At 39.8% G+C, this 144179-nt stretch overlaps 1 protein-coding gene and 2 long non-coding RNA genes across 8 annotated transcripts; 1 reads left to right on the top strand and 2 right to left on the bottom strand.

Moving 5' to 3' along the window:
• The first annotated feature begins 5545 nt into the window (after positions 1 to 5545).
• PIK3R1 (phosphoinositide-3-kinase regulatory subunit 1) lies at positions 5546 to 66103 on the top strand. Of its 5 annotated transcripts, XM_038123496.1 has the most exons (16): positions 5546 to 5768; positions 10221 to 10972; positions 39038 to 39130; positions 40519 to 40593; positions 43423 to 43554; positions 44437 to 44638; positions 44838 to 44917; positions 55001 to 55103; positions 55787 to 55885; positions 56012 to 56192; positions 56652 to 56777; positions 57766 to 57908; positions 58182 to 58358; positions 58456 to 58524; positions 60914 to 61084; positions 61544 to 66103. In XM_038123496.1, exons 2-16 carry the CDS (start codon positions 10639 to 10641, stop codon positions 61731 to 61733), a joined length of 2175 nt encoding a protein of 724 aa, XP_037979424.1. In that variant the 5' UTR covers positions 5546 to 5768; positions 10221 to 10638; the 3' UTR covers positions 61734 to 66103. The 5 variants fall into 5 exon arrangements, with proteins under 5 accessions (XP_037979424.1, XP_037979428.1, XP_037979426.1 ...); XM_038123500.1 differs by lacking the exons at positions 5546 to 5768; positions 10221 to 10972; positions 39038 to 39130; positions 40519 to 40593; positions 43423 to 43554 and adding an exon at positions 43644 to 44304; XM_038123498.1 differs by lacking the exons at positions 5546 to 5768; positions 10221 to 10972; positions 39038 to 39130; ... (2 more) ...; positions 44437 to 44638; positions 44838 to 44917 and adding an exon at positions 50749 to 51458.
• LOC119695298 lies at positions 13013 to 72200 on the bottom strand. 2 transcript variants are annotated; one of them, XR_005255162.1, is made up of 4 exons: positions 70604 to 72193; positions 70196 to 70420; positions 54194 to 54306; positions 13013 to 29020 (listed from the first exon to the last, which is right to left on the bottom strand). It is a non-coding gene; the product is annotated as an uncharacterized LOC119695298 (long non-coding RNA). The 2 variants fall into 2 exon arrangements; XR_005255161.1 differs by having other exon boundaries at positions 70196 to 72200.
• Positions 33903 to 43416, bottom strand: LOC119695299. The gene is made up of 3 exons (XR_005255163.1): positions 41107 to 43416; positions 39655 to 39810; positions 33903 to 36067 (listed from the first exon to the last, which is right to left on the bottom strand). It is a non-coding gene; the product is annotated as an uncharacterized LOC119695299 (long non-coding RNA).
• Positions 72201 to 144179: the final 71979 nt, after the last annotated feature.

Consider the following 144179-nt stretch of genomic DNA (forward strand, 5'->3'; position numbering starts at 1 on the left):
TTGTGACATTTTTACAGTAAGACATATCTTTTTTTAGTACAGCAACTATGCTGTTGCCATAAAATGACACAAAAAGCCCTACTCAGATGGCAGGCATAAATAACGATCAGTTATATGTGCATATGTGTTGGTTGGTATGCATGTGCACTGTGGAGACCCATGATGAATCATCCAGTCCTATAGCTGAAAGGCAGGACTGAAAATCTTCTGTTTTCTGTTCCTTTGGAAGAGGAGTAGGTAGGAATAATAAAGGCAATTTGCTGCCATGCATTTTCCCACAAAAAATGAAAGGTAAATGTTCACAGCCTTCTCAGCTAACTGAGATTTAAGGAAGCCTGACGTCCTAAGGTGCAGCTCACAGCTCCTGCATTATCATTTTGAGCTTGCTCAAACGACAGCTGTCATGTTGTGTGGCAATAAAAAGCTTGAAATTTTGGGGCTGCATTCTTAGTTAGCCGTAGAATGCATTGATACGTCTAATTAATAGCATTGCAAATTTGTCTCAGATTTAAGAAATATGATAGCTCTGACCTGACAGTTTAAACACCAAGAAATCATTTATTTATTTCTGCAACAAAACAAACAAACAAACAACCCCCCCAAACAAACAAAATATCCAACCAAACAAACAAAAAACCCACCTCCTTTCCTAGTCCAGGAAGTAAGAAGATACTAAATACACTTTTCTTTTGGCCCTGACTTCCTACTAGCTTCACAGGATGAGCCCTAATTTTGTGTTTGCTTCCTAGTACTGTAATTGCTGGATATGTCACTTTAGATGCATTTTATGTAGGAGCAACAGCACATGTTCCTGCCTGGCAGAATCTGGATTATTCATGCACATATTGCAGTGAGTTTCACAGGCTCTACAAAAACACATCTAAATTGGCAAGCTTTCTGATGCTTGGTCTTGCATCTTATCCACTTTGAAAGAGAAGGGAGGGTACCACCTATCAAATATCCATACTGAAATGTACTGTGATAAGCTACTCCTCTGAATAGTTGATTTAAGGGTCCAGGATATCTCAGAAAATTGTAACAATATGTGACACCTTCCACCTTGATGTTATTGAAGAAATGACACAACTCTTACTCTGTAAAAACTGATACGAAATGACCAAATGGTCTCAACTTAAGTTGAACATCATCCTTTTTCGAGTTTATTTCTGAAGAATTAAAATTTCCCTGTGATCAGTGTCAATACTGAAAACTACTAAGTGGCATCTTTAGGAAAACAGTCTCAATATAAAATGCAGCTACAAATGACCCTGGATATTTAGGTACATTATTACACATGGAGGTCTTATTATTCCTAGCAGTCTTACTCAGACAGAGCTGAAATGTTGGTATAGATGTCCATGCAAAAATGATACAGTGCCTGAGAAAACTCCCAAAATGTCTGTTCACTCTGCATCACTGAAGACATGAGTTTTACAAGGCTGTCAAACCTGCCTTTTCTTTCATTTAGCATACAAGCACAGAAAGAGCAGAGGAGGAATTACTCATAGATTTCATAAAAAGCAGAATCTTTGTTTATGTAATTTTATATGGTTGAAAGATAAACACAGATGTTGCACTTGCAGATATTATATTTATAACATTATTTTATCAATTATGCTGTGCTTCAGACATGAAAAAACATGGTATATTTATATTTCTGAATCCTTACTGATTTTAAAAAGTTTCTTGACAAAATGTGCATTTTCATTCATTTAGTCAAAATTATGAGGCTAAAGAAAAAAGTTAAATAAAAAGTCAACTTTCAGATAACTAAAGGTAATTCAGAGGTTTTTTTAAGCAAAATATTTTGAAGACTTTTCATGAACACAAAGTATTTCCTAGACATGATTAGCACACAAAAATCTCATTTTCCACTACTTTTGTGTTCTAAAAATGTCATCTAAAGCAGACTGGAGAAACTCCTTGCTAAAAGATCATATTGCAGAAGCAAGGTCCTATTTTTTTACAATTGCAGTCATCTGTCTTTCAAATATCGAGTGGGAGTGGGGGAGCAAATTTTGAGCTGCTTCAATTCTCATGGGAAAACTTATTTAAGAGAAAGTATAATTTCTCAGGGTTTGTCTGCTTCTGATAATTTGTATCTATGTCCACTTATAGAATCAAAGAAGGCCTCTAGTGGCCACCTCTCTTTGGCTGAGTCAGGACAACCAGTGCCAAATATCAGCCAGGCAGATATTTGACTACCTTCCTAAAAAACATTTAATAATGGAGATTCCATTGCCTCTTCAGGTGCATTGTATCTTGAAGAGTGGAAAACAGCCTTAGATGTCAACCATGACATGAATATAAAGTGGAAATGTCTAAGGCAGATTTGTCTGACTAGCTGAGATATCAAAATTTATTGCTGATGTCAGAGTTTTAGCCAGAAAGAAACCATTCTATCCTTCCCACAGAACAGAAATAAATTCAAACCAAATCACGTTGTGATGCCCAGCATGATTAGCATGCTGCTAATCAGCTTCCTTCCAGTTTTAAAATGAAAGTTGTCAGGCTTACTTCTCTGATTTGTAACGAGATAGCAAGTTTTGCTTCTTTATTTCCTGAATTTCTCTGTCTTATTTTTAGCTCATTCTTTTCCCTTAGATGCTAGAAAGCTTTTAAGCAGTGAAGGAACTTGCTTTTCACGGTGCTATTTTGACTTCTGAAACACACTTAAAGCTACATTTTTGAAGAGCAATGTTTCCTTGTCCTGGTTATGACAGGAAAACATCACCATTCACAGTCTTTGATGCTTGTCCTTGTGATCCATTGTACTTATTTTGCATTAAATTCATGTCTACAATAAGTATGGAATAAGTATGGATAGTTTTTCCTGTTGTTTCCATGACTCCCATTCCTTTGGGAATTTGACATGAGTCATTTAGCAATGTGTGCTAGTAGAACAGTATAACTACACTGTATGAAATAATTTTCATCTTTGGGAGTAAAATGGATGTATGCATTGATTCTCCTCCAATTCCTTCCCTGAAATCAGCTGCCTGAAAATCCCACTGCGGCAGGATGGTATGATAACATGTAATAAATCACAGGATCCTCTTCTGAACTTAGTAAAAGCCACGTGCCATTAGCATTCATCACACCTAAGGTATATTGCAATAAAACTCCTCTGCACAGTCTCGTCCACCTTTGTCTATCTGTCCCAAGAGACCAGATTCAGCACTAGTAAAATCATAGAATTATTTAGATTAGAAAAGATTTTTAGGATCATTGAGTCCAACCATGAACTTAACACTGTCCATTAATCTAGGCATCTTACTTCACAAATGGATTTGCCTTGACATCCTGTAAGAAAAAGAAGGAAATCTTCCTGCTTAAAATGTGCCAGTAAAGAAAAAAAAAAAGGGAGTTTATTAGTTGAAGTGGAAAAGATCCTATACTCTAGAAACTCTGCTTTCCCCACAAATCCTCTGAGGAGCATGCTTTTTTCCCTCCCAGTTTCCATACTTCAAAATTTCCTTTGAAAGATCTAGCTGAACTTTTTTCCTAGAGGAAAGGGAGCTTCCAGTGTAGATCCTTTCCAGTGCTGCCTGACCTTTACCACAGACAGCTTACACAGACATAAGATGCAAAGGTTCATATCATCCAGCTGCTACTAGGACTGAAGAAAAGGACCTGCTCACTTTTTTATTGCATTCTCCTAAGCAGCTTCTAGCAGAAATGCTCAAAAGGTCTCCTGACAGATGGAGACTACAGTTGTCTTAGCAAAACATGTGTGTATGGCTTGTACCTTGATGATCCTGCCCTCTTACCCATATTTTACCCTTCTGTCTTCTGCTTTTCACTGACCGTTGCCTTGAAAATCCCTCCTGTTTACATGCTGCCTCAATAACTTAATCTTTCAATTTCTCAAGAGTATCCTTCTCAACAAACCTAGAACTAATCAAACACATCTACATGCATTAAAGCCCACTGTAAACTTAATATGCAAAAGCTTTATGGAGTCCTTAAGACCCTCTGAAAAGTACCTGATAGAAGAAGGAATATAGTTTTCAATTTGTGCATTCTCCTTTCTGTCTCCTGGGGTACTGCTTTGCAACATTCCTAGGGCAAAACTTGTTGTATAACTTTCACCTACCAAGATTAAACATAGGAAATTATTCCTGGAAAGATTGGGATATTGCTGGGATCTATGGGGAAAGAGGTGTGAAAGAGCTGGCGTGACCTTGAGACTGAAGTCACAACAGACATGACAGCAAAGCCAGCAAGAGAAGCATCAAAGTTTTGTGCTGCTATTGCCTACTTTTTCTCTTTTAGGTCCTTTCCTTTCTTTGATTGACAGAGAAAGCAGCAAGTTAGATGCTCACGGTGAAATCAAAAGTCAAGTTCAGGGAAGAAAACTTGTGAAAAAAGCAGAGACCCACATGGCCTGGAGGGGCAGAGGGGAAGCAATGAGGTGGTCCTGGAACTTCCCCGAGAGACTTTTCTATCCACTGAGGGATATCATGCCAGCAGGGAGGGAGCACAGACATCGACTCTAGCCCTGCATTTCACCTGGGGGACAAGTCTAGTCTCCTCAGCTGGGAAATACTACTTGAGAGATCTTTAGTTCCCCTAAATACCCATTGTTAGACCAGTGCCCAGGACTGGCATTCCAACCAGCCAGTCTGCCTAATCCCCTCTAAAATCCATGCTGTTTTTGCCTTCAGCAATAGCAAATGCCAGAGACAGCAGTCTGGACAGAAGAAATTAAACATTATTTCTTAATTCTGCTTCTGCCTGCATTTTCAATTCCAAAACCCACTCCCCCCTCCACTGCCTCCCCCCCCCCCCCCAAAACCCTGTATGAGCTGACATGTTCCTCAAAAATTTTACTGTTCACTATTTAAATTATAGCAATGTTTTACTTATGTACAAGCAACAGTCTCTAGTCCAAAAGTATCAATTTAAAAAGCAATTCTGTGTCTTTAGATTGCCAGGTAGACTACTGAAGGCATTTTCACCATCTTCCAGGGCCTGGGTCCTGGACCTTCAAGTATACAGCCTCGCAGGGCTCTTTCACACCCGCGTGGTTTCAAAACCACACCGCCACCAAGCAGTGTCGCAGCGGGAGCCCCAGTCTATCGACGGAGGATAGCTGGCTGGGCTGCACGGTCCTGCTCCGTACACAGCCGGGCACCCTCGGCCCACGGTGGCTGGTTTTGTTCTGGACTTCACCAAGTTCACACTTCACCAACGTGATACACCACCTCAATACGGGGCGGGGGGCGGGAAGGAAAAGAGAAGAGGAAAATCCCCAACGAGGAACTAGGCAGAAGCACGTGCTCCTCTCGCTGCCGCCTCCCGGCCTAGACTGGCGTCCCCGGGCTGAGGAGGCGCCCTAGGCTCGCAGGCATCTCTGGGCGCCGCGCCCGAAAGTCGCCGACAGCGACCCAAAGGCCCCTGGCCACGGCGGGGGGGGGGGCAGCGGGAAACCCAGCGGCGCCCGGGCCCCGGACCGGGCTGCGCCGAGGCCGCGGCGGAGCGGGGGGCAGGCGGTGCCGCCGTCAGTCAGCGGCCGCGGAAGGCGGTGCCTGAGCGGGTTGGCGAAGGCGCCGGGGGCGGGGCGGGGGCAGAGCCGGCGGCGGGCACAGCACCTCCGAAGCGCTGAGGCGGCGAGCGCGGTGGGGAGCGCGGCGGGACGGGCGGACGACGGAGAGTGGGGCGTCGCGGCGGTAGCTGCTGCCCGGCGGTGGGAGGGAGGTGGTGACGATCCTGCCGCTCTTTCTGCTCCTGCTGCATCTGCTGCTACCGCTGCTGCTGCTGCTGAGGTAAAGCGAGTCCTGCTGCATCCACTGCAGCTGGTGCTGCCCCTCGGGCGGCTGCCGGGGCACGGGAGGGGGCGGCGCGGGGCCGTGCGGCAGCCCGGAACCAGGGCTCCGGCCGCCCCTGCGGGGTGACAGTCCGAACGGCAGCGCCGCCCCGCGCAACTTTTGCCCCCGTGCCGGGGCGGGCCGTCCGCCGAGGCCGAGCCCCGAGGATGGTGTAGCCTGTCCCCTCGCGGACGGGGGCGGCTCGACCCGGCGCTTCCTGGACGGGCAGGGCGAGCGGCGCGCCGCGGCCGCCGCGAGGCTGGCCGGGAGCCCCGGCCCCGTGTGGCGTGGGGAGCCGGGCTGGTGCCCGCGCCGGGATACAGCCCCCCGGGCGGGGAAGAGGCGTCCGTAGGGAGCGCTGGGGCGGGAGCGGTCGGCACTGCGTCCTCCGTGCCCGAGGCTCCGCCATCGTCCCCGCGCCGCCGGGGAGCGCCGGCTCGGTGCAGCCTTGCCCCGGCGGTGGAGGGGCTGCTGCCCCCTGAGCACCGGCCCCGGGAGAGCGGCTGCTCTGAGGCGGGGACTGCATGTCGGCGCAGGGCTCCGGAGTGGTTAACCTACCGGCCTCTTCAACGGGACGGAAGTTCAGACTGTACAGCTTTCCTAAGTTTTTTTAATTATCACCTCCCTTCGTCTATAGTTTGCAGCCTTTATAAGGTCTTTGAGATTTTTCAGAATGAGATGTGGTGTACAGTGTTTAGAGTGCGTATTCAATGTGTATATATTTGGACTCGTTTAAAGACTTGTGATAGAATCTCCACAGATTCAAAATAATTACTTCAGACTGCAAGCAGTATAAAGGTATTACTACGTGATACATCATGGACCTCAGTTTCTTGCAGAAAATATGTTCTAATGTGGTACTTGGTCGTCTCCACTTGGAGAGCATATTTCAGAGAAAGCTGCAGTTTGAGTCACCGGTGTGTAGACACCTAGTGGGGAGAAGACTTTGTCTCCAAGCAAATTTCCCTGCTTAGCCCTCAATTCTCATTATTTCAGTGTCCCCCTGAGTGTGATAGTCAGCTCTTCTATCTACCAAGCTTGTCCTGCAGTGGAAGGGAGCTTGTGTTAGCCACTATTTCTCTAGGGATTTTTTGGAATTATTATTAGAGAGATTGCAGTGCAAGGAAATATGGTTATTAAATTTGTTAGTATAAAGGTGGAGAAAATCTTTGCATCTTGTACTAGGTATGCTGTACCAGTAACTAGCCCACCCCTTTGGTATCACTGTGCATGGATATGCAGTGTGGAAGTTTTTATTCTCCAGCATGAAAGGCATGATAGCTTGTGTGGGAGGAAACCCTTGGGTACCAGTGAAGTGGGGGCCAGATGTCATTTTTAAAAGGGGAAAAAGGGGAGGGTGAAGGGGACATTTTCCACCTAAATTTGTAGGAATGTCTTGAGTTTTTCTGCTGAATTTTAAATTTTATCCCTACTGAAATGCTCAATGTAAACCAATCTGCTGAGAGACTGGAATTCTGTCTGAACTCAGGAATCTTAGTGGCATCATGCTCTTAGACTGTAAATAAAAAACAAATGAACATTGATTCTCTTAACGATACTTCTTCCTCCTTTTCCATTTGAGCAGCCAAATGGAAATCCAGTAATAAAATAATCTCAAATATGGGAGTATTTATTCCCTGAAGTGTTTGGTTTGTTTGTTTTAATCTATTTAAGATAGTGTCCAAGCTATATATTTTAGGACCACTCAGGTTAAGTCAGTTTGAGTCAAAATGCCTGAATGTAGAGGCTGTGTAATTTCAATTGGAGGGGAGGGATTTTTTTTTATGCAGAATCTTAGCCAAGCACTCTAAGAGGGCATTTTGCATACCCTGTGGTGTTACTGAGCAGGTGTGGAAAACTGGTGTTTGTCCCTATGTTAGATCTATAAGCAAGGCTGTTGAACTCTTGAGTCTTAGTTCATCCCTGAACCTGAGACATAGTAACAATAGAAAAAGGCATAAATCCAAGGAGTTCAGAATGGCTGACTCACAGCACTGTCTCCAGGTACATGAACCATAGATCAGGAGGGCAGATCCCGGGTACTCTGTACTGAGGGTGGTGCTGATAAGTGAGTATAAACAGGTACCGCAGCTCTGAGCCCCAGGGAAACTGGATCTAAGGAAACTTTGCTACCATAACTTCATTGAGTTTTTCTAATGGTTTGAGTTTTTAAAATATGCTTTTAAATTGTCATAAGACGTTCTACTACAACATTTCCAGTTCTGTATTTTCAAGAGATGCATAAGAGACAGAAGTACTCATTTTAAACATATGGCCATAAAGTTGCTATCATACCTTTGATAATAAAAGATCAGAGGAGTAGGTCAAGTCAGTTGAATTACGCAGTATTTAGAAGACTTCGTTGGCTGCCAAAATGCCCACAGGCAGTAGGAGTTAAATAAGTAGTTGTAGCAGAGCACTTGTTGAACCTTCCTTAAAAAGAAAATAAATATTTCTGAGTATTTAAAGTAGTCAAAGAGGTAATTTTCTAGCAGGCATTGCTATGTGCATAGTTGGTTTTGATTTGAAACATTTGTATATTATCATAACACTGGGATCAAAACTGTGTAAGTGCATTTTTTTTCTCTTGCTACATGAAACAGGAGAAATCCATGCTTTTGTAAAGGCTTCTCTGCTATTTAGTTGATACATTGATACTTGTACTTTTTCCCCAGTTTTTCTCAGTTGACTTCTCTCTGGTAGAAGAGGCAAAATTAAATATAAGTGAAACCATTCATGCTAATTACAAAGTCTGTGATATTTGGTAGCATCAGTTAGGCAACATATTTTGGTTTTTCAGAAGTGACTGCAGAAATCTCTAATTAAAACTTCGGTGGGAGCTGGGTGCCTAATACACGTGGGTAGACTTGCAAGTTGTTAAAATAAATACTTATGTACAAGGTTTTTGAAATAGGAAGTCTAATTCAGGCTCACATAATTCTTTCCTACAACAAAAACTGGTTGCAAGGGATGATAAGGAAGTTCTTCAAGGACTTAACAAGATTTTCTTCTGTGTTCTGTCATGAGAGATGTTGTGCAACATGCTGCAGGGACCTGATGGGCTGAAGAGGAGCCACATACAAATTAGGTATCAGGTTTATTCACTGGCACGGAAAGCCCATATGCATCCTTATGAACACTTCTTAGCTTGTCAGTCACATTTCAAAGGACTTGATGACTGAGGCATTAGAAAAAATGGCGTGGAAAATAGCTGTCAAATGTTCCCTGTTCCAGCCCAGTCTACTGATGTCTCTTTCCAGTGTAAAAAGGGAGGTTTTTTACAAAAAAAAAAAAAAAAAAAAAAAGAAAGCATTCTATACATTGAAGACATAGTACATAGCCAATATTTACCTGCTGGTATAACACTGCTCTCTCAGGTCTTTTATTCAGAAGCAGTTTAGAACTTTCAGTGCAGCTTTGTGTAGTTAATACTTTCTGATTTCCAGTATAGCATTTCAAATTATGATTTGTCTTTTTAAGTAGATGAAAATGAGTAACAGTTGAAATAATATTTAGAAGGCTTTCACTGTTCTATATGTCTTCAAGCAACTGTTCTCTAAATAGATTTGGGTTTTAGTCGTATTTTTTCTTTTACTTTATAGTTGGGCAACCTTGAGCTAAAAGTTCAGGCCTGTGTTCTCTTGCCTTTAGTGTAATTTAAGCATGCACCCTGATACTTCACTCTTGCTAGAGCTGCTTAGGTGGTCTGGGTGTGCCTGTTTCAGTTGCTGATTGTTTTTCTAGTATTATACCATAAACACATTAAAGAAAATCTGGAAGATGGGGGAGTGGTAAAGCCCCTCTTTAAAAAAGAAAAAGGGGAAATATGGTAGTCATCAAGTAAAAGTTCTTTTGAGTCTTTGGTTCTTCTGCAGGTTCCTCCAAAAGGTTTTTGAAATACAGGCTTTAAGATGGGGATTGTTGCCCATCCTCAGCCTTGTCATAAATAGGAGGCGACTGGATACCTCAGTGGTCAATGCTAATTACAGTAAGCTCCTCCTCTGTCTTGACAGACCTTTGTGGAGAAGGGGTGTGGCTGTCTGGCTTCGGTGAGATAATATATAAAATCTTGCTGCCAGGTTAGATACTGCACTAGAGGAATAGCTCCAGGGCTTAGCCCTCTCACCCTGAGACTTTTCAGTAGCCATAAGTCCCAGAGGAGGAAGCGTGCCTCATACTGCAGGGGTACAAATTTGGTTCAAGTAATCTGACATATATCCTTTAAAAAATGCAAACATTAGCTGGAGATATTTTTTGTGCTCTTGCTTAGTTTTATTGTCACATAGGATTCTTGTGTGGGACACAGTCTTTGCCAGCGTTGCAGAAAGTTTAAGTCAGAGGTAGAATACCAAATTCACAATCATCAAGAGAATGTGAAAAGATTTCATCAGATTTCTCTTCTCTTTCCAGGAAAAGCATGTGTGCAGAGTTTGGTGGCAGAATATTTAAGGTATGTGGGCAGTCCGTGGCAAATACATCTGAAGAAAGCGTGACCAACTAAAGAGTCGGCTGAACTTGTGTATGGAGACAAAGAAGTACCAAGAAGCCCAGGAAAATAACTAATTGGAAGAATATTGCTAGACACAGAAGAATTGGAACACTTAACTTCTGCAACAGACAGTGACTAAGAATAAATACGTTGGTAAAAACATCAGCAGTGAAAAGACAGACTGTGTTTTTTCATTATCTTTTGGATTTTATTACTTAAGAGACATTTTTGTCATCCCATTTAATTCATCTTGAATTTCTCTGTACATAAAACTATAACTGGACAATTGCATTTTAATACTGTTTAGTAACACTTTTGAATGTTAAATCATTTGCCAAAATGAGTGCTGAGGGATATCAATACAGAGCTTTATATGACTACAAAAAAGAGCGAGAAGAAGATATTGACTTGCACTTAGGAGATATATTAACTGTGAATAAAGGTACCTTACTAGCGCTTGGATTCAGTGAAGGGGAAGAAGCAAAGCCTGAGGAAATTGGTTGGTTGAATGGCTTTAATGAAACCACAGGGGAGAGGGGGGATTTCCCAGGAACTTATGTAGAGTACATTGGAAGAAAAAAAATATCTCCCCCCACTCCAAAGCCTCGTCCTCCTCGGCCTCTTCCAGTAGCACCAAGTCCTGCAAAAGCTGAATCAGAGAGTGAGCAACAAGGTCAGTATTCAGAAGGTGCATGGTTTTAGGTATTTTTGTTTCATAGTCTTGTCCGAGTGTACTTTCATGTGTATAGTACTTGCTGGTCAGCTTTTTTTTAATGTACAGCTCATTTCAATCAATTAAGAATTGTTTCTACATTGTGATGTTTAGCTCACACACTTTGTAGTTTTGTGTGGTTTGTCTCAGGCACAGGGACCAGTGACTTACTGTGAGGTACATCTCACAGGTTGGAAAGTCTGCTTCTAATTCTCCACTGTAAAAACTTAAGTGAAAAATGAGCCAGTTAACATTTATTTTAGGTTTCTAAGAAACTGATGGAAGTATTTACTTCTGTGGTTCATCAAACTCACTATTGAGAAAGTTCTCGGTGAGTCCAATATTATGCATTCTAAATAAAAGTATGATATTAACACAAATCTCTTGCTAGCAGCAAAAGATATATTCTGGTTATGGGGGGTTACCTGTGGCATTAAAATTAAAAATTAATATTTTAAAATTAACAATGAAATGGTAATAAAGAGAAATTCAGATTTATAATTTTGGGGGTATGGCATGCAGTAGAAAAAGATACCCTTTTATGAAAAAAGGTTGAACAGAGGAAATACCTTCCTAAGTTGCTTTTAAACCTGTATTTGCAACAGTATGTTAAGCACAACTCAGAATTTTATCAGAACTCTTCTATTAAGAGAGGAAACAAGTCTTGTCTTTTATAATTGGAAAAGCTTTGGGGTAAAAAATCAAAAGAAACAAAAAAAACCTCTTCCTCCAAGTGATTTTGTTTCTTTTACCTACTGACATTCAGATAGTTGTGTTTTACAGATCAATAAGCCAAGTACATTATAGAATAGACTTTACAGCTTATTGGAGAAGTCTAGAGTGGCTTATAATTTTTATAATATATTTCTTCTAATGCACCATAAATTCTCTGGGTTTCTAGCTGTAGGTAATAAGAGTTGTAGTATGTGGTCATGATTTTCACAGTGACACTATAATAATGAATAGTATATCATCCCACTTCCTACACAGAGTTGTTTGCAGCATCACTTGCAAATTTATGGTATCAGTTTATCAACTTTCATCCGTCTGTGCATATTGTAAGTTTATATTCAGCTGTGCTGATAACCAGCAAATATAGGGGCAGAAATATACAAAAATATATGTGGCAACTAAGTTAACCTGGCAGAAGCATTTCTAGGTTGGTGGGGACTTAATAAAGAGTGAATCTGCACTGATTTATATAGCAGTGTTCTGAAGCACTGCAGCAGGTGTTGCTTACAAGTCTGCAGTGCCTAGATGTAAATCGTTGTTAGGATGAAGTTGAGGGCAGATGAGGCTGTAGGGGATTTTAAGTTATACTGTCCCTGTCTCTGAAGTCCTTGAACTCTTAATTGCTAGTCATTAGAGCCTCAGGTTTTCTCTTTCATTGGCATAGTTCTGAAAATGGAGTATTTCCTTTTAAAAGAAAAACTATTACATCTTTGATCATTCCTTGTATTGGATGTTAATTATGCTGCTCAGGTGACACTGGCTCTTTTATTAACTCACCTGTGGAGATAGTTATCATCATCCTATGTAACTGCAGAAGAAATACGGTTTTTGGATAGACTCCTCAGTGCTGACAGGTCATTTTGAGCAGCAGAGAATGGAAAGAAAATCCCATTCTTTACATGTGCATGCTGTGGTGAAGCAACCAGCATCCTGGCTTTGATGTTTATTGGTTCAAAAAGTAGCACTTTGTAACTTCTTTGGTTTCTGTACTCATGCTTGCTCGATGCTTCTGTTCAGAGCACCATGCTGTGAGCTGGCCACAGCACTGCGCTGGGAAGTCCTGGTGTTAATCTTGGTGTTTCCAAGCCTGCCCCAGGACTGTGTTTGTAACAGACATTTATGGGAGTTTCAGCTGCTGGAAGTTACTTTGGGAAATTCTGCCGCAGATGTGGGAGGGCTCTGCTTATATGCAACCTTCTATGTGAGATTTATTGCCTTTAGACAAGGTACTATTTACGTGCAATGTGGTTTTTTTTTAATACCATAGGACTCTGGGAATTGGAAACAAGAAAATGTTCTGATTTAACTGAGAATCTTCGTGTCAAAGCCTGCACATGTAATCCTCCTGTGCTTTAAAATGCTTAAGAATCAGCTTGCAGTCCAACCTTGTTTTCTTCTGATTAAAAAAAAAAAAAGAGTTCCCATAGCTTGTTTTGAATTTTGAATTAAAGATTTTAGCTTCATATAAGAGGCTAGACACCTCCATAATGCACTAAGACCAGGGATTAGACCCTTCTGAATAGAAATTTGAACTTCAGACTTAATTACTGTAAAAATAAAGTATGCTTTCCTAAAAGAAATTAGGAAAAGTAATTATAAGTAGTCTCTTTACAGATCTTTTTTTCTGAAGAGATATAAGGCAGAGAATGCTTTGAATCTTAGAAACAGATTTGGAAATGTACTGAAAGAGTATTATAAAAATCAAAATTAAGGTGAAATTTTTAAGTTAGCAGAACACTACAAAAGTTAGAGTAAAACCAGAGGTGAGGGCAGAAATACAGTTCAGATAAAGAACAATATAACAATATATGTTTGACTTTCAGGTGGCTTCACTATAGTTGTGTATGTTATTTGGGGCAGGGAATAGCACAGTTAACATTGTCCAGCAGCCAGTGTAATGGGCAGTAGGCCAAAAGATTCTTCCCAAAATGATACTTCTCTCCACACCCTTAGAGTGTATTTCAAATAAATAATGTGTGGTGTGAAGCTTGCCTGACCAAATGCAGTCAAGTTTACATTTTCACTACTTGATGAATTGAAAGTACTGTGGATTAAAGTGACAAAATAATAGGGAACTGTAACTTAAAACTTTTTAAACATACCCCATTTATTTGTAATCGGTATCCTTTTTTAATTCTGTAAAGAGTCAATTCTGTATGTACTCCTGTTGTGTATATGTTGAATAAGAGCATAAGAAACTTGTGATTTCAAAGAATATATGTGCATAATCAAAGAAGTTCCTTTAATTTGCCATATACCTGGGTTTATCTTTTGAAGAAAACACTTTTTAGTACTTTCAATACTCTTTAATACTTAATTATTCACTCTGAATGGTTTTTCCCCTTGTCTTTATTGAGCCTGATCACTTGCTCATCAATGTCCAGATTGCTTTGTATTAGATCTAATTTGCAGTATTTAAGCACAATGCTGTCAATACTCACAATGGTGTATTGCTCATAAACAAATAATTATAGACATCTGAACACACTTTGCAGTCAATGAGGCTGGTGACATGGGCAGAGCTGCTCATCAGGCCTGTGTCTTATGCAGTCAGTCTTAGAAACAGGGGGCTTCCTAAATGTTAAAAGCCAATCTGAAAGCAAAACCCCCCTTGCTGGTGGTCTTAAGTTCCATTAAAACACTTAACTCCCCATATTTTTATTTTATTCATCACTTATTTTAAGTTTCTTGAACTATTGGTTAAGACAAGAATTGGCATTCCCTGGCTGAAATTTTAGGACTGTTACATTTTGCCTGTCTTCCCCTTATCTTTGTCAATAAAGAACTAGATTTAGGTTGATTTTCTGGGGATTTTTTTTTAATTTTGTCTAAAAGGATATGAAAAGAAAAGAGAAACAAAAGCCCTAAGAAGTCTCTAGCACCTTCCAGTCTCAGGTCTGATGCAATGTCAGAGCTATGGCAAGGCAGATGTAATTCCTCTCTGTTGAGAGGTTTCAAGTGACCCAACATGCCACATTTTTTTTTCCCACCAGGCAAGGGTGCCTGGCTGCTGCTGGGAGGATTGAGGTACTTGCAACACTTGCAGCATAGAGACACAATCTTTATTCCCCCCATTAGATATATGAAGTATATGCAAAGCAGTAAAGATTTGACAAGACTGAAGTTTTTTCTCTTGGAATGATTTTTTTTTAATTGAAGCTACTTAAGGCTAGTTCCTCTTGCTTATCCCAATTTTCCTCAACTCTTTGCAAATAGAAAGTGCATAAGCTGTATGGAATCTGATACGGCCATATACATTTAGAGTTGATTCATACAGTATCATTTCCCTACCTGTTTTGTGAAGGCTGAATCTTAAGTAGACTTTGGAGCATAAAGATTTGATTGATGGACTGAAATACTTACAGATTTAACTTGGAATGCTAAATTCTCACTTTGAAATGAAGATCAGATTGCAGAAGGACAGACCAGAACTTTATATGAATAATTTGTCTGTTTTGATGTTTTGGTGCTTCCTGTAACTTCCTGTATAACTAAAAAGGGTTGTTTGTGTTGACACTTTGTACTATTTCAGCTGATTTTGAGCCTAAAAATAATCTGAAGCTCTTCCTTCTTGTGGTGAAGTCATAAAACAGATTTTTTTTTTAAAGGAAGAGCCCAAATTCTTTTTCATTCTTCTCCTACAACAGATACAGATCAGCAAGTTACACAAAGATAATGACACATAACATTTGGAAACTCTTTCCTTTCACCAACGAGGTTATGCAATATCTGATAAAGTTCCAAACTGACAGAGGGCATAAAACCGTTTGTGCATGGTTTAACTGAATGTGTTGTAGGATTTGTTTCTTTAATTTTGCTATAAAGCCAGTGTAGCAATTCATTTGTGAAAATTATTTAGCTCTGTGTATTGAGGGACATTAGAGTGAGTGAAATGTGGTGAACCTGGAGCCTCCATTGGCAAGAAAACAGTCATCTTGCTTGATTTAGGCAAATGGAAAAAGGAAATTATGGGATAAAGTGATGAGTCACTATCTCATGGCAAATACAAATGGTAAGTATATTTACCATTCAGGCCAGAGCCCTTGAATCCTTTCTTTTTATATCCAGTTTGAGTATAAGCCTTTGCCCTGCTGCGGTTGTCAGATTCATTGCAGTCATGAATTTTCACGTCAGTTGAGTTTGACTTGCACTGAGAAATGGGGCAAGTTCCTGCTATAAAGCCTTGCCATCTACTTGTGATAACATTTCTAGGCAAATTTCTAGCTGCCAGATAAGTGCATGCGTCTGAACACAACAGTCCTTGCCAACTGCTTTATCACTGATGATGGCAAAGATTTTTGCAAGCTCCACTGAAGTGAGATAGAGCATTTTTTTTCACAGCGATAATATCAGGGTTGATAATAACTAAAAAAGCCTTTGTAAGCACTACGGGAAGTGCAGGGATAGGCTTTGCAAGTACGATACAAACTGCACGTGGATAGAGGGCCTGGGCAAGTTCATGGTTGATGCGTGGCCCCACCTGCTGGTACAGGAGGAAGGAAGCAAGAGGGAAAAAGGACCTTTAAACACAGCGTCTTCCCTGTTGCATTTTAATCCTCATAGGATAAAAATTAAAGTGGGAGAGAGAGCTTTTTAAAATAATACTTGAATTGAAAAATAGATATTTCTATGAAAAATATATCACTTGGGGTACACAGAACCCCCTTTTAATCCTCAAAGGTGATCTTAGACTGAAAAGGCTTGTGTGACTGAAATGAATCCTTTTTCCCTGAATGTATCAATCTAATTAATCTGATAATTTTTAAAAGCCTTATTTTACACATTTTTGCATTAAGTTGAAATAATAAGACATTCCTATTTAGATGCTGTAACAAATATTTGTCTGGTTTGTGTCATATTGATTTTAATATGCCTTTCTAGGATTACAGAGGTGGCACTATGATGAGTGACTTTGCTTACATTTTCTTAGCCTACTGTTATACTGATTTAGTTTGCTAATACCTTGTGCTGACATGAAAGCTGGGGCAGATGTACAGCATGGCAAAGGTGAATTAGCCTACACCTCTCATTGGAATCATCTTGGTCCTGTAGCTGTGATCCAGGAACATCTGAAAAAAATCTTCACTGGTTAGCAAATACTTAGGCTTGCATATGATAACATCAGTTTGTGAGTTTTAGCAATACATGGTACTAAGTGTTTGCCAAGAATGGATCATTCAGCACCCTGAGCAAATAACTGTGCCCACTTAAATAGTTGTGTGATGCAGCTTTTCTTGTGTGAAAGAACACAAGTCTGTAACTGCAGCTGGCTGTGCACTGTTTCACATTTGTGCCTTACCAAAGCCTCTCTCCATGATGAACATCCATGAAATCAATCTGAAGTCTGAAATACAAAGAACTTCTTTATTTTCATAGCTAAGAATGACAAAGGGAATTACACAATATTAAAGACATGGTTATTTTAACTGGAGAAGGATATTAAATCCTGAGAATACTTTGGTAAGAATCAAAGTGCTTGAGAGAACTTAGAGAGAGTTTCTGGCTTTAGAAAAAAAAAAGAAACAGTTGTAACTCTGGTTAATAGTTGCTAACTTTTGTTCATGTCTTCAGCAAAATGCATGTCTAAAATGCAATTCTATTTTATGGTGGTTTCATTAAGAGAAGGCGCTTGTGTACATTTTTTGTTAGGGTTTTGGTTTTTGTTTGTTTTCTTTTTTTTCACTGTGATGTAGAAATGCCTGCATCCTTGGACATTGCCTGAAATATTTTCATAAAGTGTTAGCAGTACCTTTTGTACTAATGTGAGTGCTTTTTGTTCAGTCTTTTGTAAATGCTGTATGCTGCAGTCCACAAGAATAGCACCTAGATCTTGTTCCTTATTTTCACATTTTGACCCACTTTATAAAATAGTTTGTATGTAAGACAGCATTAAAAAATTATATTTAAGCTGATGGCTCTACACTTAAAAAATATCTTTTGAGACTATCTTCTACTTCAAAACTACTATGTAAACTATGATGTGAATGATGAAAAACGTCTTTAACAGTTCAGTTAGCTGTCAGACAATTTTCTCATACAATCCACTAGGTCTGTTTGTATATGCTCCTCATCATTTGCTATGTTAGAACATTTCCCAGAGGTCAGTATCTGAGATAATTTCTTCACTGGAGGTGGTAGATGTTGAGGGCAAGAAGTAAGATCTGCCTTTAGTAGGTCTAAACAAGCCAATTTCCATCAGTGCTGGCAAATCACTGGGTGGCATCTGGGACGGGAAGATGCTCCTGCAGAAGGGAGACCTCTTGCAGGAATGGCAGTTACTTTGTGTCCATTTAGGACTCAGCTATTGTATCTTTCCAGTAAAATAGATGGGGTTGATTTTTCTCTCTGGGTTTTTTGCCTTTTCTTTTTTTATACTTTTAGTGTCTGTGTTTTAGTAAAACAAAGTTAACTCTGCTTTCCTTGAACACTTTGATGCTTCCCTGTAAAACACATGCACACTTAAGTTGTAAAGGTAGTGGCAAAAAGCTGAATTATTCCACTCAAGAACATTAAATTCAAGTGGTCTCTACCTTGCTCTTTCTCCTCTCTGGGGTTGTATTTGTTGGCTGCAGCGTGTTTGAACACTCCAGTTCCATAGCCTGGGAAGGAAGGAAGCATAGCGCAACCTGAGATCTGTAGTCTGAGAGGGAATGTGCCTCTGAGCTGGTTTTTACTGGGATAAAGTTACCACGACAACCTAGCACAAGGCATGGCTGCGCCAGGTTTGTATGTCTTGTTTACAGATACAGCAATGGAATTTATTTGTTGGGCTTAGGACAGAAAACTTCAATGCTATCACCTGTTTTTCCAAGATCTCTTCATCCTGCTTGGATAACATTGGTAGATAGCAGATAAGCATGGAGGACTATTCTTGGCAAAGAAACTTTTGAATGGTACACTGCAAACCAATGTTTCAAAGCATGTTACAGCTTCTCCAGCAGTCTCTCTCAAGGAGAAGCCTCTTAGTTTGTGAGGTTACTTTTTTATTTCCCAGTCATCTTCCTCAGCTCTTTTTTGCTGGAGGTAGATGAAGGCACTTAAATTAGGGAATTAATGAAAGAAACTGCTAATTATGCATCATGGTAGATAAGGCTGCACAGCTGTATGTGGTTTCATTATCTCTCTATCCAGGAACATTCCAGAAATAAGCAGTTAAGGGGGAAAGTTCTCAGTTTTTTTTGTATTTGCACATGGTGTTCTACACTGCGAGCACACATTCCAGTCCTCTAGTGCTATTTTTTCATGTAAATTTCATTGCAGTTTTTCATGTGCTGCGCTTGTATGAAGGGAGCAGGAAAATGTCTCTTGTGTTTTCAACCTTACCCTTGAATTGTCTCCTTGCACAGCTGCTTGGCACAGGTGAGGAGCAACAGAAACAGTGGCAAAACCCTCCATCATTTCCTGCTTTGCTCTTAGTTGACTGGCACATGCATGAGAGACATCTGCCCTGATGTGGTCTGCAAGAGCTGTGAGGTGCCAGGACACCATGGGGTGCAGCGAGGCGTGTTCTGTTACTTGGCCTTTCAGTCTCTGCTGATATATGGGTATTCTGTGAAGGCTTATTTTAGGTACTTTGGAGTAAAATCTGTACAGATGTTTAAGTACAATTTAGAATATATTCTGGCCAGTCCAAATCTTCTCAATTGTTCTGAAGCCAGAATAGTGTAGCTATTTAGTACCCTAAATAAGCAATTTTCTTAATAAGAAAGATTAAGGGAGGCATTTTTGTTCCAGTGCAAGCCGGTTCTAGGCATAAAAATTTTTCTAGTGATCCTTGTAATCTGGCCTGGCCAAATGATAGAATTTTAAGGAACACATTCTAAACAGCAAGTAGTAAAAGATTTCTTCTGAAATAACTGAAAATGGGACCTCTGTTCATTGAATGAGGGCTTCTTAAGGGCACAGAGTGAGGAATGTTTGGATTCTCTTTGCTATATTTATAATTAATTACTGTTGTATGAAAGATTAGTGTGGGTTCCCTGCAACTTCCATGTTTTTCTGACTACCTCTTGGATCAAACTTAGTGCTTACAACTCTAAAAACTTTCTGGTAGCTTGTGTAAACTGCAGTCCCCTACATGAAATAAGAGATTTTCACAATCCCATTATTGTCAGGATTTGGGAATAATATTAAACCACTGGTTGAACAATGTTTACTACAGAGCAGCTAGCATAAAATCTTGCTTCTTAGCAAGTTGAAAGTCTCTATCTATTTTTGATATTAAAACCTTCTCTGAAAAAGCTAGTGGGCTGCTGGTGCCTTCCAGAGTGATTTAGGATGCAGGACTTTGAGTTGCGTGAACAGTTTAGCAAAAAAGGGGAAGACAGTTACCAACTGTTAAGCTTTTTCTCCAGATGTTTCCTCTAAGACAAATATGTAGGGTTTTATTATGACACAGTAAAAACATGCCAATTAGATGAGAATGGTTGTTTTGTTGGGGGGGGGGGGGGGGTTGTGTGTGTTTTTTTAAATTCTCAATGTCTGTTTGAACTAAATAGCCAGTCAGTCAAATACAGTGGTAAAATTGTCTAGTAGTTTGGATGGAGCATGCCCATGCTTGTTAATGTGAGCTGCTCTCTTCTAAATAGAGGATTAAAATCCTTTCTTCAAAATCCTTTTGTATGCAAACTAAAAATAAAATTATTGTAAAGTAGTGATGTTCTTGAAAATACTATACATGTTTGAGGGGCTTTTTTCTTTACTTCAAGAACTTGTTCATACAAGAAGCCATAGGTTACTATTCTACTTTCCCTTAAATTGGTGGCAAAACCCATCTTGACTTCAGAAGGATCAGACATATAGTTAAGATTTAGCAGCATTGGGAAAAAAAATCCCATAGTTCTTACTCTTAGTTCTCTGTGGCAAAATTCACAATATCTTTAGGGTTTGGAGCACAAATCTTATCTCTTTTTGGAAGAGATTCCAGTATACCAGAATCATAGAATATGAATGTGCATGAAACACTGCACCATAAACATGGCATAAAGAGCAGAGTCTGACTATCCTTTCATAAATTTTGAATACAAGTAAGGGAAACTCTGTTGTGAGCATCTCTTTTGAGGTCCTGGGCTAATGTAGGGCATGTAATTTCACCCTGTTATTCCTGTTTTGAGCTCCTAACTTCTAGTTGAATTTAAAGCCTGTTAATAATTAGTCCAAACTGCTTCCTTTAGTACATATTTAGTGTAGTTTACTTAACTTTTTTATCCCTTTAATGTCCATTACATGGTAAGAATTGTGACTTTAGAAGTAAAATGTTTTCATTTGGGAAACTACATATATTTAATTGTATTCGGCGATGATAGTATAGAAACTACTTTCACTGGGTTATTTTCTTTCAATATATTCAGAACTCTTCACTGATACATGTTAAAAATTTGCTCTAGGGTGATAGATACTTTAGCAGGGCTGATGTTTTCCTTAGGGCTGCCTGTTTGAGTAACTAATGTGACAGTAATAGGGGTTTCTTATATTTGAGGAAGTGATATGGTGACAGTTTTATTTGTATATTCTGTTACTGTAACAAATTATTATCTTTAAAATAAATAGAGTTTTATCACCTTGATGTATATGTGTATAGACAGTGAGCTGCACATTACAGTAGGAGAATATTAAGGTTTCAAAACTGCATCTAAATCTTGTGTTTATACACAAAAGTACAAATTCTTTCAGTGTATACCATCTGATACAATTTTTTTTAGTGATATAGTTATCCCACCCTTTCCTCCACTTATTCTTGCTTTGTTTTTTTCAAGGTCTTCACTGAATTAAAATTGCTTCATTCAGGTTGATCAGTTTGTAGTATTAAGCCACCTATTCTTTACAGCTTTTAGCCTTCTCTCTAGAAATAGGTTTTTTCATTGATACTTGTGCTCTTTCCAATGACATGACTAGTTATTGTTTCATAGAACTTCAGAATGACAAGTGCTAAGTCATCTTTAGGACACTGTTGTGAGCAAAGGTACCATCATGGTTCCTGTAAGGAGTAAGGTAAACAAAACAGACAATTAAAAAACAACCAAACAAACCTACTGCTTCAGGATAATCTAAGGTTAATATCTTCATCATAGGAGGGCCATGTAGATTTCACTTCAAAAAGGTGAACCTAGGGAGTAACTCTTAAAATCCTTAATATATAAGAACTTAGCAGTTACATTTCATTGAGATAAATAAAACCAGGAACCAGAAATCGATTAGTTTTGACTATGTAAATCTTCATTTGTCCCAAGGAGTGAGTATATTCTCACTCTGTGTCTGGCTTCAGTTACTCTGTACTGGATGTCCAAAACAATTCCTTGCAGGACAAATCTTCCTGGCATACCTCTTCCTGCACAGGCTGGAATCCAAATATAAGCATCAAAATCAAAATAATTACTAGAATGTGAGTGCACAAATTCAACATATATGATAACATAATTTAGTGTTAGCTTACTTGTTTCATGATTTTGCAAATCCAGAGTTTCAAATTCATAGTACTTCGTTGTACATGTTAAACATTTCTCACAATAGAACGTTTCAGTGACACATGTTTTAAGCTCCTCTTTAGGTTTTTATGGTGCATCTCTATTAGTTTTGAGGGGCTTTTGTTGTATCATAGTTGTGTTTCACAATACAGGAATTTTTGCAAATGGTGATATGGTAAATTACCATTCTTGAAACTTGATTTTTCCTCTTTTAATACAAATCAATAACTTGCTTCCTTGAAAGATGCTTTTGCTCCCATCTTTATCTTGCCATGTAGTAAAATGCAACCTTACTTAATCAAGAGGTGTGACAGTGCAGTTTTATTCTAGTATGACAAAGTTCAAAGTTTTTCCTGGGTTACTCTGTTGCTAGCATCATACATAGATTCCTCTTTCAGGAAACACTAGTTTAGAAAGTGGAAGTCAAGACATCAAGTGGGATGATAGATGAGTAATGGGGGAGGTATGAAAAATACTCTTGACACCTGGAATGGTTATTCATCAGCTTTCCAGACACACTAGAAACGTGGAAAGAGTGTTCTGCCATGGAGGAATCTGTGCTGTCTTGCAGGAGACTTCTGCCAAATTGGAGAAATTGAAGGATATACTTACTCCATATGAAGTTTTCTGCTCTTACTCCATATGAAGTTTTCTGCACAAAAACCTTTTTGTTTTTAAGTTTTTCATTTTTCATATCTTTAGATGTTAATATGGAAATTGCAGGGTCATTGGGTTTGAGTGTACAAACAAGACAGAGAACTCTGGAGAGCCGTGTCATTTGATCTTTGAAAACTGTGTATGAATGCATGCTCCTCTAAAACCCCCAGATTGCAAAAATCATTTGTAGTGGGCTTGAGAGGTATTTGACAGATTATGTGCAAGTACATACATGTGTGTTTCATTATTTGATTGCCTTAGGAGACTGGTGTTTAAGTTGGCAGATCTACTTACTAAAAGCAAAGCTCTTGGGCTGGCAGGATTACAGAATGCCTGAAGGAGAGAGTCCAAATGCTGAGAGCAAAAGAGAGGGAACATGTACTGTGCAGAAAGTATGGGGAAGCTATAAAGCCAGCAGGAAAAAATAGACTTGAATATGGTTCCAGTTTGTTCTATTGGGCTCAAGTTGATAGCCATGCAGAAGTAAAAACACAAAATTCTCTTATTTCAGTATCAAGTTAATGTTCTGGAAAATACTGTGTTTTCTATCATGCTATTTGGTTACCTATTTGCAGCTTGTCAGAAATCTTTAATCCATGCTTATTTTCTGATTCAAATTTTGAGAAACATCACAGCTTGCTTTGGATATTTACAGAGCACTGTCAGACTGTGACATAAGTGGCCACTCTAATAGGCTATGAAACTTTGTTCTTGTCTTTACTAGCATGACTCAAAACTACACTGTTGCCTCCCAGTATACGTTAAATTTCTGCATTTAATTTTGTGATATATAGTTTGTAGCGATTCTGGGAAAAAAATAAAATTAACCCCCAACCCAGTCATTACTCATACAAGTTTAGAACAAAACTATCCTGCAAAGTTTTGTAATCAGCAGACAAACAAGATGAGTATGTGTAGCTAGAGAAGTCTACACCTGTGGCCTTGCACTTTCTTGATGTCTTGCTCCTCAACCTCAGGCAACACAGATTAGCATTTTGGCTTGGTTCTTTGCGTTGCTCACTCCTACCTGAATGCCATTATAAAATAACCAGACACCTTGCTCTGTCTCCTAAGACTTACTTGTTAGTCTAAGCTATTTTGAGAGCAAGGTTTGAAATATGGGAAGCTGACTGGTGAAAAGCAGACTGATGTACTGAAACAAGAAAAAGAGAAGCAGAAGGGCTGCCTCCCCTGAGAGATCAAGAAATATGCTATTTGAAAAAAAACCCAAACCACCAAAAAAGCAAAAATAAAAGGGAATTTCCCTTTAAATAAGGCCACAGTTTAAATGATTGCTCATACTGATATGTCTAAATTATTTTAGAGACTACTAGTGGCACATTTATCATGAAAGACTAGAATCCTTTGAGAGGTAATAGGTCCTGCACCTAAATAGGTACCTGTTGGTAGCATAGCAGAGCTTAGATGAGTTAGACCAGCTGTCTGCTGCCATTTTTGAGGAGCTTTATCTTGTAAAATCCTCAGTAAAGTTCTCTGAAGTGTCCATATCTGAGCAATTTAGGAGGCAAGTTTTTCCAGCTTCATGTAGGCAGTTCATGTGAACTGTGCTTAAAAACAAGGAGTCATATGCATTTTAAAAAAATCAGGTCAGTTTAAAAGTAATGTATTCCTCTTTTTCCTGTTCTCAGTAGGGAACTGGTTCTTTTGGAATGATTTTCCTCCTAGGAGTCAAGTGAGATACCCTTTTTCCTTCCGGCATGGCCAACATTTAAATAGATAGATAGATAGATAGATAGATAGATAGATAGATAGATAGATAGATAGATAAATAAATTTGAAAAGGCAAATGAAATGAGTAAAAGGTGTTCCCTTCTGATAGGGCCAAATAAAGGGAACTGGTTCTTTCTTCTGGTAAGATGACCAAGGGATTCCTCTGGAGCACAATTACAAAAAGACCATAAATGTAAGAAATGTAAGACCTCCTTTCTTTCCTCTCTCTATCTATCTCTATCCCTATCTCTATCTATCTCTATCTCTATCATCTCTATCTCTATCTCTATCTCTATCTCTCTTTTTCCCTTTCCCCCAGCCCCCACACCACCGCACACCCAGTAGGATAGTGGGAAAACAAGCAAGATATACCTGGCTTTTTGACAGAATAGTCAATTCTCAGTCCTTGCTGGCCAGTATGAAAGAAGGCTTTCTCCAGTCAGCAAGCAGCCTTTCAGCCTCTCAATCCCTCACTCATTTCTTAGTGAGTCATAGCTAGAAGGCCTTTTCACATGTTTGATCACATCTTGCTGAAGTCAGGAATGTATTTTTACTCCTTTATTGCATCCTATACGCAACATTCCAACTCAATTGAGTGATTGCTGCTTTAAGCTCTGTATATATGTGGAAATAGAGATAAATATATAGCTAGATAGTGCCACTATATTTTCAGATATAGATGGGTTAGAAGACCAGCTAACTTTCTTGGCAGGAGCAGGATGGTGGAAAAACTGATTTGGATGTTTTATATCTGTGACCTCTAGAAGAGCTGTACACGAGCAGTACTTAAATATTCAATACATTAGTTTTTCTTGTCATTCTGATGTGTACACTTAGTAGTCCTCTAAGTTCAGAGATAGCATTGATCCTGTTACCCATGAATTTTCTACAAGAAAGTTGGAGAATGTCTACAGCACATTCTGCTGTGCTGGAGTAGATCAGTGTAGGGCACCTGCTGAGCATCAGAAGTAAGGAATGGAAGCAATGGATCAGAATGCTTCTTGCTTATCTCTTGTGTCTTTGTAGAGGACCTAAAAAGAGCTTCTGTTTCCTCATTTATTCCATGAAAGAGCTGCTTTTATTTGATTCACCTGAGCTAAAGATCATAAGGAACATGTTGACAGTTCTTAACCAGATTTATGTTTTTCTAGTTTTGCCCTTCTACAGCTTACACCTTCCGAGATCACTTACAAAATATTTCTTTCAGTTATTTCATCCTATTCTGCTCAGTCTCACTCTTCTACAATACACCACTGGTTTTCAAGAGAGAGACATTTTTCTTTGTTGTAGACCACAAAATACTCTAACACTGTAAGGTTAGAAAAGGATTTCTTGGATTTGAAGTGTTTGGGTTTTCTTAGGATTTATCTCTTGTTTTTGGTCTGTTTGCAAATGAATGATCCCACTGCAGACTGAAATCCTGTTCCATACCTTCTTACCCTGACTTCAGTTAATCTTTGGCTTGCAGATGGTGATGTAAAAACAGCCAGTTTTTCATGAGCACCATCTTTGCTGTCATTGTCAATTTTCTTTTACACTTCCTATAAACAGGTTTTACACTATATGAATTTCATAACACAGTGTGATGGTCAGTACACAAATGAAGGTCTTTTGCCAGTTAGAGTTAGTTAACCAGTTGGAACCCTGACAGATTTGTAAAGGTTCATGAGAAATTCATTTGTCTTCCTAAGTGCTAAGGTCTGAATTACAGCTACCTCAGCAGAGAAGTGTGAACAGTGATTTATGAAAGAGAGATCTTTAGGTTCATGCATTAAGTACATGTACTTGATATTGTATGACATCTTTTTTGTTTAGGATCTTGGTAGTGTGAAAAATATTGGAATAGAAAAATAACACTGATATTGCTATGCAGAGAAATCTCCACAGGAGTATGTTATGGGTCAAAAAATCCTATTACATATAGACTTAAAAGTTTTCTTCTTCATCGGAAGGTAAAGAGGATGGTGGGATTGCTTCTCTATAGATTCAGTCCAGGATTTTCCTAATAATGTTGTTTCTGTATCTATGTCAGATCACCCGATGATTTAATGGCTGTAAGGATTAATCCAGTTTTACTTTCTTATAAGACTGCCTTTCAGCATTGTTGTATTCTGTTGCTACAGCTACAGCTCTAAGCTTTTCTTTTTTTTTTTTTTCTTTTTTTTTTAGAGGAGGAAACATATTTGATTTGATTTGAAACACATTCAGTTTTTGAATAAAAGTCATGGTGCTGGAGAGCTGTTGCCATTGTTTGCATTTTTTTTTCTGGGTGACTGCTGTATACTCATTATTTTTAACATTCTGTGTACTTACAAATGTTTCCCAAAATTCCCAAAAGATGAAGGAGCAGTGTTGACTTTTATCTGTTAGCAGCTTCTGCCAATTCTTTTATGTACATCTTCCGGATCTAAACAACTTAACTTCTCAAGCATAGTAATACGCATTATCTTTTTCTTGCAGCTGTGAAGAGCCTATTCTTTTCTTCTAGATTTCTTGTCTGTGGATAGTTTGACAGGGATTTGTTGTCAGTCTTCTCCCATTAGTTTCTCCACAGCAAAAAGGTAACAAACAAAGCATTTTTTCAGAGCAAAACAACATACTGCCCTGAATTTTTATGTATTATGATTATTGAATAAAAAGAGAATGCTTTAAATTCTGCTCTTCTCAAGCAGAGATACTATCACAAACTGGTGTTTGCCCTGCATAAGAAACTTTATGTTACTGGAAAAAAGGACACAGCAATGAGGAACAAGGATCCTTTAGAGATAGGACAGGTCATTCTCAACAGTGTTGCAGTGACCATGGTATCTCACAGTGAAGGTTCATCCACCTTCATAACCCGTCTTGGTTACAAAAAGTAGATGCTGCTGGAGCACTGTTTCTAACCACCACCATTTATATGTGGAAAGGGATTTGAGATTAGTAAACTTGGTAGGATAGCACCAGACTATCATATACATGTTACTACTTCTTAAAATACATGTTACTACTTTTTACATGAAAATGGTTCCAGCACATAAACTTGCTCTATCTATGAAGTTTTATCTGATAGAGGTCATTGAAATAATCTCACAATGACTTTGCACTGGTTGGCCAGAATCAAAATTTTCAAGTGCCTCTTGAGATGGACCTCAGCATTCCTTTCCTTAAAAGATAGGCAACTGCCTCTTTCCTATGTGTCAAATGTTTCCAGGAAAAACCAAACACGTATTTCCTCTCCCACTTGCTAGGAAGAACTCAAGAACAAATTGTGGACCAAAGCCATTTTGAGATGAGATGATAAAAAATTCAGGTTTGAAGAGGAAAATAAACTGCATGACCATGTGTCCTTGTACAGTCTAGATAATATTCCAGGTACTAAAGTACTCAGTTCTCTAGCTGAGTTTTATCCCTTGAGAGCTCTGGGTTTTGTGCACTGAAATGGGCAGTGTAATTTCATGGGGAAAATTCAATGTCATTATATGAAAAGAGACAAAAGCATGAACTGAAATTGCACATGCAGCCTTAGTTCTTTGTGGTCTTAAGGTTTGAGTGCTTGACCTTGGTGGTGGTCTCGATGCTCTTACAATATACTTTTGTTAATGTGCCTGTGTAGTATGGCAGGCATCAGAGGGAGCTGTGCTGCTCATTCCTTATGGAGTGACTATAGCAAAAGTACCATGTAAATATATTAGCAAGTCAGTAGTCAAGTCACTTTACAATAAATTATATTTTTAGTGAATTTTCACTCTTGCTTTGTTTAAAAAAAAAAGTCTAGAGTGCAGAAGTTAATAGAAATCATGGCATAAATATCCTTGGGAATGATGAAGTAGTTTGTGGGAAGGCAGCTGGCAACAGTTCTAAGGGAATGCTTAGTTAATCATAATGCCAGTGAGGGAGGTTTTGTTTTGAGAACTATCAAAATTTTGTCTAATAAGGACTTCTATGTACCACCACTAAAATCTGGATATTTAATGGCAATAATAACATTGAAGCACCGGGAACTTGATAAGTAAGTCACAGGATGCAGCTGCCAGTGGAATGTGCTGTTTGTCCTCACACCAGCACTATCCATACTAGATTCGAACATTCAGTGTATATATTTCCCTTCTTGATAGTATGTATGGTTTCATGTCAAAGCACTGCCAGAAGCTGAAATTGTCATTTAGTGTCTCTGAGGAGAACTGAGCAGACCGAGTTACTCAAATTCTTGCAGATCTCAGTTCTCTTCTAGTCCTGGAACAGCAATCCTGAAGGAAGGGAAGGGAATATAACAAGTCTCACTTCGTGGAAAAGGCAGTTTTGCGCTTTGTCGGTTCAGTTCCTTCCTTTCTGTTATCTCTGTCATCATCTCCTTGCATATGGTGATGCAGTAACTTGGTACCTACATCACAACTTACCTCTCATCTGCTGGTATCTCTCTGAGTGAAAACTGCTGGCAGGGAACCTGCAGATGTCAACAAGACATGAAAAACAGGTGTTGGCTTATTAAAATATTTTTTTCTCTGTCATTGGAATGATGCACTGAAATCCATGCTGGCTTGTTCTATTTAGAGATGTTAACCTGTCCTTCCATTTAAAGTGATGCTTGTAGGGAATGTGAGAACACTACTACTGCTATGCTTCTGCATGTCACACAGGGCTTAGGTTGATCCCTGAGAGAGAAGGGTAAGAAAGAATTATTTGCCAGTCTGCCACGCCTGAGAAAAGCACGAGAAGCCTCAAGCTGTGCCAATGCTCCAAACCACTTGAGGGAGGTGAGATGTGCCTCTCCTGGAAGCCAGCAGTGTCAAAGGCCCAGTGCTAGCCTTCTTGATTTTCAGCTCTAGCTAAGTCTATCCTGACCCACACTGTACCCTCCTCAGCTTTTTGAGTGGCCCCTATACTTCGAAGCAGAAAGACATATTTTAGTACATTCTTGCTTATTTCTTATTTTTTTCTTTCTGTTTATCTCACAGATCCTTGAAAAAGGAGTTGAATAATCAGGTGGTTTTCCCACCTTTTCCTTGCTTTTTGGGGGAGGGAGTTTCTTTTGCAAAACTATGTATGCATTATGTATATCATTATGCAGTGTACTTCATGCCAGCACCTTTTACTTAGTTAATGATTTTTTTCCCTCGGAATAGTACTTCTCATGTTTTCTAATCTTACTAATAATAGTTTTAAATAGCTGCAGCCATTAAATTCAATTCTGTTTGGAAAAAGTATTGCAAAAGCTCACCCATAGAGGGAAGCAGAATACTGTCTTAACTATACGCTGCTTTTAAAAAATTATCCATGCTTCAGATGAAGCCAACAAAGAACATCTGTTGTCTTAATTATAGCTTCTATTTCTAAGAAGTATGTTCTGTAACAGATGAGAAAAATGTCTGACAGCTCATAATTCATAAAGTTATTGAGGTTTAATCTGATAGAATATTATGTACAGAGTTTCTTCCCAGTACAGACATTATCACTTCCCTTTCAACTGATGATAGAAACAGGGCTTTATGAAATACTAAATTAATAAGTGTGAAACATGATTATCAGCCACTATTGAAAGTATTAAACAGTTATAAAGGAATATAAATAAATAATAATATAAAAATAAATAATATAAAGTTCTCTATACTGTGTTGCTTTCTGTTTTTGTTTTTCTGCTTATCTCTGCAACTAAACTTTCTTGAAGCTGGACGCAATCTCTTTGTTCTTTCTTTCCCTACTTTCGTTTTGCTTTGTCTTCAAGGAATTCTTAGTTGAGTAATGCAGCAGCTCTAGGACAAGTATTCATTTTTGTGACAGAGAAGGGTAAAAAGTTCTGTATTTCTTCTAGGGAATTGGTATCTTATTGGGTAAGACTTTCAATATCTAATCAGAGCTTCTTTCTGCCTAGTCCTGCCATCTATTCTTTATGTATTATTTTCTTCTACTAATCTGTATTTATCAGGGCTTGTTTCACCTCTTTTCACATAGTTGCCCCTTGTTCTTTTTAGCCCTGAGAGTGCAGCTGGCACAGCTTCATAAACTGGGATGAAGAGAGGAATTAGTTCTCCTGGCCCCAAAAATTCCCTGCATAGTCACCATGCACATGATACTTTATCAACCAGAGCATTGCTTGCATGTGTGCTGATAACCCTGGGAAGAATCTAGGCAAAGTAGGTCTCAGTTACAACATTGATTTATGCAGGTAACTTTGTCTTTTTGACATACTATGTGTAATTAGGATAAAATGAAGTAACATTCAGTTTTTATTCTGACCCTTTTAGATTTAGTGGGTTGGACTATAAATGGCCCAATCTTAATACATGTGTTTGCCCTTCTGAAAAAACGTCTGCCTTATTCTGTTAAGTGTCACAATATTATGACAAGTTTTTGTACATTTTTCTATAAAAGTCGGTTTGAGGTCCCTTTTTCAACTTTATAGGCTATGTTGTTAGTACCTGCCTTACACAGAGGAGTCTGGAGATGCTGGCTTTGTTTTTGGCAGTAAACTGTGACTGACAAGTCAGTAGATCATGCTCGTGAGAGCTGCTGTTGTCTCCTTTTGGAATAAGCCCCTTGGATAAGTTGTTGTCACTCGGTGTTACTGATGTAGGATCACAGCAGAACTATGAATGCTTTACAAAGATATTTGAAGTCTGAAAATGTATTGCCAGAATACTGTTTTGCCATGAGAGTTAAATGATGCCATTGATGCCCTTGAAAGGCTTTATTCAGTTCTGCCTTATTCAGATGTTCCATCATTGAAGACAGAGTAAAAAGAGGAATGACAGCAGATGTAATAAACTATTTTCTCAATACAGATCTGTATTTCCTGGCTAAAATCTTCAGTGTTCTGTTAACAGAAAACTTGATGTAAATCAAGTTACCACTTTGTCCTTCAGTTCATACCCAACACCTGTTAGCCAGTGGAAGAAGCAGACTGTCCTGGGTACATAATAATCAAGGATTATAAAGTGGTAGTATTTTCATTCTGCTTTGCAGTTGTACCCCAGTAATTTAAAGTCACCAGCAGGCATCATTTTCCATATTTCTTTTCATAGCTCTGGGGTCATTCATATCACAATAAATCCTGAGTCAAACATTTTTTGCCTTCATAATAAATGAACTTCTTCTGAGCTCAAAGGCTCATCGTGTTGGTGGGCATGACCGTTTCTTTTTCTAGTACTGCAATACTCTTCACCTGTCTTCAGTTCTCCTGAATCTAGTCTTCTCTACTGCCAAGGCTTCTGTGATATTTGGAGTCTGCACCCTGCCTGACTGATAACATCTCACAAAAGTAAGAGACAAGTAATAGTTGGCAGACTTATCAAGCTGCTTGTAAGGATGTGTCAAAATCATGGACACTTAAAGTCTCTTTCATATTTGTCCATGAATGGTGTTGTGTTTTAAAATCATTCTAATGAAACCAGCACTGGAGAAAGTGGTTGAGCCCTGAACAGCTCTTCCTCCTGACACTTTAAATGATGCTTTCAACCTCTAGCAGCATTTAACTACTGCTGAACAAAATCATCTCAGTAGGGGCTAAGAAGAGGTATTCTCTACTGACAGTTGCAGCTGAGTTTGCTATCTGTTGCAGTCCTTGATTTATTTGAGACACACAGTAACAATGACTTTCTCTTCACTCTCACCTTTTTGTCTTTCATCTTTGCCCAGTGAAAACCTTTTGCTAATGGCAGTTGGGCAGTGCCGAGCATTGTTCTTTTGGTAAATACAATTAGGTTATCTGAAAATGCAAATGTCAAGGCAAGGTTGAGCTCTTCAAATCTCAGGGTGAGTTGTTCTTTGTTATTTAATTAATACCAGACTTATCTTCTGTGTTGGTCTGACACTGAACCCAAAGCACAGATATCTGTGGAAAATTTCTCCAGAGCTAAGAGTTTACGGGTTTTTTTAGCCTTTCATACTGTTGTACTGAAACCTTTTGCAGGAACTACTTTTTTAGACTGTTTAGAAACATTTAGTGGATCACAGGATTCCCTTTCACTCTGAGTTAAGAGTTTTTTGTCAGTAAGGCTCCTTTCACTCAGACATATTGTGTGGCTCATGTGGCCTTTTCTTCTCCAGCTGATTACAGCAGGTGCTGAGAGGGCTGTAATGGCTGAGGTTCAGCATCTTTACCAGCTGCCACCACAGGGCCAGGAGAAGCTTCAGGTTGTGCCATCATTTATGTGATGTTGTATCTCCTAGCGCTTTCCACTTTTCCAGGGTCTGAACTTGTGTTTCCGCAGGCATGGCTTTTGGTGTGCTCCCAGCACAATCTCCTAAAGCTCTGCAGTCTCTGATGTGGGAGTCACCAGCAGCCAGCACCCTGGAGGAGTACGTGGGACAGCTCAATATATACCACTGCCTGCAGAAAGGCCTGCAGAACTGCCAAACTGCCCTAATTTCCAATGCATCTTCACTGGAATTCAACATTGTATACTGATAAGCTGTTGAATCAGACATTATGGATCCTTATTGAAATCCAGATTCTGTTTCAAGGAAGATGGATGATAATAGTGGCACATTGTTTGAATTCTATTTCCCATACCTAGTAGAGTAAATAAGTGCTGAAATAATAGTATTTCAATCAAGAAAGTAAGCTCCTGTGTTTCCCAGAATTTTCAATAGCAAGCATGGGTGTTGAACTAAGTTGGAAACCCCACATTGTCCAGAGCTGGTAATGCATTATACTGATGGTGCTGCTGGCGTGAGTGTTTTAGGGGCTTGAGCAGCCATCATTTCTTTACAGTTTTTTGGCTAATCTTGTTGGAGCATTATCATAACTTGCTTGACCATGATCCTTACCTTTGCATTTCTTCTTCTGCATTAATTAATATGCTTATGCTTAATATAGCTGATTTAAGTACTGGTAAAACCTTTAATGTCTGGAGTTATTGTATGACTTCCAAACAAGGGACCTGTGTAAAGCTATAGAAAATCATTATGTTAGTGGATACAGTTGTATCCACTAACATGAAGAGTATATCTATCTGCATGCACCATAAGTATTATGATCATCTTAAGACCTGAGCTCTCAAATAGTAGACTTTTATATCGAGCTGTGTTGTCATCAAAAGCGCAAAATATGTGCACAAACTTTAATGCCATTTCTGTAAAAATAAGAACATTCATGGATCTTAACTTAATCTTAACTCAAAATTAAATTCAAGTAGAGTTAGTATATAGTTCCTGTAATTATTTAGAAATTAAACTCCCTTTCATGCTATGTACTGTACATTTTAAAGGGTTTTATTATATATGTTTTTAAATTTCATTCTTCTTCTAGCAGTAATGAAGGACATCTCTCAGAATCATCTGAAGCCAAATTGAAGCTTTAAATTTCCACTTGTCATTGCCAGGTACTAACTCTATATCTTTTTACTGAGAACCCTTCCAGAAGGTGCAGCTGTGTGCTGGTTTCATCTTGCACTTTGTAGCTGTGCTGGCAACCCTTGAATGTAAGGTATGCTCTCATCTCCCACACATTGCCATTGCCTTAGAGCTGTTCAGTCCTATCTGTAATAGGGAGAAGGAAGAGTTTGCAGATTGGAGAGAACCCTTGATTTGTGGTTCATCTCATTGATTCTCACTATGACAAGGTAAAAATAGAGCTAGTGGAAAACCCAGCTTTTACCAAACGTCGTAAGAAGCTTCCTTACTATCTGGAGACCCACCACTAGACTAGAAAGAAGACAGTTTTGAGTTTTTGACAGTTATATTTTGGAGACCCTGGGATTAAGGAAAAAAAAAAGCACAAAACAGAGGCATTTGGGGAAAAATGTTGCTTTTAATGAAAAACTGATACAGGATTTTAGCAAAGGCATCTACAAATTTGCTCAAATCCTTTAGAGTGGATTTGGTTCTTCAAACATCTTTGCTGCCCTACAGCATTCTTCAAAGAAAGAGACTACTTTTGAAATCAGGTACTAAATGCAGGATGCATGTGAGGTTTTTTTCAGTTGTCTTCTACTAAAACTGACCTATCTAAAAAGTCTTCCTTTCCCATTGCAAATCTTAACATGCATGCTGGGTTTTCTCCTGGTACACATAATCTAGAATCAGGACTTCTTTAACCATAACTTCTATTCTGGCTCTTGGAGTAAAAAGAAAATTATTTTTCCAGAAATTAAGTGCAATTTTCATAGTTTAGCTGCTGAGATTTCCCCTCAGCATTTTGAAACTGAAGCACACTGTTCTCAAATTGGGCTGTCTTCTCTATAAATGTAATGAAGTGGCTTCAGTTCTTTGAGTACTTTTAAGTTTTTTGGATCTTCTTTCTGACTACATATGTCTTGTGAAGCCTTTTGCCTTTAAATGAACTTAATTTTCTATTTTGTGCTAAAGTTGGGAAATTTGAAGCCAAAGTCAGTATGATGTTATGTGTTAATTATATTGAAGGTGACACAGTGAGTAGGAAATCCTAAAACAGGTAGGAGGTTAAATTATTTTAATTTGTTCATAATGTCTTCAACATGCTGATGAAGTGAATGTTTTTCTTCTACATTGCTGAGCATTTTAACTATGTGACTTAGATGTTTTCTTCTGTAACTTTGGAGTTGCCGGTAACTGCAGGTTTTCCACCTGCCATTGTGTGTCTCTCTGTTGTGTCTTTTTGCTGTAGAGCTTAAAAGAGAGATGAATATCCTGAGTTTTCAGTCAAATACACAACTATTTAACATAGTATGTATTTATGGAAGGGATTGTCATTCACTTGAAGTCTCATGTCATATCTAAAAGTTCAGCAATGTCTTTGGTTATATAAATATCCAGTTATAGAAAGGAATGGGATAAAAAGGAAGAGACATCAGAAATCCTCTGAACTCCTAAAATGCATATTTTAGGCTAGCAGAGAAGTTTTGGAAACTTTTCATTTTAAGCAATGTGGCATTTTGTTTGCATACACATGTTTTGTAGGTATATTACAGATTTTGTGTAAATATAAAGGGAAATGCATAGCTTCCAAAAGGCTTTCAATAAGTAAGAATATTACTGATTGATGAATACTGTACAACAAAGATATTTGTACCAGATTATGATACAAACCTGATCTTAAGCTAAAGTCCTGCTTAAAGTTAAGATGAAAAGCATGAAGCACCAAAAAGGCTGCAGGAAGAGGCCCTCTGCTTAGGTAATTTAGATAAAGTCTATGGAGACAAACTGTTTTCTGTATTGTCTTGTCTTCATCTTGTAAGGGGTTTCTTCCCCTGATGCTGGGTTCTCCTCTTTGCCTTCCGTCCCCTGTGCAGAAAGTCTACATCTGTGGAAATTAGAATTATTTTTCTAAATAGAGCTTGTTGATAGGTATTTGTTGATGTCTTGCTGTCATTTCAAGGCACAGTTTGGTTAATGGAAGAAAGCAGTGTGCTGCTCAGTAGCCTAGACGGGCCATCCTTGAACTGCCAAGCGGTCACTTGATAAGGTCCAACTGTCTGTCAGGTTTGACTTCCATCTTCTGTCTCTATTTATCCTTCTTTGTCTCTTTCCTCTGTTTCAGTTTAGGCTTCTGACTGTGGCTGCATGCTGCCTCCATCTGGAATTAGGAAATGAGCGTCTTTGTTCAGAGATTATGCAATTTTGTTGATGTTATGAAAGAGGGAGGAATTAAATGTAACTAGCTCCCTTAGGGACCAGAAAGTTACTTTCATAGGTAAAAATATGTAAACTCTATTCTTAAAACCTATTCTTCCTCTGGGATCCATTTTAAGCCCTTAACATTCTCTTGAGTCTATTAGTATCTCACAGTCTGAGAATTTTCATAGCATACCCTTTGATACTACTCTAATATTTTGTTTATTATTTCAATAGATTTGTCCATATCATAAGATAGACATAGTTTGGGGTTGAAAAGAACTATTTGATTTGAATATTACAAATCTGTTGGTCTGTATTTCAGTATGCCTCAGCAGAGGCTACTTAGAGTGCATTTTCCATTTAAGCCCATCTTGTTTTGATGAAGCAAATATAAAAGAGATGTTCCAAATGGAATCTGAAAGTGATCTGAAGATGGAAAGAGTTCCTGAGTACCTTGTTCTGTATTAATACACCTATATAACATGCTTACATTGGATTTAGCTTTTAATCAGAGTGTTATACTAAGTCAACTATCTGGCAGAATTTTGGAGCTGTCTACTCATTGGCCTTTTTCAGCTCACAAAGGTGCCACTAAGGAAAGGACCTATCTTCTAAAAAGCTGTGCAGATGATCCTTAATTACAGTGCTGTCTGCTGTCTTTTGTTGCATTATATGGGCCTAGTTTTAGGTTTTTCTTTATTTTGTCCAGGACTTATAATGACATTAGCATGTAGGCATGTTACTTGTCCTTGCAGAGTATGGATCAGGTATTAGAGCTCTTTGATCTGTGGGAATTGTTCTTATTTTCCTCAAGTCATTAAAAAGCATCAGCAGGGCAGAGATCTGCATAGGCAACTCTTTTGAAACTCCTGAATGGTTATCTTCCAGGCCTCCTTAGTTAAACTGTTAAGACTAACAGATGTTTTTCTAATATCCTCAGTTATGAATGGGTTAGGAAAGTATTTCCATCATTATGGTACCATAATTTTCCTTCTTTTAGCCAGTATGCTTCACTTCCATTACTACTATTGTCTTTCATTTCACTCCTCATTTCTCTACACTTCCAAACTTCTGTCCCTTCCTTGCTATCCTACTGTTTTTTAAATTTATGCTGCTTTTGACTGCGGTAGAAGTAATTTGCTTAATAGTAGCTATCATTGGGCTGCATTTCAGATTCATGCTGGAAACCGGGCTAATAGCACAGGAATGCTTTAATTTTGCTGAGTGGAGTTTATACAGTGTAAAGGCCTATTCTGCTTCAGACCCCACATCACAAGTGAGGAGACAGGGAATGCACAAGAAGTTGAGAGCGGACACAGTCAGGACAACTGACCACAACTGACACTGAGACATTCCATACCACAGAGCACTGTGCTCAGCAGTAAATCTGGGGAAAGAATAAGAAAGTGGGAGATGCACAAAGTGATGGTGTTTGCCTTCCCAAGTCACCATTACCCAGTGATGAAACCCTGCTCTGCTGGAGATGGCTGAACATCTGCATGCCCATGGGAAGTACTGACTTAATACTTTGATTTGCTTTGCTTTTGTACGTGGCTTTTGCTTTCCCTATTAAACTATCTAAACCTCAATCCTCTAATTTTCTCACTTTTAGCCTTCTGACTCTCACCCCTATCCCACCAGAGGAGTGTGCCTGAGCAGTTGTATGGGACTTGGTTGCTGGCTGGGGTTAAACGACAGCAAAATTATTTGCATTTTTATGAAGTTATGTAATTCAAAATAGGGTGAATTACCAGCCAAAGCTGTCTGCTCTCTCTTTCTCAGTTGATATATATTCTTTCTCAGTTGATTTGTTTCTTCTTATCTCAAAGTTTTTCTTTAAAAACACTCTGTTCATAATTTTCTGTGGTTTTTTTTTTCTCTTTCTACTTAGTTATCATCATCATTTTGTTTCAGTCTTTTGAAAATAGGGGTGGAGGGTGTGCACATATGTATTTCTACATATCCATACAGGCACCTTTGTGTATATGTGTTCAAGAATTGCTCTCTGTCCATGGTGAGTTTAATTGAGCAGAGATCACCATTGCTTAGGCAAATGGCAATTTTTACTTCAATTATTAATTTTTATCAATCATAATGCATCAAACTATGCCACATAGTTCTGGCAGTAGTTTAAGATCTTTATGTAAACATTTTTGTTTCTAAGTGTTAAACAGGACCACTCTAAAACTTTTGAATTATTCTTTTGGCAAAAATTGTGTATTTAGAGATAGCTCTTTCCTCACAGAGCCAGAACATACCTTTAAGAGTATGTTCTCTCTGTTAAGAAACCAGGTAGTATGAAAACTGACTTTGTATAACACCCGTGTGCAGTTTTGTTTGAATCTGTAAAGTGTCCCTTTCCAATTATACTGCTATTTATTCCTAACCAGTCCACGTAGAAGAGAAAATCCATGCTTCAAGTAAACTGTATTGTTAATAGTATAATGCTTGAAAATTAAAATGCACAGAAGTTACTGAGCTTGTATATGAGTGTGAAATACTTGTTTCTACTGCTGTTTCAGGCCTCTTTAAGTCTGTTTTACCCGGGGGATCAGGCACGCAAAGACACTTATACGTTTAATAGCTCCTTCATTTAGTTCATGGTGTATATAAATATCTCACATGGAAATACTTTTTCTTTCCTTACTTGCATTGTATTTCTGCACATCCACTGCAAACTTTTATTGTGTTTTCTTTTCCTAGACAATATGGAGAGTGAATCTAGGACTGAGGTCCCTGAAAGAAAATGCTATTAAAAATGCAATTGTCATAATTTTATTCCATTTTTTGATTAAGTGTGGAGTTTTCTTATATAGCCCTGACAACTGGGATGTTTGTTCTGTGATTAAAGATTAACATGTAACGATTTTCATAAAAGTAATTGCATTCATCTGCAGCTTGGCTTATTTTTCTTCCTTTTTTTTAACAGCTTTTTCACTTCCAGACCTTACAGAGCAGTTCACACCTCCCGATGTTGCTCCACCAATTCTTGTCAAGATAGTAGAGACAATTGAAAAGAAAGGTAGGCTGAAAAATGATCTGTTCTGTTTCGTTCTGTTGCTTATGTGAAGTGTTCTGAAGTGTTCTGTTGCTTATGTGAAGCAAGACTGCAGAACTGGATCCAGAGCTGGCATGTCCTCTTTTAGAGCTGATAATGCATCACATTACTTAACATCCAAAATCGTCTCCTTTAAGGTTTGTTGCACTGATTTTTGCTCATTAGAGGCTATTTGGACTGTAGGAACAAAACCAAAGCTTACCTCAAATGGCATTTAATAATTAATATAAGTATTATTGGAAAGTAAGGGAGAAGGGTTTGGTATTGTTTTGTTTTTTCTAAAGAGTAAGCACCTTTAGTTGGTTATGTAAATGCCAGCATAACATTGAGTTGGTGGCACAGCAAAAAAAGTAACATTTTACCCCAAAGCAGGGGGAAAAAAAAATATGAAAAGGTTAAAAGAACTGGTTTTATTCTTCAGGAGCCAATTCTTTATTGCTGCTCTATAGTGAGCCAGATAGTGTTATTTTTATGGTTTTTCCCCTCACCTGCTTTCCTGTGGTGATGTCTCTCCATCCTTTTGAGGCTTCCCATTTTCTTTTACGATGTCATACTTCTTTTGCCCTATTTATATCTTCCTGGCACCTCCTCTGATGTGTCTTTCATAGTGTTCTGTGAGTCCTGCTCATTTTAGAGGCCTTAAGCTGGGGAACAAGAGCAAAAGTGGTATTCTGATGAGAATCAGGCTGCTGTTCTTGGGGACATGGGTTCTAACGTACTCCTCTGGCACTTTAAAAGAGTGTAAGCCTTTCCTGAAACAGTAGAAACTTACTGATATCAATGTGGAGGGCCAGTATGTAGCACAAGTGTGCATAAGGAGCTGCTGCTTTCACAAGACACCAATGATAGTGTTAAATCGTCAGTGCTCTGCATCCCTGCATATGATCTCTTTCCTTGAGTCCTCTCTATTTTCACTGATGTAGGAAAGCTGTAAACAATATCTTTCACATTAAAACACTTTACTGATGTCTTTTCTGACAATTGAAGTGAATTATTACACACATTATGTGATATATACAGATATTTCTCTGATACCAGTGTGAATCTGTTTCCTAGTCCTGGCCTTTTACAGTTGTCCAGTGGACAGTTCTACAGAATATGTGGGACTACTGGCATCTCTGATCTTCTTTGGGCATCTCTTTCTGCAGACACAGCAGCTTGAGTGCACAAAGAGATGTCTTACAGCCTTAAAAGAACAAGCACATTCTGTAGTGTGGTAGATGAAAGAATGTTAGTTTACAGTGTAAGTACTTACTGAACAAAACAGAAATACATTGCATCAGGGCAACAGTCACCAAAATATTAATGTTGTCCTGAATGTGTCCATGTGTCCTATTGATTTTGTTTTGAAGGTCTGGAGTACTCAACTTTGTATGGAGCACAAGGCTCAAGCAGTGCAGTGGAATTAAGACAAATTTTTGAATGTGGTAAGTACAGTTCTCTTCCTTAAAGCACTATATAGATTTTGTGGTCAGACCACTCTCACTCATATGTGCTGGTTCTCAATAATATACTATTAAAAAGACATATATAAATAAAAAAGTTTCCTAACTTTTAGACTTGATATGAAAAAGTATTTCTCACTTTTGCAAGTTGTCTTTTTTCATGGCTCGACTGCACTTTTTTTTCCTAAGAGTATTTTTCTTAATCTCTTGTTGTCTCGCCTGTTCAAAGACTGACAGTCTAGCTGCACTGAGAAAAACGACATCTTTTGTTCAGAATCAAGGTAAAGATAGTCCTGAAAGGCTGCAGGTTATTATTTTGTAAACAAATGGCCAGTTGTTTACATACAGTTCTATGGTGCATTTTTTTTGGCCCAGTTGGTGGGGTGTCAATAGCAGCCCATTATCTACCTGCTGTGGAATGATACTGAAGAAAGACAATTGAATTAATATTGTAGGCTGAGTTCTCAGACAGTAAAATGCAACTACACCTCATACCTGTTCAAGTTTCCTGAACTATATTTCCTCTTCTTTTTTTTGGTATACTTAATTTCTTCTTCAGGACAGAATATACTGGCATGGCAGCACTGTTTCAGTATGAGAGTAGGAGGAGAGTTTGACCACAACTTGGCAAGCTGGGGTGCAGTGTGTGGTGTGAGCTTTTATTTGCCTAAAAGAGTGCAAAAATACAAGGGGTAGAAAATGGAAATTGTTACATGCCTTGTTGCCAAAGGGACAAAGAAAGCAAACTCACTCAGTGATTTAGTATCCTCATTTTTAATAATTGCAAACATTAACAAAGCTAATAAGAGATTATACTCTGAGTTGTCTTTTTTTTCAAAAGAGCATCCTGTCCTATGCTGATTGTGGTAGGAGTGAAGAAGTGTATGTGTATGAGCAGGGAGAGAAGACAGGCATGTGGTGCTAGCAGCCTCATGATAGCAGCAACCTGTTCAGTGTTGTATTTATGTTTTTCAGTCTGCATAAATCCAGATTTTTGGTGGCACCAATATGATTGCATCTCTTTATTTATCTGAATCCTTAAGTCTCTAAACTGAGCTATAATTTTCTGAAAGGTTTATCTGTCGCTTGAGATTAAAAACTCATGGTTTACATATATTCCTACCTAAAATGTTGTTAGGTTTGAGTAACAGAAACAGAATTTTTCCCTTTAGTAACAGTGTCTCTTTCTGACTTCTCTTTAAGATAGGATTAGGATCTTCAGCTCAGAGCTGGTGCAGTGAGTATCCAGGTACAGGGATAGAGGCAGATCCCATTTCCTCTGCCTGCTCTCTTTGAATTAGCAGAATGCTAATTCAGAGAGCAAAGTCAGCTTTGGTCTCAAAGTTGTGAACTTGTATTAGTGTGCTGTTCTGCTAGTGGTTAAAATGCTCTCCATTTTTTAATTGGATAACTATCTGTTAGCATCAACACAATACTATCTAGCTCCAAAATCAAAGCTGATATACATCTTGTCAGCTCAGCAGATGGAGGAGTTCAGGTCTGTTTATGATATTACACCCAGAGAGTTGCAGAGTAAGTATATTCTTACTCATGTATTCATTATAGTAATTTGGGACATACTTCAGAGAAATGGTCAGCACTGAAGATGCATGATTTAACTGGGCTTATGAAATAAAAAACAGTCAGTAAGCAGCAAAAGTAATAAAAGCTATTTCTTTAAGAATTTGTAAATTCTCTGACACATAATTGCTCTTGCAGAAATCATTCCCACAGTGCAAGTTTTATATCATCTAAGACATTTATAATGCCTTTTCTCTCATGCAGATTCTTTGATGTCTGAGAAGGTTTGAGCTCATACTGTAAGCTCCTCTTTTGGGGAAAACAAAGGAGGTGGAAGAGCACTAAATTTCTCACTACCCCCTCTTGGCTGTCTTATTTCACAGTATTGGTAGACACACCATTTATATGAGTCCTCTACCTCCCTGTTCCCTTTGTTTAAAGTAGACAAACAGATTCAATAGTTATTTTACTAGGGACCTTGCTAGATAGAATGTTGATCAACATTAATGCCTCTAAATTCTTATTCAAAATAAGGATCTTTTTGTATACACTTAGGACTTTACTGTGCCAGAGTTTCATGTTAGAGGATGAACCCTAACCTTGCTTTCACTAAATAAGGATTTCTGTATTTTCCCATTTTTATTTTTGCTGCTGATACTCTTTGCTCCAACACTAACAAGCAGTCCTTTATGTGACACTGCCAAACCTTATCCCAAGTCATAACTATCCTGGAAGGGTATCAAGTTTTACAAGATAAATCTCAACAGCTGCATAAAACACGAAGCACACTGTTTTGCATGTGTATATTTGTTTCGACTTACTTACATAAATATTTGCAGATTTGGATCCCCAAGATGTTAATCAAACTTTTAGTCATAATAGAAGTAGCTCCCTGTAGAAAAGCTGCATTTGGCCAAACCTTTGATTAGTTCTTACTTTTTACACAAAATATTTACACATAAAACAGAGACCTGTTAAAAATATTCTGATGTTCCATAACATAGCCAAGATGCAGCAAGTCACTACTGTTACTCTGAATTCAGCCCTGAATTGTATGTGACAGAAGGCCACACACAGTTATGGAAACCATTTGGTTCATCAGATGTCAAGGGACTGGGCTTAGTGTTGAACTCTGTGTGTTCTTCGTCTCAAAGATGTTTCTTGGTATCTTACATTCTTATGAATTGTTCCCCATGAACCAGATATAAGTTAGCAATTTTGGCTTGTTATGAGCTTGTATATTTTTTCCACTTTCTGAAGTCTAAAAAGCATGTTGCTCTTTCCCTTTAGATGCCTCTTCATTAGATTTAGAGACATTTGATGTTCACACTTTATCAGATGCTCTCAAGAGGTATATCCTGGACCTGCCGAATCCCATCATTCCAGCAGCTGTTTACAGTGACATGATTTCTGTATCTCAAGGTATGATTATGACATTATTTCAAATGTCAAGCAAAAAGGCTTATATTAGAATTCTGGATAACTAGTGGTTCAGCTGTTACCCACAGAACAAAAAAAATTCTGCACAACCTGGCAGCATCTCAGAAGACATAAATATACCTTTACCCTTTTCTATGAAAGCTGTTTCAGTTTAGATCTAGGCATTATTCTGCATTATTCAGTTACTTATTTAGGCAAACATAATGTAAAATATAAGGGATAACACAGTTCTCTTCATTTTAGTAACTAGAAATGCTGTAGAAGAACTGGGGAGAAAAATCAAGGACTTAACTGTATATAGAAAGCTAATTTTTAACTTTTTATCAGTGCTGACAAAGTAAATGCATTAGAGGTCATGTAGTGCTGTGTTACATTGGGGTTGCAGATTATGAAGTGAGAAATACATGCATGTGAGATTTGTCATCCACAGTGGTCATTTCAAACAAGTACAGCTTATAGGCTTTCAGCACATGGGCCAAGTATTTTGTTATATATCTCAGGACAGGATATTGTTACTGGTAACCTTCAAAGTTAGAACAGCACCTGTGAGACTTATCTAGTGCATCTCAGAATTACCCAATCATGTGTGACACTAAACACAAGACAGACTTCTACCAGTACACTCTGAACACATTGTGGTTTTTACCAAAATGCATATCTGTTTCCATTTGACTTTTAAATACTTTTTCTTTACTCTTCCCTGAGCATTTCTCTTATTTTAAAAGAAGAAAGGTATATTTTGGTTCTAATGAAGGACAGATTTTTTTTTCTGTAAAATTGATGTTTCTAAAAGAGTCATATCGTTTCATTTTACTTGAATGTTCCTGTGCTGGTTTCAAGAATCATTTATCTGTTTGCTTGCAGAAGTGCAGAGCTCAGAGGAATATGCTCAGTTGCTGAAGAAACTGATCAGATCTCCAAATATACCTCCTCAGTATTGGCTCACACTCCAGTATTTGCTCAAACATTTCCTCAGAGTTTGTCAAGCCTCCAGCAAAAATCTTTTGAATGCAAGGTCTCTGGCTGAAATTTTCAGCCCTCTGCTTTTCAAATTCCAGATAGCAAGGTATGTGGGTCATCTTTACCATATTTTGTACTGTAAATATGAGTTAGTTACATACAAAATAAGATTAATTGAATAATTTTCTGACCTTTTTTTTCCTGATGTGAGGGCATGGTAGTAAATTCTTTGTATTTTTTTTTAATAATTCAAAGTAGACTGTTGTATTTCTCCTAGTTCTTACTGACTAATCCATCTCTTGCAGCTCTGATAATACAGAACACCACATAAAAATCCTAGAGGTTTTAATCACAAGTGAATGGAACGAGAGACAGCCTGTACCAGGTAAAAATATTTTTAATTTAAAAAGTTATATGTTCTCTTAAATATTAAAATTCAACTTAATGACAGTAAATGCTTGCCGTTTTTTCCATTTAAATCACATTTAATGCAAAACAAAAGTGCACAATTACAGTGCTAAGCAGAAGTAGTGTATTTTATAGTGGTGTGCAATGTTTGTTTTATAAGAAATAGTATTTTTCATTAAAATCATTTTAGTGCCAATAGTTTGTACAGCCTTAGGACTTTTGTTCTCTTGCAAATTGGATTTTATGAGTTTTTTAAGACCTGTAAGCAAGTAGAATGCATATCATATAGTGGTGGGGGGGCTAGTTCTTGGTGCTTTATTGAGCTCTCAATTTACTCCCAGGCAAATTTTCTTAGATTTGCTATACCCTATGGAGACGTTATTTACATATACGTATTTTTTAATCCAGGTACACAAAATATTTATTTCTCAATATCAATACGTAATGTAAAAAATATTAAGAGCCCATCCAGGAAAGTTAGTTCCTACTTGTATTGCTTCTGTAAGTTAACATCTAATTAAGTCAACAAATAGAAAAGCACACCTCTAAATTATGCAAAATCCCTGAGTTTGAATCAAGTATTTAGTAGAAGCCAGGCAGAGTTGCTAACTATGTGCAGAGGAAATTATTAATGCAGAGAACTTTACATATTAGCTGAAAGCAATTCCTTTCACAGCTTATTAACAGAGAATAACCTAAGAACGGGTGAATAGAACATTGGACATCCTATACCTATTTCCCACTTCTGTAGTCAAAGGACAAAATAAAGTTCATGGCAGTAAGATTTGTAAGGTTACTTAAGATCTGAAGAGCTAGAACACAGCAGAAAAGTGCATTATTTCCTGTATTTCAGGTAGGCACATTGTATAATCCTCTTCATTAGCTAATGAAGATTAATTTTAAAATGGCTAAAACTTTTGTTCCTAATGCTCTGTTTGAAAGGCTTTTCTAATCTTGTCAGTTCTGTTAGTTAGGAAACTTTCCCTAATATTTTGTGTACATCTGTTTTCAGCTTGCTATTTAATTTTGTTCGATTTTGGTGAAGTAGTTAACAGGGATTTCCAGAACCACTGTGTATTTTTCTGCCTAATGCTTCGTAACAACTAGGAGAGTCCAGACTTACAGTATTTGTCCTGTTTTAGTAAGAGTCAGCAAATAGCTACTAATTGTTAAAGAATTATTGTCTTTGTCACATGTTGCAAGCCTTAAAAAGCAAAACAGATTCTAATAGTCTGATGCTAATAGCATTTTTTATAGTTACATGTTTGCAAATGCTTTGGAGTATGTAAATATGTATGTCTATCAGCTGGTTGGGAGGTTACAAAGATAGTGTCAACAGTTCCTTCAGTTTCAAAGCAAGAATTTTATACCTTTCATTTAAGAGATCACTTGGTTGCTTATCTGCCCAAGTTGCTTCATGTGAGGAAAGTAAAAAAGTGAAAGGTGTTGATATTAGAACTACTAATGAGGACAAGGAATCTAGTAATTTTGAGAGTGTCATTAGGGTGCCTGAAGAAATGCCATTGTATCCATATATATCCATATATATTTATATCCATATATATCCATATATATTTATATCCATATATAAATCAGATTTATATGATTTGATGCTACATTAATAACGATAATGGAACACCTGATTTTTTTTAATATTACTTCTGCATTAATTAATATAGAATGATGCAATAGTTTACTTTGACAGTCCTAGGATTTTTCATGTGATCTGTTACAAAAATAGAACTCCTTCCCTGTGCATTTAAGCCCATCATGTCTAGTAGAATGTTTTTTAGTAGAACATTTGCATTTGTACTAGTATGCTGGAAAAAAATCTCAGATACAAAATTTCAGGCTTTGTAGTGTCTGGTTAGCTAGTCTCTGCCCTCAGGCCTGTAAGAAGTTTGAATAATTTTCAAATAAATTAAGTTGAATCTTACTAATATGTTCTGTAAGTTTGCAGGATTAGGTCATGAGTTAATTTCCACACCAATATCATTCAGTGACCTGAACATCTGGAGTGGTCTATCTTTATTGTTCTCATAGAACTATAAAAAGCACTTTAAGATGTGTTTTTCAGAATTGTCATCTTTAGGATTATTGCTTTTTGTGGCTTGATTTTCCATAAAGACTGTTTAGATAGACTCTAATAAAAAGAAAATCCCAATAAAATATACCTGATTTGTCATGTAAGTATTTTGTGAATTACAGTCTTAAATAGAACTTTACAAGTGGAGAGGTCTTAAGAACTTTACAATTTGAGAGGTCTTAAGCAGAAAGAAGTTTACTTATTGAAAATAACGTCATGACAACTAAATGATAACAGGGAAGCTAGTGCTGCCAAGTTTCTTCTCTTTTTCACAGGCTGGAATGATGGCTTCCTTCCTTCTTAATTCTTTTTGTTAAGATGAGAACATTCTGTCTAAAACAAACCGTGCATGAAGTTCTAGTGGTATCTTATGCAGTATATAAATGCATTAAAGGTAGTGTTAAGAGATAACCAATCTGAATAGTAGGCAGATCTTTGCACAGCTGTGGGTTTTTTTCCTTACCACATCACCCACTAATTACACTTCTTACCTGAAAACACTAGAAAGTAAGCAGCTGGACCTTACGTCTTACTGTATTTTAAAATAAGTATCTTAAATTAGGCATCTTCAGTTGGACGTCTTTTAGCTAGAGTGATGCTTCTTGGATGTCATAACATGAAAAGGAGAGTTACTCCTAGACCAGTACTTGGCTTACTGCAGAACATATGGATTGGGGTATTTTGTCTGTCATGGTGTTCATCAGCAAACTATAGATTCTAATTTGTGGATTAAAATAGTGCTTAGTCCTACACAAAAATACTAAAATTAACAATACCTATTAATAGAATTGTAGATTTTTGTGTAGCAGATGAAGACAAAGTAATGTTGCAGGAGAAATAAGGCTGGAAAAAATTAGATCAATTTTCTGGTTCTTGTCTCATTCTTGAAGTTTGTCAGTGGGAGAGACAAAAGATGGTGTTGGTGGGCAAGGTAGGTGATTTTTGTGTCCCATCTGAACATCCCAGCTTGATGTACAGCTGCACAGGCTTTAAATTAAAGAGCACCGGGAGAAACAAAGTACAAGCCTCTAAATGTGCTATCCAAAACAGTACTATTAGAAGAAAATATCTTAATTGTAACATATTTTAACAATTAGTGCTGCTCAGGTGTCACAGAATCTCACACATCATACAGACTTGTGAAGGTAAATAGTGGAAAATAGGCTATATTAGGCTATATTTATAGGTATAGAAGACTGGGGTAGTTTTTCAGTTAATTGTCAAGGATCTTAATGGTTCCTGGTTTTTCTTCCTGGAGGTGGCTTGCCCTGGATGAAGACCCCAAAGCTGCCCATAGTAGATGTAGTAAATACTCAGCGCAACACGGTCTGTTTAACACTCGTAGCTGCGAAAGGAGGCCACACAGAGAAAGTTGGGAAGTAATTTTGGGTGGGGATTTTAGGGAGATATGGGTCCTTTCTGGAGCTGAGGTGTGTGAGAATAATGTCTGTCTAAGAAAGAAGAGGAAGTGAGATGTGGCAAGAGAGCAAGGGGATGTGGGGAGCTTGTAGCACTGCTGGTGAAGAGCAGAAGAGGAGTTACAGCAAAGAGCTGCCTTGTATCAATAAATCAAAACTTCCAATAGCCTGTGCACTAACTAGAGCTGAGCTGCTTTGTCTGGGCTGTCTGTCCCAATTTATCCTGGTTTCCCAGGCTTGTAACATTGTAAATAACAGCTCAGGCTGAAATACTGCAGCCTGAAGAACTAGTTTTCATTATTCAGAGTAGTTTTTATTAGTCAGAGCATCATATGCAAGAATGAGGCAATAAGGCTGCCTTATATGTAGCTGCTCACTTGTTGGGGATGAGGTTAAAGTCCTGGTAGCATCACCAAGGTGCAGAAACTTTGCTTTTGGCTACAAAAAATATTTGCAAGAGTGGTGGCATAACAAGAGGTGGGCAATGTAAGGGCTGATCCAGTTCCTCCTGGAATTTGATTCCTCCTCAGAGATACCCTGTGTTGTTACAGGCATTAGCCTAAGACCACAGTCCTGTCAGTAGTGTCCTGGGGACATAAACAAATGTGTAGGAAAGCTATCAGTTGTCAGAACTTATCTGCATCATGTCTGAGTCTTGGCTGGACTGCCAGCAGTGCTGAGAGGGGTTTGGAGCATGCAGAAGGCTGCGAGTGCCAGGGACAGCGGATGCGGTGCCCACAGTGGGGGTGCACTGTGTGCATCCGTGTCCTACCCAGCAGAGGGCTCCCCTTTTAAGCTAATAAAAGTCAGGCTTTATCCCTGACCTAACGGAAACCACAATGCTTGGCTAACCACCGTACTTTGGAATGCCGTATCCTTGGTTTAAGTTTTCACACAAGGCAGTGCTTTATGTTTCTCAATATCTAATTGCAAGAATTTTATAAAAGTGAAACAATTCATTACACATTATTAGCGTTTTTACAGATTGTTATGTCCTGTGCAGGTATGTATGTGCAAAACACATGGAAGCATGTCAAACCTGATAAGTTCTCCTGCTTCAGACATAATATTTTAGAAAAAAAAGTGCTATGTTAATAGAAGAACACTGTGAGTATGACTGCAAAGAATAGTAGGCTGCAAATTAAATGGGTACCACTCAAGATTTGAAATTTAGATAAAAAGAAAAGACTTGGCAATATTTGAAAATACAGGTGTGTGCATGCGAGTATCCCTTTTTGACAAGACATTTGTATCTCTCCTGCAGGATAATGAGGAACTCATTATCTCTGTGTGGGTATCTGTGCTTTTTTAGTTGATAAAAAGTGGTCCAAGTTGGCGTTGTCTTTTCTCCTCTGACTATGTACATCTATGTTATATTCCTAAAAAACGATAAATGTTCTCAACTCCTGTAATTTTAACAGTAAAGAAGTATATCAAGTACAGTCTGAAGCTGAATTAGTTCAGAAACACAGGTTTCCACCTCCTCTTGAGGTAGGCTGTACCTTTATGACTCTGCAGATTTAATTTATATTTAGAACTGACAGAGGCAGAGGCTAGACTGGCAGAGGCTAGACTGGCAGAGGCTAAAACTAAGGAAGCAAGGGATTGTTGTAGCTGAAGCTAATCAATCAAGTGTAAAACATCAAAATGTACTGCAGGTATTTGGGATTTCATTATTAGGTGCAAGTGGTGTTTCATAGTGTAGGAGGATTTTGGTATGAGAAGTATTAAGAAGGCAAAAACTTTTTGATACTGTTTGACTGCCTTAAGGAGCAACAAGCAGATTCTCAGTGTTTTTATTAGAAATTCTCACAGCTTGCAAGAAGTGAGAGGATAATATTAGTCCCCTCCTCCCCTTTTCCTAATGTGTCTGCTTCTCCTTTTACTATGAATTTATTTCCTTGTAGAAGTTTAACTGGTAAAGAAGATAACCTCTGAAGGCAGAGGGAAGTAGGGTCTTCAGTTGCTGCTCTGTTCCTTTAGCAATTTTGATCTCCACCAAACACTAAGGAAGGAAAATAGATTTAACCTAAGCTCCTCCCTCTCTGTACAGTTCCTTTTTCCACCTGCCTGCCCAAGAAATGAACAATCCTGATGTACTGGAAACCACCGTGGATATAGACAGATTTATATATATATATATATATATATATACATATAGTATTTAGGAAATTGATAAACATATATATAATACTATATATACATATAGTATTTAGGAAATTGAGTCACAGCCTCAGACTAAGGGTCTTGAAGCAGCACCTATATTTGAGCATGAGCATGTACAAGGTGATGCTGTACTTGCAAGCAGGCTATTTTGCTTGCACAAGGCTGCTTCTTCAGATGCAGTTCTTTTCAAGGAAAATTTTTATTCTGCTTTTTTCTGCAGTTAGCCACTTCCTGTATTTGGTTGTTCATGGTGCTTTTCTCATCTTCAAAGCTGCATTCAGCAGCCAGTGATAGGGACTATTTTAAGGCTTCTTACAATGGTCTTCTCATTTACTTAGCTAAAATGAGAAAGTTAGCTCTGCATTGGCCACTTGTTAGTTGATGACAACTTTTACTTTGAATCTGGCTCCCATCCCCCAACTGAAATTCCTGGCTCAGCAAATATTTGAACCTACCCAAGTTAATCATGAAACTGAGATCTTTATCTGAGAGGGACGTGCAAGCTACTGAGGGTGGTGGTTTCTTTTTTTTTTTCCACAGTACTGAAGTCAGGTTCACTTTTTAATGATGAACCAGAGTAAGTGGATACCTTCTGCACAGCACAGAGGTTTAAGCAGTTGAGAGAGAAGGCTTGGATTTTCTCACTGCAAGTTACAACTCTTTTAGGGAGTTTTATGGAACACTGGTTGGAAAGCAATTTTTTTTCTTCATTATTTCAGAGAAGCTTCCTAGTAAATGGAGATTTTAGGGTTTATTTTTAAGCAAGATTTTTATAAGAGGAAACGAACATTGGATTGTATTTTCGACTGTTTTACAAGAGCAATCATTTGGGATGCATAATTTACAAAGTAAGTGATTTTGAATTTCTGTGGCTTTTCATCATGGGAGTATTATACTGTAACTGATTAGCAGGTAGAGCTTTAAAAGTCTTAAGATACCTGAATCCAAGTCTAGTACTTCAGTACCTTTCCAGGTTATATACAAAATGGGTAATAGCCTATCTGCCTTCTCTGTCTTTTCTTGCCTGCAGGCTAGGCTAGTCTGAGCTGAGCACTAACATGATTATACAAGTTTGTTCAGTCCTAGATTTGGCCACCAGTGAAACTTTAGGGAAGTAATTTTTCCTGAAAGTCTTCATCCAATGGAATAAAAAAAAAATTACTGATCCCATATGAGACCTAAAAGTATCAATGCAGTTTTTGTAGAAAATCTTTGTAACTGAATTTAAATAATTACCTTGGCAAGTTAATTGTTTGGGTAGCAGATGGGCAAAACCCCAAAGTTTAGCATTTTAGACTTGTGTCTGGGGTGATTTTCATTTTGGAAATTGAAGCATTTGGAGCATATCTACCTCAACAGGAAGGGGACAGTCTACTTCAAAATGAAGCTTCTTAATGTGCGAAGCAAACTAGCTTGTATCTTTTTGTATATGTTTGTACTCCAGACATGCTCTTGTATGTTGATGCTTGTCTGAAAGGGGTAACCTGCTCAGGGGCACAGACAGTGGTGGGGTGAGGGAGGAGGGCAGGGGTAAAATATTTAGAAATCTTATAAATTGTGTTAAATTTTTTTAATGAGTATTTGTGAGATAGAGCACATTTCAGCTGTTCCACAATTTCTTAAGGTGTAAGGCAGAGATAGTTGCTACAGCTAGTTTTCATTGTAGTTATTTTTGGTCTCTGGTTTTCTCCCCCCATAGATTATAGCGAGTATATTGCTTTACGTATCATTCTGCTCTGAAGTTAATAGTCTATTCCGTCCATGTTTCTTCCAAGAGGTCAGACAGAATTACAGTCAGTGATGAGGGGAGTTAAGATAAAGTATTTACATGATTTCTAAATGGTTGGAGGATGCTGATGACATAAAGTCAAGGGGCAAAGGAGACACTGACAAGAGACTCTTGCTTTTAAAAACAATTAACTTGATAAATATATCAATAAGAATAGGGTAGAGAAACTGTGTGAAAATGCAGACTAAATCTTATTGTATCCTCACAGCCTTTTTTATGTTCAGCAAAACCATTTTTGAAGATTTTGCTCAGTTATGACTTTCTTCTATTGTTTGAGTGAATCAGCTGAATGTAACATTACAATATTTGGGGTTTAGATTTCAAAATTTATTAATACAGATGGATTTGAGTAGTGGTTATAATAATAGTAATAGAGGAAGACATCTCTGCAGTAAGCACATTTATATCACAATATAAATCTATCAGACCTATGTGCCCATAAAAATAGTAGAAATATGCAGAGTTTAAAAACACAATCCATGTTTCATTATGTGAATATGTACATCTCTCTGTGTGTTTGTTTAAAATGAGTGTTTAATGGATATACACACACAGTAATGCTCTTCTCTAATGCATCTCTAATATGTGCAGTAGTTACAGAATCCTTTTAAATCTTTTTGAATGGCAAACATCAGGAATTTAAACAGGAGAATGCACCTGAGATGCGACCAACCTGCTTCTGAAGGGAGCTGCCCTGTGTGTGAGTGTTGTGTGTGCCTGTGTCTAAGAGCTACATGCAGCAGCATATCAGCCTTTTGTCATCCTGCCAGGATTGGACTGTACCATGCTGCAAAGTCAGGAAAATGAGCCAGGAATATGGGCAAGGAGAGTCCACTTGCTGCTTTTGCATGTAATACCAGCTTTATATTGCAATTCTGCTAAATGTAAATTCTTTCCAAAACTGAAATGGTTTTAAGATTAATGTAGAACAAAATGAGAAAGCAGGAGTGGTTTGGTGACATTATTTTGACATGATTGGCTGAGGATTATGATGTAATAGGTTACAGTGCAGCCCCTTATAGGTTTTAAAATGAATTCCAAGACACCATTACAAAGACAGCCTGACTCTTTTCTTGTATCTGAGCTTACTCAGTGAAACTCATACAAATGTACAATACTGTTTGGAATATGGAAGAACTGGATATAGAATATCCTAAGACAGATATAAATGGCACAGACTTGATGTTTTACATAGAAATGGATCCACCAGGTAAAACTGCAGTCTTATTATAGAAGACTTAATTAATTTTGGTCTTTACAGTAGCTGCTGAAAAAATCTTACTGGGATATGTGATATTTCTTTACTTTGTTATTGATACAAATACTTTTCCTTTTTTCATATATTAGAATAAATTTGTAGATTAGTGCATGGTTGTAGTAATTAGAATCTTAACATATTAAAATACCTGATTGCTTACTTAATTGAATTTTTACTGAATTGACCTGTTTCTGTTTTGATTTTATTATGGCAGATGTAGTTTTAGTCCTGCTATTTTATCATGTAAAAATTGTATTTCTTTTATTACTATTTTTGCTCTGTCTGTTCCACACTGTGCCTAAAAGGAGATGCTGTAGTCACACTCATATTTCCTGAAACAGTTATTCCAAATCACTGGCTTGGATTGTTTTAGGAAAAACGGTTTTAAAACCTAGCAATACTAAGTAAATGCCTGTTGTAGCATCATTTTTTCGTATCATATGAAAGTATTACACTATCCTGATATTCCTTGCAACTTTAAAAACATTGTCTTTTCAGCCTAGTCATAATATGCAGGACAGGAATGTTGTACTTACTGGAGAACTGAAAGAGCTGAGTTGATTTTTAATCCTGATTCCAGTGTAGTCCCCCTCGTTACTAAGTCAGTGCTGCAGTATCTTCTCTGGCACCCACTGGTATACATATGCAGCTTTGACATTGAAAAAAAAAAAGGGGGGGGGGGGGCGGCGGGTAATCAGTTCTGGCATTTGGAACTCATTTTATTCTGTAGGATACTAAGATTAACACAAGGGATATTTGGGTCACAGATAGGTTTCTTAAACTGTTTGGTTTGTTTTTTTGGTTTTCTTGAAAATCATTGCGCAGAATGCTGAGGATTTCAAAACCCTGATTCTTCTTCAAATATACTGTATTGCTATGGGTTTGCATCTTTTATTACTCAGCTTCTAGGTAAGAAAACAGCAACATTCCTCTAAGATCATTACATAGAAGGATAAAAAAAAAAAGTGGCATGTTTTATTACTTGTGTTCACCCAAAGATGATGAAAGAAGGTGAAAGCAAACTTCAGGGTTTTTTTTCTCAAATTCTTTCTTCACAGGGACAGGAGTTGAGTATGGTGTTATATTTTCCTTAAAATATATTATTGCAAGATAACGTTTTTTGAAACAGTAAAACTTTATTTTGAATTATTTTGTTTTCAAATTTCTTGATTCCTGTAGTGTCTTTTAAACTCTGTTAACGATGGACAACTCTATCTGGTAACCACTTCTTTTTTTTAACGCCCTCATAGAACTATAAAATTTATGTAATAATGTGTAATTTCAAGGAATATATGGTCATGTTTTCAGTGAGTTACAACTTTTCTTCCCCCTTTCATTTGCAGCACTGCCTCCTAAGCCACCAAAACCTAATACTGTAACTAACAATAGCATGAATAACAACATGTCATTACAAGATGCTGAATGGTACTGGGGGGATATCTCAAGGTAAATCACCTCAAGACATGTATTTCTTATGTTTGGCTTTGTGCTACTCTTGCTGTGCTATTCTGTGTATATGTATTAGGCTTTGAGTATAGAAAATTCACAGTTTTAAGAGCAATTTTATGACAGTTTCCACCATAAACATATTACAGTTGGTTTTATTCCAAATATGACAAAAAAGTTACTGGCAGTCACTAAGAATGTAGTGTGCAAAATGATTGTTCTGTTACTTTAAGACTTACATGAAATGTTAGCATGAAAAAAGATAGCACTAAGAAAGAATTTTGTTCTTGTCTTTCATTCAGAGCCTCAGCTGTAGGCACCATAGTCAGCAAGTCTGACTAACAAGTGCCATATATTAGCAACATTTTTATCTGTACTATATATAGCTATATTAGACCAGCACTGGCTGCTCCAGTTGCATAGGCTTGTATGAACAAGCAGAAAGAGCTTTGCATGAATAATAATTTTGTCCAGTAGTGAGAGCACAGAGTATGCCTTTTTTTATCCCACTTGTTCTCTAACAATGTTAAATAAGGTAATACATAGTTGTATTAATATGGAGACATAGAAGGCTTCTAAAACACACTTATTTCAAAACAATTGAATTTGAATTTAGAGCACTGTGGAAGAATAAGTGTGTGAGAACTGATTTAAATGATTGGTTACTTTTGCTTTCATTTTAGAGAAGAAGTAAATGAGAAGCTTCGAGACACAGCTGATGGTACCTTTTTGGTACGAGATGCTTCAACCAAAATGCATGGGGACTACACACTGACACTGAGGTAAGACTAGTTACACTGGGTCTGTAATACTTGATAGTAAAATGAAATAACTGTTCTTAATGCAAAGTAATCTTTAAGAAATAGTACTTGAAGCATGCCTAACTTTTCAATACACTTTATTTGCAGGAAAGGAGGAAATAACAAATTAATCAAGATTTTTCACCGAGATGGAAAATATGGCTTTTCTGACCCATTAACGTTCAACTCTGTGGTCGAGCTAATAAACCACTACCGGAATGAATCTCTAGCCCAGTATAATCCTAAACTGGATGTAAAATTACTGTATCCAGTATCTAAGTACCAGCAGGTAATTTAGTTTATTTTCTTTCCATTTCACTTAAATACAGAGAAATTATTGCCAAACTTGCCAAACATGAAGAACTTCAGCTCTGTTACTGTTTAAAAAAAATCATGTGGGTACAAAACCTGATATTTTTGTTTAAAACCAACTCCATGCTTTGCATGTAAATATTTAAAACTTTAAATAATGCAGATACAGTGTTAGGAAGTAAACATCTTAATAATTATCCACTTAATGGTGAAATATGTAATTTTCAGTATAAAGCTAAACACTTGCAATGCAAAATTCCTTTTTGTCATTAGTATCTCATTTGCATATTGTGCATTTAGCGTATCTCCCTGTTGGTGAAAGAGGAGTCACATTTCCATGTAATTATCTAGGCATTTTTAAGCAGTTTCATCCAGGAAAGCTGGGCACTATAATTGTTTCCTTACAGAATATCTTTCTTTCTGCTCATCATTCTAGGATCAAGTTGTAAAAGAGGATAGCATTGAAGCAGTAGGAAAGAAATTACATGAATATAATACCCAGTTCCAAGAAAAAAGCAGAGAATATGACAGACTGTATGAAGACTACACCAGAACATCTCAGGTAAGCTGGATTTGAACCAAAGGGAGAATGAAGACTTTGCAGATTTTGAAGAATATTATTGTGAATTCGTAGTGTCATCTTCCTACTCCTCTCTTCCACCATGACTGCATTGCTCTGATGTGCTTGCTCAGAATAGTGCAATTGCTTACTCATGTTTGAACAGCCACCACCTCTAAACTAAGCCACCCTCTGCCAAAGTCTGACAGCTCCATCCAAAGCAAGTATGTAACTGTCTTGATTTACACCACTTCTGCATACTGACCTCATCAAGCTGAGTTACAGTTTTCAAGGCACATTTTCAGGGAAGCACTGCATTTTATTTTGAGTTAAGGATCTGGTTTATCTGTGCAGGATAAAGAGATGACGTGTGTAGACAAAATGCAGGAATGAAAAACTGCCTCTTTCAGTCTAATCAGTTATTAGCCATGCCTTGAAGTGCCACTGAAAGTCCAGTTTTAAAGTCCCAGAATCAAGACTGCTTCTTAAAGTGTGCAGGAAATACACCTCAAAAAAAATTGAAGAAAATTGGAGAATTGCTGCCAACTTGAACTAATGACTTAAGACCTGGCTACCAACTAGGTATGTAGGGGCAGGAGGATAAACCAGATAACCTCCTGAGACCTGTCAAGGCTGCCTTTATTTCAGAAAGCCAGGTGTGCCTCTAACAACTTAAGTTCATACAAAGGGCAAAGTGCACTGCCATAAGGTTCTAAGCATCAATTTATTTATACAAAGCAAAGATTGTAACTGACTCTTTTTTTAGCAGTTTTATTTCTTGATAAACCTCATCATGGAAATCTTCTCATGGTAACCTTTTGCACAGGCCTGTTGTCTCTATGCCATGAGGCTCAGCAGACAAAATACGTTTTGGTAAAGGGATATTGAAAGGAAATTCTTCTACAATATACTGAAGTGTTTCTGTGATACAAGCCAATAAATCTTCCCCTTTATCTGATAACAACTGCAATAACAATTATTTTATTTTCAGGAAATTCAAATGAAAAGAACAGCCATTGAGGCATTTAATGAAACAATAAAAATATTTGAAGAGCAGTGCCAAACACAGGAAAGATACAGTAAGGAATACATTGAAAAATTTAAACGGGAAGGAAATGAAAAAGAAATACAAAGGTCAGTATTTGATTTTGAATATCAAATTGTATGATTTTTGAAAAAACAAACAATGCCAAGTATAGGTCTGCCTAAAATTGAAGCAGGATGACAAGTTTGAAATTGTTCAGTTGTTAGCAAAGAAGCCTCAAATAGTGTAGACATGAACTGGCAAAATGTATAACTATATCTAGAGAAATAATCTGTTCTCTTAGGTGTCTACACCCCTAAATAGCAGACTATAAAGTTATGAATAAGAAATCAGAGTGTAACCTTCCACATTGTTCCATCTAGAATCATGCACAACTATGAAAAACTGAAGTCTCGGATAAGTGAAATTGTGGACAGCAGGCGTAGATTAGAAGAAGACTTAAAAAAGCAAGCAGCTGAATATAGAGAGATAGACAAACGTATGAACAGCATTAAGCCAGACCTCATACAGCTGAGGAAGACAAGAGATCAGTACTTGTTGTGAGTATCATGAATTAACAAATTTTAAGTTGTTTGGTTTTTAATGGTATCCAACTTTTGTGACTAGAAATTAATTTCATTTGCAATTACTGTCCAGGTGGCTGACTCAAAAAGGCGTTCGGCAAAAGAAGCTAAATGAATGGCTTGGAAATGAAAACGCAGAAGAGTAAGTATTGAAAGATTTATATATTTCTGGTGTTTCAAATCACCTAAATACAGAAGTGAGATAAGACATATTTAAGTCTTGGACCACACAGAGGAAATCTCAATACTAGATGTTCAGTAACAATGCATACTATTAAGACATGACAGCCTACATAATGCAAGTATTAAAAAGGATGCTGTCTCACCTTCTACTCTCCTCCTTTTTTCAAGGAAGTGCATATTCAAGTTACTGTAGCAAAGCACTGAAATGTAACCTATGTCTTTTTTCTTACCAGCAAAATTAAGTTCATAGGGTGTTAGTATTTTAGAGAGATGTCATATGGATGGATAAATTATTCACAAGGTCTCTTAGGCATGAGCAGGCCTTTTCCAAATCTCAGCTGTGGGTACCATGATGTTATCCAGTATAGGGGTACCCACATCATTGTACCATCATTGCTGTTGGAGATGATAAATTTGTATGTGCTGAGGAATATCCTGTGGTTTTGTGGTCTGTTTTGTTTTTTCTGGAAAATGGCAGGGTAGTATTCTGTCATTTCGAACAGTTTAGTTTACTGTAGGTTCTGACAGAGGCTAGGCTGATGAATACATTTCATTCCATTCCTGGGAAAGAAGGCAAAAAGTGCTTGGGTTGTGTAAACATAGACCAAATTTAAACAAAAGCAAGACACAAAATAATATCTGAAGCACAGCAACAGTGAAAAATGAATAGAAAAATCAAAATTGTCTCAGTAGTATTTGTATCAACATTTTCTGCCTATGTAGTTTCTTGTGCATCCTTTTTATGCTGCCTGGTTGAATATAATATGAAAGCAGCAGACTGAAAATGACTGTAGTGCATTCTGCCTTGCATTCTGGCCTTGTCCGTATCTATTTTCATTTGGCTTGGTTTACTGTTAATAAATAAATTCCTACTGTTATCCTGGAAATTGTGCTTATCACTGTGGTAGAAGCAGGAAACAAAAATGACATACACATTTTAAAGCCGTGTTGGTTTCTCAGTCTTAGCACAACTCAAAGATGAGATGTTGTAAAATATGTAGGCACTTGTTCCCACTAGTGTTCCTATCACATAAACAGTAGACAAAGAACGCTCTGTGGGTTTAATCAAAATAGTAATTTTGATGTGGGTAGCATCAAAATAGTAATAAAACTGTTTAAAAAAAATCTTCATTTTCTCTTACTCTGATACTCCTTGCTGGCAAGTCTGGTAACTGCTGAAAAATGAAACTTTTAGATTATGGCTTTTCTTGTGAAGTTGTATCGCAGAAAAAAATCCCCCAATATAATAAGCAGGACGAAAAACAAGAATTGCTTTCTCTAGATGCTGGTTTAAAACAGAGCCACTACTGAATGTATGTGAATGTCATGCAGGTCAAAAGAGTGATGGGATAAGGGACCTGGAGATAGTGTTATCTGAAACAAAAAGAACCTTTTCTCTTTATGAAAAATAGAATTCTGTGTGCAATTGCTGGTTTCTGTAGACTACTTTGAGAATCTTCAGGAAAACAGAGCCACGGATGAGTGAGAAGTCATCTTTTCTTAGACCAAAGAAAACTAATTAAAAGCCTATTACAGAGAGAATAAATGCATTAGCCTAACACAGACTTATTGCAAGCTGAACAGGAGAGGCAGGGCCAACCACTGCAGGCTGTTGTGGGATTGCGGAGCTCTGGAACTGCGGAATTCCAAGGTGATATCCACACAGCTGAACCAATGCTTCTTTTTTCGTGGTGGGCTTTAGCTCAGAAGGTTCTCTGTAACTCTGAATCAGCTTTATAGTTGGTGGCTGATTTAGTAGAGAAGCATGTATTGCAATCTATTTTCATAATCTCCTTATAAGGGGTGGGGGCAGGGAAGGGAAGAAAGAGAGGGAGAGAGAGAGAAAGCATTCTACTCTTGCACCTTTATCACAAAGCCATTCCCCTATAAATAATTAATGCCTCCCTGTGCAACTACTCAGAGGTTCTCCAGGCAGCAGCTGATACAGTAGTTGATACATTGCATGATTTTTCACTGCTGACCAAGTGTTTTGATCTTTGGAAATGAAGCTGACTCAGAGAGTACTGATTTTGTTTGACTTGCTATTTACCAAAACAGGGAGCAATGGCAGAAGTACTAAAGGGCTCACAGCATATTCTGAAAACTAACACATCATCTTTTTATATTCTTCCTAAAATTTACAAGAGTGTTCTTCAAAGAAACAGGAAACAGAGCTTATATTTTACTTTAATCCAGTGATTTAAATGGTGCAGTATTACTTAGTTTAAATCCCTAGTTTTACCAAGGAAGCATCCTACTAACCACTGTAATATGGAATAAAGATTACTTAATTAGTAGATTTTGCTGTGTGTTTCACAAACACTTTTCACTTTTTTTCTTTCCAACAGCCAATACTCTATGGTAGAAGATGATGAGGACTTGCCCCATCATGATGAGAGAACGTGGAATGTGGGAAATATCAATAGAAGCCAAGCTGAAAATCTGCTGCGGGGAAAACGAGATGGAACATTCCTTGTTCGAGAGAGCAGCAAGCAAGGCTGCTATGCCTGCTCTGTTGTGTATGTACCCTAACTTGTGAAAGATGTAACCCATATGCAAGGGGCTGCCTTCAGCTGGGGGCAGATACTCACTTGCATATGCACAATTCCTCTTGGACCTTTAGGCTTAGTAGCAGGTCAAGGAGTCCTGAGGCCATTCTTATTGCTGCTCCATTTCCTACACAGCTCCAACCTGTGCCAGTCCCACAGAGGAGCCTCTCTTGGAGGGGAAACCAAAATATGTGTGCTCTCCTTTCTGTGCAGCTCCTAAGTCCAGCCTATCTCCTTCCTCCCTAAGCTAGGATGACATTCACGAATTTGGACTAAACATAGGTTTTTACCATTATCCCACCACAAAACAGAAGAATTCTATGTATTGACTAGCATCTTAAGATGTATTGCTAATACCTTATTTTCTACCTTAATTTTACTGTACTCAAAAAGTAAAAACTGTTTGGTTTTGTTGTTGTTTTTTTTTAGGGTGGATGGCGAAGTAAAGCACTGTGTGATAAACAAAACACCTACTGGGTATGGATTTGCAGAGCCATATAACTTGTACAACTCGCTCAAAGAACTGGTGCTACATTACCAACACACGTCACTTGTGCAGCACAATGACTCTCTCAATGTCACGCTAGCCTACCCAGTATATGCACAGCAGAGGCGATGAAGATCCTAATACTCTGGGTTGTTTGTTGGTTTTTTTAAAGAAATTATTTGGCAACATTGAGGCCTCTGGAGAGAAAAGGCTCCTTTCAGCTTTACTCAAGAATTTGCAGTATCAAAGCTATTTGTCTTCAGATGGAACTAAAGATTTCCTTCACAACTGCAGTGGGAGAGATCACAGTGTTATGCTGTGAATCTATGTTTGTAGTCTGAAGTGATTTTTTTTTTTTTTTGTAATTATAAAAGAAAAACACAAGAGAAAAATCCAAACCTGATCTCCCTGCAGGGACATAGAGGCCTTTAAGCATGGTGCTTGTTTACGACCACTTCTGAAGCTTTACCAGCTAGGACATTGGATTATCCAGACACAAGGTATAAGAGGTCTGTGTCATTCAGTTATTGGAATTTTGTGGTCACAATCTGACTTGGAATGGTGTTGCTGCACTCAGTGGATCCAGACATACAGCATTGTGGTTCTGTTTTGGTTTCTGGTCAATGATATGTAGCAGAGTGGCACTTTCATTTCTAAGGGACACTTTAAAAGGACTTCAGTTACAGTATGTTGCTCAGAGTAATTATAATAGCAAAGTGCCAGGAAGTGTTTTGTTTAGAAGATTAAAAATCCTGTTTTAAGAATATATTTAAGACTGAAGAAAACAGGATTTTCAATGGCATACAGTGTATAATAATGTACATAGTACTGGATGACTAACTGTCATTGATGGAAACTGTCAATACCAAACTGCTTCGTTTTTTCCTTTTCTGTTCGCTGAAAGCTGAATTTTTAGACTATGCTATGCAATACTGAATTTTCTTTAGGCTGTAGTCTTCTCTCAAGCATATCTATAGATTAAGCTTGTTTTTCTTGGTTTTTTTGTCTCCTCTATTTAAAAATTCTTTTCTCTTAGGATATTCTTCCTGGTGATTACTTTTTGTTAATAATTTTCTTGTTTGTTTTGTTTTGTTTTGTTTTTTGTTTTGTTTTGTTTTAATGTACAGAGAGCCAGCAAGAGTTGGCTTGAAAATTTAAACTATGAAATATTTTACAATTTTCATTGTATAGAATATTGAGCTACTAGCTCAAAGTTTAAAAAGTTCATAAATTTTTTAGACTAAATACTTTGTTGGGCAGTGCCTGATAAGCTTCAAAGCTGCTTAATTCAATAATATTATATGAACATTACGAAATATCACTGAGCCCAACAATACTGTTTCAGAGATATCTTTAGAATACGGTACCATGCTACATTTGCTTCTTGAAGTGTTTTGAACTTCTATCATGATTGTCTTTGTATATGGAAGACAAGGAAAATAGTGTATCCTTCTTTGATAGCGACTGCAGAAATAAATGGGGATATTTTGCTACTGCAGTGTAGAGTGTAGATACTTTGGATCTCAGAATGGATCCACCTTCACAGTAAATAAATGACTTCTTGATCTCCTGTGACAGAATTTTTGTCAGCCTGTAAAGGTATTTTCATTTCACATGAAGGAAGTTTCTCTAATCTGTTGCCTGGGTTTGTTTTTTGTATTAGTATTGTGGAAAAAAAAAACCTTTCACCTCTACTGAGAACATTTGGATACAATATAGACTAAGACTAGAAAATATCTTTTTTAAAATGGTTAGGCTATGATATGTATTTTCAAAAGTCTGTAGGCTGAGGCAGTATCAAAGTGAACACTTCCATAATTTTAGGGCACCAGAGACTTACAAAATCATGGTTCAGTTAAGGGAAACAAATACATAAATCTCACTAAAACAGAGTTACCCATAATCCTGAGATATTTCACTGCCAGTGGTTTGCAATGGCTTTTTATTGTCCTGACCACTGAGGAAACTCACACGTTGCAAATCAATAAAGTAATGACATTCAGAGAAATCTTGGAAAATATTTGACTAAGTGAACGTATGAAATTATTCTTCCCCCAAGATGCAAAAGATAAGACCTATTACTATTAAAGAGAGTTGCACACACAATCAAACAAATGAGACCCATGGAGTTCTCTCATAATAGCTCTGGTTAGAGATCCTTGTGTTTTACTTCAAAGCACACAATGCTTTATGAGCTGTTGGAAATAATAATAAGAAATTTGCCAGTCTCCAATAATCTTTATATTATCTTTTAATTTTTACATTGTTACTTCAGTTCTGAGGCTTTAAGGCTTTTGATTTTATTTTGACTTTGTGGTCTATTTTTTTTTTTTTGGTGGGTTGTCTTTGCTTTCCTATAGGTGTATTTTCTTATTTCTATCAAGAAACAAGATCCAGCAAATAGTCATCACTTAGAAAATTACTCTGAATACTTTTCCTGAATAGAAGTTTAGTCTTCATGCCTTCCCTTTCTCATTCCACACTTTTTTCAGGCCTGTAGGACCACTTGAATCTGTTATATTAATAACTGGCTTATACTACAAAAAACATCAACAATTACTCTAGCAGGCCAGTTATACTACTGGGCTTGAAGTTATAGATTAGTTCAATATACAGCAGTTTAACACTTATAGCAATCCAAGATATTCTTTGGACATATATTAATTTCTGAATGTTAAATATTTTAAGAGTAAAATAGTATTTTTTTCTGTAGGCAAAATATATGTAATCCGAATTGATGTTTCACATAGCATTTGTCAAGAAATTTTGTCATAGTTAAAGCATTTGGATCTAATTTCCCTCATATTAAGAAAACCCCTGCTATGTCAGTGGGCCATATCCTTAGCATGCCCAGCCCAATATGGAATATAATTCATTCCTGTTTGCTGTGCAACTTCTCTATGTGTGTGGTTGTAGCAGAAAAAAATTAGTGTGTGTGCAGATTTGACACTTGCTTTTCTTGCACAAGCAACAATGAGAAATAAGCCCTATGTTGTAAGGATGAATGCTTAGGGCTTCTTAAGGGGATGTCCTGCCTACACAGGGTCTGTGCAATTTGCAGGGATCATTTACGCCCTCAAATTGGCATGAGTGGGTTTTCTTTGGTACTTACATATTGTGTGGCCTCTGCATTTCTCTCTCTCCTTAATACACAGAGCTAAGTCCTGCCAAAGGCCCTGTTCACTGCAGAGTTGTTTGTCTTTAATGTACCATATTGTTCACTCCAGTTTTGATCTGATCTCAGACTACTATATACAGAAAAAAAAAGCATGGGGATATAACTGAAGAAACACAGTGTTTTTCTGTATTTCTATTGATGCATAGTTTTTTCATCAAATATAATCAATGGATGGGTTTTATTCTGGTAGCTTTTTTTTTTTTGATTTGCGTAACTTTTCATTTTATTTTAAATCCCTGAGTTATGCTGCACTGCAGCATCTCTTTCACAAGGCCTTTGAAAGGCATGAGACATAGCAAAGAGAACCAAAACTCACAGGCAAAATTAAGAGTTTCTGATTTAATTCAGTTGAAATATGAATTTGCAGGTTGGGGATGAATATCTGTGCATACTCATACACACTTGCTGTGTTTATGTATGAACAGTCCCCAGTATAGATGCATTTTCACAGAACATGATCATTTTGCTGAATTTAGTAAGTGATATCATTAACTTTGTTTAAAGATGCACACATGCACACTAGACCTTTGTGGGTGCAGCATGTTTCCAGATACAGTTAGAAAACTGAGTTTCTGTGTTGTTGGATAGTTTCTTCTAAAAAAAAAAAAAAAAAAAAAAAGGAGAAAAAAAAAAAAAGCTTGTCTGTATGGTTCTGTTATCTTGTCAAGCAATCTGTAAAACCAAATCTTCAGATTTTCTATTTGGTGTCAACTGTTCTGTAGTGAAAAAATGGCTTTGTCTTGTAATTGGCAATGAAATAATAATGCTTGGGAAAACATTCAGATGCTTCTAATGGGGAAAACTGCCGATTTTCACACAGTGCTTTTGCTATGCATGGTATTAAGTTGGGAAAGTGAATCCTGATACTATTTTTTTCCAGGGTCACTTTAGAGATGGGCAGCTCAAAGCATAATGCCTCCCATGGGACAAAGTTACAAAGTGCAACCTTTTATGTAGAGTCACGTTCTGTTTACTGCAGTTGAGACTAAACTGTAGGAGTTGGTAAGGTTACATTGCACTTGTCCTGTTGAGATTGCATTAGCTGCCCAGGATGCTGCTATTTTTTTTTATTCTTGTTTTTTGAAAATAAAGCTCTGTTCTGTTACATGTCTTTAAAACATTAAGATTGCTTTGTTTTAAAATTGTCATTGAGGAGGTGGAGAGTAAAGCAGATTGTAAATTGCCTTTACAAGGCAACAGTGAAAACATGCCTCCTTAAAATTTTGTTCAAGCTGTAGAGTTGATGGAGCTGTGTCTTGTTTTTGAGTTGCTTTAAAAATTGTAATAAGTCTTCAAGCAGAATAAAGGTTGTTTTGAAACTGCATTTGTTGAGGCTTCAATAAGGACCATGATATCTATTTACCAGTATCCTTGCCTAACTCTTCCTGTCAATATGTGGTCTTCTTTGAAAATGATGCCCAAATGCTCTTATTATGAGAGGAACTAAGGAGCAAATCATTTCAGCTGATTCACAGCCTATTTGTGTCTTGAACTGAATGAGGTAGTTGAGTAGCTCCAAAATAATCTCATGTCAAACAGTGACAAAATGACAGTTTTGCTCATCTCATACTATTGCAAAAACAGTACAAATACTCATGATCTGTGATATGCCTCTTGCAGTGCAGATAAAGTTATGGTTTTTCTGAAAAGAGTGTGAGTTTTGTCACTGATTTCCATGAAGCCAGCCTTGTCAGCATTTGCAATTGAAAGTCATTTACCAGCTTCCTGTCTGCATCTAATTGTGAAACCCAGCGTAAGACTGAAGAAGAGGGAAGAAGTATGAGGGGGAGGGGATTGGGTAAGGGCAATTGTGAATATTGTTTGCTTCCCCTCATTATTGGTATATGGTATCTGACTTCTGAGTTCATTCATATCTTGCCTCAAGAGAGGTCCTCCAGGGAAGTCAGCCAGCTACTCTGGAAGAAGAAAGAAATTCCTATTTCTATTCTGCCCGAGGATTCCATTCTAAAATTTGCTTACATATTGCTCACACTAATGTGGAAATACCCTGGACTGAGATATTCAGCACAGACTTGAACAGTTTTTAACAACCACAACATTGTCACTGGTCCTTAGAGATTCTTACAAGGAACTTAGACTAAGGACTATCACTGTATTTTTAGCCTGCTTAATAGTAAGTGGGCTAGACCTCCAGCACTTTCATCTGTTGCAGTTTTTCTCAGAAGATTGATTCTTTTATACTGACACTGAGTTTATCTCACTCCTGCCCCCTGAACTGATATTGGGGACCACAAAAGCTTCTGTAGCCACTGAGTCACCATTGAAAAACAAGGTGAGGTGGGTGGTGAATCATGTGTCATCTATCATCATCTATTGGAGAGAAATTAAGACTGATGGATCATAATCCAGAAAAATCTATGGACTGGCAGATTTCCTGCCAGTATCATACATTGTATAGAAATCACTTGGCAGACTAGAAAAGTAATTTGCAAAAATGCCATTCTATTTTTACTGTCTGCAGACAAACACTCCCCCATTTTCCCTCTCTGCTTTCTTGCTAAACTTTGATGGTCACAGAATCATAGGAAAACTGCTTAAATCTATTTTTGTGCAGATACAAATGGGTGTGATATTTCTAAAGGCTTGGGAATCCTCATGGGTTGGGATTTTTTCTCCCAAAGTTGCTTGACTCATGCAAAGTTGTGTGCGAGTAACGTCACACAAATCTCTTTATTTGAGCTTTGAAGACAAAAAGGGGAGGGAAGTTTTGAAACTCACTGTTGCCATTTCCGTGGCTCTGCATGGACCAACAGGTGCTCCCAGGGTTGCAGAACGGCAGGGGCAAGGAGAGCAGTTCTTCTGAAGCCCTGGGCCACCTATCACTGCTCATAATGGCCCTCCCAGCTGTCATGGGAGAAGAGCCACTCTTGTTCATATGTACTCTTTTGAAGTGATTGCCATTAGGATACATCTAACATTTACCACAGGGGGCCCATTCCCTCATTTGGAGGGTGTAAACTGAAGAAATAGCAAACAACAGGGACTTGCCAGCATCCCTGACTGGAAAGGAGGCTAAAAATAAGTGTTTTTTCTTTCCCTGCAGGACAGATTGCAGAGTAGTGAGGTCAGACATGCTCCCAGACAGGTGTGGGCTGTGCAAGAGCCATCAGGCCTTCTTTACTGCCTCTGGTCCAACAAAAAGCAGGAACTGTGGGAACACCATGTGGTTTTGGTGTCTCTTTTAATCCCTTTGAGGACCTATGTCCTCAAATACATAGACCACCAAAAAGAGAAATTCTTTTGGGACCTTCTAAATAAACAGATATTAATTGATCAGCCACTATTTAAACTTTGGATAATCTTTGCAGGGACAAACCTTTTGACCTCTGATCAAGCAATGAGATAACCAGAAATGCCCTTTGAAAAAACGGGCATATATCTATGGCTATTCCAGAGCTTGTTTTCTGCCAGAATGGCATTACAAGGACACCACTTGTGCCATTCTGTCCTCTATGAAGAAATTACCTTTGCATACTAAAAATTGAGGTGTTTAGGGCTACTGATATAAACGTGCAACTATTTACAGGAGTTACATTTAACAGGGAGCATATAAAAGGATCTAAAGCCTACTATTCTCAGGTCTTTGAACAAAAATATTGACAAAACTGGGCATTACTATAGTGAATTCTCATTATGATTTCACTGTCCTGTGTCTGGTAGTCTAACTCATTAGAAGTCCATAGCCTGAGAAGAAAGATAATGAATTCATATCTGAGAGCATTTAATCCTCTATAAATGTTTGTTTTCTACATGGTTTACTTTTTCCCCCCCAAATCTTGTGCTTGGTATAAAACAAATATTGCTGGGTTCATAATTTTTGTGGTTTTATTCATGTTGTAATCGGTGGAAGTCCTCCAGGAGTCATCCATGGGGTGTTAGGTGAAACAGACACATTGAGAGTAAATGTTTGGAGTCAATTCTGCAGGAATCATGTGTCTTGTTTGTGTGACAGTATCATCCATTACCCCTGCCTGCACAGTACCCATGGCAGTGGTTCATACAGGTGATGGCTTTCATGGGCCCTCATGCCTGTCACTGCATTCACAGCAATGAGCAGTAAGCTTTATCTATCTAAAAGGTATAGCAACTCTTAATGGCTTGTTGTTCGGCTGAATGGGAGTAGAGACCTCATAAAGCGTGATGTGGAAAACGCGAGATGAATGCAAATCAGCAGGTGTCAGAACTGGAGCCAGACCTGGGAGCAAAGGTGAGAGGAACAGCTTTGCACCTCTCACTGCAGACTGAGCAAGCACCTCTCACCCAGACTGCACCATGCAGTTGCCTTCCACCCTGCCTAAGAAATCCATGCAGGATTGGCCTTGGGTAAAGGCTGTCACTTAAAAACATCAGCTGTTTGCATTCTCATGCAATTTGCAGCTCTTCATTGTTTCAGAAAGACAATGAGTTTGAACATTTGGAGGTGGGATTGATCTCATCTAATTTTAAGCACATAAAGAAAGGCTTGTCATCAAAGCTGTCTGGCAAAACTCTCTTCAGAGAGAGCCAGGCAATTCCCCAGAGTGATTCACCCCACCTACCTCAGGCACTATTCCTAGGATGCAGTGAATCATTCTATGGAATTGTTCCATTGACTGGAAGGAGAGCCCTGGCGAATGGCTTATGCTAGATGTACACCTTTAATGTGGCTAAGGTTAGATGAGCTCAGTCTCTTCCCTGCTGATAGGCAGTTCAGTTTTAGTCTTTCCAGTACCAGCTTCAATGTCTTCTGCTCTTAGGCATAATGATAAAGGACAATGAATTTGGGTCTGGAATTTCAATTGGTTCATAGATCTTGGGGTTTTCATAATAATTGCAAGGGTGACAGACGGGTTCAAAGAGATGCTGGCCCATATCTTCCTTGGAGATGTAATGCTGGACTCCACACAGAGGAATTCAGATAAGCAGTAATGCCATGATACTACTGGCTTCTCTGACTGCTTCAGGGAAAAACCTGGCACTGCCTCAGACCTGGCTTATCAGTGCCTCCCAACAGCCTGTCTTCGTGAGGGCTATAGACCTGTCTTTTGAGGAATAATTTGGTCTCTTGCCAGACATGTGGTCATTGAAAAGACATGGATGAAGAAGGTGCTGCTGTTTTTTCCAAGTAAGATCAGTTTGTTAGTCACTACATCTATACTTCCTTTCTTATCCAGGGGAAATCTAGGGAACTTCACTTTCTTTCCTTCCAGTTGGTTCATAGTCAAGACCACAGGGTGGGGTATTGCAATAGTAAAACTAAGATAGGAAGGACTTTAGTCAAATTACCTCTCAGTCAGACTGAGTTCTACCTCAGGGCAAGAGAACTATGTGAAATCCCCCAGGCATCTACTACATAAAAAATTCAAGAAGGTGGCAGGTCCTATGGTGGTTTTTGGGTACATGAGTGTGCACATACCTACTTCAGTTAAACCAAACCTTTCAGCGCAGAGTGTTCTACTGGGAAGAGTCTGCAGATACCCTGGGGAGTTTCTCCATCCAATGAAATGGAAGATCAGGCCTTGAATAGCTTCAGTGACTAGAGCAGATCCAGCGTCAGGTCAAAGGCAGGAACATTTTGGGGAGAAGCTTCAGAAGTCTTGAGATGAAGGAAGACAAGCTGCTATGCAAACAGTCTGTTGCTCTGCTGATAAGAGGCAATGTAAACGAGAAAGCCAGGGATTGACAAACAACCCTTGAGCACCAAGATTTCTCAGGATATGTCAATAAAATCCTCAGAGTGGGTTCACAGCATTGCACCTCTTTATGGTAGGCACTGTAGATTTCTGGGCAAGAGCATATTGCTTCTAGGTAAAAAAAAACTGACCTAGTTCATGAGTGAATTTGCACAGCCACTGTCCAGCAGGGCTGTATTTCAGACAGAATGAGAGGACAAACTGATTTAAAGGAAAAAAAAATGGCCGCCTGTGTACAAATACACACAATTAAATGGCATTGTTATTTCAAAATGTCTTGATCTTCATTACCAATAACAGTGTTACTAAAACTGAAATCTTGTCATGGCCTGTCAAATTTGCACTGTAATCTTGGCAGGCACAGATGAGCTAGGTCATGTCCATGGCTCTCCAGTAGAAAAAATGCCTCTTATCTGGCTGGGCCACCTGTACTTCCAGCGGGGTGTGGCCAGAGACCAGACACAATTTGCCTGTGTGCCCTTCTGATAGCTGAGTGAGCCAACTCCTGAGTAATCCCGACTCCAAATAGCCATTTCCAGAATATGGGAGCAGACAGGAAAAGAAAGGGACTGTCATTAAAGTTTTGATAATAAGAATTTTCCTTTTGGCATCACATACCAAAGAACACATTCTCTATTAAGATGGGTGAAGAGAGCTCCTTTTTCTGGGCAAGGCAGTTAGCTGTGGCAATTACATGAACAAGTTCTTCCTTATTTTCACTCCCTTATTTACACTCCCATATACCAGTGTATATGCATATGCTCCCTTCAGCATGTCTGTGTTGGAGACAAAGTGACTGTAACATCCATGACCTAAGGCTCACCCGACATTTCTTAGTGGAATACACCCAATAACATGACCTCAGGTTTGAAGACAAGCTAACTTATGGAAAATGGTGTTTAGATTCTTAGCCAGGCCATGCCAATGAATAGTCTTCCTTTCAAAATGCCACTCTTCCCAAATCTCTGAAATTCAAGCATCCTTTGAAATTAGTATAGAATTGAGGAAAAGCCTCTGCAGAAGCCAAAGAAATCCATGTCAATGTCTCAGTAAAGAAGTAACTATGCTGCCCAAGTGAAACACATTGCTATAGAGGTTTTCCAGAACAGACCCTTGTGGAGCTTGATAGATCCCATCCCTATTGTACATATTTGTTCAAGGTTAGGATTTTTCCTTTTTTGTTTTCTCTCTTTTAGGGCATTTTCTCCCATTTTGTTGCTAAAAAGCAATAACAGTTTGTATTTAGGAGAAAGAAAAGAAGTAACCGTGGAGAAAGGAGAGGAGTGCTGCTGGCTTTACTATGGCAGCTGAGGGACATTCTCCTGGAAAGGGCAGAGATACCACAAGACTGGTGCTGAGGGAAAGGGCTGGGCACATCTCCTAGCTCTGTCTTGCTCTCTCAGCATTCAAAGGTAAAAGAGGCTGGAGTCTCTGTCAGAAGAATTCACCACCACTATGGGATTCTGTCTTCTGTTGCCTCCTACCATGAGCAGAACTCTGCTCATAAGAGCGGCCATTGCATTGGGACTTTATTAACACCCTACCTCACCAGACAGGGGACCCTTCACCATCTGCTTGGGTGCCTCAGGGCATCCCAGGATCCCTGAGCCCCTTTCCCCCTCCCAGGGAACCTCTCCCTGCCATGTTCAGGAGCCAGGCTGCCACTGCCCAGCCCCACTGCTCCTCTGCCACTGCTCCGGGGTTTTTTTTTCTTTCCACTACACTGTAGTCCCACACCCAGTGCCTGCTACCTCCTGCTACAGCTGCCCAGTTTCTGATATATCTCATCTACTACTCTGGGACTTTCCACATCCCTGCTGTTTCAGCTGCTGCTCCGAGGTCCCTGCTACAACTCATTACACTATCCAGAGGGGCACCTGGATTGACTACCCCTGGGAATATGTAAAGAAAACCTTTCTTCCATCCTTCCCCATCTCGGCCAATCCGCCATTGCCGCGTGGTCGCCGAGCCCACGCCACAGCGCCCCCTGCAGCCACGGGGGAATCACCGCACCCCCTGCCCTGCCGGGGGCCAGCAGCGCCCCTGCTGGCTGTGACCGGAACTGCACCGAGGGGAAATAGATTAAACTGCAGGGAGGAGACTTTATTTGGGTTTTCTGGTTTGTTTGCTCTTATTGTTTGTGTGCCTTGTTATACATACCAGTAAAGAACTGTTATTCCTTTTCCATGTCTTTGGCTGAAAGCCCCTAATTTCAAATTTACAATAATTTGGATGGAAGGGGATCATATTCTCCATTCCAAGGGAGGTTCCCACTTTTCTTGGAAGACACTGGTCTTTCAAACAATGATAGTATTTATTATTTCTATATCAGATTTGATATATTTATCTCCAGTCAAAAAACAAGGGCTGTGTTCTTTTTGACTGTTCTCAAATTTTAGAGTTCTAGTCACTGAGTGGGAAACCAGCTGAAGCAGCCAAAGCTACTCCCACCCATGCACCTGGGTTGTCTTCTGTGGCAACAGAGCTGTGAGGGAAGGTGGTGGCTGATTTATGCCCTAATATGAAATCAGGATACGTGTGAGAAACATGTCTGATGCAGAAACTCAAAAAACGTACTCTCCCATCTGGTAATAAATATGTTGCCCTTAACTGGTGTGTGTCCATGCCAAATTCTGTATCTATGTTTTCTTCTTTGAGCTGACATCTTCAGAGTCTCAGCACATAATTCACACCTGAAGTTTATCTACATTTTCATCTCTAAGGCTTCTGATGCAAACCTAGCTCTGGAGCTCTGAGAACTAGCTCCCACTGCAAGAGGAGGACCACAAGACATGAAAAACCAAGTTTTCTTCCATTACTTTCCTGAGCTGCCCATTTGCAATGGATCATACTCCTGGTGGATCTTCTTGACTGCAAGCAGAAGGGTCAAGGCACAAAAATATGTCCAGGTGTCCACACAGTCTTCTAAAATCTTGGATTTACTTACCTTTTTAATTTTGCTCTGCAGATAGTTGAGGATAAAGTTTTCCAGCTCAACATCCTTATCAATTCAAAGTTATTGGTGTATTTGTTAGTGCTGATGCATTTGATAAACCAAGGTTATATTCCTGTGTCATATAAATGACACACTTAGCAGCAAGATGTCATCATTCTTCGTCTTATCCTAGAAACTAATTTAGTCATGAATCTTGAAAGACCCTAGGAAGCAAAGGCTCAGTATGCACAAATTAGAGCTGCAGTTCCCTGGGTCAGCACGACTGAAGCAAAGAGTTAAAACCATGAGACAACCTCCAACCCCAATCTGGGAAGAAGGCACACTCCGAAGCTCCAGGGAGAGGGAACAGAGAGCCTGAGAGAAAACATCCTGACCTTCACCCAGACAAATTGTCTTGAGAGCAGCCCGGAGAGGAGGAAAACCAGGGGCGCGCGACTGGGACTTCCCGCCTGAAAACTGCTGGACAGGGACCAGGACCATCTCCGGACCAACCTCGTGCTGATTCAGCTTTTGGTGAGAACAGTTGAAATTAAGAACATGGGGGAAGCTTATTCCCAGGAACAACTCAGGGAGATTAATAGACACCTTTATCATTTAGCAACAGGGAAAGAAAACAAGGCCTTGAAACTTTTGGCTCCAGAGAGAGTAATGCTGGAGGCAATTTTGCGGAGTGCCGCGGGGGCTACCTGTCATCAGCAGGCAGCAGAAATGACTCCCACCAGTCAGGGGGGAGGGATGCCTTCTTGCCATCCGCAAGAGAGGGAATCATCTAGCCATCCGCAGACGGGGTTTACTGCTATGAAATTAGGAGGAACAGAAATTACTCTCACCAAAAAGGTGGGAGGGGAATCGTTATCACCTTCAGGACCTACAGGGTCACCAGGCACACCTCTTCCAGTCGCAGGAAAGTGCGGCTTGGAGGACTGGGATCTCGCCTTCTTTGTGGCTTGTTCCCCAGACTCGCAGAGACCAATGCGAAGTGTCACCACAGAGGCGACGGCAGGATGGGGGGCAGAGAAAATCGCAGGACCGGAGAAGGAGCTGCTTCTTGGCAGCTGGCACACCCATGCTGAAGTGGCACCGGTCAGCCGGCAGGCAGGGGGGCCCGCACAGGCGGCCGTGGGGGTTGCGGAGGCTGGCGGGGGGGCCACAGAGGCAGCGGGGGCAGGCATGGCAGTGGCAGCAGCAGCCACAGTGGCGGCAGCTGCGGTAGCGGCGTGCGCATGCGCGGTGCCAGCAGCGGCAGCAGCGGTGGCGGCGGGAAGCATGGACGCAGCGGTTGCACGTTCTGAGGGTCCCGTGACGCGCTCCATGCTGAGAGCCCGCACGGCCACCGAGACGGCCGCCCGGCAGGCACAGGGGGACTGCTCCCACACTGCAGCGGCGGCACTGGCAGGACAGCCAACTGAGACAGAGCAGAGAACCGCGGCGGATGCTCGTCCAGGAGCGGCAGCGCCAGTGCGCGCGCACGTGTTGGTGGAGCGAAACCTGGTCGGGGAAGGGCAGCTCGCATGTCGCAGACGCGAACGGGCACAGACGGGATGGGAATCGTGCATTCGAGTTGTGGACGTTGGCACGGAGCCAGGGGAGGCGGATCCCGGTGGGCAGCAAAGCAGGGCAGGCACGGCGGACCCCGAGTGGGATCCAGGCAGCGTGGGTGTCAGGCACAGGCAGAGATGGGGCAAGGTCAGGGCGGAGATGTCCTTCAAGGCAGCACTAGGTTGCTAGGCAACCACAGCAGGCCAGAACTCCAAGCAGGCTTTTGGGGAAAAACAGGTCTGGAAACTTTTCCAAGGGCAGGATGAGAAACTTCTGAGAATTTTCACAGTGTTTTATCCAGTTTTTCAACAGGGTCAACTCCAGAAAAAAATGCAGCAGATGTTATGTGGGGCAATTTAATTCTTCCACAGGCAGATTCCACAGAAGTGATAGCAACAGCATTTGCCAGAGGACCATGATTCAGATGCAGAAGACATGGACAATGCTACAAGTGCAGAGCTCCATGTTCCAGTCAAACAAAGTTTTATATGAGTTGAATTTCTAAACGGGTCTTTTCATATCAGTAATTTCTTGGGTTTTTTATTACTTTTCTACCGTAAAAAATGCTTCCTAGGGAGACAAAACATCATATAAAGAGTCTGTGGGGTCATCAGCTGATTTCCCAATGGTTCAGAGTTTTAAGGATTGTTGGTATTGAGTTTGTAACCTTTGTTATTTTTAATTTTTATAAGTAATAATGATAAATAATGATAGTTGTTGTTATATAAATGCTTTTAAAAGATTGTCTTGTGATAAAAATTATTATTAAGGTATTATTGTAGTATTTACAGCCAGCTTTCATGTGTTTCACTATCTCTTTTGTGATCATCTGCAAGACACGTGTCTCTTCAGGATCCTGTCCTTTAACTACTTACTTAACTACTTACATGGTCTTGAATTTTTTTTCTATCCAGATTGCCAGTCTCATGGTTTTCTTCAGTCATTATTACAGAAGTACTTCAGCAGAAAGTTCAGTTGTAACATTAAGTTCTTGGTTTTTTGGGTTTCAATTTTGAATTAGGTAGTCAGTCTTTCATTCAGCTGCACTTCTTACACTCTCAGTGTCCAGATCCAGGTTCACAATCCTGACTGTGAGGAAATTTTGATCTCTGAAGAAGAGGTTTGTTGTGTTTGAAGAATCCCTATCATGTTATTTCATGGTGTGAATGGTTTCTAATCCTAAGGTTTTTTTATTCATAACTGTAGTTTTTAAGAGTCTTGTTTTAGAGAATGTGTTAAGTGATACCCACCAATTAGAGTTCAAGCTGTGGCCAAGCTTTAGCTCTACTTGGTGGAGTGATTGACAATCAACCCAGAAGTTTTCTGCATCAAAGCGTATTCAAGTCCTTTTGACTTGGCAATTTGACCATATATGACAGCTGAGCTTGTTTTCAAAAAGAGCTTGGAGAAACATGAATCCGGACATGATTTCTTCAATCTTCTGTTGTTTTAAGGTTCATCAGCTGTCGCAGACTCTGGGATGACAGTCCAATGTTGTAGTGCTAGATATTGTGTGATTTCACATGTGGTATTGATTGTCTGTGTTATTTGGTTGATTTCTAATTACTGGTATATTGCATTTCTCTATGCAGTTTTGCAAAACAGAACAGATCAAGGTTTCATTTTCACATCAAGACCCATTCTTCATCTCTGGGATTTTGAGAGGATCCTCCAGTCCCTGCGGGGACGTGGATTTGTTTGTGTTTTAACAGGTACAAAGTCCAGGTGAATTTCAGTGAAGAATGTGAAACTGTATCAAGTGCAAGAAAACCCTGAGCACTTGACAAGCAGAGAAGAAGACACACAGATGTGGACTGCACAGAGATTCCAAACCTTGTGCTTCGCCAGTCCACAGAAGATTGCAGACTTTGGGTTTCTGCATGGGTGTGGGAATCAGTGATTTTGTAGAACTTCAGTTAGATGATAGTTTTTACATTTTGATAAGGCTTGTAATTCTTCTGTTCATTCAGCCATGCATTCTTCAGTGCATGTGACAGGCCATGAATAAGGCTGCCAAAAATGTGTTTTTGGTACAAAGAGAAGGGGGAGATGTAGGAACCCAGGACATCCCTCTGGGTGCCCTGGATGGCCTGAGTTGCTGGCAGGGGCTCTGAGACCCTGGCATGTAGCCAAAGACACACGTGGGGTTTTGATCTTAGCCCATGGAGCAAATTACTAACTCTGTATGAAGAATTACAAGCCACACACACAAGTTAGGTATTGTAGTAGAAGTAGTCATGAAGTGAAAGGAAGGATTTTTGAGTGCTGTACAAGGGGGTTTTAAGCCTTGTACGCAGGGGTCCAAGTTTTGTACATGGGGGTCAGGAGGTCTGAGATGGAGGGATTTGGGTGTGCCCTGTCCTCTTTCTTTCTCCTTCCTAGCCTCCATGTCTTTGGTGATGTTGGCACTCACAGATTGGTTTAGAGTAGAAAGTCACCATTCAATATAGATAGTAGGCATTGGGGAAAAAGTATAAACATGTAACATGTAATGTATGATATAAAAGATGGCACCAGCCCCCTGGGAGGGCAGTGTGCCTTTGTCTGATCTGCTAAACAGGCCACAGCAGTTCAGGGAGAAAAGAATCTTTAGATAACCAACAATAAACAACCTAAAGAACAGACAACAGAGGACTACTGAGTCTTTCTTTAAAGGCACGGGTTGGAGGAGAGACTTTTCCATCTTTCGGGGTCACCCCAATCCAGGGCTGGAAACCCCACAATCAAGAATCACTCTTCCATGGAAATTCTTATTTAAAAACCCTCACTTATTTCACATGAAATTCTCACAAGGTTTATGAATTTAGCAGAACTCTTTTACAGATCACAGAATCACAGAATATTCTGAGTTGAAAGGGATCCACAAGGATCATCAAGTCCAACTCTGAAGTGAATGGCCCATATGGAAGTTCAAAACTAAAAGCAGGACTTCATTTTCCATCTAATAAAGCCTCTTAGCCAATAGTGACCATCCTAGTAGTCACTTAGCCCATGTGAGATCTAGGAGAGTCTTCAGTGAGCAGAGGCTGAAGTCAGAGAGAAGATGCTCTGGGTGAGTGCTTTATGCAATTTCCACCACACTACAGAAATAGTTTCAATCCACTGGTGGTTTTAGTCCACGAACAAAATAAAATCAATTAAAATATTCCTTTGGATAAAGAAAACTGATTCTAATGCCTGGTTATTTTGTCACTCAACAGATAAAAGGGAAGATTAAATTCACATCACTGCTTCAATGACTACTGCATGTCTAGAGCAAGAAAATTAGGCAGGCTTTGGGTAGATATGGGTAATTGTATAGTTATAAAGGTGGTAATGTTTTTCTATAGGTAGTTTGAGTTCTTTGGTTTTTACTGAGTATTACAGATCAAGAAGTGATATTTGGACCAGAACTATTTTTAGATCAATACCCACATGTCAGGACTCACCCGTGGATTGGGGTGACCCTGAAAGATGGAAAAGTCTCTCCTCCAACCCGTGCCTTCAAAGAAAGACTCAGTAGTCCTCTGTTATCCGGTCTCAAGGTTGTTTATTGTTGGTTATCTAAAGATTCTTTCCCTGAACTGCTGTGGCCTGTTCAGCAGGTCAGACAAAGGCACACTGACCTCCCAGGGGGCTGGTGCCATCTTTTATATCATACATTACATGTTACATGTTTATACTTTTTCCCCAATGCCTACTATCTATATTGAATGGTGACTTTCTACTCTAAACCAATCTGTGAGTGCCAACATCACCAAAGACATGGAGGCTAGGAAGGAGAAAGAAAGAGGACAGGGCACACCCAAATCCCTCCATCTTAGAACCCCTGACCTCCACGTACAAAACTTGGACCCCTTCGTACAAGGCTTAAAACCCCCTTGTACAGCACTCAAAAATCCTTCCTTTCACTTCATGACTACTTCTACTACAATACCTAAGCTCGTGTGTGTGGCTTGTAATTCTTCATACAGAGTTAGTAATTTGCTCCATGGGCTAAGATCAAAACCCCACGTGTGTCTTTGGCTGCATGCCAGGGTCTCAGAGCCCCTGCCAGCAACTCAGGCCATCCAGGGCACCCAGAGGGATGTCCTGGCTTCCCACACCCACATTTTAAGGCTTAATTTGTCTGCAATGTTAGTCTGGCTTTGGATGCCAAAGTATCAAAATCTGGAAGTTTTTTTTGTGGGAGACCACAAAAAAACTGTCTCATGCAGTTGTAGAAATGACACACCTGCTGCTTTAGACATAAGTAAGTTAAAAACAGAGCAGGAAACCAAACCTAGCCAGATCTGAGTATGACACAGAAACCAGACTGGACTGGTATATTCATAACCATATCTTATCTATTCAGAAATCAAAGGTTTGGCTCCATTGTACTGAAAAACTCAATACTGCCTAGTATTTTCGATTGGAAACACAAACATTTGACCACAGCAATTAAGAAAAGGACAATGAATGCATTAGAATCTTTTATGGCTGCATAAAAGACTAAACATAAAGCATAACTAACTATTACGCTGATTGGAAACTCCAAATTAGAAAAGACCCTTTGCTATTTGTTTCAGACCCCTTCCCTCCAGACTACTCCAATTACAACAGAGATTGGTGTGAACCAGAAATGGACAAATATACATGATGGAGTTGCATATGCCAAAAATTTCTTTAGGTTCACTGATCCCATCTCATCCCAGCACAAAATGTCTCCCCAGAATTATCTACCCTATAGGTAGATCTGGCTGCCATTCAGGTCACTATTTTTGGTGTTAAATTAAAGTGATTAGCCCTGCCTACACTAGAATATTTTTAAATGGTTTCTGCTTTCTTTACCAACATTTTTTAAATGTGGCTGAACTAAAATCACTGTTCAGGCCTCCCAGTCTTGAGAACATGCATGGTCTGTTAAGGAGAAAGTATTTTCCTATCACTTCCAAGAGAGCAGTATCAAAGTGCAAAAATTATGAGTGATAAAATTGCATCAGGGTATCCATGTAAAAAAGTTCAGCAGAAGAAAAGTCACACTAAAACTTCGCTCAGACAATCCCTTTCGCAAATTTTGGAGGAGCGCTTGTTCAAATGCTGTTTACCCAGCAAAATGGTGATCATATCTATTAGGCTACTTATTTTACAACTTTTTCAATAATTTATCTAGATCTGATGATACTGCTTTTGTAAGTGCTTTTGTAAATTATCTGTCTCACCTAATTTTTCTGCCACAAGTTCCTATGGACTGCTTTTGTACTAGTGTCATAGAAACCTTTTCCCCTTCTGTGCCTGACTGATTGCACCTACTGCACCTGAATAATATTTGCGATGGAGAAGAGAACTTGTCTTTCCCAATTCGAGAGCTTGACTGTTCTTACAGATAATCAAGTTTCTTAATATCTTTGTCCTTTGAATCTGAACTATAAATTTTGTTTATACATTGTTCACACATGGTGGTCTTTTTAAGTTCTTCTGCACTATCATCTCCCTGTCTGAAAAATAAAATGGTGGGAGAGAGAGCAAATTGACAGTCTGACCAGATGCTTGTCTCACCCAGTCATCAGGAACCCCACTCTTTCAGCATGGGGCAAGTAGTTGGTATAAGAGCAAATTTCAGGGGGTGGTGAGAAAATTTTCTCTTGGTGGTTACCTTATTTTGGAGGGGCCAACATTTTTTGTCTCTTGTTTCTTTGTCAAGATAGCTGGGATGGGGTGTGGGGAGGAAGTGGCTTTTGTCATTAGTCATAAAGGCAAAGGGAGGTGTACTTTTCCACTTCTAAAACTGCAATGCTTCTAAAAGCTGCTTGGGTTTTTGTTGTATTTGTTTGTTTGATTGGTTTGGTTTTTTGTGGGTTTTTCGTAAGTGCTTCTTCAGGCACATAGGACAAGCGAATAAGTGAATGTCACTGCTACAGCCTCCCCGGCACCATGATGACAATCAGACTGAAGACCTGTACAGACACACCTATTTTTTCTTGGGCTGGTAGTGGAACTTCACACTTCAGTGTTGCCCTATCAAACCTGAACCTGTCAGAAAGCCCTTATATAGAATTTGTCCCAGAGAGGCTCAGTTCATAAGTAGGTAAACAACTCAGCTGTTTCAAAGATAGTGGGAGTCTTTGACTACATATGGTTGTTGTCTTCTTCGTCATGAAAAAAAGCAGATGAAAAGCAGATGAAAAAACTAGCAAAAGTAGAGATAGCATGGCAAATGTGGTCAAGGTGTGGCATAGCTTCACTGAAAGAGGACAAAAGTTCGACTAGGATGCTTTAGCTCAGCAAAGAAGCTGATGAGGAGGTGTGATAGGTACAACCACTTCTGAAAGACAGAGAGAAGGCAAACAGAAAATTTAGTAGTGCTTCTTAGAACACAAGGTCCAAGGGCATCAAACAAACTTAATAGGTGGTTAATTTAAAACACGTGAATACAAATAATACATAGATGCACTATGAAATTCTTTAGCCTGGGAAACCATGAATACTGAGGGGTGAAAAGACAAATTCATTGCAATCAAATACAGCCAGACAGCTGAATAAAAAACTGCTACTACAATTACAAGCAGTAAAATCCATAGATTGCAGGTAGAAGTAAAGGAATGATAAACCACAGAAGCTATTATAAAGGGACTAATTAAGTATATAATAAAAAAATATTGAAATCATTCAGACCTGGATGCCAAATTTTTGAAGGTTTTGGGAGTTAGACCCTTTATAGCGTCACCTGTGATGATCAGCTTCACATAGTTCTACATTCAGTAATGTGTACATATTAAGAATACCACTTTTTTTTTTTCTTTTTTTTTTTTCCTAAGTCTCCCAGAGCTCATGACTGATTTAATAGAAGTTCTGAAGTTCTGGAAAAATCTGTAGGAACCTGTGACACTTACTTTCAAACTCTGGAGTGTGCAGTACCATAACTACATGAACTAAAATCACACCCCATATTTGTTAACATAAACAAATAAGGCGATACTCTAATTTCATTCTTATGACCTTTTGCTTCAAGGGTAAATGTAATCTTAAATTCTAACACTTCTCAGCTTTTGTAGAGGCATTTTAAGAGGCTCCATTTTAAACAAGATGGAACATGTTCACAGCTGAAATCTAAATGGGTTCTGCATCCCTGTTGAAATGTTTTGCTTAAATGTTTGATCCTTAATGCAGTCTACACTCTGCCCACAGCAAATGTTCTCCCAGCTGCTGTTCTTCCCATTAACAGGAAGGGAAAGAAGAATTAAGGTACTACTCTATCCGAACATGTTGAAGCCAAGAGTTCACTAGCTGCCATCCAATATGGATTGGACTATATACATTTAGTATTTGCCTGCCCATATATTCAGAACTCACGCTGCATGAAAATAACATTTATTTTGTTAGAAACATTTTCCTGATAGTTTTGTCCTTTAAATTTTCAGTCATTCAAACAGAGCATCCTCCTCCTTTTTAATTCTGGAAGACAATCACCATGTAGGATAAATATGAGGATTTTTTTTTTTTGCATTATTTCCCTATGTTTAGCCGTAAGGGGAAGTTTTGTTTTAAAGTGAAAGAAGAGAAAACAAAAGCCCTAGGATCATGGTGGATTAAGCCTATTAATCCCTGAATTATCATAGATTAGTCACTTGTTATGGAAAAGGGTCAAAATTCATAAATTAATTAATGTTATAGCGAATGTAATATAGTTATAAGTATAAAATATGTTAGAAATAGTTACAGGAATTAAAGGGTTGAATTCTATTTGGGGAACCTTGTCTGGATATGTTTTAAGGGAAACCAGGGAAAAGCGGCCGGCAAGATTGAGAAACCGGCACACACACACACATACCATACAGAAAGACCACATTTACACGTGAAACACAACAGTAACTCAGGGTTTTGAGGTTTTGGTTAAGCAAAGGATTACGCCATCGACAGCACACCTGGCTACTCATGACCGGAGGGAAGGATGCAATACTATTCAGACTTGTAATCTGTTTCTGGGAAATCTCTTTGTATGAAAAGGGACTTCCAGTAAGGGATGCTTATCTTGTGTTTGTATTGTTAACAAGGATATCTCTCTCGACATGGGACGGTGTGTATTGTAAGCATGATTGTTTGAGTCCCATCTAGCACAGGACAAGAAGTCGATGAATTATTCCCGAAGACATCGAGAACTGGACCATCGTTCATCAGACAGCATTCTCCTGGACCGGAGAAGGTTTTGGGACTCACTTGATTAAGAAAAGGACAAAGGACATCCTAGCCTGCGGCAAGAAAAAGAGTATAAAACCTGGACTCGAGACTGCTATGGTGTGCCGCTGCACTCTGGAGCTGCCAGGGCTCAGAGCTGCACAGCGTGTCACCCAGGGTCTATTCCCGAGCTAGACTCTGTCCAACTCGTGGCTAACCGAAATTCTGTCATTTGAACGCGAAATAAATTTTGTACTTTGTTATTATATCATAATTCAGCTCTTGCAAATTATTGATAAAATTAGATTGGCAATTTCATCCATAACAACTACATATCCACCTGATGAATTTCTAAATTTTTATTCCCTCTTGCCTCCCTTTGTCTCCTTTCTCATTCTTTATTAATTGAACAAGTATGAGGAAAATAGCATCTCCTTCTATTTCCTTTCCATTGTACACTGCAGGTACAAAAAACAAAACAAACCCAAAAAACAATAACAAAGAAACAAAATGAAAAAAACCCTCATTTAGACAAAGCTAAAAAAAAAAAGTAACAACTTTCAGATTAACAGTGACAAGCCAATTTTTCCCTCCAGCTGCTTAGGTACTAGTACAAAGTTACATCATCCTGAATAATTTTCAAGGCAGACATTGCAGTTCCTCCTGTTCAGTGGAACACAGATACATCTGGAATTCATTCCAGGCATGAGATGAAGCTCTGTCAGAGAACCCACTGTGCTACATATACGTGTTAAACTCTGCCTATCCCTCAATTCCTGAGTCTCACCCAGTAGCCTTAGAGCCACCATACTTCATTTTTGACCTTATGTTAATAGAAATTAAGTGGGAGAACACTTTTCTGTCAGACCAGGCTGCTTGTGGAAAGCTTCATGTCTCCCATCAGCCTGTCTCCTTTCATTTAGATGACTCTGGGAAGGAGACATAATTCACCTAAAACATTTAGGTACCAAAAATTTACTCACTCCTCCCTGGGAGTATGGGCGGGTTCTTTCCTGTTCAGATTCTTTCTTTTTCCTTCTGTTTTGTTTTTCTTGTGGCCAACTGACAACTGCACTAACACAGCATATTAGAAAAGCAGAATTCATGTGAGTGTGTATTAAATTATCCAGTGCAAGCTTGTTATTGCAATTGGTCACATTTTTTCTTTTCTCTGTTTTAGCAGAACCTTATCTCTTAGCTTTCTACCATGCTTCTTTGAGGTGGGGAGGAAAGGCATGAGAGAATACCCAATCCGTAGAAAATGAAAAGTAAAAAATTAGACAGACAAATGAAAAGTGAAAAAAAAACTCTTAAAAGAAGCATTTTGGTCAGGCTCTGTGACTGCAGAGTTTCCACCTTCTGTGTCTGTGAGAAATGACCAAGGACACAGTACTTCTGGAAGAGTGTTGTGCTATTATAATCATACACCATGTTTAGAAAAGTATTATCGTTACCAGCCTCCACCAATACCAGTCTCTTTTGTAGGAGTTATTCTCCTCTGTGGAAATAATTAAACATTCACTGGCCCAGAGCAATGATAGGTAATTAGGAGGGATATGATGGCACAGTGGCTAGATCTCTCACTGGGGATATAGGAGACAAAGTTCAAGATCCTTTTCTCATATCTATTTATTTGTAAGCCCTAGTAGACAGTATTTATCTACTTTAATAATACTAACAAGAGTTTTCATTTGGAAAAGTCGTATTTTGAGTATGTGGCTACATCATGGTGAGAGTACTCCACTACGTTGTGGACAAGCTGCTTTTTGATTTCTTAAACTGACTCAGGGACAGAAGCTCATTAGCAATTAGCCATTCTAGAGAGCAGAAGACTGTTCTCCTTTCCCTTGGGTTTTCCCCCATCAAACAACAATGCCATTCCTGTGGCAAGAAGAAAGCATCCCAGCTGGTAGGTTCCCCCATGTTATTTGGCACTTATTTTCTGGAATATATTAGGAAGTTGTTATAGATGAGTAATGTATGAGATGGCTCTCACAATTAAGAGATAGATATTAGGTGAATGTTAAAATGTAGAGTGATGTTATCCCTTCCCCTTGCCTCAGTAGTCAGGATATTTGGAGAAGGCTGGCTTGCCACCAAGAGGCGTGGCACAACACCACCTGACCTCTAATTAACATGTAAAAAAGTGATCTCCACCAATGGACAGCAGAGAAGGAATTGAGTGACAAAACTTTGGGTGGGGCTAAGGATATAAAAGGCAGAGCATTCTTTTCTTTTTTTTTTTTCTTTTTTTTTTCTTTTTTTTTCCCTGTGGCTGGTAGTCATGGGGGTGGGCCTTGGCTTGGCTCAGCTCCGCTCCCAGGACTGTAATTTTTCCTTATTTAGTCCTTTTGTTGTATTTTTTGTTAAGGTGTAATAAACCTTTTAGAATTTTAAAAGTGAGCAATCATTTCTCACCAAGTCAAGAACTATTGTAAATGGATTTTGAAGTCCTCTGAAATGGGCTTTGCTTGTGGGAGCAATTCAGCAGTGTGGCATCACCTTGAATCCTTCAGGGAAAGCAAACCCAAGAGAAAGCATTTAAGCTCTGGGTCAGGGTGGAGGGGCCAAGAGCTCTGGCCTCAGTACTAAGGCCTGTGGAGTAGACTTTATTACAAATCAGCTTAGCTGGAAAACGTTTTTTTGAGGATTACTGAGAGAACAGCTAACGGCAGGATAATTTTATTAGAGACATGGAATTAGGTGAAGGAGTGCCTTAAAATAAACTGCTTAGATGTTTTAAAGCTATGACTAATAGGAGAAACTGAAAGAGTGTTCTGGATTATTTTTTGTCTTAGATTTTTGAAGAAAGCACTCAGGAAGATTTGCTGGTGGCGAAGGCTGTGTTGAGGAGGAAATCATGTGAGTATGAGCACAAGGCACCAGGCAAAGGTACAGGACCACAAAGGGCTGCTGCAGGAGTCTGTCTTGTGGGAAAGGGTGCTTGGCAGGGTATGCCTTAGGAAATGCTCTGTCCACATCGGTTGTTATTCCAGTTTGGACGAGGAAATATTTTTCTTAGTTTTAATAATATAATATGGTTGCAATTTATCTCAAACAGAAACTGAAACACTGATACAGTAAGCCCTATCAGCTGTCAAAATACCTCTGAGAGGCACAAAGTCAGTATCTTTTTTTATGCTTGAAATGGGCTTGCAGCAGTATCAATACTCCAATTCATCCCTCACTACTTTCACTGCAAAGAAATTTTAAAATAATAATAATTTTTAAAAAGATTAAAAAAAAAAAAAGGGCCAGCAAAAATGGCAAATTGTCCCAATTCTCTGATCAGAAATCAGAGAATGATTACTGTGGTTACTGTGTCCCAGGCCTCAGTAACCCTCTAAAAAGTATTTCAGTTTTAGTGTAATGAGGCAGGGAGTAAGTTAAGTTTTGAGAACTCACTTGAGCAGTGGAGAACCTTTTGCCAGAGTAGTCCTGCCCCACCATGCAAGTCAGATGTCCAAAACTGCAGGGCCTTGCCAGGCCCTCAGTTTTCCATCTCTGCTTCTCACTTTTACAGGGATGAAACTGGGACAATGAACAAGGTGTTGAGATTCCAGCTTCTCCCTGCCCTGCTCCATGGGCCCCTGGCTCTCCACAGCCCTGTTTTGCTTCTCTGACAATGAAATTCTCTATGGCAATTGTTCTCCTGATTTGTGCATGGAATCAGTTCCTTCAGAGGACAAGAACAAGGAGTCCACGTGCATGTGAAGGGCACCATCACCATGCTCATTGATGGACCACTACCGGTTGGTGTTCAGCTGTTGGTTACACCATGCCAAAGTCAGGCTCTGCTGCAGGTGGGGCTTAGGTTTGTAGCAGTGCTCTCCTTTTGAAAATAACAGCATTAGCAATTCCAACATTTTAAAACATGGTAGTTGCAGTGGGCAGGGGAATCCAACTCAGAATATTCAGAAAGCACCAGGGAAAAGTAAGCCATGCTTTGCTCGATCTTCTGAGCAGCCTGATCTCTGCTTGGCCTGATGTAAAGCAGGCCTGGTCATGAGCTACTTCCAGCACAAATGAGGGGTGATTAGAGCAGTAAAAAGCCCCCTCCTGTAGTTCTTTTAAACTCTCTTGGAGGCTGGGTGGAGGGAGGGAGTGGAGAGGAGAGGGAAGAAGGTGCACCAAGAACCCTGCAGTGCAAGGACATGGAGAATAGCGGTTCATTTCATTTCATTTCTCTGTCAGGAAAAACGCACAGTCATAATCACATAAAATTCTGCACTTCAGGCACTTCATTTGCAATAGAGCATCTCTTCAAGGAAGACAAAATCTGAGAGTATGGCATAAGCCATGATGACCTCATGAGCCATTATAACTAAGGAATAGACGTAATTCCATTCTGTGATAAATCATGAATTGATCTTCCATTTCCATTTACATTTTCCGTCCTCTTTTTAAAAACAGCGCTGTGGCTACAGCTTTGGGGCCATGAAATGACTGTCTCATGGATGGTAATTGTGCTGCTGGTGTTTCTGCACTTCATTTGGGAGCAGCCAAAATTCTCTTTCTATTTGTCCCTTCCCAGCCCCCTGCCCTGTGCCTTGGATGCCAACGCAGAGCAGCCAGCACCGTGTCCTGCCCCGTGGCTGCAGCCACCTGTGGTTTAGAGCAGCTCTAACCATCAAGTGCCTGAATTGAGCTGGGGGGACACACTGTGTGGGAAGGAGCTTGAGGATGCTTTCCATGGCAGCTTTCTATGCTTCAGAGTGTCCATTTGCTGCAGGGGTGGCGAGCAACGCCATGTCCCCAGTGCAGCAGGAAACCTTCCCGTGGCTCCTCCAGGCTCTGACTGCGGTGGCAACAAGACGATGCTGTGACTGAATTTGCAGTGAGCCCCCTGAGCTCAGGTGCACGCCAGCATTGCTGGCCAGCATGACTTGCCTGGCATTCCTTTCAGGCTCTGCACTCACAGCGGGTGTCTGGAAACCATCCAAGCAACTCCTGTTCCTGCAGCCAGGGCCAGCGCTGACTGGGCCTGGCTTTTTGAGGCCCCGTGTTAGTGCTCCCGTGTCCATAAACCGAGCTGGCAGTCAGCTGCAACACAGAGCAGGGCTTAATTGCCAAGCAAAACCTTCTCATCAGAGCGTGAGGGCTGTGTGCCTTCCTCCTGAGCCCCTTTGCAGCAGGTGGGCCGAGGGAACACGCTCTGCCCGGGCACGAGGGCTGGCCAGCTCAGAGCAAGGGCAGCCCTGCCTTTCCTTTTGGCTGTAGGACATTATGATGTCCTGCATACAGGACATTAGATGCCACGTGAGCACCCAGAGGCACCGAATAGGATTGCCCTGCCCAACACATCATCCAAGTGCAGAAGCCCCAGTTAAAGCAGACACAGAGCAGAGACCCAGAGAAGGATGCAGCTGGAGAAACGACAGGGACCGGTGGGAGTGCTGGGGGGCACCGCAGATCTGTGCAGCTGCAGGAGCTGCAGAGTGGGGCCAAAGAGCTTGGTTTTCTCTTTAGCCTCACAAAGGAAAGCTTCAGTTTGAAGTGAACTTTATATTGCCTCATTCCTGCAAGTGTTCAAAACCAGTCTTAATGGGGCTTTGAGCAACCTGGTCTACTGAAAATTATCTCTGACTATGGCAGGGGAGCTGCAACAGGATATTTTTTAGGATCCCTTCTAATCTCAACCATTCTATGAGTTTATGATCCTAAACCCTTTGAAAATTGAGGCTTGATTCTTAGTCTGGGTTTGAAATCAGAAAGCAGGAAGCAACTCCCTGCACAAATTTATTTCCATCATGCTGCTCTGTGCTTTAGGACCAATAGGAAAATGTGTATCATGTATAAACTCACTCAAGCGAAGCATAACTATCTGACTCTTCAGTCAGATGAATGCTATTAATCACAGTTGAGCAATAAGGAAGAGGTATCTTTGATCATGTGTCTTTCATTCTTCTTTAGGAGTAGGAAAGGTGCAGCTAGGTGATTGAATTTAGGGTGATTGAAAAGCCCAGTGCAGTACACAGATGAAACTTTCAAATATTTTAGTAACTCTCTTATATCCTGTAGCTTTTTTGTGGGCTCTCATATCACTGTATTGAATGTCACTGGAAAGTTGCTAGGGAAGTTAGATCATGAACTTGTGTGTACATCTATCTGCCTACATACATATATACAGTGACACTTAGTCTCTTGCAATTTGTTTGTACCTATATTGTTTCTTGGTTTTATTTATACTACATTAAGAGCAAAGCAAAGTTTGAAGGTATACAATGAATTGTAGCCTACAGTACCCCCCAAACAAATATGAGCAGCTAACAAGTTTTTGAGCATATTAGCCTGCAGCTTAACATAACAGTCTTTGAACTGCATGATTTGCATTGCTTGAGCTAATATGAATGCAAAATTTTACCTTTTAGAATGATGAAACAGGATCTCTGAGGAAGCAGGAACAGAGTTCAAAATTAAAGGATAACCTTATGCTGGAGATTGATTTTTCTACCCAACAAAATAATCACCCCAGATCCTGAAGGTTTCTGCCCAACAAAATAATCAGGCCAGATCCTGAAGGTTTGTGAATGTTATCATAACTGTCATATAGGTGTGGTGCAAAAGCTACTTGCTCTTTGCTCTACCCAGTGAGATTTCTAGGCCTGAACTTAAACCATATCCTTAGAAACCAGTGAAGTGTGGCACACTTTGTACTGCAGTGAAGATTTTGGAAAACTTGTTTTGTAGCTGGCATGCATAGGGTCACCATGGTTGGATGGGACTTCAGTCACACACTCCCTGTCCAGCCAAGTCCAGCTCTCTGTTACACAGAGCCAAACTACTGCATTGTCTCAGGACTGCATCTGAGCCTGCCTGAAGAGGTGTTGATCACTGAGATTATAGACAATTCAGCCTCTGCCCACCAGCAGGTTATCACTTCCCTACCAGCACTGCCCTGGGTTCTGATTTGCAGTGAGCCTGTTGACTCAGTCCTCTCAGAGAAGAGATTCTGAGCACCTACTGATCCTTTTAACTTCTTGGGATTCAAAGACTTTTGTCACCACTAAGAATTACACAACAGCTGGCAGGGTCTGAAAGAGGAAACACTGAATGCAATATATTTCTCTGTTACACCTCTGCTAAGAGCTGGACATAATCTCAGGCCACGTACAGATTTCATGTACAATTGGTGATTCAAAACCGTGGCTAGTTTTCAGAAACCCTTCACTACATAGTTGTCAGTTCTCTTCTCACTCACTGCACTCAGAAATTATCATCCTAAATACAGATGCTTCCACTTGGCATTTCTTCTCAAAGAAGGAAAAAACTTTTTTTTATTAGACACTTCAAAGCTGTAATTCCTTGAGCTTGTTTCCCATTATATCTAGAATAATAAGGATTTAAAAAAAAGAGATGATGAAAGCTGCTTCTCAATTTTGACCAATCTGTTTTACAGGCCTCATTAGGCCTTGGGTGTACTGATCTTCACTAAAACATCAAGCTGAAATGCTTAAAATAATTTCTAACTGTAGACCATTACTCTACAACTGAGCAGACAAGACTGTTTTGTATTCTTGGCTTTCTCTTGCCCCATCCAGACTCCACCTTGACCCCATGGGAATGACAGCACATAGCTACACAGAAATGAAAGACTCAGAGACACTTTTAACAAATTTTAATGCAAGATTTTGATTCTTTTTTTAATGGAAAGGAGCTTTAATCCTACTGTTCATTTCATAATTTCCCTATCCCTTGGAAGTCTTAAACAATAGACAGACACCAGGTAACCTGCCTTATCTCCTGGAAATCTGGAGAGAACCAACACCTCCTCATGGACAGTTTAGAAATTATTAAATGCCTCTCTACAATATTTAGCAGAATAATAATTAAAATAAAATTCTTCCTTTCATCTTCAGCTTCAGAAATGGCCTCAAAAGCAACAAGCAGTAAGCATTAATCCTGACATTATCCTCTCAATGAAGCCATTAAGTAAGTATTGCTCTCTCCTATATCACCACCCTGCCTCCACCTATTGCTTTTCCTCTCTGGTTCTCATCCAGTGAGGAAATAATATGAAGGACTGATACAGGTCCTGGGAGAACCAGCTCACTGAGGACATGATTTAGGCTTGAAGATTAGGAGTAGAAAAGCCTCCAGATTTTTTCTATGTACATTTTTAACACTACTATACTTAGCTCTTTGCCCACCTTCCAATTTTCTCTTTAACACACCCTGGCAACTTGTGGGCTTGATTGCTTTATTTTGTAGCTGTAGCAGTACTGAAAGGCCTAGTTCCTGTAGGCAGGAACAACCACTGGGTAGCTCAGTGCCATTTCTGATCTGTACTCTTTACTTCAAGTTCCTCAAGACTTCACAGCTCTAACTGCTCCTACAGAGGGTACTTGATTTTCCTAGGGAGCCTCTTACCCTGCACTAGACATGGGACTAGGCTGTGCACTTGAAGGGAAGGGATGCCTTATGGCATAACTTCTCATTGATTCTGGGACCATCAGAACTGGGACAACCCCAAAGCTCTTTAAAGCAACAGAACAATTTTTAGTCTTCTGGAGTGTAAAACTTGTAAATGGGAAAGCTGGAATCTGCTAAGATCGAGCTAATGCAAAGTCAGAAAGATCATGTTTGATTTACTTAGAAAGACATATATACTTTAAAGCTAGGTTTTTCTATACTGATTTGTCTTCAGTAATCTTCAGGAGTATCCCACATCTGCGAGTTTTTTCACTTTCTTGATGATATAAATCTGTGAGATCACAGCACAGGATGAAATACATTCAACAATTAAAGTTCAGCTCTTAGATATATTTTATGCATATGGTTAACTAAGTGCAATGAACTCTCTTTGAATACATGTACATATTTGTCAAAGTCAGATGTAGACTTGTAAGATTATGATTTATTTACTGTAGTATAAACATGGTCACTACATCAGCAAATCTCCTTTATGTAGTTTCACCAGACTGCAATGTGACAGAATCTGGACTGCTTCTTAAAAGAACCAAGAGGGTTAGAAATCTCTGAAATTGAGTTAGTTGCCAGAAGAACCATCTATGCCATGTAGGATACTGTGCACGCAGGTGATCCTGATTGTCTTTTCTCCTTTGATGTGGTCGTATCAATGCCTTAATTTGCAGTTTAGGGAAAAGATGAGAGTTGACAGATGAGACTTCCAAAACCAGACAGTGAGAACTGGAAGGTCAAACATGAAGTGAAACAGTAAACATTCGTAAGTACAGGGAGTCCCCACACCAGATATCCCAGTTCTGAAATGCCCTCTTCCTGTTTAGATTCCATAAAAATACAACTCAGTGCAAATTAGCACTTCTCTTAGATAAGATAACCCTCCTCTGAGAGCAGAAATACTGTGTCAAGAGTTAGATGTTCAGAGTTCAAATGTTCATCCCAAAATTTACCATGGTTTTCAGTCTTCCAAATTAGGTCATTACCTGGTACCTCCCTGAGCTTTGTTACTACCTACTTCCATGGGTTTCATCATTGTTAGGGTATCTGTTGTGGCTCATTCCTACACCACACCACCACTTCAAATACTGATCTCACAACCATTACTTAGAACTGAAGAGCAGACCCTGAAGAAGCCCTATATAGTCTGATAGGTGTTACACACAGAGATGTAAAAGAGCAAGAACTCAGAGAAACCTGCATTTGTCCTGTCATGTGAGTAGCAGCTGTGAGATATAACCTGGAAAAGCCAAAAATTGTGATACTGGGGAATACCTTGAACTCCAAGAAATCAAATTTCTCTTTCTCATGTACCTCTCCTTTTTAGCTTAATGCTTTCATTCAGTGCATTGAGAAAACTTGCCTCAGAAATAACCTAACAAAAGCCTTGCTTCTTGTTCTGCTGCTCAATTAAAGTAGCCGCTATCCATCTCCAAAATCTTGAACTTGCAGCTTTTTAGTTCCCACCTTTGCTGTCTAACTGCAATGCCTGTAACAAAGTTTCAGATGCAGGATGGGCTACATTGTTCAGTTGAAATGGGCTTTGTCACCCATTTGACCAAACAGCTTTTCCAGTAACTGGTTTCACTTGGATAGTAAAAGCTAAGATAAAAGGTAGCGTTTATAGCTCATTGCATCACCAACCACAGCAACTGGCCCCATTAACAGCCACCTAGCTCAGGGAGAGCAGCAGTCCCAAGTGTAAATCAGTTAAATGAGAAGGACTGGCATCTAATGGTCGATAAAATTATTTGACGTTGACAAGGTCACAATTGCCTGTCTGTTTTTAAAAGATACTGCTATCAAATTTAAAAGATGTAAAAGGTCAAGTGTACCATTTTAGGAAATACAAGGTTAAGGGAAGAACTAGAGGAGAAGATTTAGCTGCATGCTCCTTAGATAATGATATTAATAGATTATTCTTCCATTAACTACAGATCAGGTGAGAAAGGACAACACTTGTTTGGCTTTTCCTTACAACCATCTTTCTCTACTGCATAGACTCCGCAAGCTATAATCCAGATTCTAGTAGAGAAACTTGTCATGCTTCTGATGGGACCAGAATTTTATAGGCCCAGTAACCTCCTGGTTACTAGGAGCAAAATTTAGTGATTTCTCACTGGGGATGGGTCAGCTGTGGAAATTGTTTTGCCTTGACACCTTGAAGTTTGGTTTGAACCATTATTAGATAATAATACCTATGTCGTATTTCAAGTGCAAAACTCAGCTGGCCTCTTACCAGAGAATTAAAGCAGTTGCAAAAACAGTGAGACTGGAGTGGGGAACCAGAAAATTATTCCCTTACATATTCCACTTTTCAGTGTGAAATGAGAAGCTTAAAATCTGTCTATAGATATATTTCCTTTGAATGAGACAAAAATTTAAGGTGCTTTTCATTGAGTCTCACACAACATGGTTTCCAACACAGGATTTTATTTGTGATCTTTTATCTTGTTTCATTGATATGAAGATTCAGAATTGTTCATGTAGTTCACGTTTGCTCTGTTCTGCAGAAAGCTCAAGTCATGAACAAGGAAACAGTGTAGCTGTACCTGTGGATGAATTAGGCCATCAGGGGAAGAAAAAATACTTCCTTTTCAGACACATCTTGTGTTAAGGACAGTCTGATCACCTGATTAACAATCCCATCGTCTGCAAAATGACTTGAACATTTTTTCTTTTAGCTTGCTAGCATGTTGTGTAGCTATCTGGCTGGATCTCTGCTGAGAGACTGATGGCTGGAGATGGAGACTGCTGGACTGCCTCAGCACTGTCCATTAGGGTCAGGCGACTGGGCAATCAGACAGCTTCTAACAAACCTGTGAGCCCAGCCTAGTCTTCAATGGTGCCTTGAATCCATTCCCACTAGTGATGGACATCAGGTCTTTATAAAATGATGGCTGTTCTCAGAACAACACTGATCACAGAGCCTGCATCGATTTGCTTGAGAGGCATTGTGTGCTCACAGTTGAGTGGGAACAAGCTGTCAGAGCACAATAAGCAAAGTAATCAGCAGGACACAGTTTAGACACTTTCAAAAGACCCTGTTCCAAAGCATATGTCCCTTCTTTTTAACTAGAATCCCTCAATCAAAACAGCTAAGTAAAAAGTAACATTTAAAAACTCATTACAACATGTAAAAGAAGACTATTAAAAAAAAATTTACAAACAAAGTTGAAAGTAAACATTTGTACCGATAAAAGAGAAATATGTGAGTTCTGCAGTGTTATACAACTGCCATTGATTTTACATTAAAAGTTTTCAGGTACTTTGCTAATGGTCATCTACAGGAAATCCTGAGACAAAGAGTTGTAGATGTATCTCTCAGTAAAAAAGTTGCTTTGTCCTGAAGTCTAGCATTGTTTCTCTGCATAACAAAACTTCAGAGTGTGAAATTACCTAACCTGTAGATATCTGTAGTCTCATAAAGTGAGCACAGCTTCTCTTAGGAGCACTGACTTGAACTAGAAATGTCACCATGAAGTACAACAAGGGCTTGTGACAGCAGCTCTTTCCTTTTCTTTCAAAAAATCTCGAGACTCCTTTGTATAACAAACACGATTCACATAGGCAAAGCAATCTGTTATTTATTGGCTTCTATTTTTCTGTAACAATAACCAAAAGAGCTACATAAGGGAAAAGAAGGAATGTTCTGGCTTTGTCTTGTTCCAAACAGATACAAAAACATTGCCATGAAAATCATCCCTCAGTGGCTGATAAAAATAGAACTGCAATTTATGCTCCCAAATACTACCTTTATCTTAAGGCTCTTGAGGAGCATTTTCGGTAATAATGGCTGATTTAGATGGATTCCCAGGGTGCTGGATCATTGCCAATGACATTAATGGTTTAAGGCTCCCTGAATTTTGATTGATTGCCGTAATCTGCAGAAACTATTTCAGGACATAGATTTATTGTTATTAATCCTATAAAATGGTGTCAGGGTCAAAGCAAGTTGATGATTTGTGTTGTGATGCAAACATAGCACAAAAGAAGATGAAATCTTTTAATAAACATGAAATTTGTGAGAGAACAATGTTTCATCTTCTTTGAAGACTCTGGGGCCAGCCAATTCAGATTGCAGCAACAGGGAGAGTGTATTTAGGCTAAGGCTACACTGCAAAAATTATTCTTCAACAGCACTCTGATTCCATTGAGTGCTATTCCACACAGTGATTGAGGTATTTCACTTTTACAAAGTTCAAATGTGCTCACTGCCCCTTCCTCGTTTTCTGTTTACATAATCTGATATGATATTCTTTATTTCATTAAATATTGTGGTCCTAAATCCATCTAATATCATGCAACATTTCAAAGATGGTTAAATTTTTCCCCCATAGGGCTCATAGCTAGATAAAAGGGAGACAAACTCTACTCTAACACCTCCAAAACATAATGAAAAAGGCCATGACTGAATCTAGAGATCCCTGGGATTTCTTTTCTATTTAAATGGGTGCTCATAAGCAGAATCAGAGCAGATGATTTCTTGTAAAAAGGAGAAACAGGACTAAAACAAAGGAATGTGCAACATTGCATGATGTAAAAATATCTTCACTTGCTTTTCCCCTTGGGACTGGATTACAGAATGTTGTCAGATCGAGGACTAGTAGTACAGCCAAGGAGAATGAGAGAAACATAGTCTCAAAAATGAGGTGGCTCATGGTTGTTTTGCAGTAGCCCAGACTGCATGCTGATGGGTTAATGGTTCTTTATGTAACTGAATAACTTCAGGCAAAAGTTCATTTTCTGTAGTTGACAGGACAGCTGCTGAAACACTGAGAAGTCCATAAAATCTGTCCATTCATTTATTCTAGTGGTTCTGATCATCTAATGACTCGGATGAGAGATTACCAGTAAGCTCCAAAAATCATGATGTTTATTTCATGCTGCTACTGTTTAATTTCATTTTGTCCTATTGTGTATAAAACATTGTCATCTCACCAACAACTTACTATATTATTGTTGTGAATAATATAATATATACTATATATATAATATATAGTATATTGTTGTTGTGAACACAATCCACTATCATCAACAAGATGGAAAATAGCATTAAAAATCTTTAATTTTTATCCCTTTTATCCCTTTTACCCTTCATCTTTATTCCTATAAGTTTACAGAACTAACTTACAAAGCAGAAAGATCTAAAGAACTAGGATTCAGGAAAAAGCAAGCTAAATGCTTGGTCTTTTTAGTCTACAGTAGATTGTGAGGTGTTGTAAATATTTGTAACTTCTATGTTTTCTGTTATTATACAGTGTTCACTGTACTTGAGGCAGGATATTGGAGGAGAGGGAGAGAGGAGGAATAGGCAGGGCAAAGTGCACAAAGGCTGCTACAGCAGGATTTAGGTGTGACCAAAAGCCAGTACCTAGACAGCATATGAACAACTACCTAAAACAAAAGCTATTTCTGGAATTGTAGCAGCTGAATAAGAAGCTCTGGAAGATTAAACTGTATTTGATAACGAAGATCACAGATGAAGAGTGGAGAGAGGAAAGGAAGGGTACTCCTGTGTGGATAGGACTAAGAGGAACCTTTTACACTGGTTCCTGTGGTTGAGAAGTAGCAAGACATGTAAACCTGTTGAAAATGGCCATAGGTATTCTGAATCCCAGTTCACTAAAAAATGTTTTACAAAACTGACAGTTTCATGAATACCTATTGCATCATCTGTAGCACTCTGTTCAGAGCGTGTCTTTCAAGCTCTAAAAAAAGTCAATTTAAACTGCTTCATCCAAAGGCAATGAAATACTTTATTTGTGCCAAGCCGTCTGTACAAGGTGCTGAATTCCTTCAATATTCTCTAATATCACTGGACTCAGGCTGGAGCCCCAGGCAAGGATAGTTCTCAGGAATACATGAAGATGACAAGCAGTCTGTCTATAACAGTTCAGTCCTGCATCTTTGGCCACTTTTGGGAGTTATGTCCATAAAAAATTCAGTGGGATGGAGAAGTAACACTACTGGGTATCTCTTTAGTGAGAATATCCCCAGAAAATGCAGACAGTCCTATGACCATTGCTGAAAATATGTGGACAGGACATGCTAGCAGTCCAGGGTTGAAGAGCTGAGGAAACAGCTCTGGTTCCTTTCACAGAGAATCTGAGCAAGAATTTGGATAAACTTCCTCAGTGACAGCAAGGAATATGTCCACATTTTTCTTCAGAATAAGAAAAAACTTAATTATCCCATGTAGAAAATAATGCAAAATAGTTCTGTAATTAGGATTAATTAGAAAGAATAAACACTCTGTGTCAAAACAAAACAGGAAAATATAATCATTTAGTGGTTTTGCCCTCTTCCCATATTCTTCATTGTTTCTGACTATCTCTTTTTGTGTATTTATGTGCTCAACTTTCATGGTAGTCTTTGGTGGATTTTTGGGGCAATGTAAGGAAAGGCCTTAGTGTCTATTGTATGTTAGGACTTGATGATCTTAGCAGTCTTTTCCAAACTTTATCATTCCATGATTCTCAGTATTGGCTGAAAGACAACTGAGAAGTTAATCATTTAAAACTGAATTCTGTACCAGGCAGTCTTTCCAAAAGTGAGATGTCATGTTTGAGACCATACTGGAGACCAAGGAGTTGGATGCAGCAATGGCTCAGAGGCTGAGGACATTTGTATAGATACAACAGCGGCTGAGGGACTCGGGATGCACACATCCATCAAAACGTGGAAACACGTGAGGTCTCTTTAGGAGCTGTACATAATCAGTTCACAGGATGGGTATAGTCACTGATCAGCCAGGTGGACAAACTTAATTTGCAAATTGCTTGTAGACCAAGATAAAGCTGCTAAGAAGGGAGGAGCTGATCCAATGTATCACTAAACTGAGTCTGAGGCTATGCTGACTTCTAATGGGCTCTTTCATAAGTTGTTTTAAACAATAAAAAGTAAAGGGACAGAGGTTTGGAGACAAGTGTGAAAAGCACAGTACATAATCTAGTGAAGTTAGAGTGTAGAAAGGTAAACAAATTGATAGAGCATTTTTTTTTCTGTAAAATAGTTTTAAAATAATTACTTATTCTTTTTCAAATGGTAGAGTGTGAGCACTATAAAAGTCTTTGGAAGTCTAAGCTTGATTTTTGGTGTGGTTTTCTAAAGTAATGAAGATTATGTTGTTGGTCTGCTCTCTCTTCAGTATGTTTTGAGTAGATTGGTTGATTTCTACCACTCTTAGAAAGGCAGAGAGTTAAACTTGAGCTGATTTTGTGTTTGTTTGGGTTTTTTTCAGTTGAGACCTTTATTACACTAGAATATATAGAATATTATCCTAGAATATTATACTTGTCTTCACTCCTTTAAAACAGAAAGAAGCAGAAATACATCTGAGCAGAACATCTAAGAGGGTGTGTGATTCTCCAGTTATGCTTGTGTAGAACTATACGTGTATATAAACCATTGAGGTTTAAACTATCTTAAAACTGCAACTTATGTTTATAATTACAACTATATAAATATACAACTTTTTCATAAATAAATTTGAATATTAGTATGATCTGATAAATGCTAAAATATTTCAACAGGCTCCAGGTAGCTGAAAGACTAGATGGAACTTTCCAGAAGGTTGTGTCTTCTTTTTCTGTGTTCCCCGGTGCTATGCTGAAACTTTGCAGATCTTATCTGTGTTTTTACTCACTGCATTACTTCTTATCATGTTATGGGGGCATAATAATTTCTGCATGTGAACAAGCAAAACATTAAATCCCCTCACTTTGCTGTTAGTTCACCTCACTGCATTATAGCCAAAAGAAGGGATTTACTCACAATTGCAGATGATCTTAGTATCAGAGTGTGGAAAAGACACCAGTTCTTTTGAGTAACAACCCAACTAAAACTATTTTGGCAATCTAGCTCAATGCAAAAACTGTACAGCGCTGCTGATAAGATTACTGATGAATGTGTGGAAGCAAAAGGTAATATTTGGAAAACTGAACAGCATTTCCAAGGTTACATTCCTGAGCTCATAAGTAGAAAAGTCAAAGTAATAGGGCTGCAGTTATATTCCTTTAAGGAGATGGCCCCACACCCACTTTCACCATAGTCTAATAGCTGTGATTTCTGACCGTGGCATCACTGGTGCCACCTCACAGCAGGACCACCCCACACTGCACCACAGCAGTCTGCAGACACTGCACCACAGAGGGATTAGAACTGAGCTGGTCTCAGGGACAAAGAGACAGCTCTGGAAACAGCTCCTAGGATCCTGAGATCCAGGGATGAGCAGGACTCTCTCTGTAAGTAGCCAACTGCCTCCTCAAAACATGCAAAGGATTTCCTGAAAAAAAAGCCACATGACTTCCAAAATAGAGTCAAGCAAAACCACCTTCAGCTTTACCATACCTCACTCCTCTGTATGCCTTCTTTGGTGTTTTGGTGGATTAATTTCAGGTCATTGGAAGAAAGCCAGAACTTATGTCTAAGAATTTTCTGAGGAAGGGACCTGTCATAGGTTCCCAGAATCATGTGCAAGGCACAAATGCAGAGTGACCTAGTGGGCCATGAGCAGCCTCATTCTGCAGCACAGAACCCACTGCAGGATACCCCTTCCCCACAAGAGTGGACCTGAAGCTGTCCATGGCTAAAAAGGTCATGCTCCCCTACAACAGAGCTGAGACACCACCATCTAAGTCTGAAGGTAAGCACTGCACCTGAGTATTAACCAAGAGTAAGGGAAAATAAAGCCCAAAAGGGTGAACATCAGCCTTTCTCCCTGCAGTACTGGACTTCCAGCACTTTCCTCCTAAGGCAGCTGGGAGACAAGTGATTGGGAAGCCACTGCTGGTCCGTGAAACAAGAAGTGTTTAACTGAAAAATGGGCATAGAGGAAGGAGTGGGGAAGCTGAGAAGCAAAGGAGCTAACATCAGTCACCCACCCTCATCTCTCATACATGAAGAATCTTTGTTACCAGACCTAAAATATTCTGGAAAGCAACTAAAAAAATCGTAGCACTGATGGTGGTGGGAGCTACATATTCAATTCTGCAGTCAGTGTGGGGTACAAGAACAAAAGAGGCCAATGTACAGAAGATCTGTATTAATGGGAGGAGGACTAACATGAGCTATGCAGGCTGAAAGGCCTCAAATACAAACTGGATCTGAAGGTGTGTTCTGGGGGAACACCTCACAGACAGGTATAGGCAGGTCTAGCAGGGTAGAAGCAGATAGCCATGGCAGTCAGACCAATAGCAAAATTTTGTCTTCCCTTTTTCAGAAGCAGCAGACTTCTCTGGATGGCCTGGCTTCCAGGCAAAATCTGTTTGATTTGCTGTGATCGCGCTTCATTGCAAAGTTAGATGGGGCAGAAAGCAAAGCTTTCCTAAACAGTGTGAAGAGGAGATGAATTTTAATGCTGAACTTCCTTTTTTTTTTTTTTTTAAACCAACCTTGCTCTGACTGTTTCCTAGCACCAAAGGGAGGGTTCTCCCAGGACAGCAGTTCTTTTTCTGTGCAGTATCTTAGGTTAAATTAATTAGGCAGCAGTTCTTGCTTTCCTTTGCTGGACTGAAAGGACACCATCACTTAACAGCTCTCTTCAGTTCAGATCAACCTTGCAAAAACATCTCAGCTTTGTCAGTAAAGATACATCTGCTTTACTTTGTCTAAACTCAGAGTTTTCTGAGAAAAGTTCAAGGAGAGTTGAACTAGCTCTATTCAGGCCAAAGTGAGATACAGACTTTAATTGTACAGGTAAGCAACTGACAAGGTTTCATATAAAGGGTCAGATCTAGTCATGTGGTTGTTTCAGAGGCACATCTGAATTATTTCTTTGTGTAATGTAATCTTTGTCAAATGCCCTTGGGCAGGAAGCCACTGTAATCAAGTTGACTAATTTACCTTGTCCCTTTATCAAAATGCCTTACCTAAGTAACCAGTTCTGAATTTACCTGTGAGGTCTGTGGGAAGAAATACAAAATGGGCTACAAAGATAAACAGACTTTTTAATCGTTCAAGTGGAAAGAGTAATTCATGGTTAATAACTTATCCAGTTAAATCAGCCTGTTTGTCTGCTTCCAGAATATCCATAAGCAGACCACAGCTCCCCCTCACTTACTCTGTTTGCATTTTCCCAATGAGTATGTTGCAAGGCTATACTCAATGACCTGCTCCCTTCTTCCTCCTGCCAGCAGACTCTTCTTTGTAAGAGCCTTAAATGGCTCTTCTTTCCCCAAGACTCTGCATCTTATGTCCCCAGCAACTCCCCTTTTCTCACTAAAATCCTTAGTCTCATTTTCTGAATAATGTTGGGTATTTTAACTTTGAGAGGTTGCTACTGGCCTCAGGGCATTTTTTCCTCTATTTTCTGACTGAATGGTCCATAGCAAGGACAGAAGAGAGTACGAGAGTACGAAGTTGCTGCAAAGCAGCTGTAAGGAAGAATTACAGCATCTTACAAAATTTTTGTTTAAGACCACCTGGTCTTCTTGCTCAAAGAGGTTTTCATGAGAGTGAGAGTCTGTTTAGGTCAGTAAAGTCCTAACAGTCCATGTCTGTCTCTTCCTCTGTGTAAGATCATGTGCTTTTCTGGAGAATATACCTTCTTTAGGAGGGTTTCATTGGAAAACTCTTGACTTGCAAAAAGATGCCCACATGCAAACTTCTGAGCCCAAACAGACCTTCACAACAGTCAGACCATGCAGATGTCAGATTTCATGCACCTGCAGGACCACCTCCATGCCAGGATGACATCAAAAAGTTCTGGAAGGCTTTTCCTTCCTTTTTTCCCAATGTCAGTTTGATCTACTTAAACTATTACAGCTGCATATTAATGACTGCTCTGGAATTTTTTGTTGCATCTGTAAATGACACAAAATAAACAAGTGTGTGTGAACCCATGATCACCAGTTTCTCCTCATCTCTCTTCCAAAAAAAGGAGGAAGTTGAGTGGGTTTTGCACCAGAAGCCAAAATCTAGAGCCTGCTGCCTCCCATGGATTGTTGGTGGATGCACAGATTGTCATTTGTGTATATATCACCAACAGGAAAAATGTTGCTGTGTTCCCCTTAAGCTGCAGTACCATCTAGAATGATTAATATAATTCATTAAAGCATTTGTATAACTCCAGAAAGCAAAGAGAATTATATGGAATTTGGCATATAAAATCAGTGCTACAGGCTTATTTCCATGTGGAAACACAGAAGTGCCCAAGTATTGCAAAAGTGCATGGACCCACAAATACATAGACAGGCTTATTTCCAATGTGTGTGAGACTTGTTTTAAGGCTGTGGTGTTTGTTTGTGCCTATTCTAATACATTTGTTCCACAAGGCCAAGATTGGTGCAACCAAGAACCAAGCTGAAGAGATTTATCAATCACAGAATGGTTAAGGTAGAAAGGAGCCCTTGGAGGTCATGTAGACCAACCTCCCTGCTCAAGCAGAGTTCCCTAGACCACATTACTTAGGACTGTGCCCAGAAATTTTTTAATATCTCCAGGGAAGGAGACTCTACAGCCTCTGTGGGCTTCGTGTTCCAGTGCTCAATCACTCTCACATCAGTGCAGTAAAGTTTATAGTGATGTGAATTATAAAGAAAAAGAGATTTGACTAGCTGCAGAAGATTTGTATTGGTGAGTGATCCACCTTCAGATACCTATCAGATTTTAACTTTCCCCTTCCTTAAAATGCACCCGATCTGAAATTGCAGTGAGAACTATTAGTGAGAACTATTACATATATTTGGCATAATTGTACTGTGTCCCATTCTATTGCATTTTTTTCTTCTCTTTTTCCATGGAAATGAGAGAAAGAAGCTCAGGCATATGGTATAGGCAATTGTTTCAAAGGAACTTGAAAGGCTTTATTATTCCCTGATCCAATTTTCATCTGAGAATGGTTGTGGGAATAAAAGTCAGACATGCCACTTGTTATTTTTGGTGGTATTTAATTTCAATCTGTATTCCCACAAAGCCAGGAAAGACCATTTTGCTTCCTTCTGCACCTAGGAAGATGGTTGTTTTTGAGAGAAAGTGATGTGATGAGATATGCATCTCATACAGGAATATATTCCTGATCATATTTATATAGTCCTGTCATGTCACATGCTGTATGACATTGCTATGGAGTGTCTGAAAGGCCCAGTCTCAGACAAGGACATTCACACCAACATGGGAAAGGAGCCCAAAAAGCCTGTTTGTCTATTAGGAAAAGAGAGAACTATTTCCTCAAGGACATTTTGAGGCTAGCTGTAGTTACTCTTGGAAAGAATTTTGACATCCACCACTAGAAACTGCTCTAGATGGAAAGCATTTGCCTTCTTGCTACTACTAAGTAGAAGTAAGATTAAAGGTATTCAACTGCCCTCTTTTGATGGTTTCCTCCTGCTCTATTGTCATGCTGTTAGCTTTCATTTCCATGGAAACAGAGAGGTAGTTTTTAGCAGTGTGAGAGTCTTAGTTGAGAATAACACGTGTAGATTGTAGCTGCTGGATGTTGGCTGATAACTATAAAATGAAGGCACAATACAAGGAGAATGACAAGAAGGAAAGGATGGATAAAAGAAGGAGACCCAGACATTTCAAGCATAAGCACCCCTCCTTCTTAGAAAAGGTTCTGGACATTTTGTTTTTCTTCTGCTCTACTACCTTCATTTTCCAGGCCTGTGCTTGGACTTGGCCTCCTTTCTGTTACTTCTGCTTCAGTAAGGTAATATTTCATTGCCATGATGTCTGGAGGCCCCAGGAAACCTGAAGCTCTCCTGTGCTGGAACCATGCTGCTGTGGCATAGGAATGGTACTTCCCCGTTCAGTGCTCCATGGAGACTCTCCCAACCATATGCTGCTCCTACTGGAGGCACAAAAGGCAAAGGTCATGGGCTGAATGAGATAAGAACAATTTACCGGTAACAGCAATGAGATAAGAAAACAAATAGTAATGGCAAAAATATTATTAACAAAGGCTATAAGAAAATAAAGTATTCACATGGACAAAGTATTTACATGGATATCCTTAATAATAGAAAATACTGGACAGCTCCCTCCACCAGGTTTTCTTGACTAGGAGCAACCCCTTCTCTCTAGAAGTGAGAATTACTTTCCCCTACTCCTGGCAATGACATGAGATGGTATAGAACCTCTGTGTTCCACCTACACGGCATTACAGTTACTTCAAAAAATTAACTATATCCTGGCTGGAGCCAGGACACATGCAAACCTGGAGCAAGAGACATTACCATAGTGTGAAGGACAAAAAAAAGCAAACCACAGGAAATATGAAATTATTTGGCTGTTATTACACACAGGATGTTGGCAAAGACGAACCTGGACTTTATTCAGAGCTCATTGCATAGCTCTTTCCTATTACTGAGTGTTCACTATACCAGTGCTGAGGGAGACATGTCTTTTCCACTTCTTTCTTCAGTTTTTCTGTGCTTCTTCCAAACTTGTGCTTTTCTTCCAGAAAATGTCTTTCCTACTTGCTTATTCATTCTGAGTTTTTCTTCCATGTCTACAGACCACTTCTTCACTTCTCTCCTACCTGGAATAGAGCATTCCATCCCAGCCCTGCTCAGGCAGAGCACTGTCTCAACTAAACCTGGTGTGGAAGAGGCATCTTTCCTCTTCCCAGTGTATTCTAAAACCTCACCCATCTGCCCTGTAGCCACCTGTAGTCCTTCAGAGAGAAGGTTTGCCAATGAATTTATTATATCATGAAAACCCCTGATTAAAATGTTCATCGTCTTAGAAGTAGTGAGAGGTTGCAATAGTAGGGCAAATCTCTTATTGCAACTCCTTATCAATTATGGATACTTCACCTTTCAATTTTCAGCCTGATAACACGCAGACTGTTCCACCTTTCTCCTGAGTTCCGTGATCAGTTACCCTCTTTGCTATTATGACCCTTACTTAGGAGCCACAAGTCTCCTAAGGACACCACTATTTCTAAATGAAATTTCATGATGGAATTATTACATTTTAATTACTTCATTTTGAAAAAGGTCTTCTGACTAAAATACATAACACTTTTATTGTTCACAAGGCAGCAGGTGCATCACCCTATTGTCAGCTTGACAATTTTTCTGTTGAAGAAGGTTTTTGCCACTAGTTACACTGGTTCACTGAGATACGTAACCTTTAACTCACCAGCATTGCAGGAAGCAAAGTGCTGCAGGGAAAGAGGACACAGCCCAAAGACCAGACTCCTAAAGGAGGACTGAGCTAGTCTTTCTGATGACATGGGAAAGGACTGTATTTGGGCCAAGCTGAAGGGAAGAATTTTGTTTTGGAGGTTTTAGTCGCTGTGCTAAAGGCTTGATCAGACTCAAGAGACACAAGATATTAATGTCTGCATTAGCACAGTTGACTAGACTGTCTACTAATAAAGCACAGGAACAGTAGGATGAGAGACATTAATGTGAAGTCACTCTATTGAAAAGTGTATTAAAGACTGTGTTTATGAGAAACAAATTTACTGACTGAAATGAGTGTGCTTGTTCAGCTTTTCTGCTTGTCTCAAGGCTTTTACTCTTTTAATTTAATTTACAACCCAGGTCATCACCCCAACCTTTATTTTTTCATTGAATTCTCAGGATCTGTGTATGACTCCCTTCAGTTAAGAATAGGAAGACTGAAATACCCTAAAAATATCCAACCAAACCAGAAAGCTTCTTGTGTAATTACTTGAACAAGAAGGTAACCAGCCTTCCTCAATGTACTCAGAAAGGATTGGCATTCATAATGTTAAGGCAGGCAGCATGAAATCTCGTAACAATCCTAGTACATTAGATTTTTACTTTTTTGGTTGGTTTGTTGATTGATTGGTTTGGGTTTCAGTTTTGTTTTGTTTTGGTTTGGTTTGGTTTGGTTTTGTTTTTGTTTGTTTGGGGTTTTTTTGGTTGGTTTGGTTTGGTTTGGTTTGGTTTTGGTGGGGGTTCTTTACTTTGGCTTGATTTGGGTTTGGGGTTTTTTTTGTTTGTTTCATTTTGTTTTAGTTGTTGTTGGATTTTTGTTTTGATTTGGGATTTTTTTGTTATTTATTTAGTGCACCAGGGCTGTTTTAATCATTTGCTGTTCTTCCTTTTATACTTTCCAAAAAGAAGAGAAGCAGTTAGGGCATTTTATACTACAGGAAGAGTGAATGAGAGAGATGTATGATGCAGCACTATTTCCTTTGCACCTTAGAACTCAACAGAGTAATACTTCCTCTCTGTGTGTTAACTTCTTCCACCTTCAGGCACAAAGTGTTTCATTGCTTCACACTTGAAGTCTACACTGTAGGACTGTTGCCCCCTTCTTTAAACACCTAAAAACTGATTATAGCTAAATACCAACAAGGACTGCTATCACTGGAGTGCAAGCTGTCCCCAAACCACTCCTGCAGAAGAAATCAATTTTAAACATGAAAATGCAGAATAAAACAAAAGGTATGGAAAAGATTACCAGATTCAGACATGCTGCAAATGTTCCCCACATCCTCTAAAATGGATGTTTCAAAGGTAGGGTGAAGTTTCAGTTCTGTTTGCAGCAGTCAAATTCTTTTCCACAATCCTGACTGCCTGACATTTACATCCAGTTTTCAGCCCTGAGTGCTCCCCATTCTCTCCAGAGATCAGCTTAGCACAATGTCAGGGACTTTGCACATTGTCAATGGCATATATAAGTGATAGGCATCCTTGGCACTGCAGAAGACCTTTCCATGTAGGAGACCACACTGGAAACACATAAAACCATATGTTTCCCCTTCTTTCACATTTCAGCACATTAACAGCCATGCCTCAAAGAAGCGCTGCAAGAAATCAGAGTGACTACATAGAAGTCAAACCTATTCCAGTCATACCAAATGAAAAGTACCTATTAACAGCATTACCAACAGAGTTTGTCTGCAGTGCCATGAGGAAGGTGGTTCTCCTGAACCAGAACTTGCAATCTCCTGGAAAATTTTTGTACCTGACTGATTCTATAAATTGTGCTTGTCACCAAAGCACTTCTCAGTAATGGGATTATGAAGCAACTAGAGAAATATTTTCTTATAAATCTTTCGACCACCAGGTCAAAAGACCCCTGAGATGAAATCATAGTTTTGAGACACATTAACATGCTAACATGTTAGCATCTACCTATAGTCTGTTAAAAAATATTTATTCTTGCTCATAGGATTTGATAGTCCTCTCTATTCAGAAATTGTTCAGAAAGGGTTGAAGGAGAAAAGTTTGAAAAACATTAGTTCTGATCAGCACCAAAATAAGAGGAAGGGGGTGAACTTTGAGTGAAGACCAAATGGAATTAATAAAAATACCTGAATACAAATACTGTAGATGAGAAAACAACATCGTGACATGCCTCTACATTGAAGAAGTTTGCTCCTACAGCATCAGAATAGATTATAATTCAGCAGGCTGTCTCATTCAGACTGTTCAGAGTGTTTGCATGAGCCAAACACTCTGTTAGATGAACATTGGATTCATGAAAAGCAATGAGTTTAATGTGTAATGGCAACCCCAAAATGTTTAATATCTTGCAACTGGAAGCAAACAAGCAAGAGCCATCCTATGGTATCATACTTGTGAGTCTTAGTCTACTTGTGCCACCCACTCTTCACTGTCTCATCACACTGCAGATGTGCCACAGGGTGGCAAAGCAAAAGGATCGGGGAAAGGTAGATGACCTAATCATTTTGGATATGCTAAATTATTTCATTCCCCCAAAAAGCTGAACCCAGAAGAGAGTTTTAGAAAGCAAAGAAAGCTTCTGAATACAGTGATTACAAGACAAATGGCATTACATTTGACAGACAAGGTACTTTTCATTTAACCAGATCTAATGTGTGGCACCCCTGACCCACCACAGGGGGTTTGGAATTAAATCATTATAAAGGTCCCTTCCAACCCAAACTATTCTATGATTCAGTGATTTCTTTTGAACTTCTTTGAAAGCCTTTTCTCTTATAGCCCCAAGACTAGAAGAGCCTACGGGAAATCGCAAGAGGGAAGAAAACACTTCCTCTGGGGAAGCTATACTTTTTTGGGATGATCTTCCACCAAATGTTCCACTGTAAATAGATATAGCATTGCACTCCTTTTATTAGCTTGGGACATCAACTATGTTTCTTTTTCTTGTGTGTGTGTGTGTGTGTGTGTGTATGTGTGTGTGTGTGTGTGTGTATGAATAAAAAAAAATATTTACAATCAAGCTGTGTCCAAATATTTTCCTTCTTACCCCTCTCAATGAGACAGGAAAGCAAAGCACAAAGAGGAGAGCATATCCCAGAAACAAAAGAGCAAAGTTCTGGCCAGCTCATCCAAGGAAAACAGCTGTGTCCCTGCAGCACTCCCCTGTCTCTTCTCTTCTGGATAATGCCCTGGTTCCCTGGTACCATTTCGTATGCAGATACCTTCCTGACAACCAGTCTGCCTCCATCTCTTCCAGTCTGCCTCTGTCTCCTCAGCCAGCATGCTCACTCCTTTGCTTACAGGGCAGCTGGAAACAGGATTAGAAAAAAAAAAAAAAAAAAAAAAAAAAAAAAAAAAAAAAAAAAAAAAAAGATAAATAGATCCAGGAAATTATAAGTGTTGGCCCAGAAAATTACAGGGAGTCTACTATGAATCCCTCATCACCCTGGATTTGAATCATTCTAGCTTTCTTTCATGCATATCTCTGGTAATATTTCTTTTCTACTGCAAAGAATTACGTTAAATATTTCCTACAGTAGATTTCATTGTTTACATATTTTAAAATAGATTAAACCTCTTTCTACTTGAAGAACTGGATCCCTGCATTATTTAAAATTTTCCTTACCCTACTATTTTCTCTTCATTTCCTTATTTAGGCCATGAGTTTGGGAATTTTTTCTTTACTTCCCCTCATTTTCTTTGTTTTAAATCTGACTCATATTGAGCACTTCAGGAAAGAAAGATAACACCTATTCTGCACCGTGTCCCTCTAAGTTTATCAAAGAACTTGGTTAGTCAAATTTTGGTCTTTGTCAGGAGTTGGCACACTGTTCTCCTGACTTGTGAAAGGCTCTGGAAGCACATATACAGGCAGTTAGGACTGATCACTGCATTCATTATCTAAGAACTCTCACAAAACTATTTATCAAAAATAGCAAATATATCCACAGAGCTCATAGGATAAGTCCTTAGGGCACAAGAATAGGTACCAAAATGGCATGGTCTCAGAATGGCACAGAATATTACATATTTAATGGCAGCACCAAGAAGGACAGAGAACAGAACATCATTTCCTAATGATAGTTCACATTTTGTTAAACTCTTAAGATGGTGTCCTTAATGTCTACAAACATCAGGAAAATGGCTTTACAATCTTCCCTGTGATGCAGCAATTATGACATACTATTGAAAAAGCAACCTGTTTTCTTCATCCTAAGCAGATGTCATCTGATGGTCCAGGACAGGAAGATAAGTCACCTGTTCCTGCAATCAGTTTCTGACTTTGTGTGGCTGAGGAAAAATCATTTGACTTTTCTGTGATGTAATTTCCTCATCCATAGAAATAAGAGAATTCCCATTCATGCTTAGAGATCATGTAAATGCAAGTTTTGTGAAGTGCATTGTGAACATCAGAATGGAGAGATGCATTGCATGAATGTGAAGATTCATTCATACAATGCAAATACCTTATTACTAACTGACAACATTTGGCAGGACCTCAAGTCAGTCACTTCAAACCCCTGGTGTCCTTAAATTCTTTCCACATGCTTACAAGAATGGGCCATGCTTCTGGAGTTACAAGAGACAAAATCAACTTCAATTGAATGTTCCAGTTCTATCTTTTCATGTCTTTTGCTAACTCTTTTTATTTGAAGACTTTGTTTTAGGAAAGGGTAGAATGGTTGGCTATTTTGGATTGTGTACCCTGTTTACACAGAAGAACACACTGTGTTCTCCTGACCTCCAAACCTGACCTTTCTGCAGCAGAACTGTACCTATGTGCGGCGCACACTTCAAAAATGGCTATAGAGATAAAAGCTGGGGCTGGGTGCTAGGAGGTTATTTTTGTCACAGTCAGTTATACTTGCAGTTGTGCATGGTCATGAAGATAAATCAGAGTTTATGCTTTGCGGCAAAGCAGAAAGCTTGTGGGACTAGATTTCAAAAGAATTCTCAATGAATCAGTCACCTTCAGCGACAACGCTGGCAGTTTCTGGCGGTGCATACCAAGCTGGATAGGAAGGAGGATGTCTGTCTTTGTCATACATAATTAAGGTAGTCATTTTGGTGTGAAATAAGCAAAGGACAGATTAACATCATTTACTGTTTGTGTGGTGAGAGCCTGTCCTAACATTTTCTCTAGATTAAAGAGAATAGCTTCTCAAACTGATGAAGGCTTATCAAGTCCTGCAAATAATTACCATGAGGTCTTCTTCATGGGAAAATAGAGATCGAGGGAGAGATACACCCTCAGAGACAGTTCTGCCTGTCCCTGTGTGTGCATCTGGCTCTCACAGCAGCAAGGAGGGCATTGCTGGCCTTGTTTGATCAGCTCCTTTCCCCCATCAGCACTGCAGCTTGCGTCTAGCCCTACTGTCCTAGGTGTTCTAACTGTTGACCAGCAGTCAACAATTCTAGCTGTTATTGCTAAGACCTATTATATCACCTGAAACAGGAAACCTGAAGGGGAAAGCCAACACAAGAGGGGATAAATTCCTTTTCATGCCGAAAGGAAATGAATAATTGGTCTTGAATAGAAAAAGGAAAAAAAAAAAAAGAAAATAAAAAAATCACACTATAAATCATACCTACAAGGCAAAAGAGGGAAATTGCAAGAGAAAAAAAAATACCACTGAAACTAACAACCCAAAATCTAAAATCTTGTAATCCCCTGTAAGTACCGGCAACTCAGAGAACACCTCTCAGTGCAGCTTTCACATCATCACCAACTGTTGCCTTGAGAGAGGCACAAATGAGGTAAACTGGTAGAACTAGAACTCAGACAGTAACAATGACAAGAGTTGCAGAGATACTTCAGTCTTGAGGAGGTGCATCCTTACTCCCTGTGTTGCAAGGCAGGAAGACACTTTTGGTGGCTTAGTCAGCAGGTTGGATATCCTAAAACATCAGTGCTGTTTTTCTACTGCTTATTCTGGCCACTTTAAAGCAGAGATCATATATTATGTGGTTTCTAGTACAGACCCTATAACACAGGGTACATAACATACCCTCATAAAATAAGCATATATAGCAACATATCATATAGGTTCAGATGGGTTCATCTGAAATGGGACATCTTTGTGAAAATCTATTGAGAGAGAGGGGTCAGTGCACAAATGTCCAGAATCTCACCTAACATTTTTCATGTACTTCTGCAGAGGAAAACCCACTCAGTTCCATAGGATCATGACAGTACTTCATCAGACTTCTCCCTTTCACTTGTTCTTTCATTCTATTTTTTTGGGTTTGCCTCATGGCCTTATCTCCCTTGCACCCAATATTAACCTCCACCATCCCATATTTAGTGCTGTTCTCTGGCTTTGAGGACACCACCGTCTGACCCTTTGTGATAATAGCTCAGTTTGAGATTTCATTAATTTCAATAAAATATATAATTTGCTTTCCAATTTATTGATCTGTTCTTGACAGTTCTTAGTTTGGGATAAAAAGGTGTTGTCTCCTCCCACACAGAGAAGGAGGAAGTCTATAATTGCACGTGACACTATATGGTTCTGCTATCCCTCAGTGACCACAGAGGTAAATCTAAACAGATATAGACATTTGTAGTGATGCAGCCTGTCCACACTATACAGTATTCCAGCATTCCAGGGTCCACCTATGGACTTCTCCTTCTCACCATCCTTCCTGGAAGTCTTGGGCAATCTAGCCATACTCTTCTGCTTCATGTAGAGGAGATAGACAGCTAAAATGGGTTGGCCCTTTACCAGTAGGTTCATGAGAATTTTTCTTCCACAGATGGGTCATTATATAATGGTTTTTCTGCAGAGTAATGTATATTACTATTCTTGAGACACTAAAAAAAAAATATCAGATAATACTGCTTAGTATTGCTTAGTCCTAAACAGTTACCAGATTTTGCTTCAATATGTTGGAAATCCAATCCATAGCAGGAGCCTCTGACACATGGAAACGAAAGATAGATTGTAAGTGACATCAAAAATGGTAAAAGAAATGTGCTCGCGAGGGTAGTGTGTCACAGGGGATTTATGAGTAAAGCTGTGCATGATTCCTTAGATGAAATTATTTTCTCAGTCTCTGAAATGAGCACAGAAAGATCCTGGAGAGAAACAGATGAAAAAGGTGAAAAGGAAGAGCATATAGGAAAAATTTCTAGAGGTCTGTAAGGGAAGGATGCTTGGGAGATAACTACTTTTAGTTGGGCCAGGACAGGGAGGATACTGAAGGACTTCAGTACCTCTGGGAAAAGCCTCAGGAGGGGTGCCATGTGGGGCTGGAAAGGCAGTTGAGCAGAGCATTAGGTCAATGTTGAGCTCCACGTCGAGGGTCTTCTCCCTTTTGCATGCACAGCACTGGGACTGTTCTGTCAGAATTTGTGTCTGGAACAGTAGTACAGGTCCACACACAAACAGCTGATTAGCTGCAGCAAACACTGTGCCTCAACAGCATGGTGAATACAGAAAGGACATGGAGAATGAGGGAAGGCTTCTGTGTTACTACTCTTCACTGCATGAGCCAAACATTTAGATCCTCAGGCTTGAACTGTGGTTGCTGAGAGTTGGTGTAGAGCTCATCCTGGCCACAGCTGTAATACAATCTGAAAATGGTATCTTTATCTGCACTCAAATGCAAAGCTAATGCAATCACTAGTGTTGTGTTCTTAATGTGGGTCTGTATGTGATGCTGCACTCTGCAACTGTCCCTTATTGTCTAACATAGTATGCTTGGAGCTGTGCAACTGGAAGAATAAATATAATCCCTGATTTTATGTTCACCCAACTGCTTTGCAGTACTGTAAGAACCTCTACAGAGGCTTTACTGCCTTAAACTGCATGTGAGAAGGTCTAATTTACCCAGGAGCTTCTGCATGAAGGCTGCAATAGGACCACAAGGCAGTCACAGTTATCACCCTTGAGTTCTCATCCTTTGTGAGTTTGAAATACATTCACTTTTTTCAGCTTAAAATGTTCATCTCTGATTTCCAACCAGAAATAAATTATTTTAGTGGCTGTATCTCTTTTATTGTTACTGAGTTATGGCAGAATACATAAAACATATTTTTCCTTGTGTTGCAAAATAAATTCTTGCAATACTGCTGTGCTGTTGTTGGAGGGATTTAGGATAAATAACAGCAAAACTAGCTGAACTCTAAGAAATAAAATCTAACAAGGCCTCGGTTCAGCTAAGGATTGATCCTTCTGTCAGTCCTTGCTCAGGAAAATAATTCAGCATGGACAGCAAGTTGAGTATGTGCTTACATCCCCTTCTGGTCAGTGCTAAAGTTACAGTAAGTATGTGATGAAGTACTGAGTGGTGTGGGAACCCAGGACATCCCTCTGGGTGCCCTGGATGGCCTGAGCTGCTGGCAGGGGGCTCTGAGACCCTGGCATGCAGCCAAAGACACACGTGGGGTTTTGATCTTAGCCCATAGAGCAAATTACTAACTCTGTATGAAGAATTACAAGCCACACACACAAGTTAGGTATCGTAGTAGAAGTAGTCATGAAGTGAAAGGAAGGATTTTTGAGTGCTGTACAGGGGGGTTTTAAGCCTTGTACGCAGGGGTCCAAGTTTTGTACATGGGGGTCAGGAGGTCTGAGATGGAGGGATTTGGGTGTGCCCTGTCCTCTTTCTTTCTCCTTCCTAGCCTCCATGTCTTTGGTGATGTTGGCACTCACAGATTGGTTTAGAGTAGAAAGTCACTGTTCAATATAGATAGTAGGCATTGAGGAAAAAGTATAAACATGCAGTACGTAATATATGATATAAAAGATGGCACCAGCCCCCTGGGAGGGCAGTGTGCCTTTGTCTGATCTGCTGAACGGGCCACAGCAGTTCAGGGAGAAAAGAATATTTTAGATAACCAACAATAAACAACCTAAAGAACAGACAACAGAGGACTACTGAGTCTTTCTTTAAAGGCACGGGTTGGAGGAGAGACTTTTCCATCTTTCGGGGTCACCCCAATCCAGGGCTGGAAACCCCACAGAGTGGTATAGGAATTGTTCACTGAATTTTGACTGAGCTATATTTCTTGCCTGGAAAATTAAATGTCTAAGCAGGAGCTGAGGAAAAGCATTTCAAAACTAGATTCTCAGGACACAGAAGAGACAGATCAAGTCTGCAGAGGCATACTTAAGCATGAGGGTCAGATATCCAGGACACTGCAAGCAAGACTTCTCCCATGCTGTCACTGCATTTAGTAAGTCCCAGAGCTGGAGAATTTGGAAGGGGAAGATGAAATGGTTCCATTGTGTGGGACTTGCTGGCCCAGCACTGCCCACAAAACTTCTCCAGAATTCAGGCAGGCTAGGATGGACAGAGAGTAATATTAGATGGTTCTTCCTCTTCAGATCCTCCAGTCTTGCCCACCACACTCTGCTGCCTAGGCTCCATCACATCACACCAGAGAGCCACTGAGCTGCTCTGACCTCTGGACCCTGCATATATCTCACCATCAGCTTAACTGCATCTGCTTCACACTACTGAGAAATCAGAAAATATTCTAAAATACCAAAATTAAAATTCAGTTTTCGTAGTCCAAGTCTAACACTTCTGCTGCTATTGTGCCACTTATCTTTATTTCATTTTTAATACTTAATACTGACTGATAAATGACAACAATCAGCAAATGTCTCTCTCTTATTTACATGTGAAAAATAGACCGCACTGATGTACTATCAATAAACACCAATATGTCTGGGGTTTTTTCCATGAAAAAAGATTCTTGAGAACTTGTGGATGCTCTATTGGCAGGGTGTGCTTTTCCAGGCAAGCAACTTTTTTCAGTCTTGCTACACTCCTGCACCAGGATTTGGAAATATTTTTGTATATCTAATACTTTCCAAATCATCACGTTTCTTCTCAGTCAGTAAAATCCTAATTTCAGGACAGTACACTTCATTTGGAAACCACAGGCCATTCTTAGCAAACTAAGCACTGGACCTGACATGAACTTGCTAACTAACATGCCATAAGCAAAGCATCATCAGGTTGCCTCCTGAGCTGGCAGCAGGAGGTCACATTGTCAAGTCTGCAGAGTCCAAAAGCAATGTGAGCAAAGCTTTCCTGTAAAATAGAGATATATTAACTCAAGGTTCAGAGTACAGAGCTGCTGTATGGATAGAAACCTCTGATTAGGGATTGCAAAACAAGAGGTTAATGTTTAGCCTGCTTATCTACTGACGAAACATTGCCAAAGATCTTCTTAGCTTCTGATTTCTAAATGGCACACAGCACAATTTAGGTATCACAGGACAATTTTGTCTGGGTCTTAGTGAGCTGTGTAAGAACAGTAATGAGGTATATTTTGTTTAGATTTAGCTTCTCTGTTTTTTTATTCTGTCCCTGACTTCAGTGTTCAATAATTTATACAAGGTATCTGTTCTTTCAACATCGGAATGAAGCCGGGAAGAGAAAATGGTTTAAAGCTTTTTGAGTTGCTAAAACCTTGTAAGTGTGAGATTTAAAAATAGCAGATAAATACTTCTGAGCAAATAAATTAAAAACCTGCTGAAGACTGAATTAGGAGATGAGAGTGTGCATTGCTGCAGTCAGCCCAGCAGCTCTGTATGCAAACACTAGAGCTACCTTTTGTGTTTGAAGTGCACTTTGTTGCACGGCCAGGGGATGTGCAACACCCTCATGTTGAGTTCTGATACTTTGTCCATATGGAAGACAGTGGAGGAGCTGGAAGAGGCTGGAACAAGCTGTTTTACATGTGCCCCGAAGTGGAAGCGACACAGTATGTTATGTATCCGTAGTATATGCAGTGTATGTTCCTGCTGGGATCTACCAGGACAGATGTCTGGCATGGGGACCCCCTTGCCTTGTTCTTGCCATCACTTCTCATTAAGCTTCTTTGAGGGATTTCTTTACATGAAGAATTGATCTAGGCCAGAGATAGGGATGCAAGGCTAAGTGCTTTCCCATACTGTCTGCTAAGTCACAGCACTAAGCCAAGGCATTAGGAGCACTGCTCAAAGTCATTTTTTGTTAATCAGATTTTTTTAATTGAATCTCCAGTAACTGTTGTTATTTTTTTTAAACTTTGCTGTCATCCTTTTTACTTATGTTCTGTTGCAGTTTTATTCTTCTAGGATTCTTGCAGAAATGGGGTTGACTTGAAAACTTACCCATGTCAATATGTGAAAATCACTTTTTACTTCTGGATTGGCTTGTTGGGCCTATCATGCAGGGCTAAAGGATGGAGCAGGTTGATGCTGCTAATTTGTGGGCATGGAAAATAAATAAATACTATTTACCTGAAGTACAAGTGGGTTGATTCCATCTATGTGCATTTGCTCAAAATTGCATCAGTGTGAGATTTCACAGAACAAACGTCAGTGAATCAGGTCCCTGTTTAAACTTCTATTCCTGGTATCATTGGCAAAAATTTTCTAGGACAGTGGCCATTCCTGGGAGCTGTGCGTTTAGGTGCCCAGAAGGCTTTTTAGGACCATGGTTGTTTTCTCTGGGATATTTTTGAGTGGGCTTCATGGTGACAAAGTGCTTGGGGTTTCAGGGAATTCAGCATATCCCTGAGTACTAGACCTACTCAGTTGTTCCCATCTCTACATGCACAGGAATGGATTTAAGCAGACTTCTGATTCTGTTCTACCTGCTGGTTGATTTTTGTGTACTCGGGGGGTAGCTGGCAGAATCACAAGGCAACTTGTGGAGGAACAGCTGTTTTTGCAGTTACAGGTGATGGAGGCTTGGCTGTTTTTTGCAGCTGTCCACAGAAAACCTGACATCATTAGACTGCCCATGTGCTGTTTTGACTATAAATACTCTCTCTGCTTAGCCAGCTCCCTCCTTCTGCTTCCTCATCTTCCATGTGCCTAAGACTTCTCTTCCTGCTATGCTGCACTCTCCAAGAGGGGAAAGTGCCTTTGCTCTGTGCTTGTTCACTGCTTGGCACTGTGTCTCCCCATGTGCAACAATGACTGTCTACCACTGCTGCTATTGCTGGAGCAAGAGAAGGTGCAACCTAGGGGTCTTCATTGGAATGCTGTGTCCTGCCATCAAAAGAGACATGATGAGAGCAGAAAATAAGGTATGGCACTGAGGATTTGATATGCTTATCTGTCCCAAGAACCAGAATGTCATGGACCTTGAGCAGAGCTTTTAGATGACACAGCAGGGGTACCAATGCACAAAAGCATTCTTCAAGAGGAAGACAACTTATTCCCTGTCTGTAAAGCATCCCTTACAATCTGCTTCATATGCAAATGAGCAATGAGAAAGGAGCCAACATGCTAAGGAAATGTCATTTGATCACAACAGAATGTGCACACCTCCCAGTGGATGACATCCTTATTGATGTTAAGTACTGGTATTCCTGCAGATGTGTTTACCCTTCAGCATCTGTGGTGTGAGCAAAGAGAGAATATGCCAGAAGCTGATAAGCTTAACACATTTCTTTTTAATAAAACTGCTTTCTATCTTTGTATGAGACTAAATCTTGCTGTAATAGGGTGCGTAATAAGCCCACCACAGACATGAGTATACTCAGTACTTTGGTGATGGAAGTAAAACAAGAAGTAATGGATTTGCTCCTTTTTCTTCTGTAGAGATTAAGCATCAAAAAAATTCAAAAAAGTTAATTTAAATGTAAGTAAATCAGCTGGAAAAATAATCAAAGGAGTTAATAAAGGAGATAAATAGAGGACAGATATATCAGACTCCAGAAAAATTCTAAAGGTGCTCTGAGAAGAAGCTTACAGCAGTATAGATCCCTACATGACAGAGTCGTAGTCTGAGAAATATCGATAGTAGTCCAGACACTTCCATCTTGGTGAAGGCTGTACCTGTAGGTGTCTTCAGAAAAGCACTGGGCAACACATTTGCATGTGAAGATAAATCCAGGATCTGTGTTTGAGTCCCTGATAAAAATGTTTGACTTTCAGAAGTACTAAACCTCATTTGGACTTGCTAGAGTAACCAGCATTGGAGAACAAGGCCAGTTCCCTCTACAGTCACTTGTAGGGTGCAAAAGCTCAGGTCCTGCTTCTCTCTTACAAATATCAGTCCCGGAACTTCACTGCATTTTACCTGAGAGCTAGCCAGCCACCAAAGCAGAGCTTTATCCAAACTTAGTGTTTATGACAATATACCCAGTGGAAGGCCTTCCTGCCTTGAAATGCATGGAAAATACTATTTACGTTTTAAATATCTCATTTAGGTTTTTTTAAAATTAAAATTTTAACCATTTGCTACGTCATGCTGGGTAGGTATTATAGTAGCAGTTAGAGGGAAAGTGTTGAGTATCTTACACCAGCTTAGCCCCACTGTTTTTAGGGAGGTTGTGAGAAGACACGGCAAGAGGTGTGGGCATTTACTGTGAAGAGGTAAGGCAGATGGAAAGGGAGAGCAGATGAAATATGACACATGACTTCTTCCTAATGACAAAAAAATAAAAGAAAAAGGAAAAATTAGAGTGAAAGACACTGAAAAACATGACACAGAAGGAAAGTGTATTTGTCTTGGCTTCTACTATATCAACTTTCTGCCTTGATCTGAGCTACAAAAGAATTGTGAAAGCCTAAAAATTCCCTCAGGTTGAGAAAAAAGTCTGCTCCAATCTTGTTATTAACATCTCTGTCATAAACTCAGATCAAAGTTCCTTGTCTGAAATGGCAGGCAGTTCTGGCCCGCAGTTCTGGCCTTTTAAACTTTTTAACACTTAAATCCAGGCCTACCTTCCCTCTAAAGTCCGAACTTTATTCTCAAATCTGTCCTTGGTGAAGTGCAGGTGGTGGCGCAGGGTTCAGCATGGGGAAGAGTGTGTGCTGCCAGCAAACGGTGTTCAGCCCACACCCACCCTGGCTGACTAGAGCTATTGGGGCTTCTCATAGGTAGATTTAGGAATGAGCTTTGTATACCTATGGATAACAAGTGATAGTCAATACAAACAGATACTTCCACATCAGCTACTATTTAGGACGTCTCTGAAAAATGCAGTGTGATGCTGATGTCTAAGAATGCTGCAGAAATTAATGAGGAATGTTTTAATGTAATTTAGTTATAAATCTTCTTGTATATAACTTCTGTTCAGTATGTAAGTATCTTCAGTGGTATAGAATCTAAACTGGAAGTGAAGCCATTGGTATAGTGGTCTGCTAAAATGAAAACCTAAAATGTTTTATTTTTCTTGTCTTCAGCAAGAACTTTCCTATAAATTAGTGTAGCTACAGATCATGAGCCTTGTGCCACTTCAAGGATTTTCTTTACTGAACAGGGTGGTTTATAACTTTCACATAGAGAAATCAAACAAAAGCTTAAGGCAGGTGGCTGTGTTCAGTGTACAAGCATAAAACAAGAGTGTGACAAAGCAGTAACTACTGAAGGTTGACAGGGACTCAAGAGGACGGTGGATAAGTACCCACTAAAAAACAAATAATATGAGGCATTTAAGCACTGCTTTCCCTGATCTTTTCCAACCTAACCTTACCAAAAATAGTTGTTTCCTCTTCTCATTTTTCTCTCCCCAGAAGAGCAGAAAAAGGATTAAGGGGACAAACTCTGGAGTAACATTGAGGGACTCAGCACAGAATATGTTTCCAGTTAAAGATATTATTCTGTAACATGGAAACTACAGCTGAAAATGTGTCCTCTCTCTTGGGTAAAGAACTTGAGCTCTGAATCCACCAAAGTTGAAATGGAAGCCTCCTCTTTGGACTACAATTGCATGCGAGTTTTTTCTGCTATGGTTTTCACAACGAACACCAAATGCCTTCAATAAATTTTACTGCAGAAATGGTGAATTGTGGTAACCACAAAAACTTCTAATGGACATGAAAAATACCATTTCTAGCTGGCCTTCCACTACCAGTGATCTGATATAAGTGGCTTCACAAACACAGGTAGCTTGAACAAAGCTTTGTGTAACCTGGCTTACCCTTGTGAAACCACACCATGAGATTGAAGGTACTCTATATGTTCCTTGCATTATCCAGGGCAGTTGCTGTGATTATGTTTTCCATGCCTCTGGTCCCTAGGAGTCTGAGAAGCTATTTTATTAGAATAACTGGAGAGTTGCAATGAAAGATTCCACTTCTGCAGTGAGGACAGGTCTGCTAAGGAAGTGGTTCATTTGGTTGCCTTTGAATTTTCCCACTCATACCAGAAGTTACCACAGGATGTTTTGGTCAGGCATCTATGGCCTCTCTGCTTTTCCAGATATTATTCCAGATTGGCTCAAATATGCTCTAGAGAAAACTTTCCCTGCGGTATCGTTGTTTTCACATGTGATGTTGCCATGGTCCACTCATCCCATTTCACCAGTCTTCAGAGGAAGATCATATCTTGCTTTTACTGTTCATTCTCCCAACAGAACAACTGGTAGAAACAATTGGCAATTTCTTCTTTTATACATCTTGATCTCTGACTATTTCTAACCTCTGTCTTGAAATTGCCACATAACTACCTCAACTGAAGTGTTCTGTGTCATATAGTTTCCTGTATTTCTTTCAAGCTGATGAAGTAATTTCTTTCAAACTGATGAGCTGCCATGTTTTGTGTCGCAATATTCCTTTGGAAAAGAAGCCAGCTAGGCACACCTCAGTATCCTGAAGCATATTTTGTATAAGCACCAACTCTGCATAGCATGAGGAAAGCAATAGCATGTGAGGAAAGTTTCCAGAAGCTTCCAGTAAGGTCTTTTTTAAAGGCTTGTCATTCATGGCACCTTCTCTTTGAAGGTTTCCAGTGCTCGGACAAACTGAACATATTTCTCATGTGTTTTTCACATATACATGGTCCTGCAAGCCCCTGTTTCAGTGTGGCCTTCAACACAGAAGGCACCTATTGCCACTTGTGAGGTAGGTGTCCTCTCTACCACATTTTTCTGTACACATCCCAATATTTTTGGGTGGGTGTTTAATGTCTGAGATGTGACATAGCTATGCTACATCAAAGTAACCATACGGCTCATTTGTGTAATAGTAACCATGAAAGTCTACTTTCACCTAAAGATTCTGGGGAAAGAAGTGAAGCTACTTTAGCAGTGGTAACAGTCCATAAACTGACTGAATCAATTTAGTGTGGATTTGCGTTTTCTTACTTCTGCCTTCCCAAGGCCAGGTCACAATCCTTTTGTGGTCAGCAGCTCAGTGACACCCCTTCCAACTGCAGTCCTGCATCCCTGAACAGTCACAGAAGACAATGGGGATTTCTGCCATGATTTGCATCAGCCTTCCCCCAGTGACTGCATCTATGCTTCCAGAACATCATCTGCTGTGATGTGACTTCCTAGGAATTTTGTTTATATGTCTTTCTGGTAACATTGGAAGTTGCCCTCAGTTTTTACCCCAAATGTCATTCTTTGCAATTTCTATCAACCTAGTGACATACCAAATATGGTAAAGTAGCTCTAATGACACTTATTAATATCCATTGTTGGTACTGGATGCCAACATGTTTTGCTGTTGTCAACTCAGTTTATATATCTCCTTTTGCAGACCTTTGATGTTGAGCTTTTTTTCGTACTTTGTTTGAAGCACTAATGGTTTCTGGCAAATAACTTGCCTATTTCTAGAACCGTGCTACTCATCTAGCTATTGGCTTTTGTGACAACATGATCTGCTTTTCCATTCTCTCTGCAGCTCCCATTCAGTTTTTTGGCTCTTGTAATGGGAGCAGCTCCTATAATAACCAAACTATTTTATCTATTATCACATATAACAGGTCTGGAATATATTCTTGCCCACCAAAAAAAAAAAAAAAAAAAAAATATAATGGTAATTTACTAACCTTCCAGCTGCCTTGATGGAACATAAAATTTACTTCCTACTGCTATATCTTCAGTTTGCCATTTTTCTATGAGGGGAATATTTCTTTTGGCTCTGGGATTGTTAGGGTCATATATTTTAATAAAATCAGAGATTTCTCATTCTCTTTTTTTCTTCTCTCTCTACCTGAAATTCCAGCCTTCCTCTTTTCTTGCACTCTGCTTTTAAGTTACACTATGGTTCTAGTTTTATGAGCATGTCATCATATGATTTTAATTTTATTTGTTTTGCTGCAATTTCACTTTCTTTCCTTGCAGAAGACTTGGGATACCTTTGTGATATAAAGCACAAAGCCATATCCCACTGTCTGTTTCACTTCTGGCTTCACTTCTGTCATGGTTTGGCGCTGGCCCAATGCCAGTGCCCCCATGAAAACATACCCTCCCTGGTGTCTGCTGTGAGATGCGATCAGAGACAGAGCAAAGCAGGCCCCCACTTGTGAACAAAGGAAAAAAAAACTTTATTATCATACAATTATAAAATGAACACACAGAGCAGAATGGAAACCTTTCAAACATTTCTCCTCCCCCCACTCAATTTCCCACAGCATAAAACAAAACCTTAGATCTTTATCCAGTCCATCACCCTTCAAATAATTAACTCAGTCCATCTCCACCCTCCCGGCAATCACCTCTCATTTCATCAAGGAGAGAGGAGCCCCCTTGCACCACAGGTTTCCCCTGGAAACACAGCCAAGTCCAGCTGTGTTTCCCCGTCACTCAGCAACCATCTTTGTGACTTCTTCCTTCCATGTCCAGTGCTCTCACCACTGCACATGGACCAGAGCTGCTTTTAGGGTTTCCCTTTTCAAGGATGCTTCGCCCAGTTCCAGGAGAAAACGACAGTCTCTCACCTTTTCGGGACACCAGTCCCCCCCAATATTTCACCCCCTGGGGCCGAGGGGTCTCACCACCACCTCATCGCCTGTTGTCTCTGCTCACATCGCTCCTTTGGCACCAAGCCACCGCCTCCCCCTAAAATGCAGTCTCTGTATTACAGGAAAGGTTCTGTCCATGACCATACAAGAAAAGTCCAGCCAAAAGCCACTCCATCATCTCCTCCACCTAGGATTTTTCTCAACTTCTCTCAGTCCTTCTTCACTTGCACAACTCTGCATCACACTTGCGCATTTCCTCTTACTTTATTTCTGTCTCTCGCTCCTCCTTCAACTCCCGGAGGATCAGCATTTGCAAGGTTTCCATCATCCCACAGAAGGGTTAAAATCACAGTCTCTGCTCATCTCGAACTCCCACGCTGGCCCGACCGGGCACTCTTCCCTTGCCGCCCCCCCTTCTCCTTCTCGGCCAGGCCAGTGCTATCGAATTCCAAGGTAGCACTGGCACCTCTCTCTCTCTCTCTCCCTCTTGAGAAAGGGGGGCCGCCCACTGCCTCTCCGAGTTCTTCCACCCTTCCATCTCTGTGGGGAACTCACTCTTATCTAAGCCATCGCCTCCCGTCTCTGCCCAAGGCTCCAGCCTACCTCCCTCGGCCTCGTGACTTCTCCTCCCCCACCCAGCCCGAAGCTGGGCAGGGCAGGTCTGACCTCTCCATACACCAGAACCAAGAGAGAGTTCTCCTGGGAGTTCCTCGCTTTTAACCCCTGTGTTCTCAGAGGCGTATCCATATCCTCAGTGGTCAAACCAGGTGCCAATATTCACATCTGAGCACCTATTGGTTTGACCACCACCACCTCCCAAAAACTCACTTCCTCTCAAACCACGACAACTTCCAGCATCACTTCCTTCAAGCCCCAAACCAGTGTATTCCCATGAGCAAGGAATCAAGCAAAGGGGTCATAAGACCCACAGAGGTGAGCAGGGAGCATCTACAAAATCTCAAAAAGAGGAGAAAAATTTATAGGAGGTGGAAAAAGGGACAGGCCACGTGGGACATCTATAGCAATATTGTCAGAGGATGTAGGGATCCAATGCCCATTTGGAGTTGAGTATATAAACATAAATCCAGGACAGCAAGAAAGGCTTCTACAAGTAGATTAGCAGCAAAAAGAAAACTAAGGAAAATGTGGGGTCACTACTGGATCAGATAGGTGTCCTAGTGAAGGAAGACAGAGAGAAGGCAAAATTACTGAATGACTTCTTCAGTGTTAACTACTGAGGCCAGCCCTCAGGAATCCCAGACCTTTGGGCAAGGACAGGAAGGCTGGAGAAAATACTTCCCCCAGTCATAAAGGGTTTGGTTAGAGATCAACTGTCCAGACTTATAACACACATAAATGCACAGGCCCTGATGAGAAGCACCCACAGGTGCTGAGGGAGCTGGCAGATGCTGTAGCTAAGCCACTCTCCACCATCTTTGAAAAATCATAGGAAACAGGACCAGGGCCCGATGACTGAAGGAAAACCAATGTTACTCCCATCTTCAAAACTGGCAAGAGGGGGAATCCAGGAAACTACTGGCCAGTCAGCCTCATCTTCACCCAGGGAAAGGTGATGGAACAGAACATTCTGGAGGTCATCAAGCATGCAGAAGAAAAGAAGGTCATCAGGAGCAGTCAGCAGGGATTCCACAAGGGGAAATCATGCTTGACCAATCTGACAGCCTCCTGTGATAGCAGGGCAGGATGGGTTAGGTGAGGGGAGAGCAGTGGTTGTAGTCTGCCTCCCCTTCAGCAAGGCTTTGGACACAGTCTCCCATAACATCCTCAAAGGCAAGCACAGGAAGCGTGGTTTAGATGAATGGACAGTGGGGTGGACCAAGGACTGGCTGAATGGCAGAGCTCAGAGGGTCAAGATCAGGGCAGCAGAATCCAGTTGGAGGCCTGTAGTCAGTGGTGTTCCCCAGGGATCAATACTGGCTCCAGTCTCACCAACATGCTTATCACTGGCCTGGATGAAGGGATCCAAGGTACCCTCAGCAGGTTAGCTGATGATCCAAACTGGGGAGTGGCTGATACACCTGAAGGCTCTGCTGCCTTTGGGCTGGACCTCAGTGGGCTGGAGAGTTGGACAGAGAGAACCCTAATGAGGCTCAACAAGGGCAAGTGCAGGGTCCTGCACCTGGGGAGGAATAACCACAAGTCCCAGCACAGGCTGGGGCTGCCCCACTAAAGAGCAGCTCTGTGGAGAAGGACCTGGGAGTCTTGGTGCATCAGAAGGTATCAATGAGCCAGCAGTGTGCCCTTGTGGCCAGGAGGCCCAGTGGGATCCTGGGCTGCATTGGGAAGTGTGGCCAAGAGGTGGAGGAAGCTGATCCTCCCCCCTCTACTGGGCCCTGGTGAGGCCACATCTGGAGTGCTGTGTCCAGTTCTGGGCTCCTCAGTACCAGAGAGACAAGGAGCTCCTGGAGAGTGTCCAGCAAAGGGGCACAAAGATGATGAGGGGTCTGGAGCATCTCTCTTAACGAGGGGAGACTGAGAGAGCTGGGCCAGTTTAGTCTAGAGAAGAGAAGACTGAGAGGGGATCTCATCAATGCATATAAATATCTGAAAGGTGGGTGCCAAGAGCATGGTGTCAGACTTTTCAGTGGTGCCCAGATACTGGACAAGAAGTAATCACAATAAATTAAAACACAAGAACTTTAACTCATCATGAGAAAGAACTTCTTTACATTGAGGATGGCACAGCACTCTTTATAACAGGCTGCCCAGGGAAATCATGGATTCTCCTTCTCCAGAGGCATTCAGAATGCACCTGAACATGTTCCTATGTCACCTGCTCTGGGTAAACCTGCCTTAGCAGGGGTATTGGACAAGATGAATTCCAGAGTAGCCTTCTAACCTTAACTATTCTGGTGATGCTAGTTTATACATGGTTTTGGCCCTTCTCTGGCATCTGCTGCCACACTGAGCTCTACAGATATTTTCTGTTCATTTGTGTGTTTTGTGGCTGGTGGTTTCCTTTGTGCTACACTGAGCTCATGTATGTGCAAGTTTTCACTCCTTGGATGCCTTCTTGTTTATGTGGTTTTGTTCCTTTGTTTCCCTTTTTTGTAGACTTTTTTCCTTGTGACATTCAGAGTTGTATCCTCTCTATTTGGGCATGGTTTCCCTGTATATGCCACCACATTTTCCAGCAGCAGCTCCTTTTTTGTATCCTTGCTCTGTCTATCCTTGTATCTTTGCTCTGTCTTCAAATGGAAGATTGTGTACTAGACTTGCCCAAGTCTCTGTGGAGTTACATAGCTGCTTTGGTCATTTTCCTTTGAATGCCTTTCACCCTGGTTAGGAATCTAGCAGTAACTGTTTCATGTTTTATAGCTGTCCCCTGCTCAAGTCAGTCCTTTTGCCTTCACTGTAATTTGATCAGTCTCTTGTTCTCTCTTTTTTGAGTACTCTCACTCAGAAAAATAGATGATTGCTTTATGTCTCTAGGGAGCTGAGTGTGCTTTCTGAGTGTTTTTAAGATTTTGGATGGAGCCTTCCAGTCTGCCATTGCTGAATGCTGCTGATGCAGGTGATGGCATTTCCCACCATCTAGTAGTATATCTAGTTCTTAATTTTACTTTCTCTTTTTTTACCCAGCCTCTTGCAATCTTTTAGTTGTTCCATCACAATAAAAAGAAAACAGTTTTGCAAAAAAAATTATAAATTCATCTCTTTTCAAAAGCCCATGCTTGGGAGTAGGATATTGGTCACAACCACAAGATTGTTTTCTTCGTTTGAGGAGTTTAGCTTTCACTGTTGTGAGCACTTCAGAGGTTTTTTCCTGGCCCTGATTTATGTACTCTTTGGGAAGTCTTCTGTCTTTGTCAGCTGTGTTTTCCTGAAAAATGGCTACATCTGAGTCCCCTTCTTTCTTAACTGAGGGACTGACTGCTAAATTGCTATAGCTTTATAAAGAGAATGAATAATGAGAGCGCCATCTCTTAGGACAAAACCCATGGGGAAAATTGCAGGTATTCTTTCGAACACTACAACATGTTCTAGCTTGCTCAAAACAGTGCAATTCTATGCCATTAGTATTTAACAATGCCTCACAAGAAAATGGTTTTTTGTCTCTGCCTACAGTATGGTCCATGCACCAGCTGTCTGCTCTGTCTGTATTTCAGAGGTGGGGGACAACATGACACAAATGTATCCATAGTGTTGTGTTTGGAGTATTATGCATTGTGCTTAAAAATATGCTGAGCATTAAAAAAAAAGCAGTATAAAGGTGCATCTGTCTGATAGGGGGGAAGAGGAAGCCAAAGGCAGAGAGCCTTCTTGAAGAAGTACTTCCCACTTTGTTGGAAATTCTTCCATTTCCAGTGCAGAAATACGTCTTGCAGAAATTCTTTCCCAAATCACTGTGTTAAGTCATGTTGTGGTCATAGTGATGTAGTCACAGTCATACAATGCAGGGAATCCCTCCTACTTTTTATCTGGGTAGCAAAACATTAACATGGACAAACTATCACACTGATGTGGTGACACTACTGAAATGCAGGGTGGGAATAGTAATTTAACAATATGCAATTCCTCATGCTTTGGCCCTGAACAGTTTAGGGTGCTGGCTGGTCCACTAAGGCAGCAGGCTCAGGTGTGTCAAGAAAGTTCTATGTAATGAACAAATCAGAGCCTCTCAGAGAAACACTCTGCTCTTGTGCCTATTTGAAATCTCCAAGCACCAGCAGTCTCCCATGTGCTCTGCACTCAACTGTTCTGATAGCACCCACTTTCTTGGAGTTGGCTGGACTCGGCTTCTGGCAGCAGACCTAGCCTTTCAGCTAGATGAATCCATAATCTGGTGTAACCTTGCTGTTTGCAGATGAACCAACCCTTTGGCCAGGTTTCCTGCACACCACCAGAGGCTGGTGAGCAAATAAGCATTTTTGTGGGAGACTACAGCATACAGCTACCCACTCCAGCAGAGAGGTTTCCTGTGCTGGTTAATGCTTGGTTTAAATTATTGGTATCTTGATTATTTATGTCTTGGCACTGTTGACATAGCTGCTCAGGAAATAGAAGGTAGGACAACAGTTTTCCACCAGCCTTCATGATCCTTGTCAGACCAAGAAGTACATGGCAGAAAAAATCTTACCTAACCTCCAAACACGGTTCACCTCATGCTGGAGACTCTTGACACTCACCCTATGCCCAACAGCAGGAAAAATATTGTGATATTCAGGACATGCACTTCTATGCCTGCAACATTTTCTGTATAGTCTGTAATTTTGATAACAGATGTCAAGCAAATTATAATAATATCTCTTTTAAATATTGATCCATCAAACTACCCTGTAAAAAAAAACCAATTACTGTAAAGAATATTGGAGATCACAACTAAGCCTCAGGGCTCCATCCAGCTGGAGACTCGGAGATGGGCTTATCTTCTGAGTCATAACTCAAACAAGCTCCTGAATGTGCATTGTACATGGGAATAAATGAGAATGCTCTGGAGGAACAGAGCCAGTAAGAGCAGTACTGAAAGTAGATAAGGTCAGACCAATTCTGGTAATAAAGGCTAATTAGTAAATCAGCAATGGAGTGTTTCAATAACACTGGCTGCATTGCATCAGAAAAAGGAAAGACAGAGTGTACCAAGTGTCTGAGGGCATGCCTGAAAGGATGAAGTCAGCACACTGAAGAATTACTTCTACTTAACCATTGAAGGGCTATGTATGAGACCCAGGATTTTATTCACTCAGCATTTTTTCAGTGCTGGAGACCAAAAATACTCTGTGTGGAAAGAGAGGTGTTGAATGATGTATTTTCAGCATGAAAAGGACACAGTTGGTCTTAGAGTAGGGTTTAGATTGAAAGCTAATGTTCAATGTTCCAGAAAAGGGTCCAGCCCTGCTTAAAAAAGATTTTCAAGGCAGAAGTGACAGGTCATTTGAGTATTTAAGTGAAAATGTAAGTATACTATGTTATATTGCAATGACATGATCTGGACCAAGCATTATTATGCAAATTATACCATAGGTCTATATCAGAATTGTTACCAAACATTGAGAGTAAAAATATAATACTATGAGAGTATTTCCAAGAAAAAGAGAAGTTAACAAAGGAATAATTAATGAGTGTATATCACTTATCTTGGCCTTTGTGTGTTAACAACCCCACCTTTTCAGTGAGCGGGAGTTGGACTGAAAATAGCAGCATTTATTTTGCTTTAGAGTGCAGCGGCATTTTTATGAAGGCCTTGAATGTTAGCTTTTCCTGTGGGGGCTGAGATGCAGCCTCTTAGACCAGCAGCTGTAAAGTGAGAAAGAAAGACAGCACTTAGGCTGTCAAAGGGGTGACTCTTCAGTGCCTCTGCAGGGGAGACTCCAGTAAGGAGAGCTGATTGCCTGGTGATGCAGACTGCTGGCAGCACTTCAGCACTGCAGACACAACAGTGGTCATAGCATCATGTAGAGACTCATTACCATAGGACTGCCAGCCCAGAACCAAGAGTGACTTCACGTCATTGCCACCATCATGATAGCTACAGGACCTAGCTACACAGCTTCAAGATGAGGATCCCAGTGATCCAGCAAATCTCTGCCCTAATGAATAGTAAAAAAATACCCTTTGTCCTGGGAATTTCTACTTATTTTAATCAAAATTGTAGGCTAGAATACTCTGCAGACTAAGGAGACTAGAAACTAGAATGAGTGGAGAACTAATGAAATGGTGAGATTATGTAGGACAAAAGCCTCTCAGTAAAAACAGGTGGGAGTGATGGCATTTCAAGACATCCTATTCAAAGATTTGTCATCATAGCAGGTTTTGGGTTTTTGGGTTTGTTTTTGGTTTTGGTTTTGTTTGTTTGGTTTGTTTTTTTGTTGGTTTTTGGTTTTGGGTTTTTTGTTTCTTTGGTTTTTTGGTTTGGTTTTTTTTTTTTTTTTTTTTGCGTTTGTTAATACCCAGGCAGCATCAACTATTAATTAAGAGGTGAAATTAGGAACCTTTTGTTAAAAAATTCAGTCTGCACTGCTTTTCATTCAAACTGCACTCAAACACTCCTGAGACTTCCTCTTCTGTTCCAGGAAACCCAGAAGACCAGAATGCCACTTCCACTAGATTTAGTACAAACCTCTTTTTTGTCTGCCTTCTGCCTCCTCTCCATCTACCTGTCAATAAAAATGCTACAAAACATGACCCCTCTCTCAAAATTGATAATTCACTTCAGACCAACCTAAATCAAATAGATGTTATCTACCACAGTCTTGGTGTGCATTTTTTGTTATAAAATGGGAAATGGTCGAACCCATATTTAATAGAGAAACATGAATTTGGAGGGATTACTTTACAGTATTGATTTGATGTTGATTTATAGCAGAGTTGAAGAGGAAATGGGCTTTTTTGATTAAAGATTTTTCAGGGAAAAATTGGTGATTTATTGAGTTGTGAACACTGTCCCAAGTCTTAGGAGTCTAAACTCTTCTTCCAAATAACAAGTGTAGAGGAAAGGTATCATTCCCATATTGCAGGATGACAAGATAAGGTCTTGATGAGAGAGACCTTCTTTCAGAGTATCCAGGAATGCAGATATTTTTCTGGGCACAGTTGACCTAGCCAGCTACAGGGTCCCAGCCATGATGGGTTCTTTCTGGGCTCATAGACATTCCAGCTGTGAGCACATCCTCTTCTTGGGCCCTTATGAGGAGGTGTTCAGCAGCAGATGAAAGCAGGTGATGTGCTAACCACTCTCTCTTCCTTCTTTCTACCCTTTTTTGTATTCAGTAGGCTCAGGGTATATGTGTGGCAATGAGCTGCAAAGTTAAATAAGTAGGAGGAAGCAAATTTTGTGAATTCCAGTAAGACTTAGTCATGAGTTACTCCCTGGACAGCACTATCATTATTATGTCTACCTGCCAGCAAAAAATATGTTCAAATTTAGAATCTTTTATTAGAAAATCAGATTCAGAAGAACCTACACTGTCAAATGACAAGCCGTGAGCAATACTGGAGCCTGGCAGTTGAGTTCCCATGCTTACAGAGACATTTAGGCTGAAGCTATGCAGCCTTTATGAGCCATTAAGGGAGCCTCCCATCAGCTGGTGAGGGCTGACTCATGCTCACGTTTTTTATGATCAGCCCCTCTGGAGCAGAGTGACTGCAGCAAAGCTCAGAACAAGCCTTGTCGAGGTGCCTGTTCCAGAGCTCATATTCATTCACCAGTGTGCCCCTGAGCTTCACTCCTCACCATCTGTGCTGTACTCTACACTAGGCCACACCAGAGCACAGCAGAAAAAGGCAGCACACCTTCATCTTAGCTCCCTGGCAAAGCTAATCCTCGACTATTTCCTGCCCCAATTGCACCTGCAAAATTTTGCAACATGATAGCAGAAGATCTTCACGGGGTCGGCCTCAGTCTGAGAGAGCTTGGGACAGGCCTAAATGAGGGGTACCATCAGATAGGGTGTAACTGTGGCTTTCAGATCTCCAGACTTCCCTTTCTTTTAGCCTTCCTCAACACATCCTCGCTTGCTAAACAATCTCAGTTCTGATTGCAGCCTATGGTGGTCCTTTCCCTGTATAGGGAAGATTTGGGGTTATACACCACTGTCTGGTACCATTGGGACTAACCCCATGAAACTGCCAACCTAGAAATCAAAATTTAGAAGGATGGAACACTGTATCTAAGGTGACTGGGTGGGAATTGGGAGCTTCAGTGGAGCAGCATTACCATTTCTAAGTCACCACATTTAAAAGTCACTCCCATGAAAAAGGCGTCAGACAACACAGCCTTAATGGACAAAAGACTTAATGGATATAAAAATAGAAAAAATATACTGTGGTCACACAGGTGATAGGTGTTTACAGTGCCACTCTGAAGACTCTGTGTATCCACATGGTCCACATCACACAGTCAAGGTTACCCATTTTTGGACAGGAGCTGCTGATATGCTCCATGTCCATGCTGCAGCCATAGCAGGACAGTGCTAAATGATTTATAAAAGCCCAGCCACAAGTTTCTCTCAGATGGGAGGTGTGTGTCACTGACATCTGTGCAAGTGTAGCTGCCCTAGCAACAAATAACCCCTGAACCCGGCTCACCCAGCAGCAGCTTTCATCTACTCCCAGAGGTTTGGTTTCCCTCTGGAACACCATCTCATCAGAGTCAGGAGGGATAAAAATCCAATGGTGAGGGTGCACTTCCTCTGGTTCCTCATCTTTAGTGCTGAGAGGTGAGGACATGGAGAAGGCACCGGGACTCCCTGGTCTATAGGGCTCGAGACAGAGCCCCAGGCCCAGACTAGATGGACATTGAACATGGTACAGGAACAGTGGTACTATGAAGATCTCCTCATGAAAGACTCAGTGCTGCTTGCACATCTGTATAAATATGCACTGAACCTTTCGGTGGAAAAGGTTGCATTAAGCTTCTGAAATGCAAGCTGACACAGCACATCACAGTGATTGCACCTTGTGCCAAGCTGCTCTGCCATCTTGTGGGAGATGGTGGAGTCCTGGGGACATCTGGGATGCCTTTCAGCTCTTCAGCCCCAGTTCGTCCCTCTCTGCCCCTGCCACATGCTAGTTGTTGTTAGTGTACCAGTGCAAAATAAGACAAATGTCTTTAATTGACCAGCCACAAGCAGTGTTTTTATCTCAGGAAACCAGTGGTGTCTAATGCATGCATAGGATATGGAGGAGCCCACAACTTAAACAGACAATGTTGAAAGACTTGTGGGCAGAGCAGTGGACCCTTGCACAATTCCAGATCCCCACTGACTACACAAAGTAGATCCTGGAGCAAAGTCCTCACCCTCAGGTTGACACAGTTGGGGCTGTTCAGTCTGAAGAAGAGAAGGTTGTGTGGAGACCTCATCGAGACCTCATCATAACCTTCCAGTATCTGAAGAGACCTACAGAGAAGCCAGAGAGGGGCTCTTCATCAGGAACTGTAGTGCTAGGACAAGGTGTAATGGGTACAAACTGAAAGAGAGGAAATTTATGTTACATACTAGGAAGAAATTTTTCCTTGGAAGGGTGATGAGACACTGGAACAGGTTCTCCAGGGAGGTTGTAGGTGCTCCAAACCTGGCACTGTTCAGACTAGGAGTAACCTGGGGAGGTGGCCCTGACCATGGCAGGAGGGTTGGGACTGCATGATTTTTAAGGTCCATTCCAACCCCTTAACATCCTATGATTCTGTTCATTAGCTCTGGGTTTCCTCTTGAGAGGAATTAGTTGGTCCATGACTCGAAGCTCAGGAATTAACTAGCATAAGTGTAGTGCTGAAGGGGTCAAGGTCCACAGGAACCCATGGAGAAGTGCTTTAGTGTCCTTCCTCCCCACTGAAAATCTGGAGTACCCAGTACCTCACAAGCTGGCAACGTCATAATTGGAAAAAAGTTTAGCTATTCCTGCTTTGGACATTCTGGTGTGAGGAGTGGGATGGAAATATTCCTTTTCACAGTGGTCTCCTTGTCCTAGCGAGTTAGAGAAAGCTGCCCTGCTTTGTGCTCAGCTGGGGATTTCCAGAAAGATGAGAGCTTTCCTTCCTGTCTCTCTGATGAGTCCACCCGGTGAGTTCATTAATTCCCCCCTCACTCAGCTGCAATCTTGCCCATTGGAACCAAGGCCACTCATTAACCTCCACCACAACTCTGAGTGCTGCTAGTGGTTCAGCAGAGCTTAACTAACTATCTGTCCAGGCTTTCTGGAACTTGATTAAATTCCCAGGAATCCAGGTGGCTGGCATAGTATGACTAAACATGCCGCTAACCACAGACCCTCCTTGGGGCCACTTCCCATCCCCAGCTTCTTACTTTCCTGTAATTAATCCCCGTATCTAATTTCGTCCCATTTTTTCACTCACAGAGTTGAGAGCTTCTCAGTAACTGTACCTGAAGGCTATGCAATGCTACTCAGCAAGTTGCTTTTCTCCTATGTTAACTAAAACAGCCTCCTGCACTCAACAAGCCATTTTCTGGCACTATACTCTAAGCTGTATCTGTTATGCTGGAGGATATTATTTAGAACCACATACTGCATGTGCCAACAATTACATTCCAAAACAAAGCAAGTACAAGGTAAACAAATGCAAGACCAGTAACTTTTTCATTTTAAGAAAGCCTATATAGGAAATTGTACTTCTGATTAAGAGACTTGTAGTAAAACTCAGCTGCTGGGTAGGAAGTACAGGTGGAATTTTCTGAGTCATTATTGAGCCAGTTTACCAGCATGATTAGATGGGCTCATAGCAGTTTATCAAAACTGAGATCTTGATCAGATGGTACTCATTAGTTTTGATGCAAAAATTTTAAATATTTTTGTTAGGTGAAGTGAGTAGGGTTTTTTTTAAATTTCTCTTTGTTTCTGGGATAAACCACATCTTACTCTAGGCTAATTGCAAGTAAACTAAGGTGAAATATTGCATGCAACACCATTGCTACCTGCAGCAGGCACCTGCACAACTTTCACCACAGGAAAGACAGAGAGGCAGAAATGCTGTTCTCTGGTGCACCAGAGGAGATCCTGCATTTCTGCAATCACTGTGAAGTGGCAAATGTTATTTTAATGACACCCAGTTTGGTAGTTTCCCAAGGGTGAAATCAATATCTTGATGGTTAAACTGAAGCTACCGTTATATCAGTGAGAACATATGTATGACCTCATTGACAACACTCAGAACATTGAGCTGACAGGGGGCAATCTCCTGCAGACATCCAAATCCATCTGCAATACAGAGAAGACGTTCATTTAGATAATGCTTGAAAACAGCAATAGAGATAGCTAAATGTTCATTATAGGCAAGGTTCCTTCTGCTGCTTTTGAGCGTAAGCAATAAAAGGTCATACAATCTCTAATTGAATTGCTTTGTATTGTTCCAATCTACATAACGTACTGTATAAAAATAGAGCATCACCTTAAGCACTTTGTGCCATGTGGCCAAACATTGAAATTTTGCTCTTTATTGTACTTGTGCATTTTGTAATTAAGTAATTGTTATCAGAAAAGTGTTTGTCCATTTAGAGATCTATGCTACCATGAATAGACTGTTTGTTAGTGCATCTTCATTTTACAATCTTTTATTTCTAAAATATGAAACTTGGATAAAAAATAAATAAAAGCAAACACAGAGCTAAATCCACAAACAAAACCTAAACACACACACACACACACACACACACACAAGCACAAGCAACAAATAAATAACCAACAAAACAGACAGAAGGAAGAAAAAAATACTCAGATATGAAATGTGCAGCACAAAAATCTTGTGAATTTTTAAGAATAAGCAATTTTACTGGGAAATGTGAGAAGGTGTAAATTAATATAGAGAGAACTATTTCATAATTGCACTTCTGTACCTTTATTGGCTGAATGGTGACTGTCTTCAAATGACAGCAATGCCAATACAGGCCTCAAATACAGGACACAGTAGGTATAATTCTGGTTTGCTGAATTTTTTGCAATCCTCTTTCCAACCAAAATCATCCACCGCAGGCTTAAGTTACAAACAATGAGCAGCAGAATACAGGTAAGCATTCAGGTGAACTACTGTAAGATTTTTCATAAGCAAACTTTTTAAAAGAGCATTTCTAATCACAGGCAATATTTAAAGTGAGAATACAGCAGCTGGAAATGGAGCTGGTATATGGAATATATTTGTAACATTGTTTGAACTCCAGTACTTATTCAACTATTGGTAATTAATAGCCACGAAATATCATCCAAAAATATAATTTAAAAAATTTTTTTTCTTCCACATGACTTTACCACTGCACCATGCTTAAAATGCATGTTTTGTATATAATTTACATTGTTATCTAAAAACTGCTGTCTTCTTGATAACCAGGACTTTGACGCGTGGAAGGCAGCTCAGCCTATCTTGGTAAAAATTTAAAATTCAAGTCACTTCAACTTTAAGACATCTTTAAGACATGCACTCCATCTGCAAGTGTATGTGTGTACTTAATTGAGAGCTCATTAAATATAAGTAGCTGCTTAACAATAGTAGAAATAATAATGATAATACTGAACTCCCATAGCAAAAACCAATGGTTCTCTGAGTGACAAAGAAAGCAAATACTGTATTAAACTTTACATGAGCAAAAACCAACCTGAATCATAGGGTGACCAGGTAAATTAGGAATGACTATTCCATACTATCTAGTTTACTTATAGAGGTACAACTGATAAAAAGCTGAGAGGCTTTTGTATCTAAAAGATTCTGACACAGAAAATGTCTTTCTTATTTCTTTTTTCTTTCTTTTTTTTTCCTTGAGTTTGTTTTTTTTCTTCCCCTCCCATAAGAAGCATAAGTTCCAGGAAAATTCAGCCAGAGTAACACAGTTTAAAAAACGTTATAATCCTTCAAATAATATTTTCAAGACAGAATTTGTTTGGAATGCAACACATTTGTTAACTGAAGATTTAAAAAAAAAAATTATTGCTTTGCTTCTGTATATCTTCACAAGATCAGTAGTTGAACATACTCTTACTCAACTAAGAACATATGCAAATAAATTAAAAGACACATGATGTGGAAAAAAAGAAACATTATACTCAAAAATATTTAACTGAGGCCTCATATGTTAGATAAAATTTGAACATATTTGTATTTCTGAACAGAAAGGAAAATTAATTTTTCTGGAGAAGCTTCCAAGCAAAAGTATCTGAATTTCCATCACTCTCAGTTAAGCTGTTCCCAGTGGTCACTAGCTCTTGCTTTGTTAGCATCACAAGCCCACACAGAGGAAAAGAGCAATGTCTGAAATCTTGCTGTGTTTGAAAATTCATGTATATTCAGTCACTTCTGACTTTCGTACTCACTTTCCACAAGCACTCACGTGCTTAAAGTGTTAGTATCACAAACAGTGAGGAACCAGATGGCCACACTAACTACCACTCACTTCTCTGTAAATGTCAGAAAGGTCAATTACAACTGAAGCGCTTGTAAAGAGGGAAATAATCTAAAAAACTGTGTTTCTTAGGTCTCAGAGGGATTTTCTGTAGATTTTCTGTAGATCTGATGGCTCTATGCAGTTAGCAGTTTTGTGAGCCGTCTGGTCCCTGCAAAACAGCATGTGGGCTTGTTGGGCACTGACAAAATGATGGCTAACATGAGCTGAGTGGGTGTGGGCGACAGGCAGTGTCTGCAGGGAAGCTTGGCACAAGTGTACCTGGCAAATCGACTGTAATTAATGTTAAAAAAAAAATCATCAAATCATTTAATCTGTAAGATGCGCATGAGCAGGAAAAGTCTGAAGTCTTTTTCTCTCTCCTCCTGAGCTGAAGCCCCAGTACATTTCAACTACCATAGGGAGAAGAAATATTTTTATTGAAGTACAATAGTCACAGCCTGATCAATCTGTTCTTGCTGTATGTTTGAAGATTAGATTCTCTCCTCTGAAATTAGTGGATTAGAAAGTGCAACACCATGTATAAACTATTTTTGATGTGAATAGTTTTGCAATGCTAAATAAGTGTATTGATTACTCCCTGGATAAAACAGCTGAGAGTAGTTTTCCGTATATTTCAGTACTTGCAGCCTGCTCCATTATATATTGTTTCATTAAGCAATATGACTTCTGAGATCTTCAGGTGTTAATAAATATATGCAATGAAAAAACCCACATCCACTGCAGAAGGTTGTCCCGGGTGCAGGAGCTGTAGCACCCCTTTAGCACTGTTACTTTCCTCACATTTATTTCCTACCTGTAATGCTGTGTAATGACACTGTAACATTTTAAACATATAAGAGGTCAGGCTTGAAAAGTACTCTGTGTGTCTTCCAACACACAGTCATTCCTTTTGCATGCCAGAACCTCAGTCTTTATCTTAATCAAGCAGCACTCATGTGATTTCCTGTGCTTTGTCAGCTGTGTGTGTTTAGGAAAGCAAACATAGTTGGCATTCTAGGTGATGATGTTTCCTGGTCTTAAAAATTGAGAGCTAGACATGGTTAAGGGATAAGGGGTTTTACCTTGGTATTTAGTAAGGATCCTTATGGTGCACCACTTCACCAAGGTGGGATGCACCGCAATGAACCCCCACGATAGATGGTGTATGCAATTTATAGACCTTACAAATCAGCATATCTAACAGGGGTGCCCCATGGGAGGCCCGGATGAATGGTGTGATAGTCTCCCATCCGTGGAATTCCCCCCTGGATGGGCCAAATATTTGTTTAAAGGATGTGTCCTAGAGGGGTCCTTGGTTTCTCAAGACAGCATAGGGCTTTCTAGCCTCCTACTACGAGGCCTCTAGGATGTTTGGTCTCCTGGCCTAACAGAATACTAGGGCTATGCTAAGTTATCAGACTAATGGAATTACGAGTATGCATGCTGAGAGTACTGAGGATACATAAACGGTATATAAAAGGTATGTAAAAGAAAAGGCAGAAAATCATCTTGGCATCATAGGGAGAATGAGTGTGTCTTGCGACACAGCAGTGTCTCCAGCAGCCGTGATGGCTCTGTGGGCAGGACTTACTAAAACCTGTTGTGAACCAGTCACCTGTCCTGGGAAGAGTGACACGGGAGGGAGATACAGCTATCAGACAAGCCACATTTTTATGGAATACTTTTCCAACTTGGAATCAGACATATCAGACAAGTAAAACTTACCCAAGCTGATGTGGACACCAATATAACATTGAACCATGCTATGGAGAATGCTCCCATGAGAGTTGTAAATAGTCGACTATCCATTTCAGTGGACTTATCCATTGTAATGATTGTAAATGAGCAGTAAAAATGCAAAATGCCTACCTTCTTTGCCTTGCATATACTCCCATTCCCAAAGGCAAGAACCATTGGTCAATAACCAGACAATGTATGAAAATCTGAAGAGTGATCCTGGTTTTGCTTCCCACCTGAGAACAGTTACTTTAATATCCAGGAAGGCCCAATATGGCATGATGAGAAGGGGCTAAATGCAGTGTTCAAGCTGCTGTCTCACACAAGAGAGCTAACTGTAAAGCTGAAGGTTTTGTGCCCATTGTTTCTTGACGCTGTCTGGTAGCCAGTGATTGACTCCTGACTTCAAGCCTCTTTATTCTAGCGGTATTTTTAATATACTTGCGCTCTGATTCAGCATACTCTGAGGACCATACCTATAGTTTGTTCCTTACTGCACCTAAAATGTTCAAGATAATAATACATTGCATCTAGGAATGACTGCTGCCTTTTTAGTCTTGAAAATAAGATACATACTGATTATCCAGCTTGAAAAGCTGTTGGAGCTAAATAATAAATGAATGGAGAATTTTGTTCACCCCCATGAAAAAAACCATCAAAACTACTGGACATGAGAGCATTACAAAGGGATAAGCTGCTCATCAGTCTGTCCAGCTGCCCCCAGTTACCGAAGTGTTCACAACAGGTTTCAAACCACAAACTCCAACTATAATTATATGGAGGTGTCAGCTTGACCCAGACTTGATGTTTTGCTGCCCTGTTTGCAACTCCTCAACTAAAAAACTCAACCTCAAGATTTGTCAGATATTGAGAGCAATATATAGACAGAAAGACACCATTAAAGTGTCAAATTTTCCTTGGCATTAGCAAAATTCAGTGGCAGGGTTAGGATAGAGCAGAGAAGAAAAGCGAAGAAGATCAGGAACAGTGTGCATTTCCATAGAGAATAATTCTGCTTCTTAGTAAACCCACAAGGAAAGAAAACACTCAGAAAAACCCCTCAAATTTATTTAGCAAACAGCTGTTAAGTTGGCAAAATAACTGTTAAAAAAAAAAAAAAAAAAAAAAAAACCACCAAAGATAAAAGGTGCCAAGTACAAGTCATGCTCTGCACAAATGCTTTGCTCCACAGATTTAATGGAACAAGAAATTAAGGAAACAACAAAGCATTGGGTAAATGCCTCAGTCAAGACAGTTATAGCAGCCGTTACTCATCAACTCTCTTTTAATAAAAATGGCAATAGCCTCCTAATAACCTCTGCAAGGGGTTATGGTTAAGTGACCTCTGCAGATCAGAATAGCTTTTGTTTGTGCAAATCCACAAATTCACACATATGCAAAATCACAGTTGGTGGAAAATTTATTTTTATTTTCTAGACATTTTCCACTGCACTAGACTTTGACATTTTTGAAAGGAGGGACCACATCCTGTTCACACCATACAGAGCTTGACACTTTCAGTGTGACTGAGGCACCTCAGCCAAGTTAGAGGCCAGACAAGGCAGCACACACAGAAGGGGACAAACAACAACACTGTTCTGATGACAAAGGTCCACACTGAGCATCATGACCTCCTGAAAGTGCTGCTCTTAGCCAGCATCACTCTTTAGGGAGTATCCGGGAAAGAACAGAGTACTAGGACAGAACAACCATATCTAGTGTCTAATGGACCTTCAGAAGATGAATGGGTCCATCTTGAGGAATCCCTGGACCATCTCTGAGGCATTTACTCATTTCTATTTCTGCATGAACAGCATAGTCAGGTTACTTCAATGGGGCTGCTCCATTTTTATATATAAAGCTACAGAATCCAAATAATGCTGCTTGCATCGGGTGGGCTGGACTCCCAGCCAAAATGTGAGCATGAGGGTTTCTTTCCTGTGACTTTTGAAGGTCATATGTCATACACATTGCAGAGTCCTGGTTTCAAAAATGTGTGGTAGGATAAAGTTGATTATAGTATTCTGGGACTGCTCTAGTAAAAACAATTAAAAAGAAGGAACATCACTAGTTAAGGCTCTTGTGTTGTGTGTAGCAGTACCTCTGAGAGGATGTCCTCTCTGCCATTCATTTTCGACTATCCTCCAGAACAGTCACTGATTACAAATGTTTTTCAAGTGAAGCAACAGGTATGACAAGGTGGCAGTTCTTAAACACAAAACCACCCTTACTTGAGGACACCAAAGATCCTGCTCCATTCTAGTTAGACTCAGCAGACATTTGCTTCCCAGCTGCAGCTGAAAGCCCCATTTCTGTGGCATCCTCCAAACAGGAAGCTGCCCAGGGTCTCCCAGCTTTCCCTGGTGTCCCCACATGGACATGCAGCAGTGACAGAATGACATTTTTATAACTCAGTCTTTCATTTATAATCTCTTTGATGGATGCCTGTCCTAGTTTAGGGCAAATTTGGGAGAAAACCTGCAAAAGGAGGCCCCTCCAGAAAGCAAACCCACACAGCCCCTCCCTCCAACCGGTTCAGGAAGGATTCCTCAGAGAGAAGTGGAAAGAACCTGTTTATTTAACAGGCACAGCACCCCCCAGCACACAGAATGAACAATACCAGATGATAACACTCCTTCACCACTCTGAAAAGGATGACAAATTCAGAAAGTCTCTCTTGGGGGGTGGTTGCTCTGTTGTCAGTCCCTCCGGTGCTGGAGATGGCTGCTGCAAGCCACGAGGTGCAAGCTCTCGGTGTTTCCAGGTCCCAGTCCAGAGCAGGTTCAAGTAGTTCCAAAAAGGGAAGGGGAAAAAAGAAGGAAAATAAAAAAGGGAAAAAAACAGTCCAGAGGAAAAAAAAATTTGGACTGCTTAGCTAAACTAACTAATGAGCAGAAGCAAAAGCAAAAGCAAGAGCGAAGCAGGAGCAAGCAGAAGCCAGAGCAAGAGCAAAGCAAAAAGCCCAGCAAAAAGCAAAAGCCGCACTATGTACTCCCTGTCTCCGTGTCCCGCCAGCCGTGGGGGAGCAGGCTGATAACAAAACCCAAAACAAAACATTCACTCTTCAGAGCCAGTCTTGAAGGCACAGAACATAATTTCCAGCATAAACAGAACACACAAATGGGGATACAAGCATCATAACGTCACCCTAGGACAATGCCCCTGTCATGGAGTTACCCAGGTAGGAGATACATCAGGTGTAGCTGAACTGCTACACTGCTGTGCTGAAGAAGTCCTTCTGCACCAACTGAAGTACAGTGTGAGTATGGATACTTCTAGCCTAAAATGTGTGGGGTCAGATGATTTTCACTGATGTTTAAACCACCACCCTTGATGCTGAGGAAAACATAGTTCGTTTTTGTGGCTCAGCTGACGCACATGCCTTTGTTCCCCCCAAGGAGCAAGATCTGTGTCTGAATCCTGATTGGGCAGATCACAACCTCAAACTGTCTAAATCTCTGAGATGATGTTTTATTGATTTCCTCTGGTGCAGCTGTACAGCTGGAGGGAAGCAACAGTGCTCTGTGCAGTTGGTTGCACAAGAGCTCTGAGTGATGGCACTGTTGCCTCCTCACAGCCCCTGTGGTTTTGTGTTTACGCTTGACACATAACACATACGAGGTCTGTGGGCCAGCATCAAATTTTCTTTAAGACACCTTGCAGGACAGAGCTATGGGTGCAAGCATCGATGCTGCTCTTGCAAATTTCTCAGTCTTGTCCTGAGCTTGAAGAGCTGCGCTCCCGTTTCTGACCCTCATTATACCAGATAGCAGGTTAATGATTCTTCAGAATTTTCTCCACGATCCCTTCAGATGCAACATGCGCATTGCTACACACAGTAGACTTCCTTATGAGCCTTTTCAGGAATTGTGCTTGTCCCTTCTGAACATCTGGTCAGGAGAGTCATTGGAAACTTCCCAGATGTTCAGGCCCTGGAAGCACTGGACACGCACCTGTATCATTAGGATAAACATTGTCTGTAATCTCAAGTCTCATTTTTACCTCCAATAGTTCAGTTCAACTAATCTGGTCCCAGGATGAAATTTTGAGTACTTATATCACTTTTTGATCCAATGCCAGTTCCCTATTTGTCATGTCTTCTTCAAAGCAACCAGCTGAGGTCTTTTTCCTGATGATACCTTCCTTCACTGATCTTCCACACGAACTAAGCCCTTCAAGCTCTGCTTTCTCTCAGTCCAGGAGAAAATTCAGTGTCCCAGAAAGTGGTTCTATTGGTCTCTAGTTATTCAGGTATTCTGTAGCATTTCCATCTCCCCAGTTACAAAATTTCATTGAAACACCAACAACTAGAGATGTGCTTATTACAGCCATAGCTTTCAAGCATCCAATGGCTCCTCCATGAGACATCTACATGAAACACCAGACCACAGGGTAACCAAAACTGATCCTATCTTAACAAGTACTTCATAGGGAATAGACCCAATGCAGCTGCCTCCTTTCAGGTAGACATCCTCTGGGATTCTTGTTCCCAGCTATGCAGGAGACATCAGGTGCAAGACCTGTGTATTGCACAACAGGCTTGGAGATCATCAAGGTCCCAGCTCCCGGACAGCTGTGTGGTGGATTGTGGTGCTCCTACTGTGTAGCTGGTACCTCTGTGGGGGCACTGCCTTGGGGAAACAGCTCTGGTCTTTGTGTACCCTGCTTTGACAATAGAAAGTGAGCTGCCTGTGCTACTTCTGCATCACTTCTTGTCCCTGGCCACAGAACAGTTGTCCAGAATGACAGCAAAAAGACAATTATACAGGAGGAGTCTAGCAGCAGCAGGACCTGTTCCGTGATGCCATAGGCAAGTGACCACTAGGTCATTTCAGAAAAAGGTATTTGCTCAGTGGGATGCTTTTGGTCTCTTGGATCATGCAGTGGAAGGCCAAAGTTTTTTCCCCTTCTGTAGAGCAAATACACAACGGGCAAGAGATGAGAAACAATGTACAGAAAGTTGTAGGGTTTTGTAAGCATCTTGAGATAATAAATGTGTGACTTTCTCTTCATCTTTAAAGAGTGGAGCACTTTATGGCATCTAAGTTTGATCCACAGCTTTGGACACAAGAATATATAAACTAGACAGAATTTAAATGTAATAAATTTATATAAGAAAATGAGAATCCAAATTCCCTGACTCACATCATCAATCTGTAGTAATGTATACATATAAGGTGAAACCAACATCTTAAATGTTCTTCTCTGTTTTCAGCTACCTGCTGGACTTCAAGATCTTCTACTTCTACATGTGCAAGGTGCTCATTAAAAGATAGTCAGGATTATAAAATTTAAAAAGGACCTCCAAGAA

The sequence above is a fragment of the Motacilla alba genome, chromosome Z (genome assembly GCF_015832195.1).
Source record: "Motacilla alba alba isolate MOTALB_02 chromosome Z, Motacilla_alba_V1.0_pri, whole genome shotgun sequence".
NCBI lineage: Eukaryota > Metazoa > Chordata > Aves > Passeriformes > Motacillidae > Motacilla > Motacilla alba.

Coding starts and splice junctions, on each gene's coding strand:
- PIK3R1 (XM_038123496.1), top strand. CDS start 10,639: ATGAGTGCTGAGGGATATCAATACAGAGCTTTATATGACTACAAAAAA. Junction 39,131..40,518: donor AGAGACAATTGAAAAGAAAG/GTAGGCTGAAAA, acceptor TTTGTTTTGAAG/GTCTGGAGTACTCAACTTTG. Junction 61,085..61,543: donor TGCTATGCCTGCTCTGTTGT/GTATGTACCCTA, acceptor GTTTTTTTTTAG/GGTGGATGGCGAAGTAAAGC.